The sequence below is a fragment of the Magnolia sinica genome, chromosome 7, assembly GCF_029962835.1.
Source record: "Magnolia sinica isolate HGM2019 chromosome 7, MsV1, whole genome shotgun sequence".
Lineage (NCBI taxonomy): Eukaryota > Viridiplantae > Streptophyta > Magnoliopsida > Magnoliales > Magnoliaceae > Magnolia > Magnolia sinica.
The window spans coordinates 23,108,680-23,252,858 of record NC_080579.1 but is presented as its reverse complement, the minus strand read 5'-3'; the positions used below and the strand labels follow the sequence as shown (position 1 = coordinate 23,252,858).

Below are 144,179 nucleotides of genomic sequence, written 5' to 3'. Positions count from 1 at the left end.
TCTTAATGTCCATTTTGCAGGCTCTCATTTGAATGGTTGTGATCCACAGATTAGGGTGATATTGGGCCATATGCAATCCACAGCGGAGCCATCATACCCAACGGTCCACCTTGTCATGGGTGGGCCCAACCAATTGGGCCACAAACATATTCGCACCTTAATAAGGTAAGAACTTGTAGTGAATCATGTATGAGGTTTTGATGCATGGTTGTTTTTATCTGTTTTATCATTTGCAATCATGTGTCTAATAGCCATATGACCATTCATTTATGCAGATGGTGCAATGAGATACACGTGGGACCCGAGGGCCACCCGTTCAAGTCATGCAGAGGCTTGAGGACTGAGGCTCGCAAGGGCCTTCATGAGTGGACGAAGGCAACTGTAGATGACTTGCTTGTGCCCGTTGATAGCTTCCACCTCTCCGACCGCCTCGGAAAGCGCATTACCCACGAGGAGAGGTTCTCAATCCCAAGAGTCCCGGCACTTATTGAGCTCTGTGTCCAAGCTGGTGTTGATCTGCCCGACTTCCCTACAAAGAGGAGGAGAAAACCCGTCATCCGCATTGGGAAGAGTGAGATCATTGATGCTGATGAAAACGACTTGCCGGAACCCACACCCGATACCATTACAAAACCGATCATAACAGAAATAACTGACTCGGAAATAAGCCCTCCGGCTAATGCTGAAGAGATGGCTGCCCTTTCTGAAGCGACGTTAGAAGCATGGGAGACAATGAGAGAAGGAGCGGCCAGGCTCATGAAGAAGTATGCAGTGAGAGTGTGCGGGTATTGCCCGGAGGTGCACATTGGGCCTAGTGGGCACAAGGCGCAGAACTGCGGGGCCTACAAACACCAGCAGCGGAATGGGCAGCACGGTTGGCAAACGGCGGTGCTCGATGACCTGATACCACCGCGGTATGTGTGGCATGTGCCTGATGTGGCTGGCCCACCGCTAAAGAGGGAGTTAAGGAGCTTTTATGGTCAGGCTCCAGCAGTAGTGGAGATGTGTGTGCAAGGTGGGGCTGGTGTGCCTGATAAGTACAAGCCAACCATGAGGTTGGATGTTGGGATTCCAAGGGATTTAAAAGAAGCTGAAATGGTTGTATGAAGCTTTTTAGTTATTATATGATGGTGATGATGATATGGGCCATGTTCCAATCTCTCCTGTGAGTTGATCCTAGCCCTCTGTTGGTGACTTTCAAATGGACGATTGTAGTCAATGTTCTGAATATTATGGGCCCCATCAAGTAGGATAATCTGATGGAGGAGGATTTTGGTGTCTCCCATTTTCACATGGAGGCGATGCGAACGGTTTGGATCACCAAAGGGTGGGCCCCTAATGTACATGTTGTTGGACAAAATCCTAAAATTGGAGATCCTTCATTCCCACATTTGAAATGCAAAGCAGTTGGGTCTGGGGTCTGAAATCTGCGTTTGGATCATGGTCACACAACATTGAGGAACAATCATTTGTGATTTTGGAATTTTTTGTTGGAATAGAATGTACAAAAATCTTGAAAAATGGGGCTCTTTTGTATTGCATTGGGAGGAAAGAACATTGTGTTGCAATTGGTATGTTTTCATGATATTTGGAAATTTTAGTAGGAGTTTTTTTTTTTTTTTTCCTCCGTGGAGCCGAACCCAGACTAAGTTCCTATGAGAGAGAAGTGAATGAAAAAAATGTAGCATCTTGAATGAATTTTCTATTAGATGCAGCTGATCTACCCATAAATGAATAATTAGAAACAGCTGATGTATTTTTCCTGCCAACATGTCAAATATATAGAATATCCTGTCCATGCAAACTGTGCGCCGTGCTATGATGATCACTGTGTATGAAAATTCGGACAGTCCACCAATTGTGCGACGACACCAGTACACTCGGAGTCATACCATTGGTTGTCCGTTGATTTTGACGATGCGTCCCGCTTGATAAGTGGATCAACCTGATTTTCACGTCATGGGATCATTGTGATTTTGATGTGGCGTCCTGCTCAATAAGTGGATTGACCCAATTTTCACTTCATCTAATAATGTGATTATGGTGGTGTTTCTTACCTCTTGCACCTGTTGGCAGGAAAAATGGCTAGCAGAACTGATATAGGCATTTCTGAGATGCAGGTCCATCTACGAGACCTTGTAGAGTAAGCTTATTCTGTAAGGATTGAGCATGGGTCCACCATTGAGTGTATGGCATCCAACATGCCCAGCAGGTAATCTCACCATCAAAGTTTGAAGCCCCAAAGATCAGGCCTATACAGCCACCATATATGGGCCATCATGTGAATTTCAAAGCATTCAGGTGGTTTCATAATTCTATATGGTATGTCTACGGGCTGAATTTTTAAGGCATTCTATCATCACAATGGATCTCATTTAATTCACATGTTGGGCCTCACTAGGCCTAGTAACTGACGGGGTGCCGATTGGGTATCCCCAGTAGGACCTAGCTAGAGATGGGCAATTGTGTCAAGGACTTTTTGGTCATACCATGATATATATGTTTTATCTATGCCGTTCATCTATTTTGACAGATCGTTTCAAGGCACAAGCCAAAAATTGAGGCAGATTGAAGGCTCAAGTGGACCACACCATACGAAGCCATGTGGATTAAACACTTACTGTTGAAAACTTCCTAAGCCCCAGCGTGATGTTTATTTGCCATCCGACTTTTTCATAAGGTCTCATAGATCTGTATGAAGTGAATGGATAAATATCAGCTTGATCCAAAATTTCTGTAGCCCCCAGTAAGTTTTCAGAGGTAAGCTTTCAATCCCCACTGCTTCATGTGTTGTGCTTTACTTGATCCTTTAATCTGCCTCTTTTTGGGCTCATGCCCTAAAATGATCTTTTAAAATGGATGCTCGGCATGGATAAAATATACACATCAGGGTGGGCCCCACAAAACCCCTGACATGACCGTCCATTTGTTTTAAAAGACCACAATAGGACTAGCATCTAAAAATCAAGCAGATACAAAACTCAGGTGGGCCACGCCAAACGAAACAGTGGAAAGAAAAATGTCAACCATTCATAGGGTTATTACCACTCAGATAATCTGTAGATAAAAATATCATCCTAAAACAAAACTTCTATCACCCCAGGCATTCAATCCCCACTATTTGGTGAGGTGTGGCCCACGTAAGTTTTGGATCTGCTTGATTTTCAGGGCTCGTTGGACATCTCTACCTTAACCTAACAAGAGCTTTTCAAATAAGAGTTACTCCAATAAATTTATTATTATTATTATTATTTTTTATTCTAGCTTTCATTTTAAATAAACTTGTTTAGTAAAATTATGTTTTTTTTTTTTTTAAGTTCTTATATGAAATAAGTACATTTAGTAAAATATTCAAATAAGAACTTTTTTAGGAGTAATTAATGTCATTTTTAAATATTATAATTCTTCCTTTACATCAATGTTCATTACCCACCATGTGAAATCCACATTTGACGTGTCCATCCTGTGGGCCCCGCCTTCAAAGCGAGTTGTCCATCATGTGGGGCCCACTTTTAATGTTCACCATCCATCGTGTGGGGGGCACCTTCCATGTAGATCATCCATCATGTTGGGCCACTTTGGATATGAGTCGTCCATCATGCAAGACCTTGGATGTGGACCATCCATTAGGTGGGCCCACTTAATGTAGATTGTCCATCACGAGGGGCCACACTTCGATGTGGGCATCCATCATGTGTGGTCCACCTTGATGTGGACCATTCATTATGTGAGTCCCCCTTCAATACAAATCGTTCATCATGGAGGCCCACCTTTAATGTCAACCATCCATCACGTTGGCCCACCTTTAATGTCCACCATCCATAATTTGGGTCCCACTTTTGATGTGGATCGTAAATTAAGTAAGGCCCACTTAACATGGAACCGTGCATGTGGGGCCCACCTATGATGTGAACCATGCATTATGTGGGCCCACTTAATGTGGACCATTCATCATGTGGGGGGGCACCTTCAATATGGGTTGTTCATCATGCGGGCCCACCTTTGATGTCCATCATCGATCATGTGAGTCCCACCTTTGCTATGGACTGTTCATCATGTGGGGCCCACTAATGTAGATAGTCTAGCATGTGGGGCCACATTTTGATATGGGACCCACCTTTGATGTTCACCATCCATCATGTAGGTACCACCTTTGTTGTCGACTGTCTATCATGTGGGGCCCAACCTTCAATATGGGTCATTCATCATGTGAGCCTTCCTTTGATGTCAACCTTTTATCATGTGGTCCGACCTTCAATGTCGACCATCCATCATGTGGGTCCTACCTTTGATGTGTGTTGTCCACCATGTGGAGCCACACTTTGATATGGGGCATCCATCATGTGGGCCCTGCCTTTGATGTGATTGTGCATTATATGAGTCCACCTTGATGTAGACCATTGAGCCCCACATTTAATATGGGTTGCTCATCATGTGGATCCTCCCAAAAGAGATTATAAAGAGAAGTAGAGTTGTACACGAGCCGAACTGAGTCGAGTTTGGCATAGCTCGGCTAAGTTCGGCCAACATCCTATCCCAGCTCGAGTTTGGCTTGGCTCAAGTCCAAGAGCCTCATTAGCAAACTATTTTTTATATATTATACATAATATAAAATATAATATATTAATTAAGTTATATATATATATATATATATATATATATATATAGAGAGAGAGAGAGAGAGAGAGAGAGAGAGAGAGAGAGAGGCATGCTCACCTACACACCTAGCACGTGTGCACCTTGGCACACGTGTCATGGGTGTCGAATCTGAACGGTCCATAAGATGAGAATCCAGGGGGTGAATTTTCACCCTGATCTAAGATTCTGGTGGACCATAGCAAAGAGAAATTCAAATCAAGGGAAGAAACTGTTTGCATTTTTCATGGCCCACCGAAGTTTTGGTTCAAAGTAAAAATTGGTACCAAGGGGTTTCAAGAGGTTCTGCTTCATGCGGACCGTTCAGATTTTCGAGGCTTATCAGATATGATGAGTTCTCAAAAAAGTTTGTATGTAGTTCGTGCGAACAGGTTCGCAGGTGAGCGTTCTGCTATATATATATATATATATATATATATATATATATATATATATATATATATATATATATATATATATATATATATATATATATATATATATACGCCCATAAAGGATATGGTAGGCTTAGCGACGGGTCGTGACACCCATGACAGGTGGATAGTGCTTCTCATTTTGCCTATGTCGGGTGTCTCTTAAGATCGTCGTTTTACTTTGATCTAAAACTTTGATGGGCCATGAAAAATGAAAACAGTTTCCTCACTTGATTTGCATTTCTCTTTGCTATGGCCCACCCGAATTATAGATCAGGGTGAAAATTTGTCACCGGGGGTTTCATGGGATTCCGCATCACATGGACCGTTCAGATTAGACACCCATGACACGTGTGCAAAGGTGCGCACGCGCGTAGGTGCACAGGGGAGCATGACTCTATATATATATATATATATATATAAAGTTATAACTTGAGCCAAGTTGAATCGAGTCGAGTTCAGGCCAAACTTCAAGCCGAGGCGAGTTGAACTCGGGGTAGCTTGAGCTCAGCTCAAAATTCTTTCAAGCTTAAAAAAATCAGCTCAACTCGGCTTTAATTCAACTTTCTAGTTGAGTCGAGTCAAACTTATCCAAGCCGAGCTAAGGAAGTTAATCAAACTAGCTCGGTTCGTATCCAGCTCTAAAGAGAAGAGAGGAGGGTAAGATGGAAATTATTTAAAAAGTTTAAGAACAAACTTCTCCAAAAATTAACGAAAAATGTCTACCCGCTTAAGCTAAATAAGCTCTAAAAGAAAAAGTCATCTCCCTGTTGTTGTGAAAAAATATTAATTTTATATATATATATATATATATATATGTTTTGTTTGAAACAACTTGCATTTTGGCGTTTTTGGAAATAGTTCCATATCGAAAAGGAGATAAGGAAAAAATAGTGTTTATATATGAGTTGTGGAGTACCTTTATATTTCTTTGGTTGATCCGTGGAGTATCGGGACTCGCGTTTCACACTGGAACACCCGCGCGCATGTGCACGTGCTCAGGCACGGTTTTAGGCTAGGTGCGAGGGCATGAGAATGTGAGGCAGTGTGGCTGTAGAGGCGCTAGTGGCGCACTTTGCACTTCGCATGTGCGCTAGTGAGGTGTAACTCCTCATGCAACATAAATTTGGACCATGCAGAAACTGTTGCATGTGGTTAGCCCAACAACCATAAAACAGCTAGCTAGTGAGTCTAAACAGCTAGCATGTAAGCCCCGTATCCTAGACCGTACCATTCCATAGGCTTCCGCGGTCTTCCCGGTCGAATTCCGGCAACCTTCGACCCTTAACCGGTATTTGCGCGCGACCTGGATTCTCGTGCCGACAACCCGAGTCGATTCAACTCAGGACTTATACCTTAGCGACCGCATCGTCGCCGCGGTTCCGATGCCGTGACTTGCGCGCCAAGGCGATACCCTGGTTGGAAGTTGTGGGCCAGCGTTCGGTGCGAGGAAACGCCACGCGTGCGAATTCCGAGGGAATCTCTACAAGGTGTCACATCAATCAATCAATCCCATCATGTCAAGTACACATCACCTTTCACCCTTTCCCAAGCAAACCCCAAAGTCAAAAAGTTTCTTACAAACCCATACCTCTCTTACAACTTTTGCCAAAAAAGTTAAAAATCTCTTACACCCCCATCCCTCTCTCCCATCCATCACTCCATCACCCATCATTCTCTCTCTCTCTCTCCCTTACAAGTCTCTCTCATTTTCAAACCCTCCCTTAAGCAAAAATCCATACGTATGAGACCCTCTCCCATTTCTCTCAAATTTCATTTGTGAGGCCCACCTTTCCTACCCCTTCATCTCTCATCTCAACCATCCATTTTTCATCTTCCTCCATCAAAGAGGAGCACAAGGAGCTAAGGAAGCCAAGGGAGCTAGAAGATCAAGTGGTGGGTGCCTTGATAGGGTAGATTTTCATATTTTTAAGATGGGCCAAGTGAGGCCAACCGATCAATGGTTCGGATCTCACTTTGGACCCTAAGATGTGGCCAATGGCCCACTTGGATTATCATGATCGTTCCATGATGGGGCCATTCTCCATGGACCCCATCATGATGTTTATTTCCTGGCATGTTTTGGGTCATCTAGACCGTCTAATTTAGTGGAGAAGGGATCTCCACCGTTGGATTTAACTTTAATGGACCCACATGTAAGGGGACCCACTTGATGTATGATTTAGTGCAAGGGAGGGCCCATAGTGCCGGGGTCCCTCCATCACGCGGTTTCACTCTCTATCTCTCTCCCTTTTTATTTTATTTTTATTTTATTTTATTTTATTTTATTTTGTTGTATGATGAAGAGGTTGTGTGGCCCACTTGAATGGACCCCACCATAGGGTATGTATTCCATCCAACTCACCTACGAGTGGGGCCCACTTTGTGTGTAGTATCCACACCATTCCCCATGAGGTGGCCCACATAAGCAAGGCCCACCTCTAGTGTGCTTACAGAGTCCAGCGTCCAGGGACGCTGGACGTTTCATGGGAAATGCAAAAATTAGCTAGATTTGGGGGTGGTCCACTTATGTAGGTCCCACCTTGATGTATGTATTAAATCCATGCCATCCATTCCTCTCCCATGCTTATTTTAAGCGTTAAGCCAGAAGATGGGACCAATCAGACTTTCATGCGGGCCATGGTACGGCAAACGACGGGTTTACCATTGAATTTTCCCTGTTGTTTCTATACGCCGAAACAGGTCCAATATTGGGCTTGTTTTGCTTGTCAGGAGCTATGGAAGGCTATTGGACGGAGTGGATCGCCTAGATGTGGACCCCTCCTGCGAAAACCACTGAAAAACAAAAAAAAATAAAATAAAATAAAATGAACACAGCAGCTGCTGCTGCTGTGTCAGAGCCGCAGCAGGCGCTGCCTGCGCACGGCGTCCGGGCGGGCGGACGTCCATGCAGCCACCCACGGCTGTGGCTGTGGGCCCCACCTTGATGTTTATCTACTATCTAAACCGTTCATAGGGTGGGCCACTACCTGACGTGGGCCCACCCCAAAAATCAGCCTGATCCAAGACTTAGGTGGCCCACACCGTAGGAAACAGTGAGATTGAACCTTTACCTTTGAAATCCTTTTGGGGCCCACAGAAGTTTTGGATCAGGGTGAGATTTATTCCCACCCTCCATCTAGGTCTACTCGACCTCACCAATGGGTTGGATGGAAAGCAAACATTACGGTGGGCCCCACATGGAGTCCACAATGATGTAGGTGTTTCACCGTCTAGACAGTGGACGTGGAGCCCACTGTGAATGTGGAGCCCACTGTGGGGGTGGGTGTGCGGGTGCGTGTGTGTGGGTGCGTGTGTGTTGGTGTGTATATATTTATATATATAATATTATATTATATATAATATTATATGTTATATGTATATATATAATATTATATTATATATAATATTATATGTTACATATATATATATATATGTATGTATATATATTATATTATATATAATTTATTGGTAATGGGAGGCCCATTTCAGTTCACTTGTGGGCCATGGTTGAGACCCACTTTGATGTATATATAAATAAGGCCCATCTCAGTTACTTGTGGCCCATGGTTGAGGCCCATTTAATGTATTAGGGGCCCATGGGTCGAGGCCCATTAAGATGTAATGTGTCTAATGGGTTGAGGCCCATTTGATGCACGTATGGGGCCCAACTGGCGAGGCCCATTTGATATATATAAGGCCCATGTGAGTAGGCCCATTTGATGCATATATGGGACCCAACTGTCGAGGCCCATTTGACACATGGAAGGCCCATAAGATTAGGCCCATTTGATACGTTCTAAAGCCCACAGTTTATAGTCCATTGCAATGCACATAAGGCCCATTGGCGCGGCCCAATGATGTGGCCCACTTGATGAATACAAGGCCCATATGATATGGCCCATTTGACGTATTTAAGGTCCAATGGGACGTGCCTAAGGTCCACTGCAATGTACGATCCCAACATGATTTATGTAATGATGTTTACGTCAGGACTATGCCTTGGGAGCAATGGTGGTTTGACGTCCACATTGCAAGTATAGTGTGGTTAAATGCCCGCATTATGACTTTCCCTAGGGCCCATTGTTAGACTCGTGCGTGTTACGTGCAGGCCGTCTAGGCCCACCTTCGTTATGCACGTCATCCATCCTATATAGCATGTTTAATTCCATGATTCATGATCATATGCATCATATGTATGCTTGATATGAGAAATGACTGATCATAGCATATGTCTTTGGACAGATTGTTTAGGGACTCCCGTACAGGGGGTGTTGCCCTACATGAGCGCATGATACGCGCAGGATTGTTGTATGATTGGATAGTGTGATTCATGCATTCGCATTATGTGATATGGTTACTATACGCCCTAGCGACATCAGGGCCATAGCCTCCACAGACGCATCGTGGTTGGCAGGATTGGATACCGGAAATACCGTTCTACATGGGGTGCGATAGATATCCCTGGGTGAAAGTCCCTAAACCCTTATGGTACCAGGAGGTTGCTCCAACGTCTAGACCGAGTGGATGCATGAGCGCTGAGTGCCGATTACCAGACGGTTGCACTTTCCACTGTGTCGTGGTCGGTTGGAAGGGGGTGCGGCCTTACCCGCCCGAGAGTAGGGGGCAATGCTAGGCTGAGTCTGACCAGCTCGAGGAATGAGTCCGCTATTGACGAGCCGAGCCCGATATTGGCAGGCGGATAGTGAGGTCTTTTCCACTCACCTTATTGCGTGCGATGGGGCGGCAATCTGGCTTGGAGTGTACTAGACCCCGGTGATATTCCAGATTTGAGCCGTATTGACATGTGGACTTAGATGAGGATTTGTATGCTTGTCTTGCATTTCGCATTGCATGGCCTTGGTATGGCCGACATCATTCTTTGCACCGCATGGCCTTGGTACGACTAATGGTATTCTTGGCATTCATCAGCATGTTCCGCATTACTCTGATACTGCATAGCTGCATTACTACTTTGAGCATACACTTTCACCACCCTCTAAGCTTTCTATAAGCTTATGCACGACCGTTGCGTGCAGGTGACGTAGGATCGCAGCAGCGCTGAGGCTTGGGCGCGTAGCTGATCTTTTGGAGCTTTCGGTCTATCATCATTGTATTTACCTTATGCTCATTGTACTTGTAAAGTTTTTTGATTATAGTGGAAATGTAATGGAGTTTTTGGTTGTTGTTGTGGGTGATGCCTTTAGTTATGCTTATTACGAATCAAACTGATGTTGAAAATCCTCCTTGTAGCATCCCAGGATCGGAACCTGGCGAATGGGCGCTGGGAGCCGAGAATGGGGTTCTACGGAGGCTGTCGGTGCCGGATTCGGTGATCGGGAATTTTGTGAGCCCGGTTTCCGAGTTTGGGGACATAGCATGCAATAGCAATTATACTTCATGCACAATGGTCATAAACTGCCAATAACAGCTAGTTTCTCACCAACAACCATAAAACGGTCATATTGGTTTATGACACTGGACTAAAACGGTCAGCCACCTTAGCCTATATAAACAGTGCCTGGATAGTTTAACAGACCATCGCCAACACTCGAACCATACCCACTTATGAACTAGCAAAAAGAGCAACAGTGTACTCTGATTAGTCAGCAAGGTTCATACGAACCTTAGGCACAAGACCTCAGGAAACATACCAATGTTGTGGTTTAAAATTTTCTAATTCTCTTTCTGAATCTAGGATTTTTTTTGCTTTTATTTATTTGCTAGAAAAATTGTGTACAAAGTTCCATTTCGTGGTTCTTCGTATTTGCTGAATGTAGATCCACACTTAGGCTCGTCGTATCCTATAAGTTGTTTGCCGGAAACCTATCAGCATTCTTAGTCTTTTTGAGAATGGGTGAGTAATGCTTTAAGCACAGTGTGATCACACGTGCTTCATCTTGTCCTTATATTTTCAGTTTAATTATTTTTACAAAAATTATAAATTCTGTAATTTGCGCTAACACTCGTCACTTATTTTTTAGGAGCCTTCTGGCTAGTTTCTAAAAGAATGGGCTCTAAAATTAGAGCTTTCCAAATATTCTATTTCAAAAATAAGAGTGTAGTTTTTTATAATAAGCAAATAAGCTCTTATTAGTAGAGATAACAAATGGCCCTAAGCTCTAAAATTAGAGCTTTATCAAACAGATTATTTCAAAAACAAGAACTTTTTTTTTTTTTATAATAAGTTAATAAGTTCTTTTTAGTAGAGATGTCAAATATGTCAGGCTTGTGTCCTAGTATCTCACCGTTCCGTAGGATCGCACGGTCTTCCCGGTCGAATTTTGGCGACTCGTGACCTGTGGACAGCGTTTGCGAGTGACCCTAAGTCACATCCTATAAACCTGAGTCGACTCAACCCGAGACCTGTGCCATTGCGGCCGCGTCATCGCCGCATTTCCAATGCCGCGTCTTGTGCGTCGATTCGACGTTTAGATCATAAAATGTAGACCGCGCATTATAATGGCCATGGACCGCGCATTGCGGGACCCACCTATTCCAGATTTGCACATTTTTCTAGAAATCATCATTAGGATGATGTCACCCTAGGGGTGACATCACTCTACCCTAGCCATAGACCCCATGCTTGCTTGTAATCATGCTTTTCTCTTCCCCAAACTCATACTTACCTTCCAAGACAATCATTTCTCTCTTATCTCTCTTTCCCTCCCTTTCTCCCTCATTTTCCCATCTCCCCTAGCAAGAGAGAAGCCATGGACTCTCAAAATTTGAGCAACTTCAAGCTTTAGCCCCTCCCAATCCAACCCTCCAAACCCCATCTCAACACTTAAATCTCATTCCTTGGTGCATTGGAGCCTAATGGTGGAAGAAGGAGATCAAGATCTTAGGTGGGTGCTTCTATCTCTCTCCTTCTCTTTTTTTTATTATTATTATTTTTTTATTTTATGGTGATGATGTATGATGGCCCACATGATGACGCATGCATTATATCCATGTCGTCCATGTGCTGGGCCCACCGTGCTGGACCGTCCAGCAGCAAGTCTACTGGCCTATCCGTCTGGACAGGCCCACATGAAGAGAAAACATAAATATCAACTGATCCAAAGCTGGTGAGTCCCACACTTGTGAACCCACCTTAATGCATGTGTTATATCTAAACGGTCCATCTGTTGGATGCTGACCAGCAGTCCAGCAGCTGATAACTGCTATTTGACGTCAGCAAGTTCTGTGGTCTAATCATGAGGTATGTGTTATATCCCAACCGTCCGTCCACCTGGCAGCGGGTGGGGCCCACCTTGATGTATGTATTTTGTATCCACACCATCCATCGCTGGATGGTGCTGCGTGGAGCGCAACCATGATGTATCTATTATCCAAGCCGTCCGTCCCTTTGGCTGGGTGTGGGACCCACCACACACGTGCTGCATGTGTGGGGGTGAGGCCCACCTTAAATGTATGTATTGTATATCCAGCCGTCCGTTCGGACCATGAGGCCCACCTTGATATATGCATTCTATATCCACCGTCCGTCCTTTGGACGGTGGTGCTGAGCCGACCATGTTGTACATGTTTTAGCTACACCGTTCATCCGTGGGGCCCATATGATGTATATCCACACCGTCCATTGCTGGATGTGGGCCCCACCATGTGTATGTGGTCATCCAGACTGTCCTGATCATGGGACCGACCATGTTGTACGTGTTTCATCCTCGCCGTTCGGGGCAGACGGCCCACTTAAATGGATGTGTTGTAATCTAGGTTGTCCATCTGGCAGGGCCCATCTGGGAAGTGCAGGGCCACCATGATGTATTTATTTGCTGCCCATCTAATCTGGTTGGACCATGGGCTGCCACATGAGGCCCATTTGGTGATGTTTGTGTGGCCCATATATGCGGCCCAATATGATGCTTGTGTGGCCCATATGTGTGGCCCAATATGATATTTGTGTGGCCCACGTGCAGCCCAGTATGGTGTTTGTGTGGCCCATAAGTGCCGCCCAATATGATGTTTGTGTGGCCCATATGTGCTGCCCAATATAATATTTGTGTGGCCCATATGTGCGGCCCATTGTAATGTATGAGAGGCCCATATGATGAGGCCCACTGTGATATATGAGAGACCCATGTGGTGAGGCCATAATGATGTATGAGATAACATAAGACAAGTCCATTTTATTCCCAGCCATTTGAGGGCTATGGGCTGTTTCATTAGGCCCTTGTGTGAGGCCCATTATGTTGTGTATTAGGCCCTTGTGTGAGGCTCATTATGTTGTGTATGAGGCCCTTGTGTGAGGCCATGGGCCCCCACTTTATGTTAGGCTCTATGTGAGCCATTCCTTAGGAGCAATGTTTGTTAAATGTCCACATTGATGGGCAATGATTGTTAAATGTCCACATTGTGACCTTCCCTTAGGCCTTTGTCAAGTCCATTCTCATCCTTCTCTAAGTGGGTTGACCCTAATCATTGGGCCCCATTTGCATGATCTATCTATTCACATTGGGCTAACCCATAATGTTGGGCCCCCATTGGTTACTTGTAGGATTATTTCTTTTTAATCTTGGAGTCCATCTAGAACTTATTTGAGCCCCCTAGGGCATCTAGCGGGCCATATGATAGTATGGTGAAGGAAGCCCGTTCCGGATCCTTAGGAATATATGTAGGTCACCTAGGCCCAAACTTGATATGAGGAGAGTACAACATCACCGTAAACGGAAAGATCCGTGCTATCATATTTGGTATATTCACTGTTGAGGACCGATCCTCATGTTATGGATTAGATATGCTGTCCTTCTATGGACCCCGCCATATATATAAGCCGATTATCAATTACGACTATGTCGGTATACGCACTGAGTATGTGTTAGCATACCATTGTGATTATATGAGGCTCATTGTGATTGTAAGAAGCAAATTGTGATTATATGAGGCTCATTATGATTATATGAAGCCCATTGTGATTATATGAGGCTCATTGTGATTATATGAGGCACATTGTGATTGTAAGAGGCCCATTGTGATTGTAAGAGGCCCATTGTGATTATATGAGGCCCATTGTGATTGTAAGAGGCCCATTGTGATTATATGTGGCCCATTGTGATTATATAAGGCCCATTGTGATTGTAAGAGGACCATTGTGATTATATGAAGCCCATTGTGATTATATGAGGCTCATTGTGATTGTAAGAGGCCCATTATAATTATATGAGGGACATTGTGATTATATGAGGCTTATTGTGATTGTAAGATGCCCATTGTGATTATATGATGCTCATTGCGATTGTAAGATGCCCATTGTGATTGTATGAGGCCCATTACGACTATGTGAGGCCCATTGTGAATGTACGAGGCCCATTGTGAATGTACGAGGCCCATGGTGATTGTGTGAGGCCCCTTGTATGAGTGAGGCCCACCATGTGTATGTGATTATGTGTATGCAACTTGTTCATTATTGCTGGCCATGGGCCACCTTATATAGGCCTACCATAATGTGTATGATTATAATCATGCTTAGTATACTCCATAATACATGCCCATATGCATCATCTGCATGCTTGTTACAACGAGTGACTGATCACAGTATTATGCTATTGGGCAGGTTGTTTATGAAACTCCCTGATAGGCAGAGTTGTCCCACATGAGTGCACGGTATGCGCAGGATTGATGCATGACTGGATTGTATAACTCATGCACCTTGCATTAAGTGTCATGATTACTGCACACCCTAACGACATCAGGGCCGTAGCCTTCACAGGCATATCGTGGATGGTAGGATTGGACACCGAAAATATTTTGGTTCTACATAGGGTGCCATAAATGTCCTTGGGTGAAATTCCTTAAACCCTTATGGTACCAGGAGGATGCTCCAATATCGAGACCGAGTGGAGGTAAGAGCGCATGAGGGCCGAATACTAGGAGGTTGCGTCTCTCACTGTGTTGTGGTCCGTTGAAAGGGGGTGTGACCTTACCCGCTTGGAGAGAATGAGGTTATTTCTAGGTTGAGTCTGACCAGCTCATAAATGGGTCCGCTATCGACGTGCCAGATAAGTATTGACAGACTATTGGCTAAACGACTAGTGAGGTGTCTTATGCTCATTTGGACTGCGCGCATGGGGAAGGGGCGGTGCCATTTGGAGTGTACTAGACCTTGGTGATTGTCCAGAGAGGAACTGTTCTGATATGTGGACTTACTGAGTAGGAGTTGCATACTCAACATTTTATTTATTTATTTATTCATTCACTATCCACTCGGGCTGGTGGTGTATAACTAATTTGTTATGTGTATCTTCGAAATGGCCAGGATTTCAGTTGGGGCGTGCGACCAACCTAAGATCAGGAGTTTACTATATTGAGTCTAGCTATCTAAATTTAAGTATGAGACTGGTTTGGATAGAAGTCCCTTGTGATTAACCTCACAACTTGCGATACCACATATTATCATCCCATCTACACACTCTAACATTGTCATTCCTTTGCATTGCATATTGCATTACACCCTTGGTATATGACTTTGGGTTGCTATGATTCTACATTACATGGCCTAGACATGTTTTTGTATCACACAGCCTGAATAAGGCTGATGGTATTTATGAACTTACCAGTATGCTTCCATATTATTCTGATATTGCATCCTGAGTACGCTTATATTGCGCACATACTTACACCACCCTCTAAGCTTTTTATAAGCTTATGCACGATAGATGCGTGCAGGTAACGTTAGGTTGCAATCGATTTGAGGCAGGAGCGTGTGACAGAGCTTGTGGCAATATTTTTGGAGACTTGTTATCTATCTTGTATTTCCTTTTATGCATTGTACTCAAGTTTTTTGTTATAGTGGATATGTGGTGATGTTTCTTGTTATTGTTCGTGGGTTATGCTTTTGGTTATGCTTTTTATGAAACGAATTTATATTGAAAATTCTCATTGTAGGATCCCAGGATTGGAATTTGGTATATGGGTGCCGGGAGCCGAGAATGGGGTACTACGGAGGCTGTCGGCATCGGACTCGACGATCGAAAATTTTGTGAGCCCGGTTTACGTGTTTGGGGTGTGACAAAACAACCCTTAGAATCTTGACCCACTGTCATTTTATAAAATAGATGGACAAAGTGGATTTGTCACAGACATCCTGTGGGCCCATATAGCCCCGGGCACTTGAATATTTCTGTGCCTAGGTCACATGCAATCTACTTCCCATTTTTTGGGAGACGATTAGATGCAGACCTCACACAAGATGGTGCGCCCTTACTATGGGCACACCTTGATGTATTTATCCTATGTCTAAGTTGTTTATTCGTTTTTTCATATATTTTAGAGGGTGTTTGTTTTACACCACTGAAAATGGTGGTAAATAATGGTAGATAAGCCATTCTTATTTAGTGGTAAATAAGCCATTATTATTATATACTAAGGGACTTTCCCCTAATGCTGCAGCAAAGTTGATGATGATGGGTTTTGTTATTGAGGAGAAAAGAAAACTTTTTATAAATCCCTTGTGATGAATGTCTTTGATCCATGTCGTCCATCCATTTTATTATCTCATTTTAAGGAATGACTCCAAAGGAAGGATCCAAATTACAAGTGGACCACACGACTTGAAATAGAAGGAATTAGTGCTTACTGTTGAAAACATTTTTAGGGCCGTAGAATTTTTCAATGAAGTTGACATATTTTTACCCCTTCATCCACGTAGGTCTGACCTCATGAACAGGCTAGATGATGGGTAAATGCCGCTGTACGCCTTATGAACTTATCCAATGTTTTAATGGTGGATGTCATTGATTTTTTTTATTAGTGTGGCCCACTTGAGCTTATTATTTATCTCTTTTTTGGGCTCATGCATTGAAATGAGTTAGTAAAAACATTTTGATGGACCCACATAGTTTGCTGATACAATGCCTATTCAATTTGAAAAAGTAGATCTAGATTTTCTTCAGCAATAAATACTGGTTTGTAGCAGCTTCTTCCAAGCAATTAGAGCTGTAGATGAGTTGAACCGGGCCGGCACAGCTCAGCTCGGCGTGGCTAACAGCCAACCTGTAGACACCGTACCTCAGCTCGATAAGCTTGATTGAACAGAAACATGAATTCATACCTTTAACCCGAAGCCAAATCCCAATTCATACCCTTAACCCTGATCCAAACTCTAATTCATACCCTTAACCCTAAGCTAAACCTCAATCCATACTTTCAACCTTAAATCCAAATCTTAAAACCCTAAAATCCTAGTAACCAACCCTAAAAGTCAGTTAACCCAGTTGCCATAATCCTACAAAACCCTAAAACCAAGTCCTGAACCCAAACCCTAGGAAAATCCTAGCCTATAAAGTCAATCCACTGAGTCAACTCACCTAGTCATCCCTCATAATTCACCCAATCAACTTACATTGTCAAACCAAGTCTATAACCCATTTTGGCCCAAGCCAATTCCAAAGCCCATTTTGGAGGGGAGGGAAGACAGCAAGCCAACCTCAGAGGACCAAAGTTGTCTACGTGTACATGAGAAACCTCCCTCCGAAGTCGAAGCAAAAGGAAAGGACGAGCAGCACCCAGTGTGCCACTCGCCAAATGACATTGGCCGTACTTTGGCCAGCTGCCCACTCTTGTGCTGCTATTCTCTTTGGCTATTTCATGTATGTGCAAAACTTGACAATTACTTCGATGCCCCTCCCTTGAACTAAAATTATACTTTATGCCACTCAAACTAACACATGAGATCTTGTCACATAGCAATCTCAAATCTCAACCATCTAAACCCTTTTTAACCTCAAGCATCCCTTCATACTTAGAAATTCTTAAAAAGTCATCTTAAGCCTTAGCCTAGCCACTCCACCCCGGGTCCAATTAAGTTCAACAAGGTTCAAATTCACCTGAGCCACCAGGTCTCGATCCAACCCTCTCATCCTAACCCTTGTGACACTACTGTCCATTAAACCAACTGTTTTCAATCAAGCTTCATCTAGCAAAGCATTTGCATAACGCAACACTCATTTCATCATTCAACACATTTTGCAGTAATTTGGCTCAAAAGTATGCTCTGAGGCTTGTCGATTTAATCTGATCCCACCCTAATAGAAAACATGTCAATTACTTCACATTTCGTCACAAGTATCGCATACATTCATATATGAGAACTTAATCCCAATCATCAAGAATAGTCATATCTTGTGAAGTAGAAACCATACATCTATATGAGCAGAGTGGGTACCTAACACCTCTCTCCTTCTGTAACTGTGGTCCCTTACTCAAAATCTCTTATCACCGAACCGAAGAATCATCTTATGGTAGGAAATATTCGGATCTTACCGTAACATTTCTATAGGGTAGCCAACTATAGAGACGAATAAATTGGATAGTGGCGACTTTGGAGAAAGCAGGCCCTGAGTTGATTTTTGGCTCGAGATCCCAATGTCTACACAACCCCAGTTGGAACTCAGCTCGACTCGGTCCTCGAGCCTGACTGGCCAGCTCGGCTTGGTTCGGTCAACAGCTCGGGCCAGCTTGAGCCAAGTTCGAGCCTGTGTGACATTTTCTCAAATACATAAATTGCATCTTCAATCTCCCATACCTCGAATGCAAATTAATAAGAGCGCTTTACAGGCATTTAATCAAACACTCAGTGAGCAGCATCAAGATCAAGATATGATGGCAGTTTTACAATGTAATTTTTTTATGCGAGGATTTATTTTTTCAATCTCCAATCGAATACTCATTTTGAGAATACCTTAATATGAGGGCAGTCCAAGAAACAAGACTTTATTGAAGCATTTCATCAAACATTTGGTGAGCAACATCAGGATCAAAATGACCAAGTCACCAAGCCAATTTGATCTGAGTTGGGATTCGATTCGAGTCGAGTTGAGCTCGGGCAAACTCAAACTCGGCTCAAAATTTTTTGAGCTCCAAAAACCAACTTTGACTCAGTCCGAATCTTGTTACGAGCCAAGATGAGCGAGCTGACTGAGCTAACTCAACTCGTGTACAGTTCTACTAGCAATATTAGAAAATCATAATTGCTTATTTACTACCATTTCTAGCAGTAAATTGGAAAATAAACAATGCTTTGAGCCTCAAAATAAGAAAGTCCCAAGTCTAACCACATCACAGGAAACATTGAACGCTCATCACCGCTTACCATTCGAAACTTCCTACGGCCCACCACAATGTCTACATGGTGTTTGTTTGTCATCCAACGTGTTAATGAGGTAACATAAACCTTGATGAAGGGAAAAGAAACAAATACTAGGGTTGGTCTAAAACTTTTGTGGCACTTAACGGTCAATCACCACCGTCTCCTATGGTTTAGTATGGTCCACTTAGGGTTGGATCTTCCTCATTTTTTGGTCTCATGCCTTAAAATGATATGAAAACGGATGGATGGCGTGGACGCTGAATACAGATATCAAGGTGGCCCCCACACTAAGGGCCACACCTAATCCGCTCCCTCAGTTTTTGGGCCCATGCCCTAAAATGAGCTGGCAAAATCTGATAGACGGCGTAGATATATGCGGGCCCACTGTCACTGCCTCACCCAATTGGGCCGATTCAAATGCAAGAACAACGTTGAATCAGCCCAACGTTGAATCAGCCCAAAAAGAAAAAGAAAACAAAAAACAAAAAACCCCGACGACAGACAGGCCGACTGCAGACAGGTGGAGAGGGAGAGAGTCCGGCAGCGCCGATTGCAGAGAACTTCTTCAATGGCTGGTAATGGAGGCGCGTTTCCCCACTTTTCCTCTCTTCCAATCTTTTTCTAGATTAATGCTGTTTTGAGGAACTTCTTGAAATGCCTTCTTTGCTTTCTTTTGCTGTGTTTTTATTTATTTATTAGGGTTGTGATCATATCGAATGCAACTGACGTATATTCTTTCAAGGGTCTGTCGGCTTTCAATTCTTCTAGAGGCATAGTTATTGCAAGGAGTAATCTCAAATGAAGGAAATATCAGCTTCACCTGGGCCTATTCATTCAGAAGCAAATGTGCTTTGGGGATTGATCTTTATACTGTTCGGCTTCATTTCTTTTCTGGGGTTTTTCTGCACCGCTATCCTATCCAAACTGCTACCAGCATCGGAAAATCAATTTATATCAGCCATTCAAAGTGATAGGTATGTTTTAACTACATTTTGATGTTATTGAATGCTTTTCATGAAATCTTACAAGTCAATGTTTAGACAATCTTTTAATTACTTTTCTACTTCATGCAAAGAGGAAATCACCATGCCAGTTTTGTCCTTTTTTTTTTTCTTCCGAATAATTGACAAAGATTGCATGAATTGTGGAACTGTAACTGAGGAAACATGGAATTTCACTTCAATGTACCTGCAGTCTCTGTTTTTGGAGCTGTTGTTGCCATCTTCTGAATGTAGAAATGGTTCAATGCTAATGCCCATTTGTTTATGTGAACACTCTCCTCTAGTACATATAACAGATGCAACACTTTGAATGGTAAAAAGAGGATTTATAAAATGCTCAGTTTTGAATTTGTAGTACTTGTGGCCATTGTGTTTGTGATGCAAACCTTCAGTATGATAGGTCTCACTGTGTATGGCCCATGGAAGCATGGACTGAAAATCCTAGATTAGAACATCCTAGGTATCTAATAATATCTGGCTTCTGTTAGTTTGAATTTGGACCATTGTTGTATTTTCTTCCTTAACTGTGTACTTGTTGGCCCCAACTAAAGGGTTAGGATGTTCCCTTCTAGGGGATTTCTGACCAGCCAAAGCAGGGCCCATAATATGTTAATATCAAATGGTTTGGATCGCTGAACAATGGCCCACATGTAAAAACTGAAAACCCGAATGGTGCTATATAAACCTTTGGCCTGAGCACTATAATACCTCAATTAGAAAAATGGAGTAGTTATAGTGTACTTTGATACATTGACATGAGAAGTAGATACTTATCCCTGGGAGGGTGTATTGTACTTATTAAGTTAGCACTTCTAATATGGTGATTTATTTTATGTCCTTATTTTAGTGTTATTAACTGGTTGGGAAAGTTTCAAAGAAATTTCCGGTGGTGGGGCTTGGAAGAGAAATACTAGTTTCGCCTTGTAGAGTGGGGAGGTTTGCAAGCTGTAGTTGTAGCAAGGAGCTGGTAAGCCCTTTTAGGTAAAAGGATTTGGTGGTATGATGAAAAAAGGAGAACAATATCCTTTGGAAGCAAGTCATATGGTGACTGGATGGAGGGTTGGTTTTGTAGGATGTCCTCCTAATGCACAGCCGCAGGTGCCGTAGTCTCTTTTGTGCGGCTTCTCAGAAAAGACGAGGTTCTAAGAAGTAGAGAGATGATGATAATCAACAGATGTAGTTTGTGTTTAGGAATGCGGAATCAATGGACCACTTGTTCATTGGTTGTGCATTTGCTTTGGAAGTATGAGGTGTTTCTTTGAGCTGTTTGTGATGGTTTGGGTGATTCAAGGAGTGTCTAATGCATTTTGTAGCATGGATCACGGGAAGGAATGGAAGAAGGGGGTGAGTGTCATGGAGATTCTCGGTTGTAGCCGGTCTTTGGTTGACGTGGAAGGAACGAAATTGTAGGACAATTGAAAATAGGTTGGAATTGTGGAAAAGGTTTTTATTAGATCAAAATGAATGGTGATTGGTGGGCTATTGTTCCTAAGCAATTTGTGGGATGGGATACATAACAATTTCTTGGCTACTGGAATGTAGAGGTTGCATGTTTTAGTTCGGATGATTTCTCATCATCCATGGTCTCTCTCTTTTCCAGTTCATTTCTCTTTTGAGTGGTTTCTACTAAAATTATGATTACCACTAAAGAGAAGTGTACTTCAATACTTGTTAAAATAAATGGGGTGATCCAGTGCATAGTTATTGTTAACTCTCTAGGGGAAGACCCTATATATCAAGTCATCTCTGAAAAAAAAGAAGACCTTATGTAGAGGCTGAGTTTCCTATTCATTTCACATAGGGAAGTTCCTTGTGCGAAACTCAGTTTGTAGATGTGAGGCCCATGGTTATCCAAGCCATTAATTTTAATGGTGCCCATCATGGACGGACCAACCATTTCCAAAAATTTCCCCCAAATGAGAAGTTTGAAGCCATCAAATCTTTGTTCTTTTTACCATTGAACGTGGCTTGTTCATGCATCTATCTTAATCATGTATTTACATGCCATTAATGAGAAGGTTAGAGTTGACCGATTTGGGAGATTTTTGTTGCACCCTGAACTCAGCGAATTGGCTATCCAACTTCCTGAACTCCGAATCCGGTGCCAACAGTATTTTTTATTTTTTATTTGAATGCTACCCAAGCACGACATTGGCAATAATTAAAGAACATGAAGCCCATATGTATAACTGTCCACTACATAGTACTTTTCCTTTTACCCTAAACATTACATTTCTCGATGTTTTAAAAAACAAAATAACAATACACTGCTGAAAATAGAAAATCAAAATAAGCGACGTCCACTTGTCTTCATTGCCGAGTCATTCCTGTAAGTATAAGAGGAAGCAATGGGATGAGCTATGGCAGTCCAGTGGCTAGCTCTATCAAGTGGCATAACACAACCGATTCAAATGCATAATATTGTCGGATCAGAGTATAACGCAGGTAATCGTGTCATATCATAATCAAGTGGCATTTGCAACTAAACAGAGTAAAGCGCAAATAACCACATTTAACATATGCTACTGAATATACCATGCATGCCAATGTATAGATGCATGTAGTGCGCCATCTCACCAAATACTCCAAATAATAACATCAAGGACAGCCTCACATCCCTCCCGATAGAATCGGGGGATGGGCGTAATTCACTATTCCCTCATAGTAGGTTCGCCTACACATGAAGACAAGGTTTCCCAATGGTCAATTGGGGTAACTATCGGGTATCATACCCTAGGAACCCAATAACCTCCCTAAGCTAGGAAAGTATGGCTTCTTCACACAAAAGAATGTTACTGTTACGTCCCACGAGGTGTTTGTATGGTTCCAAATTTAGATTGAACCATCCATAAATTTGGTTAGACTAACACGAGAGTCATTACCAAACATCCATACAAATTCTCAATCGTTTGGAAGGGTGTCAGTGTTGACCGCTGCACCAGACAACAAACTTGGCCCAAGTTGCATTAATCGGATGTAAAGGTTAGACATATCGAATTGATCCCAAATTTGATACATACATGCTCTATTAAATCTACATTCATCCTATAAAATTTGGGATCAATTAGATATCTGTGGACCAACAAACTCTTAGTCGTTTGGACTGGTGTCAATGCTAACTACTGCAGTGGACAACAAACTTGGTACGAATTGCATTAATTGGATAAAGGGGTTAGACAGATTGGATTGAACCAAAATTTGGTACATACCTGCTTTATTAAGTCTACATTCATCCTATAAAATTTGGGATCAATTAGATATCTGTGGACCCCATAACTCTGGGCCGTTCAGAAGGGTGTCAGTGCTGACAACTGTTTCAGTTCACCTGATTTTTTTTTTTTTTACTATTTTGAGGCTTAATTTGGGCCAGGTTCTGGGCCTCCTTTGAGCCCCATTTTTGGTTTTAATGATGGCCCCTATATGAGCCTCAATTAGGTCTAATTGGGTCTCGATGTGGGCCTTAGAAAGTGTTCATCTTTAGGCCGCTATTTCCAAAATTTTGAGGTTATGCAGGTCATTAGAACTTAGGGTATGTTATAGTCTTGGGCCCACTTAGACTTTGGGTTTGACTCATTTGTGGGGCCCATTTGGGCCTGAAGTTTGGCCCATCTCATTGCCTAAAAATACATGAAAGTGGGGGTCCACAAGCACAACCATAGAAAAAGAGAATCAAGTAGAAACACATACACTGAAGTGGGCCTATATGATAATTCAATGGTGGATTTCATTCCCATACTTCATCAAAAGGGTGGCCTACTTAGATATGGTTTGGGGCCACCCAAACACCACCATGATCTCATGGTGGGGCTCACTTTAATATACATAAAGAAAAGAAGAGATAAGAAAATGGATAGATCAAACCCAACTCAAGGTTGGATGGTTGGATCTCTCTCTAATAGTGGCCCACCTCTCTCTCTCCTTTGCTGGAAATTTTCTTGTTAGAAATGGCTAACCATGAGGTTAGCCCCCTTTTGTGTAGAGAGTTAACCCTTGATTAGGATAGAGAGGTTAGTTTAGTTAGGTTAGTGGGGTATATTGACATTGCATGGCTATGGCTCATCCATGGGAGGGCGATATGTCTCAAGGAGAGAGAACCCTAGGTAAGGTGTCACATGGCGAATGTGCATGTGGTGTGAGTGGGGTGAGGTGTCATGTACATGTGATGGTTTCCTAGTTAATTAATTATAGGAGATTTTTCATGCATGCATGCCTGTGTATGTTTATTATCTAATTTCATTTTTCTGTGATGTTTCCACAGTCAATGCTCATATTTTTGTTTTTAATTCAGTTAATGGTCACACCAATCTGATGAACAGGAAGTTATTTGATCGAATCAATGTGGCAGGTTAAGGTCAGCTCGTGTCTGGCTTGTTTATTTGCCCGACCTGAAAATCAGGCCTAATCCTGGTGCATGGCAACATGAAGGGATCTGGACCTTTGGTTGCTTTGGTCCTCAATGGAAAAGGCTGACAAACCTGGGTCCACGCTTGGCCTGTTATTTATTGGGTCTAATTCAGGACTAGGAATGGCTTGCAGGCCTAAAATTGAAGCAGGAGCTTGACCTGTGGAGGTGTAGTCCCGGAAGTCTGCCATGCCAGGTTGGCCCATCAACAGTCCTAGATTTGATGCTGTTCGAGCACCACTCACCAAGAACTTTTTGGGATAACTAAAGTTCTTGCATGAGAATGGAAAGGATGTCAAAGAGCACTTTTGAAGTCATGTAGTTTTTTTTTATTCCTTCCTGCTTTGTATTGTCCGTCATTGTAAATTGATGAGCTTTTTTAAGCTCACATGCACCTCTTAGCAAACCCCTTGACATCCCACACACTTGTCAAGTGGCCACTGTTGCTGGGATGACTGGGCCCAAAAATAGGACCATTTGATTCATAAATTGGACAACGTGTACAGCAACAAAGGGTAATTTTTAAAATTATTCGAATTGTCCACATTTAATGTACACCTGTGGCTTGCCTCATGAGTTGATCAGGCTGATTTTTGTACCAGGAAGTCTACATGAGGACACCTGATGGGCATCTCTGACCTGCCATGCTTGCGTGGGACACAGGTAGAGATGTCTGTGGGCTTGCTTAGCAAGTCTCTCCGGCTGATTTGGCTGACTTATTTTTTGCTGTGCTTATCCTAATTTTGTCTGAAGAACCATCTTGCTGTTTTTCAATACTCATGCTTAACTGTTTGGAGTTTCTTTGGAATTGGAAAGAGGATCTGACATGAAAGGTCCTGAAACCAAGACAAGATTGGGATTTATGTAGCAAGGAAGTTATATATAATCAGGGATGGAAGAGAGAGGATGGATTCGGTGTTCTAGAGGAAAGGAAATTGCTGGAAAACACTAGGACCAAGGGCAAAAACAATGGTGTTCCTTTCTTTGTTCCTAGAGGTCTTTATGAAAGAATGGTTTGAGAAGAACCTTTGGTACTTCTTCGAGGAGGTCGGGACAGTCTTGGTAATCCCTAGGAAGTGGGGATTGGCAGAGATTTTTGGCGTTGGTTTTTGTTGGCATGGAGAAAAAAGATGAGGTTGCGAGAGTGGCGCGTCAGCTTAATGGGAAGCGGTTCTCCAACAAGCAATAAAGCAAGATATGGACCCAAGGTCATCAACAGGACAAGAAGACTTCATAGGGGTGCTGTCACAGACGGATCAATGGAAAGGTTTGAGGAGGTTGATCCTGGACAGGTAGGTATACCGATTGAAGATCCTGGCCCCTTAAAACCCTTTGAAAGCAGATGGAAGATAGGTTAATTGCTCAATGTCTTAGCGAGAGGTGGTCATTTAGAATCAGTAGAAGGGGAGGAGCCTAGAGACCAGGTGGAGGATCCTCAGGCGAGAGAGGGTAAATGGGACTGGTTAGAGGAATTGGAGATGGGTAGATGGGTTAGAATGCACCCGTGGGTGATTGACAAATCGTGGAAGGCTCTATAATGGAGCTTGGTGCCTATAACTAGGGATGAGTACTTTTGTGAGGAGGTTGGGGAATGACTGAGAATCAGATGTGGGCTTATAGAGTTGGACATGGTGTTGAAATCTCTGGGCAAGTTGACCATTTGGATCTCATTATGGCCAAATTCAGACCTGGATAAAATCATTTTTACAGGTAAGGTGCTTGACGATCGTCCTATCTCATCGATCTATAAATGGTAGGTCTGGTTCGTGTGGGGGGAAGGGACGGTTTGGGTTCAAAGTTCTGACCTGCCATTGGAATTATGGATCTCAGATGTTTCTGTAGCTATTGACTCATACGTGGGGAAGACAGGATCCTTCATAGAAGGCCATGAGGAGTTGAGAGCAGCCAAAATCAAAGTTTGCCTGAAGAAATAGGACTTCTCCTGGAGAAGGTAGAGATTTTTGCGAGTGATCACCCCATCTATGTAAGGCTGTGGAAGGAACTGTCTCAAGAGGGATTTGCAGCAGGAGGCTTGTAGAGTTTGGATCCTGGTAGCCGTGGAGTGAAGGAGCCAGAAGTGGCAAGAGAGGGAGTATTGTTGCAGGAAGTTGCAAGGTCTGTAGTCTCCTGCGGAACACTGAATGTCCACATATGAGTGATCACCTGGGTGGAGATGTGGTCCAATTGATAAAAGAGAGACCACTTGTCCGAGATTCAAATTTTGAATTCTTGGGGGATGGATCGGAAGTGTGTGAAGGAGGTGATGATGTGGAGGTAGTGATTGATCGATCGGCTTAAAAAGAGCACAATTGTTCTTCGTTATCAATCCATAAAGCGAGGTCTGATGCAAATGAGAGTCTTGTTGTTGTGGAGGCTTGTCTTGGGATATGGGATGAAGGTAGTTAGAACCAGCGTTCGAAATATCGGTATCACATTACGTATTGCATTCTTGGGATATGGATACGTATCGGTTATCGCATGGGATATATCTGTTGTATCGTGTAATGTATTGCTGTTGTTGGAAACATGGGGAAACATTAGGAAATTGGTTGAATTTCTCAATGAAACTTTGGTGATTGTTAAAAAGACATCAATACACACTTATAAATAAAAAACATTACAAGAAATGAGTACACATAATAAGTTTTCTTTGTATGGGGTCCTAATCTATGCATTGTCGAATTGAATTGATGCAAGTATATTTCATGTCCATTCATATAATTTATAAATGTAAAAAGAGCTGTGGAAACACAAGCAATACATTCAAAAGCAAAAGAAGAATCACTAGATTAGGTTACATACATGTTTGATTTGATGTTTGGACACAGATTGCAAATAATTTGCAAGAAATTAGGAAATTTTAATTTTTTTTTCTTCAATTTTCCGCAACTTGGCCCATCTCCTCCAAATCTCGAAATCGAAGCTCCCAATCCATGATTTTTCATGCAAAACATGAAAAATCATGGATTTGTAACAATTTGACACTAATTTAACATGATTTATAGAAAATAAACGGATCGAAATTCAAAAATGCTCACTGGATTGAACATGTGGGATATATCACACTACTCGTGTGTTTCGTATCGCACTGGTGGGATACAAGATATATTGTGGGATATATCGGCCGATACTGTCGATATTTAAAACAATGGTTAGAACATGTCCTTCACTTGTGGTGGCTGATGGGGTCTGTGTTGTGAAGATGAAAAGGAAGGGATTTGCCTAAAGGATGGTGAGCTGGAGGTGTATAGGGATGACAAATGTCATTCCTTGATGGTTATGTCACCTACTATGTCTTCAATACTACTTTGGGCTTTCCTGTGCAGCTGTTTCTGATTTTAATGATTGTCAAAGTCCCACGTTTTTCCCCCTTCACTTCATTTGCTGCCCTAAAGAGGCAATTGGTTCCATGTTAGAGACTTACTGCTCTTGTGCGAGACAAATTGGCTTATGTAGGTGAAGTTTTCTTCAATCAACAAGAGTGATTGAAGCTGTCAACTACATGGGGAGGAACCATATTCTGTTGCTAGTCCATGTGCTAAGGAGGATGTGGATGGGGGTTGCGTGGTTAGTAGTTTGGAGATGGGGCTGTTTGAGAGCTCCACTGTGAAAGGGATGTTGTTGGGGGAAATGAGGGTAGGTCAATGGGTAGGAGAGACATAGAAGGGGGGTGGGGATTGCTATTGTTCCAGATCTAATGAGGAGAGTTGGTAGAGGAGGAAACTAGGTTAGCATTAGTGAGAGTGGATGGGTTAGGCCATGATCAAGGGTTGGAGGGGTGGATGAGGTCTCTTCGTGGGTGTTGAAAAAGGTGGATAAGATGGTGAGGTGGCTAGGGGTGAATATGAAAGGCAAAAAAGTGAATTTTAGAGTTATTTTAAGCGGGATCAATGAGAAAGATAAGAGTAGGGGTGCATGTGAGGGAAAGCTGAGTGCTGAAGGGCAAAAAGGCGCGGGCGAATTGCGGAATTGGTTTCCTTGGTAAATAATAAAGGGAGGTCTATGGAAGGGGGGGGGGGGGGGGGGGTGGGATCTTGGAAAGTGAAAGGCTTGGGGGGGAAAAGAAAAGGTAAGGGTGGTTTGGGGCCTCGTTAGGAGGAAGGCAGCTCTGATGTTAATACAGAAGAAAGGTGACTCCTGATTTCATAGAAGTGAGAGCTCTGTGGGGTGGGTCTCAGTGTGGGTGGGCATGCATTGACTTGGTGGGAAGGCATGTGACAATTTGGCAATGTGGAATGAGGCAGTCTTGAATGAGTTGGATGTACTTGGAGGAGAAGCATCACTGTCGATTTTATTTCAGATGCTGAGCGCAGGAGTTTCTTGGTGTATGTTTGTGGTTTATGGCCTGAACCATCCAAGTCTAAGGAATGCATTTTAGGAGGAGCTAGATGCAATCCCGAGGGGGCAGGTGCCTTGGTGTATAGGCAGTGACTTTAGTTTCACGAGATATATGTGGGAGAAGTTGGGGTGCTCTAGAATTTCAATGGGCACGAAAGGATTTGTGGAGTTCACTGACAGATAGGAGTTAATTGATCTTCAATTGCAGGGAGCAAAGTTTACTTGGTTTAATCTTTAGGACTGTCCTTTGATGAGTAGAATCAGTCACTTATTTCTCAAGGATGGGAAGAGATGTTCCGATAAGCATCCCAGATGGCCCTTCTTATAATAGGGTTGATCATATGCCAATTTGTCTTGTGATCAGCATGGATTCCTTCGGTTGAAACCTTTTCCATTCAGAAACATGTGGCTGCTGCATAAGGAGTTCCTGACAAACATGTAGTCGTATTTTAGTATTTTTGGTTTTGAATAAAATGACCAATTCATTTAAAAAAAACATTGTTGCTGAATTGCTTTTTCTTGTCATGACCATTGGTTTGTTCCAACAGATATTATTGCTTGTTGGTGCCCTTGACACTCCCTATCCTTCTAGTGGCGGTATATTTTCATTGGCTCAGCATGAAACTCTTCAAGCATGCATAGACTTCTTCAAGTTGGAGAAATGCAATCTCTATGGGAAGCTCACAATAATATTCAATTCTCCTATGGAGCATACAAGTAAGAATGTTTCTTGACAATTCAATGCGTCTTTCTGACCTAGAAAAAAGAAAAAAAGAAAAAAGAAAAGAAACACAAGATAGTAGAAAGAAGGAAAAAAAAGAAAAAGAAGAAAAAAGAAGAAGCATCACTCATTATCAGCATTTTCTATTCAGCATTGCAATTGGGGAAAGGATCATTTTAAATCTTTTTTAGCATAACTTATCACTGATATTAACTGATACAAGTTGGCTAATGCGTACGCCACCACATATGCCAGCATGACATATAGGTGCAATATCCAGCCATCCATCACGGATGGATCACCTTTATCTTAGGGCAGTAACATATAAACGATGCAGTTGACCTAATGGACCTACATCCTTGCTTTGCAGGTGTTGTTGGCTACAGTTTCTTTGCTTGTGTTTGAACGATCTTTGTGAATATGACCAAAGATCAGTTTTCTCAAGGAGTATTTTAAAAGATGGGGGTGAGTGGGACACAGATTTTATTTTGGATGTTTTTGTTGAATTCTTGCTAAACATTTCAATTTTGATTCAGGTGGATTACATGTTTGATTTAAATAATAGGGGTGTCTTCTTTCTTTCTTCTTCTTCTTCTTCTTTTTTTTTGGATGTTTTTGTTGAATTCTTGCTAAACGTTTGAATTTGGATTCAGGTGATTACATGTTTGATTTAAATAATAGGGGTGTCTTCTTTCTTTTTCTTTTTCTTTTTTCTTCTTTTTTTTTTTTTTTTTTTTTTTTTTTTTTTATTGTATATGGATTTGGCAAGATATCGAATTGGTTTTATAGAAATATTTTTTGGCTGGAGTCAGTGCCTTCTGGTTTGGGGCCGCATTTTGTCTGGGTGGCGCCTAGCTTTGATCAATCTATCCCCTTCTTCTGGTGGCTTCAAAGAGAATGTGTGAGTAGGACCAAAAGAAGAGCTCTACTGAAAAATCTTAGCCATCCGATTAATCAGCCTTTTCCAATTGCAAATTGGCTGTTGTCTATGTTTTACTTTTTGACTCTTTCAAGGAACTGATGGCTAGGATTGTATGGCGTGGTTATTCTGGGTCTATTGGTTATTCTGGGTCTATTACCCATCCTCTGTGTCCCACCAGTTTTTTGGTCTGGATCGCTGTAAGGCATTATACAATGTTGTAAATATCCATATCGCCTTATTAGAAGTGATACAATGATTGGGCCAAGGTTTTGTACTATATGTCTAGATTTTGAGTTGTGGATCCCATGTTTAGGGTGATCCTCCGATGGGCTTGTGGATAGCTTATGCAACAGAGATCTTCCCCCCTTCCCCCCCCCCTAAAGACGACAAAATTTACAAAGATCCCACACCTGGAACTAACATCAAATATCTACATCTCACCCCAATCTCCCAAAAGGTCCTGCAGAGAACACCCTTGAAACTCCTGTCTCGGTGATGCCCATTTACAATCATAGCCGACATTATTCTTTTTAATGAATCTATTGGCAAAACTTTTTATCCTCGAAAACTCTTCTACTCTCTTTTTATAATTATTTTTATTTTTTAAAGAATAACTCTGACTCCTTTTCACTCCACAATCCCCATAAAACCCCAAAAACCACCATCTTCCACAGGGTCTCCTTCCGTCCCTTGAATGGCTCACATCTCCATTCCATCACCATTTCTCCAATGAACTTACTGATGTCTAAGAAGTCCTGAAATGAGGAAGGAAATTCTGGACTCCCTTGCCATCATACAATGAACAATAATTATTGTTCTTGGGGGTGTAAAATGGGTTGTATCATTTGGATCTTGTTTTTGGGGTGTAAAATGGAAGATGAGAGATGGTTGTGTTTATTTTCTTATTAAACTACGTGGGCCACTGTTTGTTTGGTGGTTTTTTCCCCGTCTGTGGGTGAGGCCATCAAATTGTTCTTCCTTTATGTTTTTAAAGGATTTCAAGTTTTTCAAACAGTGTGATATGTTATCAATTTGCTGCTTTTGTTTTAATCGCCCTTTATATGCTGTTTGATTGTGTATGTATTTTATCATGCGTAGATTATATATATATATATAGGGAAAAGGTACTATGCGCTCGACCTCACGATAAGCTCCCGTGAGGTCGAGCTGTGTGGGCCCCACCGTGATGCGTGTCGACCATCAACACCGTGCATTTGATGGGTCCCCTTTAAATTATGGGATATCCCAAAAATCAGCCGTATATGGAACTCAGGTGGGCCATACCATCTAAAATCATGTGAAGACACCGTTAAAACATATAAAAGCACTTGGTGGGGCCCACCTGAAATTTGCATGCGTCTGAAACTTGGTCGGAACCCTCATCCAAGTGGGACACACATAATGGATGGGCTGGATTTGCAAACAACATCTCGGTGGGCCCAAAAAATGATTATGAATGTTTTAATGGTGCACGGCCCCTCTCCACTTCTGTATGTGGTGTGGCCCACACAAGTCACGGATTGATTTGATTTTTGAGACCTAGGCCCACGATGGAATGGTGCATCTGACTGATGGGGTAGATGTTCGAAACGCATCATGGTGGGGCCCACACAGCTCGACCTCATGGGACGGACTCGTGAGGTCGAGCGCATAGTACCTTTTCCCATATATATATATTGGCCTTATGCAATCGGGTGTCTGGCAATGGGGCCTATACCTTGGTAATTAAAAGTTACTTAAGTGTCCCATGGCCTTTGATAACCCAAAGTTTACACCACTCAAATAACTAAATGCGTGTTAAATTTTTGCCCATGGCTACTTTGCATTATATATAGTAGAGATTTGCTAGTAACTGCACCAATATCATAAAAGAGAGTTGCTAAGTGCATTTGTACGCGTTCAACTCAGATGAAAAAACGAGGTATACGTGCATATACCTTCCACAGAAAAGAAAAAGAAGAGAGCGGAATAGGTATGTGATACCTAGTCACTAAGATGGAAATCCTCACTGTGTACAAATGTTATGTATGGAAGAATACAGTGGATGCCATATTTAGTCTGGCTGCTCAAAGTACAGAAAACGACTGCTAATAATTTTCTATTAACTTTTTTTTTTTTTTTTTTTTTTAATTTTTTTTTTTATTGTTTCTGTAATCCAAATGATGATTTATCAGCCTTATTTTCAAGACATCATATACCAAGTGAGATTGCCTAATGAGAGGCTCTGACCTGTCCCATACGTTTCTCGTTTCCACATGTGAGTGAATGCACTTTCAAAGTGCACTCAAAGAATTGCATGTAGTTTTTCCTCATACCGGAAATTACAAACAAGTCTTCAGTTTTTTTTTTTTTTTTGGTTGAAGGTGGACAACTGGACAGTACCACCAAAAGGAAAAATTACATAAGATGGAGGGGGCAAAGAACCTGACCTCCAAAACAATGAACACGATCATGCAGAACAAATAAAAGACAATCAACATCTAATAAATAGGACGGCTTTTGAAACAATCTTTGTTTAGCAGAACTAGGCACCGGCCTTGTTAACAAGTCTTCATGGATTGATAAACACACAGTAAATTTATAAAAAAGAAAGAAAAAAGAAGAAGAAAAGAACTCCCAAGTAAAACCGATATGCACAAAATCAACATAATTCCTTGAAACAAAAGCAAAAGAAAATCTGTCATTGAATTCCTCTCCACCTCGTCTTATTGGGGCGGATCATTCAAATCAACCAATTTTGATATGAGGGATGTGGGCAATCTTGTCTCGATCTTCTCCTCCATCTCAGCAGCACTCTTCTAAGATTGGACACTCCACGGTATTCACTTCTTGAAGCATGGCAACCCCATATTTCAAACTCTTTGAAGTTTGTGTGGGCCTGGAGGCTTTGGAGCACGTTCTCTATCCTTTTCGCCTCATTATCCAATGTTCCCCCAGGTCTGTAGTGGTACTGCAAGGATAGAGCATGAAGGTGTTGCTTCTTATACAGTTCTACCTCCCTATCTTCGTTCCTGCTCCCGACATTTTGCAAGACGGTTATTTGAAGTTTTCTTTGAAGATGATTGAAGTATTTCAGTTCTCTGCATTTACACCCTTCGTCGCCACCGCCCACAATGAACTCTGTTAACATCCGAAGGCCAGTTAGTCTCCCTATACCCTGCGTTAAGTACCTCAGCCAGATGCATCTTTCAAATTCTAGATGTGTCAGGTTAATAATTTTTTCTCTGCCCTCTAGGCAGTTTTGTTAGCTGATAACAGTAATTGAGTCTTAAGTTCTGTAAATTTCCGCAATTACTCACCCCCTCTGGCAACTCCTCTATGTTTGTGTGGGATAAATCAAGATATCTCAAGTGTTTCAACCGTCCTACTGTTTGAGGCAATTTCTTAATGTCAGTGCGTCTCAAGTCCAATGCTCTAAGGCGTCTCAAACGATGAAATAAATTGCGGCACCCTGGAGATTTTTCACATGAATAGCAACATACACAACTTGTGGGTCTTATTTAAGGTGGCCAAGATGGGAGCCATTTCATCACCAACTTCATCACTGACAATTAAAAAAGAATGTCGGAAATTGTTTAGGTTCAACAAGGCTTGCCTTTTGATCTCCACCATTGAACAATCATTTCCAGTAACAAATTGCACAAGATCATGAACTAAATCATGCATCTTGCAACTACGTTCTTGTCATCATTGAATTATGCATCTTGGAGTAACAAGCGGCTTAGTAAATCATCGAAGTACAGCCACCCATTCCCTCGATATCTCTACTTCCGTCAGAGCAGATGAAGGCTTGTGCCACCCATAACTTGACCACCATATCCTTATCTATCTCATGATCTTTGGAAAAATGGAGAAATATGCTAAGCACTGCTTCAGAGTAGGAGGCAAGTCGTGGTAGCTTAGCAACAAAGCTGGCAAAATGCCTCCTAAGACATCACCTGAGTTCCATATCATACTTCCCAAGACAAGCATTCACTGGTTTCTTGTCCTTCTCGAGCACATGGCACTCCATAGTGTCTTTGCTGCGAGAGGCACCCCTCCACACTTCTTTACGATTTCGCTCCCAATCTCTTCCAACTCGGAACACTCTTCTGCACTCTGATGCTTGAGTGCTCTACAGCTGAACAATAACCTGCAATCATCATTGGATAAGACCTTTGGTTTGTGTATGGGAGCGCTTCCTATCGCCAATGCAACAATTTCATTGTGAGTGATTACGACGATTTGTGTCCCTAGCACCGACTTGGAAGGGTAGTTTCAATTTATCCGACTTCTCACTATCTTCACTCCAAATGTCATCGAGCACAAGCAAGAACTGCTTTGCATGCACCATTTCATGGAGGCGAAGTTGCAATCGATCCAAGTTTAATTTTCCACCATTAAACCTGGTTCCTGCATATTTTATAATTGATTCCATAGTCTATTTCACATCGAGATCTTCTGAAACACTCACCCACATTCTTATGTCGAAATGGCCCTCGACTTTCTCATTATTGTAGGCGACCTGAGCACGTGTGGCCTTCCCCATGTCCCCCCTGTTCCCATGATAGAAATGACGATGGGCACCTCATTTACGTTTCCACTACACTCCCTCAGCAGCAAGTCGATGACTTTATTTTTTTCATTTTTTTCTTCCTCCAACTGATGGTTTGTCGAGTAGGAAGCCTGTTTTCGCTCTCGATCTCGACCCACCTCAGTTCCCTATCCATTCTCTTCCTTTCTCCATTATCTACCCTAAAGACCCGATTGATTTGTCACTTCAGCAATATAAGCTAATCTTCTCCGTGCCTCCATTTTCTGGCATAACAGGACATGATTGAAGCAAGTGGTAGGCGATAGGAAGCTTCTTACCTTCTTCTCACTGAAACAGGACCCATCACCTTCTTCGGGTGCTTGTGATCCGAGAGCTTCCGTCATCCACTCTTCTAGCATGTCATCCACATCGTAGGCGACGTTTTTAACCTTCTCCAACCAGATCATCACCGCTCTGTTGTCACATGCCGAGTTTCAGCATCTTCAAGATTAGCATGGATCAAGGTGAATGTACAGGAAAGCTTTTCAGTGTCTTTGGTGACACCCACCAACAAAGCCACCTCATCCTGGAGGATGGTGTTCAACTTCTCCAATGCAGTCGAGACCAGTGAATAAGTCATGTTTTTTTTTTTTTTTTTTCCTTCCTTTCTCGTTTTGGTATGCATGGATTCGAAAAGGGATGAATTGATGTGTGAGAGTATTCTGGGAGTGTTAGAAATATGCAATAGCAAGGACTTTCTATAATAATCCAACGTGTTTTGAAGATATCACATGGCATATGGTCATTATTAATCCATCGTATTACAGCAGGGCATGTAAAGTCCCTCCCACGGTTGTGGTTTTTGGGTGGCTGGTGGCTGATCGGCTTGAAGAAAGTGCTCTCCATAGACAATTTGCAAAAGAGAGCTATTATAATTCCTAATATTTGCCCTACGCACTGAGGACTCCCTAAAGGGGAGGACTTCAGTTAATAGTAGAGTGGGCTTCGATAGTTGATTCCCTAAAGGGTTGTAATCTTCTTTTCCTAGGAGCTTAGTTGTTGTCGCTTCTTCAGCAATCTCTCTTTTCTTTGCTTATTTTTCTTGTTCTTTTAATGTAATTTTCGTGACTGTTTCAAAAAATAATAATTCCTAATATGTGCAGCATGTGTAAGCAAGACGAGGAGACGATCATCTTTTTTTGCAATGTCCTTTTCTTAGCCTGATATGGGCTGATATTATGAGTTGGTTCCATATATCCTGGTCCTTCCCAGATTCGGTGTGCCTTTGCTTGCTTGCTTGGCACGGTGTGGGTCTCGATAAAATCAAAACAATGCTGTGGATAATGGCTTTGCTCGCCATCTGGTGGGCGGTTTGGGAAGAGAGAAATGCTAGGTGCTTCGGTAACTCCAAAAAGTCGGTGGAAGGAACCTCTGCTAGGGCGAGAATGCTGATGATTGAAAGGGCTTCTGTTGTTTCGCAGCTTAATGGTTGTAACTTGAAGTTTCTTGGGTAGTTGCTGGGTTGCTGTCTCAGTCTCCCAATATTGTTGTTTTGCTTTGGCTGTTTGTTTTTTTACTTTGCCTTTAAATAAAAGTGTCGTTATCTTTAAATGACATACCATGGTTCAAACAAGGACTTCCCTATTGTGCATGGAGTTGGTTCATGTGGTACCCATGGTTAGTTTATCCAAGCCATTAATCGATGGCCTCATCATGGATGGGCCATCTTCATACAATCTCCTAAATTGAAATATCCTAATCATTGAAACTACTCGTCTTTTCTCCATTGAATGTGGACTGTCCGTCCATCTTTTTTAACAATGTATTTACATGCCAACAATGGAAAGGTTAGAGTTGGCGTGATCTTCTCCTCCGTCTTTGCAACGCTCTTCTAAGACTGGACATTCTCTAATATACAATTGTTGAAGCATGGTGAGGTGATGTAACTAAGGACGACACAATCCACAATCCGATTGATCAAGATTTGAAGAAAAGGCCCACATTTCACATGTGTATGCTATGCTATGCATACGCGTACAAGAAAAATGTCCAATTTCCCTTTTTAGGCCATCCTACCCCGCTCGTCTCTAGCCACGAACGGGCAGTTGTGGGTGGCCCACCGTGATGTATCTGTTTATCCATACGGTTCATCTCTTCTCTCGTACCATTTCAAGGTCTCTCATACCAACGCTCAAGTGGACCACACCAAATAATAAGCTTGGGTTGCATATTGCATTAAATGCACAACGCATAATTTAAAATGATATGAGAAGGGATGGGCGGCATGAATAAAAGATTCATCACGGTGGGCCCGCCCACAGAACTTCCCATTCGTGGCTAGAGACGGGTGGGGTAGGACGCAATCCGCCTCCGACGGTAGTGACCCCTCCAGTACCGAGCTTGTTGCCTGTCAGTACTGGAAAAAGTTGTGGGCCCCACCATGATGTATGTGTTTTGTCCCATCCATTTTTATAGATCATTTTCAAGAACAAGTCCAAAAAATGAAGCAGATCCAAATTTCAGGTGGACTACACCATTAAAAACTTCTTAGGGCTGCAAACGTTTCGGATCAAGCTGATCTTTATGTTTTCCCTTCATCAAGGTACGTGTGACCTCATCTACAGGTTAGATGGCAAATAAACATTACAGTTGGCCCTATGAAGTTTTTAACGGTGTGTGTTCAATCACCACTGTTTTCTGTGGTGTGGTCCACTTGAGCACCTAAGTAACAAAACATCAACCCTTTCTATACAGATCTTCATCAAAGATTAAGTAGTGTGTGGCGCCATTCTTCATATGTTGGTCGGTCGTGTTTAGCTTAGTGAGATAACATATTATCAAAGTCCTCCAATTATCTTCAAAGTTGTGGAGACGCTATCTCTACTGTCATGACTTTTTGTTGTGCAGTCGAGAGTGATAATTTTTAAACGGTCAAAAGTCTTCTAGTTAACCATATGATAACTTGAGACCTGCTGCAATCTGGGCCTCTTCTTGACATTGGTGTTGAGTTCTCTTGGGACATATTTCACGAAAATATCATCAAAATCGGCCATTAGCTGTATGACCATTCCTTAATATGGCAATAATGCCTAACTTGAACGCTTATATAAATTGACCAATTGATTGATAGCCAGCTATGAATCCCCAATGATTTCCATATTCCAAGTTCCAAGTTCCATCAAGATTTTCAGTCCAATAATCGATGCTTTATATTCGGCCCCATTATTTGTGCATTCAAACTGAAGTTGGAAGGTGTAGTTTCTCTAATCTTGTTTGGGGAGATAATGACAATCCTAACGCTCAACGATCATTCTGTTCTTGATCTGTCTAAAATGTGTTGCCAAAGGGGTGAGATGAATAACATATATTCCGAAAATATCTACCGGGATTTAGTCATCGACATGTATAGGATGTTTGGCTAGGAAATCGGCCAAAGCTTGCCCTTTAACAATCTTTTGGGAGACATATTTGCATATGAACTTTGACAGAGCGAATCCACTTGTTAATTCTTCCCTGCAAAATTGATCGTGGGAGCATGTATTTGAACAGACTGGTCATTGCAATGACATGGAGAACTGTCCATGTCAATAATTAATGAGGAAGCTTCTTAGTGATAAACACAACTTCTCGATGGCCAAATAGTGTCATTCGATATCATGGTGAGTACGCGAGTGGCAGTAAATTGCTTGTTGCTTGATCTTTTTGGTAGTCATTCTCCTGTAATAATGTCATGATCGAGTTATCAATTGCTGTGATATATAGTCAGAACAACCCATCTTTTCTGGGAGGAATCAACATCGACGGCTTTGCCTGATATTCTTTAATTTGATTGAAAGTAGCCTGATGCTCCGCACGCCAACATATTCTTCTTCGACCTTTAGCTTGAATAGAGGGGGAAATGCACTAACCTTGTTGACCAAATTCGAGATAAATCAGTGCAGAAAATTTATTTGGCTAATGAATCTCTGGAACTCCTTGTTTTAAGGAGATGTACTTCCAGAATGGTATGCACATTGTTTCGGCTGACCTCTATGCCTCGTTGATTAGTTAAAGAATCCCAAGAATTTTTTGGCCGAGGCTCCGAAGGCACATTTGATGGGATTTATCTTGAGCTTATGTCTCATCATTCTTTCAAACAATTGTCTCAGGTCTACAAAATGGTCCCCCAAGTTGACTAGTTTTATGCCCACATTGTCGATGTAAACCTCCATAATCTTACCAATCATGTCATGAAAAATGACATTCATGGCTCTCTGATATATTGCTTTGGCATTCTTCAATCCAAACCACACTATGACCTTGAAATATGTCCCGATCGCCCCTAGAGATCGAAAAGCCGTTTTGGATAAATCTTGTTCAACGATGTAGATCTACCTATATCGCAATGGCCATACATGAATGGCATTATTTTTTGTCTAACGACCCTGTCAAAAACCTGATCTACAATTGACATAAGATATTCATCCTTTGTTATTGCCAAATTGATTTTTTTGAAGTCTATGCAGACTCTCAACTTTCTGTTTTTCTTGATGATCGGAACTATGTTAGAGATTTAGTCAGCATACCGGATTGGCTGAATGAATATGGCTTTCAGCAACCGTTCAACTTCCTGTTTAACTTTTAAGGTGACTTCTGGAGGTCATCCTTCTTGGTGGTTGCTTAAACGGCTTGAAACCTTCTTTGATCGGGAGACAATGTTCGACTGGGTCCATGTCTAAGATGGGCAGCTTATGATAATCCCAGGTGAAGTAGTCAGAATACTCTTTGAGGAGCATAATCATCTCAATCTGTGATCGAGCTTTGTATTGATAAAATTCGGCCAAGGTTTTCTTCAATACCCAGATTTACCTCAATAAGGAGATCCTGGACACTGGCTTTCACATCATCCTTAATAGGTGCAAGCTCCAATTCATGGAATGCCACACCATCTTCAGTTATCGCATCTTCTTCAAGCACATATTTTGCTATATTAGCATGGCATCCATTGTGCTCGCTAACATTCCCTAGGTAATGCTTGAGATAGTGAAGGATAGTTGTAGCTTCGGCTTCTCAGTTTGTATCTGTTTTATAATCACATTAAGGAACTTCTTCGACGAAATATTCAATAGATGACCGATATGGGACAATCGCATTCAGCTTGCTTGAGGGCTATTCTATCAGAGTAATGGTCAGTTCGGTTGATTAACACTCCATCAGTGTAATAGTTGGTAGATTGGGCCAACTTTGAGTTGAAAGAGAGACATGTTCTCTTGGTCGATCTTACATCAGCGTGGTGTGCTGCTAATGAAGCCCAACTCTCACTTTGATCTTGTTGAGTCCATTTTGTTGATAAGTGTATCCAAGCCTCGGGAGGGATTGGTTGCAGCAGTGACTCCTATCGGTCGGCCATATTTGTCTTGGCCAACGAAATGTAATGGGTTGATTTGTCCTGTATATAGACTGGCTTTAACCATGTTGGATTTGGCTAAAAACGGCCAATTATACACATAGGTAATTTCAGTCTTCTTTCCATCCCATAAGATTAGGAACTAATGAAGGAATGATAGAATACACCAGTTTGAGTGGACCCAATCTCTTCCAAGGAGTGCATTGTAGCTGGTCATTGGTTCAATGATGAAGAAAGCCACCATGACCTTCTTACTCCATTCCATCAACTCCACAAGGAGAACTCCTTTGGTGTTCGTGACACTCCTTATGAAACTAGACACAGTGACCTCAGTTGGCATCAGAAACTATGACGTCTTTTCAAGCTTCCGGACCATCGACATTGGCATAATGGTCACAACAGTGTCATTGCCGACCATGACTCGGGTGACTCGGCAACCGTCCATGTGAGCAGTAATATAGAGTGACTTTAGATGTTTGGTCATCATATATGATGACTTCGTGAAAAGACGACATTCTCTACTTTCTTCTCCCTCGATAGCGACGATGGGTCTAACTCCATAACTACGATCGACTGTGGGGGAAGCTATCTTCACTTATGTTGAAGTCTTGCCTACCTACTTCACATCTCCAACTATCTGATTGGGCCGATTTGGCTTTTCCTAGAATGTCATAGGCAACATGAAAGCCAGGTTGCAACTGAGTGTGAGGGGTGACAATGTCCTGAACTTAACTGTAGTCTTAGGGGGGCGTTTGGCGCATGGGTTTAAATGGGATTAGGTGGGAGTGGGTTTTAAGATCCCATGGATGGTTGCAATGTCCTATTTGGGACTCACATAAGGTATGGGTTGTGAAGCCCCTTCTTGGAATCAGCTCCTGGTCAAGGGTTTCTACAATCGTACTTTGGGTTTCGTGTGGGTAGTGGTCGGTGCTATGTGGACCCCACCATGATGTACGTGTTTTATCCATGCCATCCATTCATTTTGAAATATAATTTTAGGGCTTGATCTCAAAAATGAGGTAGATATAAATCTCAGGTGGACCACACCATGGGAAAATAATAGTGATCGAATTACACCATTAATAACCTCCTAGGGCCAACTGTGCGGTCCACTTGAGATTTGGATCAAACTCATTTTTGGGCTCATACTATAAAATGACATGGAAGAATGGGTGGATGGCATGGATGAAACACATACATCATGGTGGGGCCCACAAGGCACTGACCGGTAGTGGCAAGATGAGTAGCCAATCCATTTCCCAAACATGAAGTGGGATGGCCTCCTAGCCATGGGATTTGATGGCAATCCCTAACATAGTGTAATCATTACATTTTGGTAATTCCATCTCACTTAAACCCATCTAATCCCATGCTCCAAACACTCCCTTAGAGTCTTCGGGCTAAAGGGATCCTTGGAATGATTGGTTGGCTGAATAATATTTTCTTCAAGGAGACATGATCATTCACAAAATCGTCTTTCATATGAATGTCTTTAGGAGGAGGTGTCGGCCCTTGAGGTGATGTATGTTCAGTACATGGTTTAAGATCAGTACAATTAGCGACAATAAACTAAAATAAGTAGAGAAAATAAAAGATAGTTACATTCGATCATCTATATGAACAAACAATTGAGGTGAATGACTAGTAGGATGTGACTATTGTGATCTTCCAAGTATGGACTCGGTTGATCGAGGATTCAATGACGAAGGTCGTAGATATTTACACTACTAAGCAAATTACAACGATGGCGCTGAATAGTAGCAGACTAAGGTATGCTAAACTCTAGACTTATTGTGGTAAGGGCTCGATAGAAGTGGAGGACTTAAGGATAAAAACTAAGATAAACAATGCTATGTTATGAGAAAGATTGTGTGTTGGCCCAGTTAATTGCCTTAAGCTCTTCATTGGGTGCTCTTTATATAAACCGGGAAGGGCAGTGGTTGTATTAAGGTTTCCTTGCTGGTCTATATTTTACCCTCGAAGGTTATATGAGACCATATCGCAGTCAGACTTGGATTTCTCATCACATCCCTTGATCTCCTTCTAATTTTAGAAGAGTTCATTTCTTAGTGTTTTGTACTCTTTACAAAAGCAACATTCATCTCTAAAATTTTTTCTTTTTAACATGATTGTGTGAGACAACCTTGCCATGCGTGTATCCTGTACCACAAGATTTTTAGTCTTGGTGATGCTTTATAAGCTTCTTGAGTATGTAGTTTGACTGCATGTGCCACTTGTGCGATGACCATATGTCCTGTAGGCAATGTCTTGCTTTTCTCAATCACACATGTGCATGCGGATTTAAGCTATTTTGAATTTGGCAGGTTGCATGTCACCGAAGGAAGTGGGGTTGGAAGATATTCTTGAGGCGCAAGTAAGATTTCATCTGTCATTTATGCATAGTGCCAACACGTGGCAGCATTCTATTAAACCGCGTGGACTGCTCTAGAATAAGTGTAAACACTTGTATAACTGATCTTTGAGAATTAGCAACTTTCATTTGGAATTGCATCGTGAATAATTACTTAGTACACTTAAATGTACCAAGTAAATTCTGTGAGGCCCACCATCGATGTATGTGTTTTATATACACCGTCCATCTGTTTTTCCATATCATTTTATGACGTGAGCTTAAAATTGAAGCATATCCAAAGCTCAAGTGGACCACACCACAGGAAACAGCTGGAATAATGGATGGTCCAGATAGATGATATATGGATGGCAACAAGTCCCAACCCAACTAGGTGCATGGAAAGGTTCCCATACACTTAGTGCACTAAACCATTTCTCATTAATCAAAGTACTAAACATTACTAGTGAATTTATTAAGAATTTTAAAATCCATTTATAATTTTTATAATTTCAATTTATTTAATTAGAAAAAAAAAGAAGAACCAACTCATCCAAATTACCACACTGACCCGCTCGAGAAGTTTTGTGGGCCAGCCGAGTTGAGTCCGAGTCCCAAGTTTGCCAACCTTGCTCTGAACAGTCTACTGCTTGGAGAAGCACTTAGGCCATGACAAAAGGATGCCATAGTTCATCTTCTTAAGATTGATAGAAGAGGAATTATACGATCTCCAACCTGAGGATATACAAAATAATGCTCGGGTATTCAATTTGTACAAGTGGGGCACAAATCTAGACCGTTGGTTTGATGGACGGACCAAGCTCCAAAACCTCAATGACAGGACCGGACCACCTTGTCCTTTCAGTTTGCAGTCTGCAAATGGACAGCTATAAGAGAATTACTGCAATAATCCACATCCAATTGAAGAAATGCACAATATTGGTAGCTAGGATCTCCCAATCAGGGAATTTTTTTGGCATTGCCCATTCATTAGTGGGACTGGATACGGCAATGGTCTGGAGCCACACTTGTACAGACTGAAAGCTTAAGAATAGAGGATACATCCTCAGGTCAAGAATCCTATGATCCCTCTCTACATAAACAAAATTCATTCTTGTTTTCAGAGGAAAAAAAAATAAAATACAAGAATATAAACTTACAGGTAGAGAATTGATTTGCCATATCTTCCAATCGCCTTAGTGCCCCAATGGGTACCAAAGTACAGAGGCATATCCTCCACTGCATTTCTGCAGTTCAAATGCATGCTATATACATCTCTATTAACAGTGCGAGAAGGGCGGGGATGCAGTGAAACGCACCAGCATAAGCTCTCCAATAGCTGCGATTTCGTGAAGGTGGAAATGCAGCTTTCAATTCTCTCAATCCGTTACCCATACTTCCAAAATGCCTGAGGTAGCCATTTTGATGTTTTGATGCCAAACTGCAAGACTGTTACTATGATGCGGCAGTCGGGTCTTCCAATACCATCTCCCAGTCTCTTATTGTTTCATCTGGTTTTGACGTGGCCCACTCATCAAGGCTCCCCCCACTCTTGACTCAAGATATAGTTTGCATTCTATGAACTAGACTGCCCGTATTCTCTTTAGTCCATAGATGAGCCAGTGCCAGTGGTTTCATCATCACTGAAGCTGGTTGGCATTTCGCTGGCAGCCCTAGGTAAGATGAAGAACCATGCAATGTCAGAGAATCCAGTAAAAGGATCATTACCAAAAGAACATTTCTCAAGATGCTAGGTTTGATGCATTACAAGATGCTCCAACTGAGAATAATATCTGCAGTCTGCTCGGATTTTCAGTTAGGAGTGGGGTCCACAGTCCAGTGATTAGAATTGTTGATAAGATGATAGCCCATGCACCCAATTCCCCAAGATTAGAAGAATCTAGCCATAAAATCTTTGGCCTTCGTCAGTTGAATGTGAGGAAATGCTGTGTTTTCTTTCTTAATCCTCTATTTGGTGGTTGCCAATTGAAGGGTTGGGATTTTCCCATCTGGCAGTATTTGGTGCATGGGTCATTCTCAGTGCAACCAATCATAACAGTTATTTGGAATTTGGATCACAAAACCATAGAGCCCCACTGGTACACAGCTTATTGGAGATATTCTTGGGTCAAGCATATTTGGACTGTCGATACAGTTACCAGGAAAATAGGATTAAAATTTGTAAAACACTAGAATCTATTGCTCCTATGTTTTTTACATGAATTCAGTGGTCATTCTTTGATAACGATTTTGTCTGTGGGCTTGCCCTGCTGAAAATCAACTAAATAGGCCCTAATGAAACACAAATCAATCATTATTTGATAAATATAAGCGCTCATTATATTCAAATACAACAAAAAGAAAACAAAAAAAAAGAAGAAGTGAATAGTTTCCCCTCCTAATTGTTCCCATAACGATTCATTCCACTTCTATTCATCTAATATCACTCAAATGTTGTGTTTTGATCTCCAAAATTGGCTTAAATTTGAAATGGACTGGCTCACCCCTGTACTACATATTGGGGTGGGCCATTACTAATGTTCCAAGTACTGGCTTCGACACAAGTTTTGCTAGCCAAGGATACGGAAACAATATTCATATTGTCGATAATATCGTTGATAACTGGAAATGCGGGGAAACATGAGCAAAACGATGGAATTTTCCGTGAAGCTTTAGGAGATGCTAAAATACGCATATTTGCATATTTAGGTATAAAAAATTGTAAAAAGAATGCATATATAATAAGTTTCCATTTAATGGGGGCCTAAAAGCATGCACTTTCGTAAGAAATCAATCCAAACATTCCATCCATCTCATCTATCCGTTCAACCATCCTATCTATCCATCCAACCTACCAACCTTCCATCCAAACATACATCGATATTTCAGAATCACATGATATTTCGCTGAAAAATCATCTACTAGAAAGGAAAAGACAGATTGTGGTCTCAATATTGTCTATGCTGTGATAATGATAATATCGCGACATTAAAGATATTAGCATTGACAAATTGAATACTGCATACAATCATGCGCCTATAAAAAAAAATTGAAATAAAGGTTTTTTTTTTTTTTTAATAAACAGATTTTTGGCGATATCGATACATTGGTGATATTATCAAAAATATCGCCAATACACTGGCGATACAAGCGACACGTGGAATTTACATAGGCAAAAATATTGGTGATACATTCACAATACAAGTGACACCAGGAATTTACACAGTCGAAAATATTGGCGATATATTGACAATATTCATACATTGACGATACTTAGTGATACATCGCCGATACTTGGAATTTCTAATACTACCATTGTCATCAGGGATATTTCGAACAATGGCCAGTACAGACGCACCATAACAGATATTTAGAACCATGGGGTTTAGTGTTCTCTTACATGATTGCATCTGGGTTCACAAGGTTTTGAGTGTTTCGATCCAACAATGTTCAACTTTTAGATGCTTTCATTGAGGTTCAAGACTAAGACTTTGTGGTCAAAGAATTCAATGGGTAGAATGAAAAACTTTCCGCCACGCCACCCAAACAACATAGATGATGTACCAATGGCGAACATACATGATGCATCAATGGATGGGAACAAGACCTGAGTACAAAGATTAAGCCTAGAGAAACCACCACTGGCTAAAACATCAGAAAAATCATTCACCTCTCCTCCAACCAGTGTTCAAAATATCGTATCGCGTTACGTATTGCATCCTTGGGATACAAATACGTATCGGTTATCGCACGTGATATATCGTTGTATCAGATAATTTATTGCACTTTTTGGGAAACATGGAGAAAATGGTTGAATTTTTCAATGAAATTTTAGGGATTGTTAAAAAGACCTTAATACACACTTTTAAATCATAACATCTCAAAAAAGATCTGTACATAATATGTTTCCTTTGTATAGGTCCCTAAGCTATGCGTTATTTGAATGAACTAATGCATCCTTGAGGAAATTTAGAATTTTCCCTAATTTTCCCCAAATCGGACCAATACACTCAAATTTCGAAATTAGAGTGTATGTGACGAACATTTCAAATACTCCTAGATACTTCGAAATTAGTCTCAATTGATAGTTGATTAAAATTTTTGAAAAAGACATGGAGAACATGAAGAACCAATGGATATCAAAATCAAAGCTTTAACTCCATGATTTTTCATGCAAAAAATGAAGAACCAATGGATTTATAAACATTTGACATTGATTTAACATAATTTCAAAAAAAAAAAAAAAAAGGATGGAAAATTGAAAATGCTCACTTGATTGAACATGCAGGATATATCAGCACTACCTGTGCATTTCGTATCACACGTGCTATACAAGATGTATTGTGGGATATATCTGCCAATATTGTCGATATTTAAAACATTGCCTCCAACATGGGCAAAGCAATTGTTTAACACATAAGACAACTGATGCAGCACAAATGGTGGGAAAAAATGCAGCAACAAAAAAGAAACAAGGAGAAAAGGTGAGGAACCACTCCTCAAAAGTTTGAAAAATCACTCTTAAAAATTATCATCTAAGCCTTATCCCAACTAATTGGGGTCAGCTACATGAATCCTTTTCCACCATTCCACTCTACAAAGGGCCATATCTACAGCCTAGCATGAGTTTGGAATGTCATATTGTTAGGATTCATGTTGGAAGTTTAGGCAAAAGTTTGACGCCGGCTGCCAACCTGATGCAACCCTCCTCTATCCAGGCTGGGGACCAGCAATGAGAGCATAAAACTCCCACAGGCACAATGTTATGGACTCTTACATAGATTGATTACATTCAAGAACTACTTTATAGTCTATATTACATAGGTTGATTACAGTCAACAAGTTAGAATCCCTCTTAAACCTTTAAAAAAACAAAAATACCATCCTACTTATTTCCGACACCCTTCTTGGTTACATCAATATGACAATATGATAGCTAAATATCAGAGACGAAAACCTATATTCTCTACAATATCACGACTGTCAATTTTATCTAACCACAACCCTTGATTTCATATAAAAATCCTAACCAGAAAAACCCAATGTTGCTTATTTTTTTATAGTATTTTGAGGGACGAAATGATCAAAGCTCACAAAATGCGTAGGATAGCCACCCTCAAACTAAAGATGATCATAACAGACAGCCGAGTGAAAAGAAATGCTCTCCGCACTATCAGCATGTCCATTTGCCGCATCATGGTTACCAAAACTGCAAATTATATCTCTCTCTCTCTCTCTCTCTCTCTCTCTCTCTCTCTCTCTTTATTTTTTATTTTTCCATTTGAATAATGTGTCATTAACAGTTTGATGTGGTTGAATCACTAAAAGAAACAAGGAGAAACACGGAGAAAGGGTGAGGAATCAGTCCTCACCTTGACGTGGGAAAAAATTGCAGCAGCAACAAAAAAAAAACAAAAAACACACACACACACACAACAACAACAACAACAACAAAAACAATGAGAAAAGGTGAGAAATCACTCCTCAAAAGGATGAGAATCACACTTAGACATCATCATCGTCTGCCAACCTGACACAAGGGAAATATCTATCATATTGTTTGAATACCTGAATCCTTTTCCGTCATTCCACTCTATCAAGGGCCATATCTATCATATTGTTCAAATACATGTTGGAGGTTTTGGCATAAGTTTGACACCGGCTGCCAACCTGACGCAACCCTCCTTTTTCATCTGAGCTGGGAATTGGCAACGAGAGCATAAAACTTCCACAGGTGCAATGTAATAGACTATTACATAGGTTGACAATCAAGCGCTATCTAATAGTCTATTACAAGGATAATTAGAATCAACATGTTGATTACAGTCAACAAGATAGAATCGCTATTAAACCTTTAAAAAAAAATACCATTCTACTTCTTATTTCTGACACCCTTCTTGGTTACATCAATATAAATCCTAACTAGCAAATCCCCCAAAAATTAATATTTGTTGCTTATTTTCAGATCATATTTTGAGGGACAAAATGTCAAAATCCCACAAAATTCATAGAATAGCTGCCCTCAAACTAAAGACCTTAAAAGACAGCCGTGTGAAAAGATGTGCCCTCCACACTGTCATCACATCCATTTGCAGCATCATGGCTAGCAACACCGCAAATTATGTCCTTTTAAAAAAAAATATTTATTTATTTTTTTAAAAATTTTTTAGAATGTGGCATGTGGTGGGATCTCTCAAAAAAAAGTCTCATATGGTGGAACCCTTTGGACCATCAACAGTTTGATGTGGTTGAATCATGAATGATCGACAAAGGCGTGCAGGTTGGTTTGGTTAGAGGCATCTGGGTGGATAATGCAAATTTTCAGATCTCTCATATTCATTATGCAGATGGCACCCTTTTACTGTGTAAAGCAGATGATTTTTTTTTTTTTGGTGGAAAATCTTCGATCGATAATAGTCAGTTTCAAGGTGGTGTCGGGGTTGAAGGTTTATATTTTCAAAAGTGAGATTTTGGGAATAGGGATTTCTAAAGAAGAAGTATAGGATTTCACAATGGTTCTTGGTTATAGGGAAGCTTCTTTTCTGACAATGTATTTGATCCTACTGTTATGTATAGGGAGGCCGGTGAAGCACATGTGGGACAAAGTTATAGAAAGATGTAAGACAAAGATGTCTAAGTGGAAGTCTAGGTGAGGGAGAAGGGATTTTCTATGGGAAGGAGCGGCAGAAAAATAAAAATTCTATCTCATGAAATGAGAAGAGGTTTGTCATAGATCAGGGAGGGGGGGAATTTCTAAGTTAGAAGAGATGCATCTAGTTCGAAATGGGTTTGGAGATTTGGGTCGGAGGGAGAGGCTATATGGAGGGAGGTCATAGCGAGGAAATATGGAGTACAAGAAGGGGGGTAGTGGACAAAGGCTTCTTCATTGTATCAATCTTCTTTTTAGCGAAAATTGGTTGCGTCATAGAAAGAGAGAGTTTGGGAGGGTATCGGTTTCCATCTAGGGGATGGAAAGAGATTTAGGTCTTGGGAGGATAGGTGGGTGGGAGATGTGAAACTGGGGGAGAGGTTTCCATTATTAGCAGGTAGGGTTGAAAGTCGGGCGGGTTGGGTCAGGTTGGTGCTCAACCCTAGGCCAACCCAAGGTTCCTATACCTCAACCCAACCCAAGCGGGCTCGGTCGGGTGGATACATGCTAATATTTTCATTATTACATTAGTCTATTATATTTAAATACACATCTTACTTTTTGTACCTATGATTTCATTAAATATATATGTAGTTATTTCAATACATGTCCATCCTTTTTCCGAGATCATTTTAGGGTATTATGCAAAAAATGAAGCAGATTGAATTATTAGGTGGACCATGCCATAGGAAACAATGGTGATTGACCATTAATGGGCCACAAAAGTTTTGGATCAAGCTGATATTTGTTTTTTTCCCTTCGTCCAAGCTTTTGTGAACTTATCAACAGATTGAATGGCAAATAAAATCTACGGAAACATTAATTTGCACCCTAAGAAGTGTTTAATGGTAGGGTGTCCAATCACCACTGTTTCCTGGACTATAGTCCAACTAATAATTGGATCTTCTTAATTTTTGGGATCATGCTATGAAATGATACGAAAAAACGGATGGACGGAGTCGATATAAAATACACACATCAAGGTGGGCCCCATGGTAAGGGCTGCAAAGTCTTGGGTGAGGCCGGGGTCTCACCTAATCCACTCCCCTGCACCACACAACAAGCAACATAATTTCTTAACATAAGAAATTTACGTGAGCCCCACAATAATGTATTTCTTGAATCCACACCGTCCATCTAAATTTTTAGATCATTCTAGGAAATGAGCCCAAAAAAAAAAATGCAAATCCAAAGCTAAAGTGGACCACACCACTGAAAACAGTAAACAGTAGGAATTGATGTTACCATTGAAAACTTTTTGGGGCCACAAAAGGCTTTAATCAAGCCTATATTTGTATTTTAACTTCCTCCAGGTATGTGTGATCTTATGAATAGGTCAGATGGAAAATAAACCTCATGGTTGGCCCTAGGAAAGTTTCAACTGTAGTTTGTTCAATCCCTACTGCTTTTTGTGGTGTGGTCCACTAAAGCTTTGAATGTGCCTCATTTTTGGGGTCATGCTCTAGAATGATCTGTAAAAATTGATGGACGGTGTGGATCTAAAACACAAATCATTGTGGGGACTAGAGAAGTTCCACACGTTAAAAGTCATGTTGTGTAGCACACAATCTATTTGGGAGAGAAATCTGGCATATCTTGTTAGCTTGAGTCATTAGAAATGACGTGCACCAATGAGACGTGATGGCACCGGAATTTCTTGTGCCTTCAAAACAAACGATCTGCACTCAATTACAATTAATAAGTAACTTCGATATCGATCTGGTTTGGGTTGGGTCGGGCAACTCGAGACCTCAACCCAAGCACAACCAAAATTTTATCGTGTTGGTGTTTGTATAGCCCAAGCCTGAGGCCAAACTTGATACATCCTGCCCGAGCCCAACTCAATGTCGGGTCGGTCACGGGTTGGTCGGGTTGAACCCGCCCTACTTTCAGCCCTATTAGCTGGGCTAGCTAGAGAAGAGAGGGTGAAGGTGAGTAGTTGTTACTTAGTTAGGGGAGATGAGGTTGCTTGGGCTCCTAATTTTAAGATAAATTTGAGGGATGAGGAGATTAAAGAGTTGATTCAATTGCTTCAGATGCTTGCTTCCGCTTCTCCAATGTTATCAGAGGTGGATTCCATAACGTGGTTAAAGACATAGTTAGGTTCATTTTTAGTTAGGTCTTGCTATCGGATGTTAAGTACAGGAATTGAAGTCATTGGCCTTTCTCCAACGGCCTTTCTCTGGCACTACAGTGCCCCACGAAGTTTGCGGCCTTCGGTTGGCTCGTAGCAATGTTCGCAATATTGATACTATCAGCCGATATTATCGATATCGCAGTCCAACGATATGAAACATGTTGGAAGAAATATTTCGAAAAAATTGGAAAAAAAAAGAGGGAAACTTTCAATAGGGTGGATTTCCGCACTTGTAGAATAGATTGCCCTGATTGGAAGCTGCATTTGGCGGGCCATTTGAATCGAAGCTCACCATTCGTAGGTTACTGTAAAGAAAATCTCGATTCCTTTTTTTTTCTTTCTTCTATTAGATTGTTACTTGAAAACGGAATTGATTTAGGAAGAAAATGCAAAAAAAAAAATCTAGAGAAATTCAGAGATTTGGGGAAGAATTCAGGGTTTTAGGGTCTCTGCGATAAAAAAATGACTTCGGAGCCCCTTTTTATCGGGTGCAGATTCGCTACTGACGGGTTGAGTAGCCAGACTCGCTATTGAAGTGACGTCACCAAGTTTTGTGGGTTCCACCATGATGTATGTTTTGTATCCACACCGTCCATCCATTTTGAGAGACCATTTTAGGTCATAAGCCAAAGAATGATTCAGATCTAAAGCTCGAGTGGACCCCACCACAGAAAAAAGTGGAGAGAGTGACGCCCACCATTAAAAATTTCTAAGGGCCACAAAAATTTTCAATGAAGCTGATATTTGTGTTTTACCTTATTTAATGTTTGTGTTAACTTAGGAACAGATTGAATCTCAAATAAACATCACGGTGGACCTTAGGAAGGTTTCAATGGTGGGTGTAACTCACTCCACTATTTTTTGTGGTGGGGTCCATTATAGTTTTGGATCTGCCTAATTCTTTGGATCATGCCCTAAAATGTTCTCTCTAAATGGATGGACGGTGTGGATACAACACATACATCATGATAGGACCCACATAACTTGGTGACATCACTTCAGTAGCGAGACTCGCTACTCAACCTGTCATAGCTAATCCGCGTCCTTTTTTACCGAGCACGGCTACACGAGGCACGTAGGCATCTTTTCACACATGTAATGGGCCTCCAATCTGAGTGGTTCATGTGATGCGGCATCCCATGAAACTCCCAAGGACCAAATTTTACCCTGATGTAAAACTCTGGTGGGCCGTAGCAAAGAAAAATGCAAATCAAGGGAGAAAAATGTTTTCTTCTTTAATGGCCCACCAAAGTCTTAGATCAAAGCAAAAGTTGAACCATAAAGGTTTCATGGAGTGCTGCATCACTTAGACCGTTTAGATTTTGGACTCACATCACATATGATAAGTTCTCAAAAAGTTCTCATGATAACTTGGCTTTAGGGAAAATCCGCATTGGGGCAGACCAAGAGCCTAGAGATGGATGGTCCTGTCAGGGCTCTTTAAGGCCCACCATGATATATATATATATATATATATATATATATATATATTATCTACATCATCCATCTATTTTGATATGTCATTCTAGGGAATGAGCCTAAAATGTAGCCAGATATGAGGCTCAAGTGGCCCACACCACAGGAAGTTGTGGTGGGAATGATATCCATCGTTGAAGCTCTCCTGGGGCCCATCATGATGTTTATTTTCCATCCAATTTGTTCATAAGGTCTAATAGACCTGGATGAAGGGAAAACATAAATATTAGCTTGCTCCAAAACTTATGTAGCCCCCAAATTTTTTTTTTAATGGTTGCTATTCAATGATCACTTTTTCGTGTGGTGTGGTCCGCCTAAGATTTGGATTTGTTTCATTTTTTGGCCCATACCCTAAAATGATTTGTCAAAATGAATTAACAGTGTAGATGCCAAATTATTTTAGCTTATTATCCAAAAAATAAGCACATCCAATTATCAAGTGGACCATACCAAAGGAAAAAGTGGTGATTGACTATTAATGGGCTGCAAAAGTTCTAGATCAATCATATATTTGTTTTTTCCTTTCATCCAAGATCATGTGAACTTATCAACAGATTGGATGGTAAATAAACACTACAAAAACATTAAGATGAGCCCTACGAAGGTTTTAATGGTAGGGTCTTCAATCAACATTGTTTCTTATGGTTTCCTATGGCATGGTCCAGTAGATAATTGGATCTACTTCATTTTTGGGATGGTACCATAAATTAAGTTGGCAAAACAGATGGACAATGTGGATATACGTCTTAATACATTTATAAATGTTATGCATTATATTTTAATATAGTTGTCTTAGGTCAATCAGATAACGCATAACTTTGGATCCTATACAAAGTAAACCTATTGTGTGCACTTTTTTTTAAAAAAAAATTATTATTATTTTTTATATGTTATGATTTAAAAGTGTATATTAAGATCTTTTTAAAAAATACTTGAAGTTTCATTGAAAAATTCAATCATTTTCCCAATGTTTCCCCATGTTTCCCGAAAAGTGCGATAAATTATGCGATACAAACAATATATCCCGTGCGATAACTGATATGTATCTGTATCCCAAGGGTGCGATACCGATATTTCGAACACTGGCTCGTAGGGAAAAATAAAGTGCTTACGGTTGACAATCTCTGCAAGAGGAACATGATCCTTCCAAACGTTTGCTTAATGTGCCTAAAAAATGCAGAAAATGTGGATAATTTGTTTCTCCATTGTGCATTTGCTAGGGAGGTTTGGGATTTTTTTTTCCCCAGTTCTTTAGGGTTATATGGGTGTCCTTGAACACAATAGAGGAATTCCTTATTGCTTGGCATGGTGGGGGGTTAGGGAAATCAGGGGTAAAGGTGTGGAGATTAGGCATGTTAGCGATCCTTTGGGCTTTATGGTGGGAACGAAATGAGCGATGCTTCAAAAACAAAATGCACGGAGCAATGTAGGTCTTTAAGTTAGCTTTTCAAAATGTGAAGGAGTGGACAGAGGTGTAGTATTTGCTTCGTTTCTTAGCTTTTGAGGGTTGCATTCTAATGCGGATATCAGTGGTGCACCCTTTATAGTGTACCAGAGGAGGAGGCGTTGCCGACAAAGTACTAGAGCAGAAGAGTTAATGTGGATGGACGTTGGGTCCATTGGATCCATTTTCTGATGCGCTATGAGTGCAGGAGCGGCATGACCGCACCCTGATCGCAGGCCCATGGGTCGGATTTCACACCCTGTCGTGCGGGTGTTTTTAGTTTTAAGCATTTTTTTTGTTCTTTTCCTTGTTTCTGGGGCTTTAATGCACTTCTTACTTTTTTCGTTTTTTTTTATCATTTTTTTTTTGTTTTCAGGGGCTTTAGTGCACTTTTACTTTTTCCATGGCTTATATATACTCTGAGAAACCCTATTTTGATAGAATGAATAAGAATTCAAGTGTTTTTTTTTCTTCTTATATCAAAGAGATTAGGGTTTCAGGATTGGCCATTGGGTGTTGAGGATTCCACTTCGGTTTCAGGTTTCCTTCTTTCTAAATTTTCAAGGTGCAGGAAAAGGTAAGAATAATCTGCCTTCTTTTCTTTTGACGACAAAAGATCTATACTTTTCATCTCGAACCCTCCATTCTTCATCCCTTTCGTTCTTCTGGACATTCCCTTTTAGTTTAAACAGAAAAGAGGGATGACTAGTCAGTAGAATCATATCCAAACTTGATCGTAGACTGACTTATGCTAGATATGGGATATCTTCATATCCCTAGGTCATCCCTTTTTACCCTTTATGTGATTTTATGCTAAGGGACATGATCCTAACGGAATGATCTCATCTCAGTGTTGAGATTTGCCTAATCCATTTAATTGGAAACACTTGGTTGATTAATTAATTTATTTGAATCTCGTCATCCTGATTATACATGCATCTATTGTTAGGCCATCAAATGTCCTTACATCACGTTCAATGGGGCATGTGTTGTTTTTCTTTTTATATCTTTATATTTGAAATTTTGGCCTTGGCCTTTTTAAAAAAAATGCAATTTATCCAATTGTCAAAAAATAATAATCACTAATGGACTTCATAAAAAAAAAGATAGAAGGCTCAAAGTGCCCTTAACACATGGCCATTCAATGATATATTTGGAGTGTCCTACAAGAATAAGCTAACTAAAGAAAAAGAACAAAATTCTCAAGCCTTCCCTAAGTGCTAATAGTTTGGTTCCGTCAAATCAATCATCCTAGCAAGACCAGAGAAGGCATGCATTTTTTTTTCCACCCTAGCCATTCCTTAATACACCAATCCCACAGGACCTGGGTTACCTTAAACTGCCCCATTAAAGCAGACGATCCACCATCCATTAGGAGGGCGCCACCCAATCCATCTCAAAGAGGCAGAAGAATCTCTACCAAATTTCATAAGAGTGGGCATAGTGCATGAAGACATTATCCACATTCTCTTCATCGCAAAAACAAATGCCATGGGAACTTCAGAGAAAACATTCAAATACTTAGCTAGTATAGAGTAGGAACTGATAGTGAAAGAACCGTTTCTTTCAAGGCTCCAAATCCACTCATCCATTTCCCCATCTCTTGGAATTTGGCAATTGAGATAGCCCATGAGACCAACAACGCCCACTATTTCCTCATCCGTTGACACCATCCTAAACCCAGAGACGAAACTACTTAACCCCCGACTGTAACAATAGGTTAAGGAAACTAATATTACTTTATCATTGGCCACCTGATATAGATGAGGACAAATGTGATAAAGTACATTGCTCTCACACCAAACGTCTTCCTGAAATTGTGTTCTAGAGCCGTCCCCAATCCTTCCAACAATTGCCTCAGGGAATTCATCTTCAGTTGTGACCACCAACTTTCTAGAACCACGAGACCATGTATGCGTGAAGATTCCCATGTGCATTGTTCACCATAATTGGGGCCAGATTTACAAGATATCGTATGCCTCAACAAGCTGTCATCTTTTGCCCCAAACCTCCAAAGGATGGTATAAAAAAAAAGGTTACATAATGGCCATTATGTAAAGGAAATGTTTCCCCTTTTTATGCAATATGGGTGAATCGGTTTGTTATGAAGGGCTGTATGCCCCAGTATCGGCAACATTGAGGGGCCGATATTGCCGTTAAAAGCCAATACAACCACGAGGGCCCCATTATGGAAGTTATTATTATTAATTCTCTCATTTTTCTTCTACTTTATTCACTTCAACCATGAACTTAGAAACTAGTTTTAAACTAGATCTAGGCCTATTTTGAGGATCAAAACACAATCTGAGCTGGAATTGATGAACCAAAGCAGAGTGAATCATTTTGGAAAATATCAAAAGAAGGGGTAAACCATCACTTCTTTTTTTTCTTTTCTTTTCTTTTCTTTTTTTTTTTTTTTTCATTTTCCATATTTTTTTGTTCTATTTATATTTCGGGAACCCTAATCCACCAATTCATGCTTGACTTGTGTTTGACTAGTGCCTATTTGGTAAACTTTCAATGGTTCAACTTGACACTGCTTGACATACAACATTCTTACCAAATAATGACCCCACTATACCATCAAATACATGTCTAAACCTGGAAAATAATATATATTTGGGATCCTCACATTCTTAGAATTTTACCAATAAATTTTGAGATCCCATCCCCAAACCAACCAATCCCCACTCCCCTACTTCACCAACATTCTTACAGTATTACCCACCATCTTCCTCTTGTTAGTAACTAGGAGAATAATTTTTCAAATTTCTCAGACAGAGGATCAAGCACATGTCATTTGTCTTCCTAGAATCGAACACTTCTGCCTGAAGGCCTTGAACCTGCCCTAAAGTGTGAATTATTGATGAAGAATAGATGCCTTACTAGGAGCAATAAATTGTGCTCCATATATGTGAACCCCACCAGATAGAAGCAGTTATGACATCCCACCCATTCTCATCAAGGCCATACTCGACTACAAGCACATCCCACAGCATAGACTCCTCACCTCTACCCCTCAAAACTCATTTCCCAAGCAACCTAATCCACCACACTCCACTTCCCATGGAATGCCGCCACTATGCTCTTCTAACACGCTAACCTCCTGTAGCATGTTTCATATCAAATCATGAATTTGAGAGAGAAATCATGACTCGAGTGTAGAAATAGGCCAAAGCTCAAAGGAGAGAAAATTTAAAGAAAATTCATTTCTTTCCACATGTTAGCATGGATTCTAATACAAATCATTGATGGAGGCAAAAGGATATATTTTACTCTTTATTTTACAATTGTATTTTTTATGTTTCAGTACTTGTATTGTATGAGTTGAATGATATGAAGTAATTTTAGATATAATTGGACTGTTTTTGTCCAACAGTGCATGGTTAAGGCCCCATACAATGGAAACCTATTATGTATAGTTGTTCAGTTTCATGAAAAATTCCACCTTTTTCCTAACGTCTCCTTCGGACAACATTATGATATTAATACATATTTCCGTATCCCATGGTTGCAATACATGAAACAATAACAATACATAAAACCTTGGTAAGAAAGGGATTGCAACACATTAAAGAGAAACATGAGAAACAAAGAAACACAAGGGAGATCCAAAGTCAGAGAGGGTTTACCTTGAACTGAATCGGAGAGACCTGAAGAATGATCGAGGAGTCCAAGGGGGGAGGACTCCCTTGGTGAAACGAAGCATCAAACTCATGAGAAAGGGGAGAGAAGGGGAGCATAGCCCAATCCAAGGAGGGGGGAGGGAAAGAGAGCCATGAAGAGGGGAGAGAGCCCACAGGGGAGAGCTGAAGGACCAAAGAAGAGGAAGGATCAGGAAAGCGGGGGAGGCGCCATTGTTGCACATACTTGAGCTCCATAAAGGCAAGATAAATGCATTGCCACGAGTCCAAAAGTGAGGGAGTTTTCTGAAGGAAAAAGGATAGGGGCAAACATCTTTGCCAGGGATGGGAGGCTCGGGGCAACCTCTCCTTGAACACACACACACACACACACACACACACTCTCTCTCTCTCTCTCTCTCTCTCTCTCCCTCCAAGTGCCACTTACGTATGACAGTCGTGGGGGTGTATGTTGGGCATTATTAGTAGGGATCACAGAGGGTAGTTGAGAGATGTTATGTGTTGAGGATAAAGAGTCTTTGTTGATGTCATCACATAAATCATCATTACAGTCATAAAGAGAAAGGGTCTCAATCGGATTGATCAAGTGAAGGAACGACCACGGGTAAGCTTGGATGGAGGGTTGCTTGAGGCGTTCGAATTATAAATGCCACCCTCATCATCAGACACCTTCCTAGAAAGGGGACAATGCATAAAAGATGACATGCCGACTCTCACCTTACTAACACAAAAGGCATGCATTAATAATGATAAGGCTCCTCTTCCTCAAATTGTCTATCATTAACACCCTATTCCAACCCACTAGCCATGCAAAAGCCATAACCTTAGAAGGGGCTCCATCAACATATTCCGTATCAGTAACGGTGGCTGTAACGGTCACCAACATTACCAATACAGGTATCGGCCATAACGGTTGATATGGGGGCGTAACGACCGTTACGACCCCCATAACGGTTGAAAATTTTCTTTTGCCCGAAAAATTCTGAAAAAAATATCTAGAAAATCAAGAATAATGTAAATATTTCTAATATGTATTCATTTTTATTTATTTATTTATTTAGTTTTTTTTTTTAACATGTTTATGGTAGTGTAACGGTCCACTCTTTGGTGAGAGTGTTGTATCGGGCTGTCTAGTGAATTGTTTAATATGATTGTCTCTAATGTTTACACATCACAATCAAGCATCAGAACTAGAAATCAGAAAAAGGTATGAATATTGCTTTTTCAATTTTTTGAAAAAAAGGCCCTCGGAGATTCTATTCGCTCAAATCACTTCAATCCACAATTTTAATCTTAAAAGTTATAGTAAGAGTAGTCGAAATCTGTTGTAAAATGATATAGGAGAGTTTTTGGAATGAGAAAAGTGAAAAAGATGAGAAAAATGAATTTAAATAGAAAAAAAGTGATAGTTTTTCGGCCTTTATGGCCACCGCAACAGCTGATACGGTCTCAAAAAACTAACTGCCCCTTTTCACCTCTGTATTGTGTAACGGTCATGGTCGTTACCTATACGTATCGGCCATATCGTAACTGATACGGAACACCATGGGCTCCATAGGCCTATAGGAAAAGAGTCTGCACTATATCGCCTCCACTTGAGCCATTTGAGATCAAAGAATAGAATGACTTCACTGAGATCTTTTTAGTCTTCTCCTTTAGCCACCTCACTGAATCATTCCCCTCCGAAATACAGACCTCGAACAATTGATTTAAGAGTGCCAACAATTACTGAAATTCATCCTCTTGGAGATCCTGTCTTCGTAATGGGGTCTGGACCCCAAAAGACTCATGAATAGAAAAGTAGGTGATTAACTAATATATCGGGATCCACGACTACTTGAGCTAGCCTTGGATATTGATCTTGCAAAGACCAATCACTAAGCCACACATCCTTCCAAAATCTCACCCTTGACCCATCTCCCACCCCAAAACCCACTTCTTTTAGTCTCGAAATCTACTCCCACACTCAACGCTCTATATAAATAGGCACTTTTGGGCCATTACCCCTCCTGATTCGCCCCATATTTTCTATCTATGACCTCCTTCCGAAGAACCAACTCCCTCACCCCCAAAAAAAAAAAAAAAAACTCCATATCCATTTCCCCAATAAAGCTTCATTCATAGACCCCAAGTTGGAAAGTGGAAATAGAAGCAAATGAGTTTCGAGTGAATGAATACTTTGAGATGGGCCAAGTTGACCCATTTCATAAGGTGAAATTTTTCCTTGGCTTCCCCTCCTTACCATAGAAAATCCCTTCTAAGCTTCTCCAACTTATTAAGCACCCATTTCGGAGCTACTTTAATTAGGACAATTCTTCCCCAAATACAACAACCTACACTTCCAAACTGATAACTTCATTTTGAATCTTTCAATCGATAGGTCCCATAAGTTCTTTTTCGCCTTCCTAATACACAAGGGAAGACCCAAATAAGTAGATGGGAATGACTCCACCCTACAACCAAACACCCTAGTAAGAAAAGACACCTCCTCCCTAGTCAACCTATACCCAACATTGTCGATTTTTGAAGATTGACTTAAAGCTCGACACAATTTCAAAGCAAAAAATAGCTTTCCGAAGATTATCGACTCAGGAAGCATCCGACTCACAGAATTAGATTGTGTCATCCAGTGAATTGAAGATGAAACACTCGAAAATCCCCCCTATCCACCTTGAAGCCATAAAATAGACCTTCGCCGACCCATTTTAAAAGCAATTTTCTCAAGGCTTCTACCACTACAACAAATAGAAAAGGAGAGAGTGGATCCCCTTGCCTTAGACCCCTTGTTGATTTAAAGAAACCTTTGGGATAATCATTGACGAGAATTGAGAATTGGTCGAGCCCACACACTCTTGAATCCAACTTCTCCATTGACCCCACACCTCATCCAGCCCAACATGTAATCCAGAAATGGCCAATCAACATGATTATAAGCTTTCTCGAAATCCAGCTAGAAGACTACTCTACCCTTTTCCCCTTTTATGGCGTGAATTAACGATTTCATTAGCAATCAATGGGATATCTAGAATCTCCCTCCCTTCCCAAAAAGCTCTTTGCACCTTGAGATGATTCGACCTAGAATAGCCCGAAACCTAGAAGCAAGATCCTTTGCAAGGATCGCACGAAGCGCCGATAAGATTGATCAGGCGAAAATCCTGGAGGCAATTGGTCCCTTCCTTTTTCGGAATTAGCACAATAACGGAAGCTCCAAATTTTGATGCTAGCTTGCCCTTCTCGAAGAACTCACAAATGAAACTCATCATGTCCTTCCTTAACATTTCCCAAAAGATTTAGAAGAAAGAAATAGGAAAGCCATTAGGACTCAACTAGCTATTTTTACCTACTCCAAGATAGCCCTTTGCAAAGATGTAGCCTCATCATCGGACAACACCTCAAATCCTAGGTTGTCGTCTTGGTCTCACAATTTCAGGGTTAGATAGAAGATCCTTATAGTAGGACACTATAACATCGTACATTTCTGCTTTCCCTTGTACACGAACCCCATCCACCAAAGTGCTTTCAATTTTGTTAGCATGAGCTTTTGCACTAATGACACCATGAAAGAATTTAGTGTTTTTATCCCCCTCCTTTAGTCACAACACTCTCGACTGTTGTTTCCACTTAATTTCCTCCCTCAAAAAATTATCGTATTTGACCTTGAGGGTATCCCTAGCAAGAATCCCACCAACACTTCACTAAATCCCTAAACCCCTCCACCTAGAGCCAGGCTAATTCAAACTTGAATGGCCTCAACCCCAGTTCTCCATTTCCACTAGGAGAAATAATTATGTAATGGTCAAAAATTGGCTTTGGCAAACCTAGCTAACTAGATAAGGGGAATTTATCAATCCAGCTGGTTGACCCAAGAAATTGATCTAACTTGGAGAGAATAGGATGAGCTCGGCCATTGGACCATGTAAATTTGACACCCCCCATCGACAAATCCACCAAATCATTTATGCATGCCCAATCAGAAAACGCTAACATGCTTCAACTGATTTTGCCATCTAGTGTTTTAAATAGTTACACTATATAGTGTGTAACTTATTCTATGTAGTGTAGCTTAGTCTTAATGCCATGTAGCTCATGAAAATAGCTTAAGTCTCGTGTAGCATACGCTACAAGATAATCTGCATATGCTATGCACTACACAAACTATGCTATACTCTATATAGCTCACATTACAAGTTATTTTTCACTACAACATTAATCTTCAATAAAAATTAGTTAATATTTTCAATGTTTTTAGTTAAATAATATAAGTAAAAATATTAAATCAGTTTCGTTGCTTTTTCTTTACTTTTATAGTTTATCATTACCCTTTCCTATTACTTTAGGTTGCGCTTGATTGCACCAAATATCATGAAAATTTCATTATCAATAAGCCTAATTTGGTGCAAAATATCATGAAATTGGCACAACCAAGCGCAACCTTCATTAAAAATCTAGAAGTAGCGTGTAGATTAAGTTACGTGCTATGTAGTTTACAACTCACGCTTCATAGGGGCACACGCTACGCTAAACGCTATTTAAGACGTTGTTCCCACTTGAAGACTTCTCAAACCAGAATCTAGGGACGTAAAGTCCCCTCCCATGCACCACGGAAGCCCTGTTCTTGCTCTAACTAAATCTAACTCCACCCAAGAGTGCCTAAGATCAAGTGTGGTCGGGTGATATCACAGCAAAAAACCCATTTGAATCCTGACAACCTGTCTCGGAAAATCACATTTAGAGAAAATTCCCCCACACAACTATCTTCTTTAGACCATAACAACAAGTTCCAAACTACCAAAATGCCTCTTGATGCTCCCACAACATTCTTAATTGCCCCTCCCTTCATAGATCTTATCCAGATATTGTTCACCACACCTTAACCTGAGCCTTATATATCCTACGAATTGCCCTGATCTGAGCCCCTCTTTGGGGGCAGCCCATTCCCCTCTCACTCCAACTAATAATCTTCATAGACCCACTCTCTCACCCTTCTCCCCACTTCCCCACCCTCTGAGCCTAACGCCATAATTCTTTGAACTTTCAACAGCCTTTAGCTTCCTAAGACCTCAAGGTGAAATAACTCACCCGCCAAAGCAACTTCCCTCTCTTTCTGCGCACCCCTTTCTCAGACTGTCTGGAAGAAAGTCAGGCAATCATCCTTGCAATCCCCAAAAGTCACCCCCAATAGTCTTCTGATTTTCCCTAAAGCTTCCGTAGCCCACTCCATTCCTTGAGCCACTAGAATGTGATTCCCTCCAATCTCTCCTACCTCGATCCTTGTAGACAGAGCCACCTTACTTCGAGCCTTGGTTATCATTTCAACGCTTGAATCAGAGAGACCTCTATTGCTGCCACAAAGCTATCTTCAGACGTATGAAGCAAAACAATCTAGAGATCATTTCCGCCTCCCTTTATCAAACAACTTTGCTGAGGATGGACCATCTCCACTCCAACTGATGATGAAGCTCCATCCATACGAGCAAGAAAGTTAGGCCGAGATCTCTCCTTTAAAAACCTCATCAGCCATCATCAGAGTCAACTCTCTAAGCCTAAATAATATTATTGGATAGAAATAAAACCCCTCACTGCAACAATACTGAATGTGGGAGGTGAATAAATAACCAGGTTGTGTGAGGAAATACTCTTCTACCCCTCATGTGGGGTGCCTCTCATGAAATTGCATGATCCACGATGCAAGAGAACATGTGACTCTTCGAATCCACTGCTTTGGGACCCTCCTAAACGCCATATGGTTGCATCACTTCGTCCTTCGTTGAGAGAAAGCGACAGTTGTCGCCATCTCGATCGCCCACCTCTAACACCAGGGACGACACTAGATACTAGTTGTCTGTAATAAGGCCACATGGCCCCTCCTCTTCAAATGTTGCATCGCTTGGTTCTTCTCGATTGAGGAGGTCTTCATCTAATAGACATGTGCCCGCCTTTATTGATGCCATTTGCTCCCCGCTGACATCAGGTGACACATGCGCCTGAGCCGCATTAATTGCCCTTGACTCTCTTCAACTTTGATTCCACTAATGCCACACCCAAGGAGCTCTCTATCCCTCTCCTCCTTTGATTTCAACCTTTCTCACTGAGGACCCTCCCTTACTACTTGCCTGCTACTCTCTCCCTCCCCGACACCATCCCCTTCTAAAGCTTCCCTAACACCCACAACCCCTTCCTCACCATTCCCTTCACTAACTCTTTACTTACCACTTTACCCACTGGACAATCTTGATATGATCCTCCCCCTCCGTTCAACTCACCGATGCCCACCCCTTCTAAAACCCCTCGCCCCCGAACTTCGATGCCCCTCCCCCTTACTAGAGCCCTTACCCTTCTCCAAACCCTTATCGCCTCTAGCTGCCCCTACTATTAACCCCCAATTTCCTAACCCCAATCTTCATTGCCTCCCTATTTGCTATCGCTAGCCCATTCTATGCCTTCTTCACTCAAGATGCTTTCCCTTATAGATCTTGTCGTTATATGCCTCAATGGTCGTCGTCACCTCCCTCTTTGAAGCCATCCTCACGAAGGAAAAACCTCGATAAGTGACCAACTCCTTATCCCTAGGGAGAAAAACCTCCATGATTGTACCACAGCTCCAAATGACCTTCTGAGGTGCCATTCCCCCCAATTTGTCGAATATCTCTCAAAAAACGGGGTTGGAAGCTCCCTCAGATCCCCCTAACTCCGAGAAAATCTATTGTCGTCCCTTCCCCTTTCTATTTCCCCACTTCAATCTACTCACCCATGTCTCCTTGTTGCTCCTCTTCTACATGATCCCCGCCAGCCAACCTTTTCTCGTAAGTCGTTCTCCACAGTCCCTCCCCATCTACCCACCATTCTATGACCACCATTCTCTCTCCGCTTGGTCCTTCAAGAAAGAATCTTTCTCTTGATTCAACTGACAATGAAACTTCAAAATAGGCAATGTATCAATAGCTTATAAATAATTAGGTTTTATAGTTCAATTTTACAACTACAATCCATATTCACACAGTATCAATGTCATATTGTGGTGTTCCCCATTCTACATCAAGATTTCATAGATGATTGCGTGCATATGATGTAGTAAAACGGGGAATATTTTCTACAAGTAGAGCTACATAAAGAAATATATGGCACCCAATCTCCATTGTAATAATGGCCATATGTATAGTGTACTAGACTGTCCATTTGGTGGGTTTCACTTAGGCTATAGCCCAAAAATGTCATTGATTGGATGAACATAACCATCTCATGACCGGAGTTTTACTTGTTGATGGGCTTAATGCAATTTTCCATTTGAATTGATTGATTACCGGGTACCGGTTGGATGGTTAGGATTGTTTACTGGGTACCCCATTTCCTTAAAAAGGGCGCTCGAACGCCCTTTTTTTAAACAGAGATGTTCTGTAATAAGGCTAGAACCCTAAAATTTCAACCAAATCTCACAAATCGGCTAAAGATTTCGACAGATTTCTCTCCAAAATCGGAGATTTTATTTGCGGTAACCTACGAATGGCGCTTTGATTCGAATGGCCCACCAAATGGAAGCTTCCGATCATGGAGATCTCTTCCGCAGGTACCAAATCCATCATCTGGCCTTTTTTTTTTTTTTTTTTTCGGTTCTCGATTTTTTCAGATAATGATACTATCCCAAACGATATTTGGCATTTTTTTGTTCTTTTTGGTCTCTTTCAAAGGATTTCGTATCGCTGGACCGTGAAACCGATAATATCGGCTGATAGTACCGATATTTTGAACATTGGTCATGTGCGACCGCATATGTGCATATGCAATTGCATATGCGCATATCCATATGCAAATTGCATATACGATCATGGCACAGATGCAATCGCATATGTGGCATATGCGAAAATATGCGATCGCGTACAGCATACGCGATCACATATTGGCCATGGCACATTGATTTTTATTTTTATTTTTTTGCAAAAAAACAACATTTTGCCTATAAAAAGGCTTCCAAATCTCCTCCATTTGCAATATTCTCACTCCAAAACTCTCTTACTCTATTTTTCTCTTACATTTCTTACTTACAAGTGGTCTTAATCTCTCTCTCTCTCTCTCTCTCTCTTGTATTTTCTACTTCCAAGTGATCTTAATCTCTCTCTCTCTCTCTCTCTCTCTCTCTCTCTCTCTCTCTCTCCCCCCTACATTCCCTCTCTCTTAGAAGTTGGAAGATCAAGATTCAAGAACTTTCAAGTTTCAAGGATGATAGCTTGTTGATTTTCTACAATAATAAATAAATAGCTTGTTGATTTTGTTATTACTTCTTGTTAACTATATTGTTAAATGTGGATGACTTGATGTTTAATTGATTTTATCTCTCTCAAATGTATTTTAGATATGTAAAATTAGTTATCTATTAACTTAGAAAAGTTCTCCTTAGTTTCTTATATTTTTTTACATTTTTTTGAATTTTTCCCTATATATATATATATTTCAAATTTTTTTTTTTTTTACAAATATGCGGTCGTATATGTGATTGTGCGATCGCATATGCGCATACGCATATGCGATCGCACATGATCGCATATGCAATTTGACAACATTGATTGTGTTCTATCTAACATAGGAATTATCCGCTCCCCATACATCAGAATGTGAATAGTGTTCCTATGTGCCGATTTGGTACAAGTGGATCCATGGTATGGTGATCCTGGCCTTAATCTAATCTACCTCTCCTTGGTCACTGGATACCACAAGAATCTTCTAGACTTGAAGACCACAGCCCTTTGATCAGTGGAAAGCAAATAACCATTACGGAAAAAGGCATATAAATGGTCTGGAGAAGAAGGCCAAAGATTGGATATTTGGATGGCCAATATTTTACATTATGGGGATATTTGTGCATTTCCTATCTATGTTGGTTTGATCCTGTGTTTTAAATATCGACGATATCAGCCGATATATCCCACGATATATCTTATATCCCACCTGTGCGATACGAAACGCACAGGTAGTGCCAATATATCCCACATATTCAATCCAGTGATCATTTTCAATTTTCGATCCTGGGCTGTCTTCTACAATGGGTCTCAAAGGATGATGAACAGTCTAACCTTAGACATGGCCATATGAATGGTGAAGATTTTGTGGTGATCATTTTTCTGAACAGCACCTCTATACATATGATACTAATGAGCAGAAGCCTAGAATTGTTGTCTAAGATTACAACTACTAAATTTAAGCATTTTGTGATACTAACCTTTTAACAGGTTTTGTCCACGGCAATTCCTGAGCAGAAGCCAATGTTGATGCATAATTCTGTCCCTGTAATTTGTTGCCCTTAATCTTCTTCCCCATCTTCACAGACGTAACATTTTAAGAAAGGTGGCAGTCAGAACTAAAGCAAAACCAAAGAGAATTTCACAAATACGAACATGAACATCCACCCACCTTTGTTTCACTTTTCACAAGCGTCTTTAAACGAACTGGATTTTCATCATCTTTATTTGTTTTCCTCTCTTTAAAAAGCTTTTTCACCTGCACAAAGAGTGCCAGAGACCCATTTCAGAACTAAATATCATCATGAAATGATTGACATTTGGAAAGTTAATTTCAGGGTTAGATGTGTTGTTTCCACCTTTCTTGAATACCAATGGCTCATCTGGCGGCATACATGTATGCTGATCCTGACCATCCAAATCATGGGCCTGGAGCAAACCATAAAAATGACACATTGAACAATCTTAATCATCCAACTAGTGCCCATGAAAAGTATGGTTAAGAAGAAAACGGTGAAAGGCCTGAAATTAAAGGATGATATGAAATGGTTAGCACCATTTATCAATGTGAGTTTAAAGATAGGCTCCATCCAGAATTCTGCCCCAACTAGGATGATTGATTGACCAACATGTATACCGAAAGTATCAAATGAAGAAATGGTGGAAAATGTACATAGAAGTCCAGCCCTTCAAAAATAATCAGAACAAGCATTTATTGGAACCTTTGTCATCTTTTTAGATTGTAGTCTGTCCTCAGCATCAAGAGAGGCATAGTGCCGGAGTACCGAATCAGTAGCTTCAGCCTCAAAGTATTCATTTCTATGAAACGCGCTGCCTGTATCATCATTCTGTACTCGAGGATAAGTTGATTCTTTCGCAATAACATTTCCTTCATAAAGATGAAGACGGCGATCTTTGCTGGAAACAGATCTCCCTTCTACCTTGTACTTGAGCAATGTCCCATAGTTCTTGGTGCTGAACTCGGAAGCTTCCTTGACAGAATCATCATCCATCTCCATCGCAGAGTTCCGATCAGGAGCATGATCACCATAACTGCTGATAGAAGATCTTCGAGCCAATGGGTAGCTAGCGAACTTGTCCTGAAGATCCATACACCCAGCAGTTCTCCTCGAACCAGCCCCTTCATATGGGCCACGAGGATGTGTCTCGTATTTGTATCTGTCATGTGCCTGAAGTGGAATTAAATACTAGTTATCATATAGGTTTCCATGGATGTGCAATTTTGAGAAATGAAATGATAGAATAATGGTACTCCAAGAGAGGACCAAGTTATCTATTCCACTGTCCCACTGAAATGTAGGGACCCACACATGTACTACATGAGCCCCCACCAAACACAAGTGGGTTACATCATTTTGTCAATGCAGCCTCCTGGAAGCAGATAATTTAGGACTCATGGAGGTACTGAATTGGATCTTGTAAAATCATGTGAGTGGAGTGTGATCAAATGTTTGAGAAAGCAGCCAGTTGAATCTATTAAGAGAAGTTAGAGAGAGAGAGAGAGAGAGGCCATTATATCTACTCCAACATCAAAACCAAGAAGTAGTAGTTAAAAGGATATATTACAAGAGTAACAATATTCCAAAGCATCAGGGCATCCATAACAACTTGATGCACCCTACCCGAAAAAGGGTATGTTACAAGAGTTACAATATTCCAATGCATCAGGGCATGCATAACAACTTGATGCACCCTACCCGAAAAAGCAGGGCCCTTGGCTTGGTGAGCTGGAGTGCTAGACCATTGATTTGATGGGATCAAACCAATGTTTTAAATATTTTTATCGCGTAATGTATTGCACCCTTGGGATACAGATACATATCTGTTATTGCATGGGATATATTGGTTGTATCACATAATGTATCGTTGTTGTTGGGAAACATGGGAACATTGGGAATTTGGTTGAATTTTTCAATGAAACTTCAAGGATGGTTGAAAAAGACATCAATACACACTTTGAAATCAAAGCATTACAAAAAAAAAAATAAAATTGCACATAATGGGGGTTTCCTTTATATGGGGTCCTAATATATGTGCTTTCTAACTGAACTGATGCAAGTATATTCAAAGTCTATTCATATAATTTATAAACGTAAGAAATGTATGGAAACACAAGCAATACATTTAAAAGCAAAAGAAGAATCACTAGATCAAGTTACATACATGTTTAATTTTGTGTTTGGATACAAAGATTGCAACTGATTTTTTGATTTTTCTCAATTTTCTACAACTCGACCATCTCCCCTAAATCTTGAAATCAAAGTTCAAAATCCACAATTTTTCATATAAAATATGAAGAATCATAAATTTGTAACCATTTGACACTAGTTTAACGTGATTTACAATAAAAACATGGATCGAAAATTGAAAATGATCACTGGATTGAATAAGTGGGATATATCGGCACTACCTATGCGTTTCGTATCGCACAGGTGGGATATAAGACATATCGTGGGATATATCAGCTGATATCATCGATATTTAAAACACAGGATCAAACCAACGTAGATAGGAAATGCACAGAAATCCCCATAATGTAAAATATTGGCCATCCAAATATCCAATCTTTGGCCTTCTTCTCCAGACCATTTATGTGCTTTTTTTCTTAATGGTTATTTGCTTTCCACTGATCAAAGGGCTGTGGTCTTCCAGTCTAGAAGATTCTTGTGGTATCCAATGATCAAGGAGAGGTAGATCAGATTAAGGCCAGGATCACCATACCATGGACCCACTTGTACCAAATCGGCGCATAGGAACACTATTCACATTCTGATGTATGGGGAGCGGATAATTCCTATGTTAGATAGTACATACAATCAATGTTGTCGAATCGCATATGCGATCATGTGCGATCGCATATGCCTATGGGAACACTATTCACATTCTGATGTATGGGGAGCGAATAATTCCTATGTTAGATAGTACATACAATCAATGTTGTCGAATCGCATATGCGACTGCATTTCTTAAGGGAAAACACAAATAAATATTAATATATATATATATATATATATATATATATATATATATATATATATATATATATATATATATATATATATAGGGAAAAATTCAAAAAAAAATGTAAAAAAATTTAAGAAACTAAGGAGAACTTTTCTAAGTTAATAGATAACTAATGTTACATATCTAAAATACATTTGAGAGAGAGAAAATCAATTAAACATCAAGTCATCCACATTTAACAATATAGTTAACAAGAAGTAACAACAAAATCAACAAGCTATTTATTTATTATTGTAGAAAATCAACAAGCTATCATCCTTGAAACTTGAAAGTGCTTGAATCTTGATCTTCCAACTTCTAAGAGAGAGAGAGAGAGAGAGAGAGAGAGAGAGAGAGAGAGAGAGATTAAGACCACTTGTAATTAAGAAATGTAAGAGAAAAATAGAGTAAGAGAGTTTTGGAGTGAGAATATTGCAAATGGAGGAGATTTGGAAGCCTTTTTATAGGCAAAATGTTGTTTTTTTGCAAAAAAATAAAAATAAAAATCAATGTGCCATGGCCAATATGTGATCGCGTATGCTGTATGCGATCGCATATTTTCGCATATGCCACATATGTGATTGCATCTGTGCCATGATCGTATATGCAATTTGCATATGGATATGCGCATATGCAATTATATGCGGGTCGCACATGACCAGTGTTTGAAATATCGATACTATCGGCTGATATTATCGGTTACATGGTCCAGCGATACGAATTCCTTTGAAAGAGACCAAAAAGAAAAAAAAAATGCCAAATATCGTTTGGGATAGTGTCATTATCCGAAAAAAAATCGAAAAAAAAAGGCCAGATGATGGATTTTGGTACCTGCGGAAGAGATCTCCGTGATCGGAAGCTTCCATTTGGAGGGCCATTCGAATCAAAGCGCCGTTCGTAGGTTACCGCAAATAAAATCTCCGATTTTGGAGAGAAATCTGTTGAAATCTTAGCCGATTCGTGAGATTTGGTTGAAATTTTAGAGTTCCAGCCTTATTACAGAACGTCTCTGTTTAAAAAAAAGGGCGTCTGAGTCCCCTTTTTAAGGAAATGGAGTACCGTGCACCACTGAGCTTACTGGTGTGTTGACGTCACCAAGCCCTGTGGGTCCCATCATGAGGTATGTGTTATATCCAAACCGTTCTTCCATTTGGCGAGCTCTTCTTAAGGCCTAAGCGTAAAAATAAGACAGATCAAAGATCAAGTGGACCATACTGTAAACAATAGTGGGAGTTGAGAGTCTACCATTGAAACCATTTTGGGGGTCACAAAAGTTTTGGATCAATATGATATTTATTTTTCCTCTTCATCCAGGTATATGTGACCTAATTAACAGATTGGATGGAAAATAAACGTTATGGCGGGCCCTACGAATGTTTTAACGGTGAGAATCAGTCCCCATTGTTATTTGTGGTGTGGTCCACTTGAGCTTTGGATATTAATCATTTTTGAGTTCATGATATGAAATGATTTCTCCAAATTCATGAATGGTGTAGAGATAATAAATACATTATTGTTGTGCCATGTAACTTTGAAACGTTAGTACAACTCGAGCTTGAGGAGCGTCAGCGCTGGATGCATATTTCCTACGAAAGGCTTTTCGAAGGAAGTTCCTGCGCAGCTGCGCTTGAAACCTTAGGTGGGGCCTACTATGATGTTTGTGAGGAATCCACTCCGTCCATTCGTTTTTGAGATCATTTTAGGACATGGGGTCAAAAATGAGCAAGATTCGATACTCAAGTGCGCCGAAAACGTGAGGATTAATCGTCCACACTTGAAATATTCGTGGGGCCACAGAAGTTTTGAATCAGACTAATATTTGTATTTTCAATTCATCCCAGTAGGAATGATGTTATGAACAGTATGGATGGCATGTAAACACCACCGTCGACCCCAGGGAGATTTCAACGGTAGGAATTTCCCTACCCACCTTTTCCTTTAGTGTGGCCCACTTTGGTCTTGATCCTGCTCACTTTTGTTCTCAAGTTCTAAAATAAGCTCAAAAAACAATGGACGGGGTGGATTTCTTACAAACATCGTAGTGGCCCCACATAGGTTTTGAGCGCAGGAACTTGGCAGGAAATCGGCGTCAGTCAGCGCACGTATTTCCAGTGTGCTAGGAAGGTGTAGTGAGCAGTGAGGCCCACTATAATTCATGTATTTTATCCACTCCGTCCATCCATTTTACCAGATAATTTTATGGTTTTAGCCTAAAAAATAAAGCATTTCCAAAGCTCAAGTGGACCACACCATAGAAAACAGTGCAAATTGAACGGCTATCATTAACAAATCCTTGGGGGCGAAAGAAGTTTTGGATCAGGCTGATCTTTGTTCTTTTCCTTCATCCATGTCTTTGTGATCTTATGAACAGATTAGATGAAAAATAAACATCACTGTAGGTCCTAGGAAGGTTTCAACGGTGAAAATCATTATTCCTACTGTTTTGTGTGGTCTATTTGAGCTTAGTATATATTTCAAATTTGTGCTCAACCCCTAAAATGCTAGAAATCGGTGGACGACGTGGATAAACCATGTACATTAACGGTGGGCCCAACAGAGTTTATTCAGTACTATAAGAGAGTATTTAAGTGCGTGCAGAGAGCAGATTAGGCGAGACCCTAGCCTCACCCAAGACCGTACGGCTCCTACCGTGGTACCCAACTTGACATGTGTATTCTGTATCCACTTTGTCCATCCATTTTTTCAGATCATTTTACTGCATGATCCCAATAATTAAGAAGATCTAATTATCAGGTGGACCATACTTAAGGAAATAGTGGTAGTTGAACAAGGTACCATTAAAAACTTCTTAGGGTACACCTTATTTTTTCCCATATTTTATTAGGCATTCAATCTGCTGATAACTTCACATAAGTTTGAATGAAGAAAAAAACTATTATCAACTTGATCCAAAACTTTTGTGGCACACTACCTTGTTCTACTTGACATGTGTATTCTGTATCCACTTTGTCCATCCATTTTTTCAGATCATTTTACTGCATGATCCCAATAATTAAGAAGATCTAATTATCAGGTGGACCATACTTAAGGAAATAGTGGCAGTTGAACAAGGTACCATTAAAAACTTCTTAGGGTACACCTTATTTTTTCTCATATTTTATTAGGCATTCAATCTGCTGATAACTTCACATAAGTTTGAATGAAGAGAAAAAACTATTATCAGCTTGATCCAAAACTTTTGTGGCCCACTAGTGGTCAATCACCATTGTTTCCTATGGTATGGTCTATCTGAATATTGGTTCTGCTTTATTTTTTGGATAATGTCTTAAAATGATATGAAAAAACGGATGGACGAGGTGGATACTGAATATATTTGTCTTAGTTCAATCGGACAACGCATAACTTAGGACCTATACAAAGGAAACCTATTATGTGCACTTCTTTTTTGAGACTTCATGATTTAAAAGTGTGTATTAAGGTCTTTTTTAATAATCCCTGAAGTTTCATTGAAAAATTCAACCATTTTCCAATGTTTCCCCGTGTTTCCCAAAAAGTACGATAAATTACGCGATACAAACGATATATCCCGCGCGATAACCGATACGTATCTTTATCCCAAGGGTGCAATACATTGTGCGATACCGATATTTCGAACACTGCACATGACAACACTGCATACAATTAAGTTCAGCTTAAGCTTTTATCTACCAAATTGTTATTATTTTCTATGATCTCATTCTACAGATTTTTAATGATTCTTTGATTAGAATTGTATGGAACCTTATCATTTAAACTCTTCAGGATTTTTTATGTAAGTTTTGCCTTTGGTAATTGCTGAGAATCAATAAATCTGTTAACAAGTTCATGTGGTACCAGAGCAGATTCTGTTGGCAAGTTCATACTGAAGAATCAATAAATCTGTTGGCAACTTTACGTGGTACCAGAGCAGATTCTGTCAGCAAGTTCATACCAAAGAATCAATAAATCTGTTGGCAAGTTCATGTGGTACTGAGCAGATTCTGTTGGTAAGTTCATACCATGTTCTATTTTCTATAATATGTCTGGCAGAGTAGTGAACAATCTCATCTCTGAATCCTTTTTAACCAGCAGAATGTGTCATTTATCCATACTTGCATGAAGTGTGAAGCTAATCAGCAGTAGATTTTGGTGCTGGAGTGAGGAAGTGGCTGTTTCGAAATGTAAACGAGTATACAATTTAGTTAGGAAGCAGGGGCAAGAGTGTGAGTCCAAAGTGGGAGCAGCACCCAGTTAGAAGGATCCTGCAACTAAGCATTTATCTTGTAAGCTTTTTGAGTACCTGCCTTTATACCAAAAGTTTAGGCCACATTTAGGATGCATGAGTGAATTGAATTCTGAATACTTGGCCTTAAACAGGGAACAATAACTAAATTGCAATGACATATTCCAGTATCCATAATTATGAAGGGCCAAGGTCACCACTTGTCAGAAAACCTGAGCATTTGTCAAAAGCCTCCCATTGAGGATCCTATAATTCCTTCTGTAAGATGTCTTAGAAGTTCTACAATTACAAGTACCTATCAAAAGCTTACCCCAACTTGCTGGGAGATTGGTAAGAAGATTCTGATGACAACGATGATGAGGTACGACACAACTGTCCATACTTTTTCAATAGTGTTAGATACACATCATAATTTTGAGCAGCTGGAAAGAGAGGACCATCCACCATATTTTATGGCAGGATTTGACCCAAGCTAGAGCGCAGAAAATATTTTTCTCTGTTTGAAGACTACAAGAAGACCATAGAGATGGTAGTAGCAACGAATCACGAAATTGGATTATGGAGACGATGTGCCATTGTGAGATCCAAATACTTTGATGAAGTGTCCAGGAGGAGCAGCCGGACGTTAGGCAGGGGGAAGTTGATAATAAACCTAATAAAGCATGGCAAAAAACAAGAAAGGGTGGAATCATTCGACAGGAGACTCAGGCAGCAAACTTCTAGATGTGCTAGCAAAGTGGGGGTGGAGAATATTCCAGCTCTTTGAAGAGAGTCAAATATCCTTTCACGAGGTGCACGGGGCTGCTGCTTTGATGGCGATCCCTAAGGCTTGGAAGGAAGTCTCAGAGGAGAAGGTGAGGGTTGTGCGGAAGGAAACTTTGGCTGCTGTGAGGAGACTGATGCTTAATGCATTTCTCGTAGGCAAGGTGGATTTTTGAAGCATTCTTTGGAGTTTGTAGAAAAATGAGCGAATGATAAATGAAAATCAACAATTTGTTGTTGGAGTGATAGGGGATAGGCACTCAGTCCTGCCTTTTCTTCTGTCAGACAATGAAGCAGAAAGGATCCTGCATGAAGATTGGGAGATCCTGGGAGGACCGATGAAAATGCTTTCAAGGTGGAGTGATACTATTGGTTCGTCAAGAAGAACAGAGATTGGGTGTATTTTCTGATGCATGCATGATGTAGATACCTTTACCAAAATTAGATGCAGCATCGGCATTGTCCAGAAGGTTGTATGTAGAAAAGAAATCAAAGTTGGGAGAGTCAAAATCCTGTTCAAGGGTGTGGCTGATCTGAACATATCCATTCCTCTCTTGGTTGGGGGGTGAGCTTTTTCAGTAAAAGCACAAGAAACAGAGCTGTCAGAAGCAAGATTCACCTTGAAGGGTAGCAGGATGCAAACGGGAAGATATATTGGTTTGTTTTGGGATCTCAGATGAATTGTTTAGTGGCTGAGTTTGGGATCATTTCTCATTTACCCTCTGTAAGTTTCTTTGCTGATTTTTTTCTTTTCTTTTCTTTTCTTTTCTTTTCTTTTCAATAAAATTCTGGTGCCACTTGAAAAAAAAGTGCAAGGAGAGCAAGAAATCATTGGAACCAACCTTCCTAAATTGTAGTTTCTCAATAGAAGTCTGTTGTTACTTGTTACTTCAAGGATTTAGGGTGCCCTATATTATTAATGCTTCTCTCTTGTATCTCGTTGGGTTTGAAGACAATCTGTTTCACACCTGAGATAATGTTATTTGAAAGATGGTACTTTAGCTATCATTCAGGGGATTGGGAAAGAGACAAATTTCGTAATCTTCGAGGACAGAATCTTTAGTGGTGTTGTCCAAGCGGAACATACAATTCATGGTTGCAAGCTGGGCCATTCCCAATCTTGTGATCAAAGGGGTTTCCCTCCCTGATCTTATTCACAATTGGCAATATATCATCTTGGTGTGGGTTAGGGTCCACAAATGTTTCCTTAATTTTGTGCTTAGTAGCTTTGTTTTTTTTTTTTTTTTTTCATTTGGTTTATGCATGATCGCTTCACGCTATTTTCTCTATTTTAGGATAATCTCTCATCATCCACCACACCTTTGTACCCGAAAATACTCGTTACAATTAAAGAAGAAGGAAAGAAAAAAGGAAGAAGAGAGCATTAGTCATAAAGATTCTCATTGTCATGTGAAAATAGCAAACGTTTAAGATTCCCAATCCCCACTTATCAGTGTCATGAAGTTGACAAACTAGGCCCAATTGGTAGTAACTTCAGTATTTATTCGTCATATACTATCATTATTCATTTACTATTGGTATTTATGGAGCCACAATGAACCAAAAAAGAAAAACCCTGAAGGCCACAAGATGGCAACAATGTTCTTCCCAACTTGGCTCCCTGTCCCGCTTGACAGATAAGGCCATGGTATCCTTCTCTTAGGGGTCAAACAACATTCTTGAAAGACATTTTGATATCCTGCCTGGCTTAGGTGAGTACAAAATGTGCAAGTGTACAACATAGCCATTTGGTTACTAGTACATAAGCTGCAAACATGTTGTCATCATCATTGTACCCTTGTCCCAGCTATTTGGCTTCGGCTTTTATGAATCATGTTGGCCAATCATGCAGAGGACTGCAGTGGAAGGAGGTGTGTATGCATGTTCAAGGAGGGGCAGGAGTAAAATACCTAAAAAGTATGAACCGGGCCCTCTTAGGTAAGTGGACATGGAGGCTAGGGACGGAGGATGGTACTCTCTGGAATATGTTAGTCAAAAGTATGGGCGTTTAGAGGGAGGTTGGTGGACCAAAGACTCATCCAAATACAGAGCTTTGGGGCTATGGAGGGGGCTGCTATCCATAAAGGAGGAGGTCCTTAAAAGGATTGGAATTGATATAGGGAAAGATGATAGAACAAGATTCTGGTATGATAGTTGGGTGGGTGACGGTGTGTTGAAAGATGAATTCCCGCGTATTTTCCGCATTGCCTCAAATCAGGCCATTACGGTAGCTGGAAGTTACTCTGATCTTGGGGGTGAAGTGGTGTGGAATGAAGAGTGTAGAAGAAATCTCCTCAATCACGAGGTTGAAGACTATGCTGCCCTTTTGAATCGTATCCACGTTGTCAAGCTGGACAAGGGTAGTGTAGACAAAATAGTTTGGAAAATTCACAAATCAAGAGAATTCTCGGTTAAATCGTTCTATAGGAGCATTGACAGCGTTTCCCTAACTGGAGAAGAGATTCTGACTAATCATGTATGGAAATATCAAGTTCCTCCAAAGATAGTGGGGTTCGGCTGGCTGGTTGGTAAGAAAAAGGTCCTTATAGTAGACAATTTGAGTAAAAAAGGGATGATTATCACTAATGTATGCTTGTGCTGCATGGCTAATGAGGACTCAATGGACCACCTCTTCATTCATTGCTCCTTCATTTGCCGGAACTGGCAAGAAATCTTAGCTCGGTTTGATATTTCCAGGCCCTTTCCAAATTCAACAGGAGGACTCCTAAAGGCATTCCGAAAGGCATGGCATGGCATGGCCCGAGATTGGGTAAAAGGAGGACCAAGTTATGGAGAATGTCCCTTCTCGCTGTCTGGTGGACTGTGTGGGAAGAAAGAAATGGAAAATGCTTCAACGGGATCGCCAACTTGCCGGAATCCATAGCTAGTAGAGCAAGGCGGTTATTAGTCGAATGGCCGTCTAATGTTGATAAATTAAAGGGATGTAATTTGCACTTTATAGGAGTGTAGCTGCCCTGCTACCTCGGCGGTGCAGCTCTCTTCCTGTTATCCTTTTTAGTTCTTAATATAATTTGTAACCTGTCAAAAAAAAAATCATGCAGAGGGCCCTATACTCAAGAGTAGCCGAAGAAACTTCCTTATCCCTTCTCACCACTTTCATCCAAGTCATTTCAGGTCTTTCCATCATTCTCCCTTTAGGCCCTTGAACCTTAATTACGTTCCTTACTGAAGTTTCCTCGCTTCGCACATGGACAAACCAACTCAGTTGGCTCTCCAACATTTCTCTCCTTTTGGGACCACTCTTCAGTTATTTCAGATGACCTCATCTAAATGTATCCTTCATATTCCCATACACTCATTTCAACATTCTCATCTCTATGATGTTCCTCTGCTCATGCTGCCTCTCAATTGCCTCACACTGCACAAACCATGTCCAAGACATGACTTATTCGGTGGAGGCTCTTCTGTTGTAGCTTCATTGACATAGCCAAGAGTGGGTACAATTTTTTATTTTTATTTTTTCCAATATAGACATTGGAACAATATACAAAATACAATTACAAGTTCCAGAATTTTTTATGCAAGGCCTTTGAAATTTTCCTTTCAGGGAAATTGCATATCTTCTCTCTTTTCCCAACAAGGAGCTTGAACAAAGCATTTTATTTTGCTGGAACAAGAAAAAAGCAGTGGAATCTTCAAAATTGACAGTGCATTGAAGAAACGGAGGATGAGACTAGCTAGGCTAGTGAAGTTTGTTGCTTGTCTCATGGACTCATGGTATGTAGGGCTGTCAATGGGTCGGGCCTGGGTTTGGCTTTGGCTAGGATTTTCAAGTGTTTGGGCTAGGCCTATTCAAAATTTTGATTTTGCTAGGCCCGAGCCTGGCCCATCGACAGCCCTAATGGCATAGGCTTTGGTAGAAAAGGTAACAACTGGCACAAGGTGGATTTCAGGAACCTATGAAGGCAGCTTGTGATCTTTCCATCCACGGAGTGTTAAATAAAGAAAATTATATGTTGTGTGCTGGAAATAATAAATCACTTTGGTGTTTCTGAAAATCCTTCATTTCTAGTGAACTAGATGTGCAAGAAAATTCTATGAAGAAAGGCAAGGCTAGGGATGCGTTCAAATCACAGCATCAACTACGAGAGAGTTTCCAAAAGGAGCCATTGAACCAAGTATAAAGCCAAGGCTTACCCAGACTCTAGGTCAGAGAAGACAAAATGCAAAATACAAGTGCACACTGGTTATGATTTATTGAAGATTCTATGTTTCCTATGTTCTTGATGAGAGAAGAGAAATCCCAACAAAATAACACAGGCTTGAGCATTCCAAATTTTGGCCTTTGATACAAAATCATAATCATGAAATCAACATAATACTAGGATGGAATTAGAAATGATAATTTGAGGGTTCCTTTTGCATCCAAGGGACACTTCGGGGAGCGTTTAAGTCAAAAATTGCAACATGGGCTTTCAGGTGGGTCTTAGAGATAGGTTCAAGCATTCCAATTTTTGGTCTTTGACTTTGATACAAAATTAAAAACATAAAAATAACAAAATAATAGGATACGATTAGAAATGATAATTCGAGTGTTCCTTTTGTGTCCAAGAGAGTTCCAGTAACAATGGAGGCAGTTTAGTTGTAAATTATAATTATAACTTAAGGTGTTCCTTTTTTTTTTTAGAATGGCTAGTCAAGGTGTTCTTTTTCTTTTCAACATTCAATGATTTGGTAAAGAACACCACTCTTTCCTCCCATTCATTTACCTTTAGAGTTTTTTTTTAGAATAGAGAGAGAGAAAGAGAGGTGTTATGCCACAAATTTGGAACCCAGGCCCTACTACTTCCCAAGTCCCAAACTCAAGTTGCGGTAGCTACCTCACCACTTAACCAGACTTGGCGAATGGGTTAACCAACTTCCCAAACACCAAATCTGGTTCATGGCAGAGGGATTTTTATATTTTAGAAAAGTTAAGCTAATTAGGCAAGTTACAACTACTGAAACTAAAAATCTAAGAAAGAATATCATCACATACGATATCAATCAATACATCCAAGAGGCGGACCACTTCCTTCCAAGGAAGGGTCACCTAACATACCCACATACATCATCCCAACACTAAATACAACATAGTTCAATCATCTCAACAACAGTCATGTAGATACTATCATAAATAATGCTAGATAAATCAAATTGCCACACTAAGGTGCATTTATGTCGCAGAGCTGTCAGAGTTTTGCTACCTTTTCCTCCATTATTGTTGAGATGATTGTACTATTTTGTGTTTAATGTTGGGATGATGTATGTAGGTATGTTAGGCGGAGCACCCTTCCTTGGAAGGAACTGGTCCGCCTCTTGGATGTATTCGTCGATATTGAATGTGACGATGTTCCTTTTTAGATTTTTAGTTTCAGTAGTTGTTGCTCACATAATTAGCTTAACCTTTCAAAAAAAAATAAAAAAATTCCCTCTGCCATGAACCAAATTTGGTGTTTGGGAAGTTGGTTAACTTGTTCACCAAGTCTCGTAAGTGGCGAGGTAGCTGCCACAACCTGAGTTCAGGACTTGGAAAGTAGTAGAGCCCGGGTTCCGAATTTGGGGCGTGACAAGAAGAGATTGTTGCTCCGACTAGGCAATGGGTCCATGCATGGGTGGGGTCTCTTTCACAGACCAGCACCCAAAAGGAAGAGGTGGATGCTTACCTGGTGTCCCACTAGAGGAGATTACTTCCACAAATAACCTCTGTAAATTCAAAAATAAAAAATAGAAAATGGGGGAAAAAATAAGCCAACCAATAATGTTATTAGTCGCAGAACTAGGGGTGTCAATGGGCCAGGCTCGGGCTTGACAAAATAATTTTTTGGAATAGGCCTAGCACAAAGCAGTTCAAAATCCAGGCAAAACCAACCCCAAACCTGCCCGTTGACAGCCCTACATAGAACATGTACATGAAACATTGTGCACATCCACTGACAATGCTATTTGGACCATGAAGTGGATGAAAACAGCAGTGATTTGATGCTTCAAAATCCAACCATCATGTGAAGGAAAGACAATTCTTCACCCCTCAAATCCAATAACATAGATGATCATTAGGCAAAGATCAACCTTAATCAACAAACAAGATTGATTGGCAACATCTTTTTTCTACCTCACATTTTCTTCCTCTTTGCTATTATCCTCTCTCTCTCTCTCTCTCTCTCTCTCTCTCACATGTACGGATTAGGATTGGCCAGTGTAGGGAAAACCACCTTGTGGATGCCAAGGTATTCTGTATCAGTAATGGTGGTCGTAATGGTCACCACCAATGTTTTAAATATCGACGATATTGGCCGATACATCCCACGATATATATTGCATCCCAACTATGTAATACGAAACGCACAAGTAGTGCCAATATATCCCACATGTTTGATCCAGTGAGTATTTTCAATTTCTGGTCCCTTTTTTATTAAAATTATGTTAAATCGGTTTTAAATGGTTACAAATCCATTGGTTCTTTATGTTTTGCATGAAAAATCATGGAATTAGAGCTTTAATTTCGATATCCATTGGTTCTTCATGCTTTCCATGTTTTGTTTTGAAATTTTCCTTCAACCAGCTATCAATTGAGACTAATTTTGAAGTATTTAGGAGTATTTGATAAAATGATCATCACATACACTCTAATTTTGAAATTTGAGTATAGGTGGTCTAATTTTGGAAATTTTGGGGAAATTTCCCTAAATTCTCCTAAATTACTTGCAACGTTGCACTCCAAACATGAAATCAAGCATGTATGAGGGTTGATCTACTAATTTGTTAAGTCCTTGCCAATTTTTGGAAAATAAAAATCATTTTTAATTTAAAAAATATTAAAATATTTTTTTTTTTCGAAATTTCCCTTCAACTAGCTGTCAATTGAGACTAATTTCGAAGTATTTAGGAGTGTTTGATGAAATGATCATCACATACACTCTAAATGTTATGCATTCAATTTGAACATAGTTGTATCAGTTCAGTCAAACAACGCAGAGCTTAGGACCCTATACAAAGGAACCCTATTATGTGAGCTTCTTCTTTTAGATATTATTTAAATGTGTGTACTAAGGTCTTTTTTGATAATCCCTGAAGTTTCATTGAAAATTTCACCAATTTTCCCAATGTTTCCCATGTTTCACAAAAAGTGTGATAAATTACGCGATACAAACGATATGTCCCGTGCGATAACCAATATGATCTCTATCCCAAGGATGCAATACTTAAAGCGATACCGATATTTCAAACATTGGTCACCACCATTATCGATACCGGTATCGGCCATAACGGTCGATATGGGGGGCATAGCGACTGTTATGACCCCTGTAACGGTTGCAAATAAATAAATAAATAAAATTTGCCTATAAAATTTTGAAAAAATATCTAGAAAATCCAAAATAATGTAAATATTCCATATATATATATATATATATTGAACATATTTATGGTAGTGTAATGGTCCAATCTTTGGTGAAAGTGTTGTATCAGGTTGTCTGGTGAATTTATAATCATGGTTATATGTCTTATAATGTCTACACATCACAATTAAGCATTAGAACTAGAAATCAGAAAAAAGAAAGGCATAAATACCACTTTTTTCTTTTTCAAATAGCCCTCGAAGCTTCTATTTGCTTAAATCGCTTTAATCTACAGTTTTAATCTTAATAACTATAGTAAGAGTGATCGAAATCTATTATAGAATGATCTAGAAGAGTTTTTGAAATGAAAAAAGAAAGTTAAAAAAAAAAGAAAAAGAAAAAAAAAAAAGAGAGGAGAAAATGGATTTAAATAGAAAAATGTTTTTTTTTTTCTTTGGGGGGATGGCCAACTGTAACGCCTGATACGGTCCCAAAAAACCAACTGCCCTATATCACCCCGCATCACGTAACGGCCACGGCTGTTACCTATACATATCAGCCTTTATGGCCGTATCCCACCAGATATGGAACATCTTGATGGACGCATATAGACATGAGAGGGAGTTTTGAGTTGCATCAAGAAACAAACAAAGGAGGAAGTCTCTCCCAAGGAGAATCACATTGCTCTTCCTAAAAAGGTTAGGGCTTACAACACCATATGGGAGCATTTGTATGAAAGTCCATTGGGCCCCATCCACTAGGAGTCACAAAAGTGAGCCCATGAGCCCATGGTGGCCCAAGTCCAATAATAACCATTTGACAAAAAATGCTCCCATCTATTCTTTGTTAGCATAGGTTTCCTTTTAAATTCATTCAAAATAAATAACATAATAATACAAGGGAAATTTGGAAAATATTAGCTGAAGTTTTTTTTTTATATATATAAATATTGTATAACAATTTAAGTCTCCATATGCACCCATGTGGCCATACCTATTTCTATGTCCAACTTATTAGAAATCGCTAACTCAAAGCAACTTTTGCATTCATTTTCATATCTATACTGCAAATCGCAATAGGGTATCAGAGAGTCAGATTAAATAATGTTAGTTTATGATGATTTATTGATGCCTGAAGAATTAGGGAGCACCACAAATAAGGAGGGTACTTTCAGCGGAGGAAAAGAAGTACCACATTCTTTTCCTAACTATAATAGCACATTTGGGCCCATTTCAATTGATCATAGCAACATGATTATAAACATTATTCCTCAAGCAGATAAAGGTAGACAGATGCTTGCTAAAGTTAGACTAATTGGAAGTCAACACAATTGAGGTAGCAGCACCATAGAGGAATCAAGCTTTTTGAATGGATTGCGCCATAAACACTTCTGTTTGACAGGGACTTCCTTAACAACATCCGATGGATAAGAAATGACTAAAACCACCCTAATACCTTGCTGGTTTGTGGTGAACTTGGGAAAAATATTAGAAGCAATCATGCTTTGAAAAGGTGTTGCACATCATAGGCTGCTCTGGGACTGGAAAACAGAAACCAGTTCTTGGAACTATTACCTTCATGGGTCTAGTAGATTCAAGGAAGAGAATGTCTGCATAGATTCCTAACACCAACATATCCTCTACATGAACTATGTTCATGTCCATAAGTTTCATTATAAATTTATGCCCATCCATTACTCATTGTATGAGTAATGTGACACGAGTTCAAAGCTATGGAATGCCTAGTAGCATGATGGCGTTGGTATCTTACAAGGGCAAGGAATATGAAACTTAATCAACATGCCTCTGTAAATCTTCTAAAATAAAGTAATGCTTGAGTGCAAACTACCCTATTTCAATGTGGGATCACTCCCATGGAGGAGTCGATCAGGTAACACAGTGCAGCTTTAAAATTTAAAAATTCGCAGCGTAAGCATCCACCATCTGCATCATCCATGTGACCCATGGAATCATATTGGAATAGTCTTTCCCAATAAGCCACGATATCTAAAATAATCAAAGATATTGGTGCCACAATAGGATCTCAACCCTTCAGATAGTCGCCTATCTGAAACTGTCACATATTATCAAATTATCAGAGCAAGATAATATCAAACTTTCAATAAACATTAGCTAAGCTTCAAGAATATATATATATATATATATATATTTTTTTTAAAAAAGGATTAAAGAAACCACTTACAGCACCCACATTTGTTTCCTTACTAACTCTTGTGCTGCGAGAACTTTGCAAGATAGGATCTCCAACATAGTATGGCTCTGCCAAAAGGGACAAAAAAAAAGAAAGAAATCCAACCCAATGAAGGGTAATTTTGGAATCAGAATTTTACAGCAGCAACAAACAAGAAATGAAGTTAAAAGCAGTATCTAAAGCATCAAAGCTGAAGGAAAAAAAAAAAAACATCAGAAGATTTTCAACCAAGATATGATCTATCACCGACATCGTTAGTGTTACTCTTAGAAATTCCCAAAATACAGAAAAATAGAGAAATATATTTCTCTTAAATACATTAGGCCTCAAATGGCCCATCCAAAATGTGACTAAATTAATGGGATCTTGCTAGAATCATGGTGTGTGAGCTGGAGATGGGAGCCAACAGATGTTTAGATGTGGGAGGAGAAGTCAATTCTGGAGCAGAAGTGGTACCCTGGGTTGTTAAGGCACACAGAACCCTTGCTAAATGTATTCTAATTTTATTTATTTACTTTTATTTTTTTCTCTCTTTCCTACTTTATGATGATACTCCTTAGCTCCTTAGTGCAAGGGTAGTTTGGGATTGCATGCCAATCACAAATTACCAAGGGTAGATTAAAGATACGTTGGTAGATATTCTCAGTAACTTTTGGCATGTAGAAAATATCATGATGGATTAGAAACCTATTTGTAAGTTTTTTTCTAATCAAAAGTTGTAGCTAGTTTAATTACATGAATGTGCAGCACTGAAACCAACCCTTGGCACATTTCAACCTGTCTCACATGCATTGAAGATTTGCATCAAATGCTTGTGAGGAAGTGATGTAACCACTAACCAGTGTTCCTGTTATCAGCGGTTATGTCAATATTATCACAGATAATAAGTATCTCAGGTTGGTAATCTATTGCCGACTTATTGATATTTTTCACGTATCGTTACAATATCAACGATATTATCGCTGATATTAGGTTTAGGACCTGATTTCAAGCATTCTTCACAACAGATTATTGGGGGGAAATCAAAGATCTAAAAGTTCATTGGCCAGAACCCCCAAGGTATGAAAATATGTGGAAATTTATTTTCTTTTTTACTTTTTGCATGGATTTCTTACCAAATCCATGTCTATGCATGATTCTCATGCATTGACATGGATTTGAATGGAAAATCGAGAAATTAGAGAATCAAAATGGGAGAAATTTGGGAAATTTGGGGAAAACTAATTTTTCCTCATTTTCTTGCCTAAATTAAGTAATTGGGGGCCCAATTTTTAACATGATGTTGAGGGTTTGCTCATCTCTTGGTTCAGGTTGGTCTCTTGACTTTTCAGAAAATTTTAATTATTTATATTTACAAAAATTAAAAAATATATGTTTAATTTGAAAAAAAAAAAAAACTATTTCTACTTTTTTGTTTAGATTTCTGTTTTGTTTTATTTTATTTTTTTCTTATTTATGGTTCCCTGCTTGTGATCAATGGTTGTCTTTGTTGTTGGAAATCAGTTTATTCTACAAAAATTAATTTTCAAAATATTGTAAATTATTCTTTGTATGGATGCATGGTTGTATCATGAAATAAATTTGTGTGTGTGTGTGTGTATGTATGCATGGATGGATGGATTGAACATGGATTTGTGTATGCATGTACACATGGATGGATGGTTGGGTAATTGCTTGGATGCATGGTGCACTGTAAAGGTAACAGTGGCAACCGTTACACATTACGGGGTTGTAACGGCCGTAACAGCTATTACAGAGAAAATGACCTGTAATCGCCATTAACAGCCTGTTACGCCCCTTGTAAAGGTCGTAAGAGTCCCGAAATGGTTTGTCATGGGGCAAATACATGTTGTTTGGATTTTTTTCAACATTATGGGGCAAATATAGGTTTTTTGGAATTTTTTTTTCTTTCAATAAAAAAAAAGACCGTAACAGCCTTTACGACCCATATCGTAAATGTAACAATGGTAGTCGTTACGGCCACTGTTACCGTTATGGAATACCTTGATTGGATGGATGGATAATTGGATAGGTGGATGGATGGTTAGACATGTATTTATGAATGTATGCATGGATGGATGGATGGTTTGTTGGATGGATGGTTAGACATGTATGTCTAGATCAGTGTTTTAAATAGCGTGTAGCATATAGTGTGGCATTTGACCCTCTATAGCGTAGAGCGTAAGCTACACAATCCTTAATATTTTTTAATTAAAATAATAGAAAATATAATAAAATTTACAAAATGCATAATTTCTATGAGTTCTTGACTACGAATCTGGATCATCAACCACTTATTTCCATGCAAAATCTCTCTCTCTCTCTCAACCTTTAGACATCTCCAAGTGTGACTTCTTCTTTTTTTATTTATTGAAACATCACAAATTCATGATATAGACAACAATTTGGATGGTTTGGATTAGTTTAATGTAGTGCCATGTGTCATAGGTATAAGTCATCACCATTTCAAAATAGATGTTAAACTAACATAGAAAAAACACTTAAAAAATGAGATTTCAAGTAGCTTACGCTATCTACATTACACACTACACTACGTTGTATGTTGCGTATGCTACAAGCACTATACCTTACACTATCAAGGAGTTGCGCTACTTGCATACGCTACCACGCTACTGAAAACACTGGTCTAGATGTAATGGGGATGAATAGATGGTTGGATGTGTATGTATGCAGTGCAAGGAAGATTCTTCAGGAGACTCAAGAGCGCCGCTTGAGCTTCACAGTTTAGGGGATCGCAACAAGGAGTTGAGTAGACGATTGACTAGGAGTGAGCGAAGATTTGGGTCATCTTAATATCTAAAACGGCGCGGAGAGGAGGATGGAGAAGATCTCCCGAAGAGGAAAGATGAAGGGAAGGGGACTGAGGGAAACAATTTTATTGTTTTTGGGGTAAAGGATCCTTCAACTGAAGCCAGTAACGGCAGGATGCAAGTATGGAGGAAGAGGGTATTTGGAGCAAGAAGGGTTGGGTGGAGAACCCATTGGAGGAGCTCCCAATCCTCATTTGTTAAAGGTATCCAGAAGGATGGCTTCCTATTAATTTTAACAGGGTTTTTGGGAGGCCTGGCAAAGTGTGTGAGGTGGTGACTCCCGATTTTTGGAGATCGGGAGCTCCCAGAGGTTTCACCTCTGTTCATATGAGATTGGAAGATGAGATGGAGAAGGTGATAGGCATGCTCCACGAAGAAAGTTTCGGTGGAAAGAAGCTTCTGGTGCAGCTAGCCAAGTTTAGTCTAGATGTGGCTAACCAAGAAGTGAAGCTAAGAGAGTTAGAAAAGGGAGGGGGGGCTTCTTTGGCTTTTAAGAAGGAAGACGGGAGGTTACGGTGATGGGGACATCACGCGCACACGCGCACGCACGCCGCCCCCCCTACGCTCGTACGTACGCAGAAGGAGGACCCCACCATCGATCTGGCTCGATGACGACGTCCAGAGAGGGCCTCCTAGTTAGAAGATAAGTTTTGGTTCAGAAAAGTGGCCCGATAGTCAAGAAAAGCCCACCATGGGATCTCATGATCGTGGCCCACTCATCGGATTGGTTTTATATTTTAAGTTTTGCTTATTGTTATTATTTAGAACATCGTGAATGCTTTAGATTTCCTTATTTGGTTTTTATTTTAGTTTACTTCATCGCCAAGTAATAGGTGTCGCACATGGTGTGAGTTTTGGGTATAGGGTTCTCCCTATAAATAGGCACCCCTTGTAGTTCTTTTCATTCATTGAAGTTAATAAAAAAAAAATTCCTACTTTATTTTTCTGCTCTCTTCGTGAGTTGTGGAAGAATTCAAAAGTGGGTGCGAAGCCCTCCCTTTTCGAAGGGCTAACTACCGTGGTGCGAAGCCACATCGATCCCAATTCACCCCCATCTTCCATCATCTTTTTTTTTCCATCTTCCCCCACCATCCGTACTTCGAATTTGTCCTTTTGTTGCATCAGATTTCTTCATTGAAGCAGGTTTCCAGATTTCGGCCCGCAGGCGAGCTGAAACTTCGGCGGAGCACCACGCACAAACCGTACATCGGATCGAGTTGAAATTTGGAGGTTTTGGAGTCCATCCCTGGCCGACCAGGGTCAAGGTGGCCTTTTTCTGAATAGTGGGCCCCACACACGTGCGGCCGGGATCACGCGCACGTCCGTCTGGGCCATTGTTGCTGTCCACACGCGGGATCATCTTTTGGCTCAGGTTTTTATCCTCTTTTATCCTCTCATAGCCGTTTTTCATGAATCATAACCCTAGATTACATGATCCCTAATTGATTTGCCCCTTTCTATCACCTTAGGGTTCCTTGAATTGAAATTAGGGAATCCCTTGGATTAGGGACTGATTTTTTATGCATGAGTAGTTGATTTTATTTCCCTTTGACATCGTTTGGTTTCTAATTTTTATTGGTCCAGTCCTAGCCTGTGTCGGCTTGGACCCGCATAGATTCCCCTTTAATTGAATGTTTGGATTTTCATGTGGGATGTGGAATTTGCGTGATTGTTTCTGAATTGGTGTGATCTAAGCCTGAAATCTTGCATATCATATTTAATTTTCCATGTCCTGCATCAAATTTGGTATCAGAGCCTAGGGTTCTTGTAGGGGAAATCACCACATATTTAGGGTTTAGTTTGAGTCCTTCATGCATTCAGTCCATCATATATAGCTGAATTTTAGTAACAGTGTGTAGTCTCCTTCATATAGAGTCTCGTAGGGTCATTTAGTTTTTAGACGCATATAGTTGTCATAGAAGGTCTTTAGGTTGAGCAAGTCAGTGTATGCCCACACGTACAGGTCGCAGTTTCGGTTTGCACCCTACACTAAACACGGAACAATTGCAAGAGTCACTAAACAAGATATCTCAGACGTTGGAGTCTATGATTAAGCGCTTGGAAATGTACCAATGCTGTGAACAACTTGATGTATGCATTACCCGACTAAAGACCATCGCTAGGACAAACCCCACCATTGGGGTAGATGTCCAATCTCAAGCAGGTGACCTGGAGGATACACCAATGAATGGAGTTGGTCAAGGAATCAATTATGGGTGTGCACCCGGACACCCACCCCATGAGAGACATAAAGACCACTATTTTGAGGGGTACAACATGTGTGGCCTTGTGGCTGGAGAGAGTGCACTAGCGGCTAGTGTAGAGTTACCCACTGAGGCCATTCCGGTAATGGATGAGTTACGTGATATCTTTCCTGATGATCTACCGAATGAGTCCCCTAGGAAGGATATAGAGCACACCAGAATATGGGACATCGTAATACCTACAACCGAGTTCACGTTGAATAAGTTTGTCGATAGGTCCACAGGTCTAAGTCCTTGTGAAATCGTTACTGATTATAAACCTAGGAAACTTATTAATCTTATCCCTATGTCACTGTCCCATAGGCCGTCAGAGTCTGCAGAGTCTTTTGCGCATCACATTCATTCATGGCATCAAGAAATCAGGCAGAAGATCATGACTAATAATGAACATTGTACATTTTATACAGACCAGTATAAATGTTTCAAAGGATTCAATATTGGGGACTCTATGATGGTCTGCATCAGGCCCGAGCGGTATCCTTCGAGGGCCGTTCGTAAGTTACACGCGTGTAGCGCTGGACCCGTCAAAATTACAAAACAAAACGGTCTCAATGTGTATGAGATAGATCTTCCACCTTCCATGGAAATTAGTTTCACATCTGATGTGGAGGATTTAGTTACTTTTCAGATGACCACTGATACTTTGTCCGGCCCTTCGCCCACCCATCCTGATTCCTCATATTTATCCCTTGAACCATGGCCCCTTCCCAACCCATTTTCCCAACCTCTACCTCCCATATCTACTTTTCCTAACCTTTCTTCCCAACCTCTACCTCCCATACCTACCCTTATCGACCCATTTTCCCAGCTTCTACGTCCCATACCTACCCGTCCCAACCCATTTTCCCAGCCTCTACCTCCCATATCTACCCTTCCCAACCCATTTTTTCAGCCTCTACGTCCCATACCTACCCGTCCCAACCCATGTTCCCAGCCTCTACCTCCCATACCTACCCATCCCGACCCATCTTCTCAGCCTCTACCTCCCATACCTATCCTTCCCGACTCATTTTCCCAGCCTCTATCTCTCATACCTAACCTTCACACACCCAAAAAGGAAATAGAGGATATCCAGGACCATCAGATAATTTCAACGTCGGACGGCGGGTTTCAGAAGTACGTGGTTAAATGGAAGTCACGCCCAGGTTCAGGCAGCATGTGGCTCACTGAGGAGGAGCTTCAAAGACTTGATCCTGACATCCTGAAGCGGTTCAGGAGTTTTATTTCTCCAATGGCGAAATCTTTGCAACTGGGGAGAATTGATGGGGACATCACACGCACACGCGTATTCATGCCACCCCCCTCCGCACGTATGCCAGAAGGAGGGCCCCATCGTCGATCTGGATCGATGACGACGTCCAGGGAAGGCCTCCTAGCTAGAAGATAAGTTTTGGTTCAGAAAAGTGGCCCGATAGTCAAGAAAAGCCCACCATGGGATCTCATGATCGTGGCCCACTCATCGGATTGGTTTTATATTTTAAGTTTTGCTTATTGTTATTATTTAGAACATCGTTAATGCTTTAGATTTCCTTATTTGGTTTTTATTTTAGTTTACTTCATCGCCAAGTAATAGGTGTCGCACATGGTGCGAGTTTTGGGTATAGGGTTCTCCCTATAAATAGGCACCCCTTGTAGTTCTTTTCATTCATTGAAGTTAATAAAAAAAAAATTCCTACTTTATTTTTCTGCTTTCTTCGTGAGTTGTGGAAGAATTCAAAAGTGGGTGCGAAGCCCTCCCTTTTCGAAGGGCTAACTACCGTGGTGCGAAGCCACATCGATCCCAATTCACCCCCATCTTCCATCATCTTTTTTTTTCCATCTTCCCCCACCATCCGTACTTCGAATTTGTCCTTTTGTTGCATCAGATTTCGTCATTACAGATTTCCAGATTTCGGCCCGCAGGCGAGCTGAAACTTCGGCGGAGCACCACGCACAAACCGTACATCGGATCGAGTTGAAATTTGGAGGTTTTGGAGTCCATCCCTGGCCGACCAGGGTCAAGGTGGCCTTTTTCTGAATAGTGGGCCCCACACACGTGCGGCCGGGATCACGCGCACGTCCGTCTGGGCCATTGTTGCTGTCCACACGCGGGATCATCTTTTGGCTCAGGTTTTTATCCTCTTTTATCCTCTCATAGCCGTTTTTCATGAATCATAACCCTAAATTACATGATCCCTAATTGATTTGCCCCTTTCTATCACCTTAGGGTTCCTTGAATTGAAATTAGGGAATCCCTTGGATTAGGGACTGATTTTTTATGCATGAGTAGTTGATTTTATTTCCCTTTGACATCGTTTGGTTTCTAATTTTTATTGGTCCAGTCCTAGCCTGTGTCGGCTTGGACCCGCATAGATTCCCCTTTAATTGAATGTTTGGATTTTCATGTGGGATGTGGAATTTGCGTGATTGTTTCTGAATTGGTGTGATCTAAGCCTGAAATCTTGCATATCATATTTAATTTTCCATGTCCTGCATCATACGGCCATTCCTACTCATAGAAGTTGGGTTTGGAGGAAAGAGTCGCCCTTTATGATGGAAAGTTAACGTTGACCCAGCGGTGGTAATGAACATGAAGCCTCATCTCTGGTGGTCGGTAGTTGCATAGATGAAGGAAGGGCCATCTTGTCTCAGGTGAGACTCTGGTTGAAGGTGTATTGTTGCTTAGAAGAATGGGACTATAATATTAAACTAATAAATGCTAACGAGCTTTGGATTTCCATCAAGCCGAGCACTAACTTAGATAATCTGGTGTTGGTCGGCGAGAGATTCAACAATGGATCAGTTCTTTTCGCGTACAAATGGGAGTACCAGTCGATACTTGGAAGTGTTTTTGACGCAAGACAATTAACCACTTGCTCTAAAAGCTCAAACTATTAGAGCATGGCGAATCAATCCCTTTATCTCATAGCCCAGGCCCCACATCTTATGAGTTAGGACCTCGGCCGAACCCCCCTCGTGTGCCCCTGCATTAATCACCCCCGGTGAGGAGTCTCGAACACAAGACCTCCCGCTCTGATACTAATTTGATGTAGGACAATTAACCACTTGCTCTAAAAGCTCAAACTGTTAGAGCACGGCGAATTAATCCCTTTGTCTCATAGCCCAGGCCCCAAATCTCATGGGTTAGGACCTTGGCCGAACCCCTCTCATGGGCCCCAAATTACATAGGTACTGCCTCACACGGGTCGCCCATCTCAAGTGTGCCTCTGCATCCCACAGGCAACCCCACTTGAGCCCGGTGTGAAAATGCCCCTACATTAGTTTCTACGTGGTATTTGATTTGCGGAATCCCTCTTAAGCTGTGGAGCAAAGAGATAATCACTTCCACTAGGGAGTCCATTGGGGAGGTTCTAGTCATCGATGACGCCTCCGAGGTCGGCGAAGACATCAATGCTGCCCAATTATGCATCAGGAGAGGCTCTAAAGTTTGTCTAGCTTACGGTTGGCGAGATTTACCTATCCTTGAAGCCTTAGAGGAGGAGAGAGTGGTGGCATGGGGTGTGCCTTATAGATGGGGGAAATTTGGAAGTGATGGGACTTCTAGTAGTGCTCAACTGTTGAAGGCATGAGGGGGCAAGGCGGAGCACTCTAGTGGTCGAATAGTACACCAAATGAAGGGCTGTTGCGTTGTCAATTGCAAACGAAGCATGAGGGGGTAGGTGGCTAGCTGGAGTGATCAACGCCCTTGGTGGAATTTGGGTATGTTGTGGGAGCATGCATCATGAAGCATACTCTGCTTATCGAGTACGTGGCATCAAGAGAAGAATCACACGCTAGAGAGAGTTCCACTCCTGCTACAGAAGAGCTCAATTCCGCAAGCACGGGCCCATTTCGGTGTGAGGTTCGTCCCAGAGAAGAGGCTTCATTTTTGGTTCGGGAGGTCAAGGCAGGTTCTAAGGCTATTTTGAGTTCAATTTAGGATTGAGCCTTGCAATAATCGTCTCTCTCGGCGACACGTGGCCATATTGAGCCCAATGTCGCTTCATCGAGTCAGGAGTTCTGACCCAGGAACCCCTCTACTATTGCCATGTGTCTCCTCTACTTACCAAGGTGTCAGGTCCATGGCCTTTAATCCTGACACCCGTGGAATATGCATGGGCATAAGGGATCAAGCCATCCTTGTGTGACAGCTAGCGATTAATTGCACATATCAATGACACATGATGAAGCGATGGCACTTGATCATGTTCTCGCACGTGTCTCGAAAGATAAAGCCTCAGACCCCAAGCTCCTAACTCCTTAGAAACAGTCCATTCTCCCTTGCAGCAAAGGGCGGGCGGGCCATCCTTCTCAAGAAAGACAACTCTACACCCCCTCTCAAGGACCTTGAGGGCAATGATGGAGTTGAATGCTTCATCCTGCAAGAGCAAGTGAGAGACGAGGCCAGCCCAAGGCACGAAGAAGAGGCAGGAGAGGTCTAAGGTCTCGAGGGAGAAATTGTAAGGGATTCTAGAGCTCTGACCCTAGCCCAATCCCACTTTGAGGCATTGGAGGGTCAGCAATGGTGTGTGAAGATGTTTTGGAAACTTTGGATGTCACACTCCTCTAGGCCACTGTAGGGGAGGTGGAATCTCGAATTATCGATGAGGCCCAACCTCTAGAAGAGGTTGTAGTGGATATGGGAACTTTCTCCAACAACTTTTGGTTGGACGAATAGATTGGACAAACAATGTCATGGACTAGGTGCTCAAGAAGCTTGGTATGTCATTCCATGCATGCGATGATGATGCGGTGGCCCTGTTCCAGGCCATCAAACAAAGGGGAAGATCGGTTGGCAAGAACTTGATAAAGTGCACTCCAAAAGGTTAGAGAGAACTATCACGTCTAGAAAGTTCAATTATTATGAGGCGAGAAGCAAGGTTTGGACCGATCAAGGGAAGATGAGCAAGGTCTATCTCAATGAAGATTCCGACCTAGAACATAAGGGGCTTGGGGAACAGGAATAAACGGCTCCAACACTTTTTTTCCCTTTTCGATCTCTCTCCCTCATTTCTGCTCAAATCTCCGCAATACCTCGATTAAATCATTCCTAAATGATTTTCAGCACCATCAACAGTAACTTGGGGGATCAAAACATCCGATTTCAACCAAGTTGAAGGATCGAAACATTTTAGGGCCGATTTTGAAAAAAAATCAGAAAATATGTATAAAAAAAACTCCATAGTTTTTTGTCGATCCTTATTCTAATCCATTATTATGTTTATTAGACCCCTAGATCTACCAAAAAATATCATTTTTTAAGATTGATTTGAGCTTTTTTGGGGGGTTTTTTAGTTTTTGGGCATTTATGCCTGATTTTTTTATATTTTTCAAAAATCATTTTTTTAATATGAAGTCGTATGACTCATATCTATACTCTCCATCCATTTTTTTTTTTAATCAAATCTAATGTAGATCTGATCAATTTTTTTTAATTAAATTTCTTGAAAAAAATATAAATTCTAGAAAAAAAAATTAATTTGATGTTTCTGATCACAGATCTAGAGAGGCCGTGCATTTTTTATCAAATTAGATAAAAAAATGTAGGGTTTTTTTTTTTTAAAAAAAATATTTTATTTTATTTTTATTTTTAATTTCGAGATTTATGAAATTCCATTTTTTTCAAATGTATTGCTTGGGTGGGGGGGTGGCTAAATTTATTGTTTTGGGTTTTTTGTGTTTTTTTAATCAAATCGGAGTAGTTGGGTCACCATATCAATTTATGACATATACCAATAGCTTATATAAAGAAAAAATGAACACCAGAACTTCCAGTAGGTCAACCTACCGGGACAAAATTCTTACCAAAGAATGGTTTGATACATCATCGAATACACGGTCAAAATAGAAAAAAAAAAAAAAGAAGAAGAAGAAGAAGAAGAAGAAGAAGAAGAAGGTAGATTCATGAATATCTCATTTTATCCCATTTTTCTGATTTTTTTTTTTTTTTTTTTTATTTTTTTTTTTTTTTAATATTGTTTTGCGTTAAAAAATAAAATAAAAAATTGACTGATACAAGGCCTGATTTCGATACGTGACGCCGTATGAGATCATTTTCCCGCAGGGCCAATACGGCAGCCGATACTATCATTCAGAACCATGTTCTGAATTGTATGTTTCAAAATGTTTTCTAGTATAAGCAGGTGGGAGCGAGAACAGGAGCAGAAGCGTGAGTTTGCAGCGTGAATTGAAGAGGGAGAAAACATACAATGACGACAAGGATGATGATGTTGATAATGATTTTATATATATATAGTAGTAGTAGTAGTATATATATATATATATATATATATATATATATATATATATATATATATATATATATATATATATATATATATAGTAGTAGTAGTAGTATGAAATGAAGTGAAGGATTGAACAGTTTGAACTAGGAATTGAAGTAGATTAACATATATCACATCATATGCACCAAACTTAGAGATCAAAACCTTCTCCAAAGGAGCTACAAATTGTAGAAATTCACAAAAGAAAAGAAGGATTGTTGATGAAATGTCAACAGTTTCAAAAGCGCACCACTAGAGAAGTTTAGTACTAGGGCATTACACCATAACATACCAAAGATGACCACATCCAATAGTGTTACTATGTTCCTAGATGACTTCTACAGGACATACGGAAACAAATTGGACTTGGCGATGAATTTGCAGTACAGCATTTTGACAAATTTTTAGTATTTAAGTGCATACCATCCTTAAATAGATAGACAAACCAAATGAGCAAACTGGAGCTCAGGGACCCGTTGAGGAGCATTGTGGGCTAAGGCTATGCACCGAGTGTAGCTTTACCATAACCTGAATTTTGAGTACAATAACTCAAAGAAAAGGCCTGAAGGCAAGCCATCACATGATATTGTCTAGAGAAAAATACAGAATCATCTGTTGGATTCGTTAATGGATGAAACAATCAAGGAGATTCACAAATAAGTGTTGGAAAAGTCAGTGCATATCACCAAAGAGTTCAAATGTGAACTGAGTAGTGCATCTCCAATATAATTTTTTTCCTGAAGGTGATCTGGTGATGGTATACCTTCAAAGAGAACATTCTACCACAAGCACTACCAAAAAAGTTTATCAAAAGCAGATAAGAGGATGCAAAATCATCGAAGAGATAGGTGACAGCACATAAAAGATTGGGCCACCGGAAAGGTTTGGATTTAAGCCAATACACTCAACATAGCTGATTCACATGAGTACCATGGAGATGATCCAAACATACATACAAGAAGAACTTAAGGTCAAGTTCTCTTCAAGTAGAAGGGAAGGATTCAGATCCCAAGCAAAAACCCTTACATCAAGAGGAAATATGAAAGGCTCAAGAAAAAGAGAATTTAAGGCAGAGGGGGCACTTGCAAGCAGAATTTAATAGCATCATCATGATGTCGCTATGATCACGCTAACATCAAATGGGGGGCCCATAGAACTTTCAATTCAGACGATAGAAAGGACTCCGTTTGTTATTTCAGAACTTACTTCAGCTAAAGGAAATTTTGGAGTAATTCAAGTTGTGCTTCTGAAATGTGCTACACCTAGGGCTTTTAAACCCAATCCAGCAAAAGCACATGCTGTTTTGGAGATAGGACTGCTATGGAAGATTCAATTACAACATTGAGCTTCTTAAGGCAACTGTGGGTAGCATGTCAAACTTACAAGTGTCTTGCCCAGTAAACTACTATTTACATCCACAAATTTTCTGCACAGATTTTAAATTTATGCTTCCACCACTACTGATCCTCCTTGTTGCTCTGATATTTTTATTCTTCTAAAGTTGTATCTTCCTACATCTATCATTTACAGTTCTGGCGGCATCAAGACATTGTCTTACAGAACCACAAATGTCACTTGCAAATGAAGCCAATTATTTCAACTGGGAAGGTGTTAATTAGAGGCAATTATGTGTTAATACTCCAACTGCCACTCCTGAGAACGGAACCATCAGATGTAGGCTAATTTGATTGCAAAAAAAAATAAAATAATAATAATTTAAGAAAAAAATGGCAATGATGGCGAGGATAAAGCTGTACGAGGAAACGTCATTTCAAATTTCAAAATACTACCTAGCAGGATCAGTTTTGTTTGACGCGATCAACATAAGGCACTTATTACAGAACTAAGTATTAAGAATTACCATGAACTGAATCCCCAATTGGTGAATCAAATGCGCCAGGTGGAAGTGGCTGGAATTCCACACCAACTGGTGGGCCATCTTCACGATAATGCCTCCCGAGTTGCCTTTTAACAGCAGAGATAGCAGGATTTTCAATCTCATCTTGCAAATATAAATACCTTGATGCCATCATGTATCCCCTGCCTTTTACGCCCTCAGCATTCATCAATGTAGAGCTGTTATCACGAGATGAATATCTCAGAGGTAACAGTCTACCTTGTGAAGCTGCACTACTTCCTGAAGAAGTGTCATCTGCGGCATCATAATCTCCACCATTTATATGTTGACTCCTACTTTCATGAGCAAGCACTGCCGCCGGATAATCCTGGGTATAAAACCTCCGGCTTTCTACCTCTCTAGTATCGAGATGCCTATACTCCCCTGGTTTGGTGCTCCCACATGAATCCTGCCTTAGTCCACTGCCATGATCCGGCATGACCCCATTTGAAATATCTTGTTTTCCATTCACATAAGATTCCTCTTTCAATAGCTTTTTGTCCTTCAACCGTCTATGGCAAAACCACCCTGAAATCTGCTTCTCTGATAATCCTATCTCCAATGCAACCTGCGCTCTCATTGATTCCGAGGGGTACTTGTGCTCTAAGGAAAACAAAAATTGTGTTAGCGACTTCTCGTAAGGATACAATTAAGACATATCATTGTAGGTTTTTTTTTTTTTTATTTAAATTATATATGAGAAGCACGCATACCATTATAGAATTTCTCTAATGCTTCAACCTGTGATGGGGTCTTCAGCCTTCTTTTCTTGCTCTTCTCGGGAGAGGCTTTGTCCACTCCAGAATGCAAATCATTAGATTCTGAGTAGATAAGAGAAGATTAATGCAATTTTGAAATCATCAAGTAAAGAAAAATCAAAGAGGTACAATACAGTTAACAACTGAGAATGTCTACAGTATGCCCAGGCCCTTTCCTCTCTCCTTTTTTTTTTGTTCTTTTTTTTTTTTTTCTTTTTGTATGAATGGCTGTATCAATAGAAAGTTGAAGACAGCAACACACTTTGCATTATATATAAAGTTTGCATTTTTCATGAGCTTGCATTTCCAAAACAATATACATAATGAGGTTGTCACTTTGCACAAGCAGATAAGATAGTACGCATGCTGAGGTCATTACTTTGCACATGAACATAAGTTTGCACTGCCCATCTACATGTTAATTTTGCATCTGCTACACACTACATAGCCTATAGCGCACACTACGTAGCTTACACTACAAGTTACTTTTTACTAGAACATTAAAATCAATTAATACACACTTAGAAATTAAAGTATCACAAAAAACAAATACAAATAATAAATTTCCTTTGTATAAGGTCCTAAACTATGTGTTGCATGACAGAAGTGATGCAACTATATTCAAAATCAGTTCATATCATTTATGAATCTAAAACCATTTTTACACATTCCAATTGCAAGTTAAATGGGTGAAATAGGGGAAATTTTGGATTTTCTTCAATTTTCCCCAAATTCGAGAATAACCGCTGATTTTTTTTTTTTTAAAGATGAAATGCTATTAGAGGCAAAAGGCCAAAAACCACAAAAAAAAGAAAAGAAAAAAAGAAGCAAGCAAAACCAAAAAAGCAAAAAAGAAAAGAAGAAACAAACCACATTAAGAAGACCCTCAGGAAGCCCACTCCTTGATATACAATGCAACCCTGCTCGACACCCCTATACTAGAACCCCTAAGATTACAAAATCAACAATTGTTTCTTTCCAACCAAATGGCCCAAAAAAGTGCCAATAGAGCAACTCTCCCATCTTTTCCTTCCAAAAGAGCCTCCCCCTTTAGCATGCCAAATTTGGAACAAAGCTTCAACCTAATAAGGCATAACCCAAATAACATTGGTAGATCTTAGGATGCTTGCCCAAATGATACAAGAGGAGCAATGTATGAACAAATAATTTACTGACTCTTCAGCACTCAAGCACAGAGGACACCCATCAAGAATAACCACTGATCAATCTAGAATTTATGAAAATACTCAAAAACACTTGAATATTAAGGCTAAATAACCACTGATCAATTTGAAATTAAAAAATACTTTTTTAAAAAAAATCAAAAAACTTTCGTAATTCTATAGATCGGCCTCCAGCCACTCTAAGGTGATTTTTCCACATTATAATTGCATGATAAGTGAAAAAAAAAAAAAGGATTTCCCCCAATTACGCCTATTTTTCCCATATCTGTGAATAAGAGGTTGAAATCTATGTTGAGCATGCAAAACATACAAAATCATGGATTTTAATCTTTTTTGTATTGATTCCAATTGATTTACTGGAAAAAAAATAATTAAATCGAAAAAAAAAAAAAAACTCACCATTGCAATTCCATCCCACCTTCTCTCCAATCTTGATTTTCACACCCAAATCCCCTTGTTTCTCCTAATAATTGAAAAGGGTTGATCGAAATTAGCTTAAGAATGGATTGGAAGCAAAAGATTTGAGAGAAAATGTGATTTAATAGGGTTTTGGGATTCTTTTCAAAAATACAAAAGGAGGGTGTCAATTGGAATGTATCGACAATACTATTGAATGGTATCATCGACACAAGAAAGAATATAATGACAATAGTTTCAATATATTGCTTTGTACCAATATTTCACCGATACGATGCAATGTAATGCAAAATATTGTGTGATACCTGGAAGTCCTATGACTTCCATATTGTTTTATGTCGCTCCACTTCGATACTGATAGTATCGGCCGATGCTATTGATATTACAAACAACAGGAATGCATCAATCTCAGTAAAATTGTTTTTTTATCACATCTGGTATCTTAAGTCTTTATCAGGGTTTACACAGTATGATGGATTAGGATCTATATCCAGTACGTGCACTAATACTTGCTGCATATGCCTTTTGAGAACATCGTGCTGCTTTGTTTAGCAATTACCTTCATCTAGATATGTGGCGGTAATGATAAAGTGTGATGCGGGACAATTAACCACTTGCTCTAAAAGCTCGAACTAATAGAGCATGGTGAATTAATCCCTTTCGCTCATAACCTAGGCCCCAAATCCATGCGTTAGGTCATCGGTTGAACCCTCTTCGTGGGCCCCAAATCCGTGGGTTCCGCCTCACATGAGTCACCCACCTCACATGAGCCCCAAATCCACGGGTTCCGCGGGTAACCCACCTTGAGTGTGCCGCTGCATCCCACAGGCCACCTCACTCAAGCCCGGTGTGAAAATGCCCTCACATTAATCACCCCCGGTGAAGAGTCTCGAACAGGAGACATTCCGTTCTGATATCAATTTGATGCAGGATAATTAATCACTTGCTCTAAAAGCTTGAACTAATAGAGCATGGTGAGTTAATCCATTTATCTCATAGTCCAGGCCCCAAATCCATGGGTTAGGTCCTCGGCCGAACCCTCCTCGTGGGCCTCAAATCCATGGGTTCCGCGGGCCGCCCACCCTGAGTGTGCTTCTACATCCCACAGGCCACCCCACTTGAGCCCGGTGTGAAAATACCCCCGCATTAAAATGATTGGATAAGGATGTGGAATTAGGGGTGCACATGGAACCGGTAAACCGGACCGGAACCGACCGAATCGTACAGTTTGGTCTAGTTATAAAGTGTAGCAGTTCCAATTCCGAAAATCAAAGAACCGATTAGTTCGATTCGGTTCTCAATTTGGGGTTATGTAGAACCGAACCGAACCGTGAACCGAACCATAGAACTGAACTGTGGAACTGAACTGTGGAACCGAACCTGGAATCGGACCATATATTTTAAAAAATAAAAATAAAAACCCTAAATCCTCATTCTCTTCACGCCGCCCACCCTACTACAGTGTTGCCCCCATTCCATTCCTCTCTCTCTCTCTCTCTCTCTCTCTCTCTCTCTCTCTCCAGAACCATAGAACTGATCCGGAACCGAACCAATTTTTACGGTCCGGTTCTGGTCGGTTCTAGGGTGCAAACGGTCCAGTTTCGGTTCCGATTTTCATGGAACTGTTAGGAACGGTTCGGTTCCGGTTTCACCCCAAAACCGGACCGACCGGACCGGACCCGTGTGCACCCCTATGTGGAATGGATCCTATGATTGTAATTTTTTCAAAGATCACACTAATTTTATTTAACGAAAAGAGAGAGAGAGAGAGAGAGAGAGAGAGAGAGAGAGAGAGAGAGAGAGAGAGAGAGAGAGAGAGAGAGAGAGAGAGAGAGAGATTTTTGAAAGATTGCACCACTGATGGTAAATTAAGTTGATCACTTAGGAATGCAATCACAACTGCAAAGTTGGATGGAAATAACTATGTTCAGCGATCAATCTGCTAAAATGTGTATTTTTGCATTTACCTTCATCTAGATCTGTGGCAGTAATGATAAAATGACTGGACAAGGATGTGGAATGGATCCTATGATTGTATTTTTTTGCAAAGATCATATCAATTTTATTTAACAAAAAAGAAAAGAAAAAATAGAGATTTTTGAAAGATCACACCACAGATGGTAAATTAAGTTGATCACTCGGGAATGCAATCACAACTGTAAAGTTGGATGGAAATAACTATGTTCAGCGATCAATCTGCTAAAACGTGTATTAGCAGCATGGATGAAGCTAGGTTATATCAGTGAATGTCTCAAAGAAACTCTTGAAAGCGACGCAGGATATGAAAAGCGGGAATTAGAAATTTTTTATTGTGATCATGCCTTCTCCACACCTGAAATTAGTTATTGACTGAGAAGCAGGATGCCATTGCTTACACCTATTTTCAGAAAATGAATATTTGCCCAGAACTACCAAATCCATCAGAACATAGATGGTCATTGTTAGAGGGAGTATTACACTTTACACAAAATGAAGCAAGAATTATATCGTTATCACTTATCAGGATATTGACCATGCCGTGCCAAAAAATGGGAACTTGATAGAAAAAAAAAAAAAAAAAAAAAAAAAACATTGAATAGAAGAATATTTGAGTTGTCGGCTATCTGATAGGCATTCAGATTTTGGGGAGAGATGTCCTCCCTTCTCTTAATCTTAATGACATTTATGCCCCGTAATTGCATGAAGAGGCTGGTTGTGATGTACTTAAAAATATTCAATTCCTTCCAAACGTTCTACATTGCTGATGAATTCAAGAAATACTAATGAAGGACCTAGACATGGATGAGGCAGAGGACAAGGTGTTTTTGAGTTCTGATGAGAAAGATAAGTTCATGTGAATTAAATGCAGTAGAGATGGCACTCTTAAGGTAATACGTTGAGATGTCCAAAGTGAATTAAATGCAGTGGAGATGGCACTAAGGTAATATGTTGAGATGTCCAAAGCAGACTGAAGCTCAAACCTGAACATGATAATTGGTTGCTAAAATTGCCACTGTTCTTTGGCTCATATCCTTTGTAAAGGAACGATTAATGAATGTTTTTTTGTCTTTACATCGTTATTGTATGTTCCCAATCTTTCTGTTATCCTCGTCTGCTAATAGCTTGAGCCAGAAACTGAATAGTGTGACTTTCCAGACATTATATTGTACTTTTCAGGACCTGAATTTTCAGGACCTGAAAACAAGGAATATGAAGCTGGTGGGCTGTACCTCCTAAGTGCTGATGGATCAATTTCTGCAGCATTTCAAATGTTAATTTTGGTTGCATTTCTTTATTGAGAGTTCTTCTAACAATGCCTAGTCTGTTTCTGTCAATCTGATGTATTAGTTTTTCAATGTGAAACTTGTCAAATATCTAAACATGGTAGATCATCATAGTGATCTGTGTTAATAATATAATGTCACCTTTTGATATTGGCCATTCCAATGTCTGGGGACCAGACCCACTTGTTTAATATTGTGGTTTCAAGTATGTTGTATCTTTTATTGATGACTAGTGGGTATGGCATGTGCAACGCACGTGGAGAGAGAGGGAGGGAGAGAGAGAGAGAGAGAGAGAGAGAGAGAGAGAGAGAGAGAGAGAGAGAGAGAGAGAGAGGATGTAGGATACCACAATTAGAGAAAGTAGAGAGGTTGTGGGCCACACACAAGAGGGTGGGTGTGGGCTACACATAGGGATGAGGGAGAAAGAGCATGGACTACTCGCATGGGGAAAAACAAAAATAAAAACGCAGGAATGCCTCCGCACCACTTGTTGACGCACAGGTAAAATCTGAACCGTCCGTTGATAAGCACAAGCAAACTGAAAATGCCCTAAATATCCCCGACCCATGTCGGAAGTCCCTTCTTGATGTCCTATTAAATCTGAAAGTTTCGGTCTCTCCTAAAACTAATTGCATGGACAAAATTGTCAGTTTGCTACTTGCATTATGTATAGTAGAGATTAGTCTCATGCAGTGTTTGAGTTATCGGCGAGAAATCGATAATATCGCCGATATTATTGGTGTCGCCAGACCTGCGATACCGAAAACCCAATATTTCATTTCTCTTCGGGATGTTGCCGATATTTTCGATATTATCGGCGAGATTTTCGGATCACTGGCCAAATCAGCCAACTACCCTGTAGATTTCGATAAAATAGGCAAAACAAATGCCGTGTTTTTGGCGACATTAGGCGACGACCCTCTTATTTGGAAAAAAAAATAGAAAAAAGAAGAAGAAGAAGAAGAAGAAGAAGAAGAAGAAGCAGAAGAAGCTCTCTTACCTTTTTACTCAAGATCTACCTCAAGGAGTGGCCTTCGGCTGGATTTGGTTGGCCAATCGCGATCAATCGCGCCGGATCTTTCACAAGAACGAAAAACCTAAAACCCCCTTTTTCCTTCTAATAGAATAGCTTTGAAAGGAAACTACATTTCTACCTAGGCTTACGGGGATTTGATTTGGGATTTGAAAAAAATCTGAATTTGGGGAGAGATTTTTGAGAGTTTTAATGGAAAAATCATCGAAATCGCCATTGTCGTTGCTGGTTTATCAAAAAAGGGAAGTGGATTGGCTGGTGTACCACACAGTAGCTATATAGCTGATGTAGGTACATGTCATGCGCAGACGAGCACTGACACTCCTCGAGCTCCGAGTAGCACGAACGGTTCAAAGGAGATTAAAGTTACATGGGCCCCACAGTGATGTATTTATTATATCTACACCGTTCATCTATTTTTTGAGATTATTTTAGAGCATTATCCAAAAAATGAATCATATCCAAAGATCATCTACACCACAAATAGCAACGGAGATAATGATTTTCATCGTTAAACAATTCGTTGGGCCTACCATAACGTTCTGTAGGCCCCACCATGATGTATGTGTTGTATCCTCACCGTCCATCTATTTTTCGAGACCGTTTTAGAGTATGAGACCAAAAAATATCCCAATCTCAAGTGGACCACATTACAAGAAACACAGTGTTGAATGAACGTAGACCATTAAAAACTCTTTGGGGCCTATAAAAGTATTGGATCAAGCTAATATTTGATTTTTCCCCTCATCTAGGTCTGTATGACCTAATCATACAAATTGGATATCAAATAAACAATGCAGTGGGCCTTAGGAGGATTTTAACGGTGGTTATCCAATCATTATTGTTTTCATGTGGTGTGGTTCATTAGAGATTTGGATCTGACTCATTGTTTGTCTCATACACTAAAATGATATCTTCAAATGGTTGGATGGTGTGGATACGAAACATAAACCATGGTGGGGCCACATAACCGTTAGACATCACTTCAGTGGCAAGTCTCGCTGCTCAACCCGTCATAGCTAATCCGTGTCCTACGGACTCGGGTGGGTACATATGTGTCGCGTATTGAGTAAATTATGTGGGGACCACCGTGATTTACATATTTTATCCACTCCGTCCATCCATTTTAACAGATAATTTGAGGGCTTTAGCCCAAAAACTAAGTATATCCAAATCTCAAGTGGACCTCACCACGGGAAACAGTGTGAATTGAAATTATACTATCTAAAATTTCATGAGGCCAAAGAAATTCTGGATCAATCTGTTATTTGTGTTTTTCCTTCATCCATGTCTTTGTGACCTAATGAACGGGTTGGATGACAAATAAACATCACTGTAGGCCCTACCAAGGTTTCAACTGTGGAAATCATTATTACCATTGTTTCATGTGGTGTGGTCCACTTGAGCTTTGGACCTGCTTCAAATTTCGAAACAACCATTAAAATGAGCTGAAAAAACGGATGGAAGGCGTAGATAACCCATGCACATTCATGGTAGGCCCAACATGTTGGGCAACAGTACTACTCTCAACTGCCACGAGATCCGAACAATGATTACGAGCCACCTCGTCATTCTATGTGGGGATGAAATGTGGCCAGAAATGTGTATTTTTTTTTTAAATTCATTTACTTTTACATGTCTTAATTGTTATAAGCTTGCATTTGTATTATATAAACTCATTTTGGTTACTATTTGAGTGATTTCTAACGACAATGCATGTCTTTTGGCCCCCATTAAATGAAAATTTCTTATTTAATGCATTTTTTTCATTCCTAAATATGTAAATATGTGTATTTAGGCATGTCATGAAGTTTCACTGAAAAATTCCACCATTTTCTCCATGTTTCCCTCTTTTTCCCTGCATTTCCGATTATCGGCGATAACGATATTATATCTTTATCTCCGGCCAGCGAAACTTGTAGCGATACCAACAACTCGAACACTGGTCCCATGTAGCCTAGATTTATCTTATGAAGTCAAAGATGAAGTTTTTTAAAAGTATTTCCATGAGATACATCAAAATTTACAGATATTAAGTAGCTAACTTGGAATTGCTCTTCAGAAAAAAAGAAAAAAAGAAAAAAAGAAAAAAAAAGAAGTAGCTAACCTGGATTTATCTTGAGAACTTGAACGATGTGACCAATATTTTCAAGTATAATTCAGAATATGTGATAGGAACATCAAAGTTCTTATACATGATAAAGGAAGAGAATCTAGTGCTCGAAGTCTCTATAATTACTTGAAAGAATGATGTTAGACTACGTGATTGACTTTTCTAGGAACCAATAACGTGGAAAGCATGTTGAACCAAGACCAATCAATATCAGAATGGAATGGATTTGAACTTCTCGTAGAATAGTTTCTGGTTTGAACACACACTAACAGGCTAGTGTGACTAAGCATAAGAATCACCACTTATTAGATGTCACTGGCTTTACTAATTGGTATGTCCCAACTCCCAAAAATGTTTCCACTTTGATGTGATTCTTACTAATGCATATTTGAGTAATCATATACTTTCTCAGACCTTTTCTTGTCATTACCCTATTAGCCTATTGGGTCCTAGTTTACCTATGTTTTGACTTCCACCCAAAGTATGCCTACTCGGTTACTACTGCATTTTGTTCTTTTTTAACAAAAAAACGCTCTTAAGAAAGATTTCTTTAAAAAACCCTAATATTTAATATGTCATTTAATGCATAAATCAAAATAAAACCGCAAAATAAACTAAATCCTAATAAAGTAAGAAATAAAAACTAAAACACCTAAGTCCTAAAGTATCCACGGTTGAGATGGGCCACGATCAAAAGTGGGTAAACAGTTCAATATGCTCGATCCAATGGTTCGATCAACGGGTGCACTTGATCCAACGGTCCGGAACTCCACACTACGCAGCCCATGTGCATCTTCCAAGTGTGAGGTCTTCAAAGATGCACAAACCATGCACGTGAGGTCTTCTACGATGGCTAGGGATGTGATCTAGACCCCACGGGCCCCATGTAACACTCGTCTAGCCACAAAGAAGGCCGCATCACTATCCTCCTCCGTTGGTGCACAATGAACGGTCGGATGTCCTCATCAAAAGCTTATAAAATTGCAGAGATTGCCTTCCCCCCAAATTGATTCCCCTCCTAATTAGCATTTCTTCAAACTAGGGAAAGGCCAAAGCAAGGGATATGGCATGTCTCTAATTTCACCTATGATGGTATCTAGAAACCATGGTCTCTTTGGCCCACTTAAAAGGCATTTGTGGAATCCCGCTCAACCGAAATATGGATGATACAATTACTTACAAAGCTTTAAGCTCATCATAAGCACTCTCACTTCCGCTACATTTGAGTCCTTCATATCGCCTTGATTGCTTCTAACAATTCCACCTACACCCACTAAACCATGGTTCCTGCCAAGATCACCTCCTTCAACAATCCCTCACCAATTTCAACAAACATAAATAATATTCTCAATCACCAGGACCTCATAGTGAGTAGCAGCTAATACATGCAAGAGATATTTTTAATGGCACTGGTATAAGTCTCCCTTCATAGAGGGGCACCATATGTCCCCTTGACCACCATCTTCCTTTTAAGTAAAAATCTAGAAAACCATACATGTTGCAAATAAATAAATAAATAAATAAATCTTCACTTGCCTTCATTTGCCTAGAGTTCTACCATACATCTGGAATTTTAGGCCAACAGGTCGATGGTCTTTTAACAATTAAAGTATTGTTATTGTTGTGGTTTTTCCACAAAAGAACTCAAATTTTGCACAATACCAATTGTCACCACAAATTATGAACACATCCCCTTTTTCAGTTGCACAAAGCAGCAGGGAAATCTGCACCAAGTTCAGGTGCGGAAGCGGGAAAGCATATTTTTCAAAATGCATGCAATAAAAATGCCTAACAAATGGGAATAGGAGAGTAGTTCGACGTGGAACGCCTATTTCCCTTTTTTTCGTTCACTTTAAAATTGAAATATTAGAATTTGAGAACATTCATATCAAAGTAACGGTCATGTTGCTCCAGCATATTGTCATCAGCATCATCTTCTTTTTCTTTATCTAAGCCTTATCTCAACTAATTGTGGAAGGAAGATAAAATCAGAAAGAAATGTTTACTCACAAAGAAGAAATGAACATGAATATTTGACCAACCAATGGCAATCTTTGATGGAGACTCAAACCATCAGTTAAATGGATATCTTCAAAGCCAAAATTTAAAACCCTACTTGTATTTAAAAATAAAAATAAAAATCATTTCTTGTCAACACTCTTAGCAACTTTTTTGCTTTTTTTGAAAGGTAACATCCATCTATTAGAGAAAGCGCGGAGATAGTGCAAAAACTACAAACAGAAAAGCAAATTGCAAGCCTAGAATAAAAGAAAATTTACAATTTTCCATTGACTTAATATAAGAAGCCATTCCACCACTAGAAGCTTTAGCCTTGGCAAACACTTCAACTAACGATGTGCATGAATTATGGAAACATCTACCATTACTCTCCCCACAATGTCCAAAGGCCAGCTAGTAAAGCCAATCTCCAACACACCTTCCTATCTTTCTTAAGCCCAACTCCATGCCAAGCCAGGAAGAGATCCCCAATTGATTCCAGCCTCATCCACTGGATAGTAAAAATGCTTAGGAAAGTACTCTACATGTTCTGGGCATAAAGGCAGTGTAAGAATAGATAGTCTACCATTTCCGTGTCCTCCAAACGTATCACACAAATATTAGAAACATTTGGGTGGGGAAGTTCTGAAAATAGGTTTTCAAATGTTCCCAACAAAGGTGGGGCCAGGAGGAAACTTTCTTCATGATGACAACTTGCATAGAGGTTCTTTTTTTTTAAAAAAAAAGGGAAGTGGTAATATTGGGAGAAACCTGCAAAATTAAAGATTGCACTCCGACCTCTAATTTTGTTCACCAATTCCTTGATGGCTTTTGAAAACCCCGGCCGAAGCAGGCACTTGATGGAAAATTTTCTTCTCAAAGAGAGAAAAATGCTCCAAACTACCATACATCTTCATCCGCGCCAGCATTCCATACAAGAGGGACCATCTTTCAACGATCCAAACCGTTCATCTAGCAAGCTCCACCATGGATTGGCGACGCTGGAAAAATCTCCCCCATCAACCAAACCCAACCATCCAATTTCCAAGTCCAGGATTTGTTCAGTAGAAACAATTCCTGATCCAACCACTACCCACTGTTGAACCATGTAGATCGCAGGAAGGTTGGCCCTACGAGCTAATCAGGTCCAGTAATTTTATTGTACCCTATTGAGCAATCAACAGGACAATTCACGGGGGCTATATCACCAATCTAGACCCACATGATCATTCTCCTACCAAAATTCATAATTAAACTCCAAAATGCCCCCAAATAAAAAAGAACCAAAAAAAAAAAAACACCAAAAATCACAGAAAAGAAAATGGAAAGACCCAAAACAACAAATCATGAATGAATATTACAATTTCCAACCAACCAAAATGGAAATACAAAATAATTTTAAAAAAAATTAAAATCAAGCAAATGCATGAAATAGTGCTTACAATCAAAACCGATTGAGAGGGGGGGAGAGATAGAGAGAAAGATGCAGATGAAGATCCATACCTTCTTCCTCCATTGGGGTTTGGTCTCTCTCTTTCTCTGCATCAATCAATCAGGAAGAAGCAGGCATTGTTTCTGTTTGGTGGGGGAGAATGCAACAATGGATGACGATGCTTACAGTTTTTAGAAAGGATTGCTAGGGAGATTCGCGCGAGTATATATTTAATATATTCTTCGCACTAGATATTCTAATTTGAAAATCGTACGCTAGATCGGATCTAATGATAAAGTGGAAAACCATTGAAATTTTCGTGGACCAGAAATCACGAAAATTACTTAACTAGGTGGGCCACACTCGCATGAGGAAAAGTAGACGGTTGGAAAGAAAAACTGTGTGTATTCCCATATTAAGCATGTACGTGCGGCCACGTTACGAGAGTACCAGACGATACATTCGGACGGCCCTCTTGGGGTATAAGCTCAGCGGCCAGCGCCATAATGGATTGTATCTGTTACACGTGTGAAAGTTATCCCGTGTGATTCGCTGCTTCTATCTCTCTTAGCGTGAATCGCTTTGCCGTTTCTCGAGTTTTAATTAGACAGAAAACGAAGAGAGAGACGACGGAGCGGATTAGGTGCTGCCTCGGCCTTACCCACTACGGTGCGGCCCAGACCGTGGGCCTACCTTGATGTATATATTGTATATCCACTCCGTCAATCCATTTTAACATCTCATTTTATGGTAATAAAAAAAAAAGGTGAAGTAGATCCAAGTCTCAGGTGGACTATATCTTAGGAAACAGTGATGATTGTACACACACCATAAAACAGTCATAGGCCCACTGTAATTTTTATTTTCCATCCCACCTGTTGATAAGATCAAAAAAACCTAGATGAAGGGTAAAAAATAAATATCAGCTTGATAAAGATATTTTTGGTCCACAAAAAGTTTTTAATGATCAATCATCACTGTTCCCGGTGGTATGGTCTACTTTAGATTTGGATCTGCTTCATATTTTGGATCACGCCATAAAATAAGCGGGAAAATTGGAAGGACGGTGTGGATATACAAATACATACATTAAGGTGGGGTCTGAGGTCAGGGCTGCATTGTGCTGGTTAAGACCGGGGCCGCACCTAATCCGGTCCCGAGAGGAATCATGTATTTGTGACGGGGGGTTTTCTTTTCTTTTTTTTTTTTCAATTTCTGGCGAGGGGTGGACCATGATCAAGATCCCAATGGCCTGGATTACTTGATCATGGTTCGCACTTATCAGAGCTGGGAGAACCTGTGCATAGCCTATTCAATGGAGTGATGGCGAACCAATGATCTTCGAACCGAGGAAATGAACGGTATCCTCGAGCCTTGTGATTGTACAAGTGGGGTCTGTGGAACATTGATAAAAAAACGTTGGTCTGATGGACGGCTTGAGATTGCTAACAAATCTCACAGATAGGAAGCCTAGACAAATTCATCTCTGGCCTTTTAGTGTGCTGAATACGGGTCGTTGTTATTTCTTTCTTCACCTTCTATATGCATTCCGACCGATCTAACCGTTAGAATTCCATCATCGCGGTGATTTTCTGAATAGTTCCATCCAATGTTTGGCACGTGGCGTCAACGGTGTAGATCGTTGATCTCAAAAACTATAGGGACAGAAATCTCAGGTGGACCACACCACAGAAAAATAATAGTGATTGGATAATCACCATTTAAATCTTCCTAAGGCCCACTGTACTGTTTATTTGACATCTAATCTGTTAATTATGTCATAAATAGCCAGATGAAGGGAAAAAACAAAGATCAGATTGATCCAAAACTTTTATGGCCCCCAAAAAGTTTTTAATGGTCGAAGATCATTCAACACTGTTTCCTGTAATGTGGTCCATTTGAGATAGTTATAGTCCTCATTTTTATTATAGCACTATAAAATTATCTATAAAAATATATGGACGGAATGGATGAAACACATACATCATGGTGGGGCCACAAAGCACCGACCATCAGCCGTTGGCTGGTGGCAGGGGGAGTAGCCAATCCGTTTCCCATCTATGTGCATTCGGATCAATCTAATGGTTAGAATCCCATCATCGCCGGGATTTTCTGAATACTTCCATCCATTGTTTGGCACATGGCGTCAACGGTGTAGATCGTAATGCATAGGTCCCTTGTACTAAGCCCAGGCTCAAACATACATTGCACCGGGAAAAGTTTAGATACTCGGGCAGTCTGATGCATGATACGCTGGCACAAATTACTAAGAAATTGCATACGTGGAATATAAGTAATTCAAACTAAGCCGTCTAGGTTTGGGACGGTTTGTTGGGCCAGAAAATAGGATATCTGATCATCTAATGTCGGATTGGTGGGCATTTATTGGACGGTTTAAAATGAAAAGTATCCAATGGTTTCAAGGGACGCTTACGAATCAATGGTCACAGTGGCTCACGCAACTTGAATTGGGGACTCTGACTTTGCAACGTGGGTTCCACAATTCCTGAGTACCTGCATATCAAGAGAACTAATTTCAAGGTGAGGAGAACATTCGCATTGTACAGTGCGAAACGCTAGTCCATGTGGATACGTATGGCTGCTGCACATGTGTATGGCGTACCTGTACGTAAGTCCAAGTTGTACGCCCACTTTGGGACATACAACCTTCCATGAGCGGACGCTCTGTTAATTTTGGAAAATCTATTTAATATATCCATTCATTTCATGGCCACCAATTAAGGTCATCAATTGATAGTAATTTTGGCTTGTGTCCCATCTAAATTGGGCGACTATTCGGATTGTTTGGACGGGCATACGTTGATCCCTAGCATACACAGCTCTTTGCATGCGTTGTGATTATGATTGCTGTACCTTATTTTTTATTGGGGTCACGTCCTACCCTTGCTTGTCTCTAGCTAGGAATGGACAGTTTTGTCGGCAGGCACACCATAATGTATCTGTTTATCCATGTCGTGGGTCCGTTTTCTCTAAAGCACAACCAGTTTTAATTTCAATTTTGAAAATTAAAGAATCAATTAGTTTGGTTCGGTTCTCAATCTGCAATTGCGTAGAATCAACCTTGAACCAAACTTGGAACTGAACCATCTCAAGCAATAAATATTAAAAGGAAAATCATAATCTCTTGATTCTCTTCATGCCGCCCTCATTCCACACACACTCTCTCTCTCTCTCTCTCTCTCTCTCTCTATATATATATATATATATTAGTTGTTTATTTAACTCATGATTTATGGTTTACATTGAGCCATTGGATTGTTTTTCCTTACACAATATCTAGATGATTCATCAAATGGATCACAACATGAATAGACATGACTTGGATTTAAAAAACAACAAGCAATTGGACTAGATTATAAATAGCCCATAACTATAAAACCAATCCTGAATCGAGCCAGTTTTATGATCTGGTTCCGGTTCAATTCTAGGGTGCAAACGGTCCAGTTATAGTTCTGATTTTCTTAGAACCGTTAAGAACGGTTTGGTTCTAGTTTCACCCCGGAACCGGACTGAACCAACTTGTGTGCACCCCTAGTGAATGGGTTAGATTTGTTACAATCATAAGGAAAGTTGGCTCCACCTAAGTTCAAGCAGTTGCATGATAATTGTTGGGGCGGATCCAGTTTTTAGAGGGTGTTACCCTCACTGTGGAGCCCACATCGATGAATGTGTTATATATTCACATCGTCTAACCATTCTTAAGCTCATTTTAGGACGTGATATCAAAACTAAAGCAGATCCAAATGTCAAGTGGACTACATCACTAGAAAATAATGGTGATTGAATGCCCGTCTGTAAAAACTTCCTAGAACCCACCATAATATTTATTTGTCATCCAATTGATAAGTTCAAGCAGACCTAGATTAAGGAAAAATACAAAAATAACTTGATCCAAAATTTTAATGGCTAAGAAAATTTTTTAATGGTCAGTCACCACTGTTGCCAGTGGTATGGACCACCTGAGATTTAGATCTGCTTAAATTTTAAAATGATATCCTAAAATGAGCTAAAAAAGAAAAAAAAAATAAAAATGAAGAAGAAGAAGAAGATAAAGAAGAAGAACGAAGGATTACGTGCATGTACAACAAATCCCAGCTGGGTGTTGTGTCAGAACGTGGTAGAGATGGGGGAGCATATTAGGTGCGGCCTGGGCCTTATCTAAGATTCCCCACTTACAGTTGGGCCTCTATATCCACCTCGTCCATCCATTTCTCTATGTCATTTTAGCACAGGAAATAAAAAATGAGGCATATCTAGATCTCAAGTGTACCATATTGTACGATACAGTGATTGAACGTACCATTATTAAAAACTTCTTAAGTTCCACTATAATGTTTCCATAGCATTTATTTATCATTCAACATATTAATAAGATAATGTAAACTTAGATGAAGGCTAAAAAACAAATATCAGCTTGATCCAAAACTTTTGTGGCTTAATACAAGTTAGCAATTGCCAATCACCACCGTTTCCTATGTTACAGTGCATTTGGTATTTTTATTTGCTTTATTTTTGTGATCATGCCGTAAAATAAAACCAATGGACAATACATAGAATACATGCATCAAGGTGGGCCCCACAGTAACGGCCACACCATCTTGGGTGAGATGGGACTCGGTTTTGGCAGTGATCACTCCAGTGGCGAGCTCAGTACCACTAGGTGCTGAAAAAGCTCCGTGAGCCCCACCATGATGAATGTGTCTTACATATGTTGTCCATTTATTTTGAGATCTCATTTTAGGATATGAATCCAAAAATGTGGTAGATCCAATGCTCGGGTGGACCACACCATATGAAATAATGGTGATTGAATGCACACCATTAAAAACTTCATAGGGTCCAATGTAATATTTATTTGCCATCCAACCTGTTCATTGGGCCACGCATTCCATGAAGGGAAAATACAAATACCAGCTTTATACAAAACGTTTGTGGCCCCAATATGAATTTAATGGGTGGGTGTTTCCTGTGGTGTGGTCGACTAATATTTGGATGTCTCATTCTTTTGTCTCAAGACATAAAACGTTTGGGAAAATAGATAGACGGTGTATAAAACACATACATCTTGGTTGGGCCATAGAGCTTTTTCCACACCTCGTGCCAGAGGGGTAACTACCGAATCGGAGTACGTCCGTCTCCATGGACCGGGATTGCCCAGTGTAGCACACACGCCGGACTTGGATTGTGCAGTGAAGCACACACTACCGACATAGGTGGTGTGATGATGTGGCAAGTTTTTATGAGCCCCACTATGATGTATGAATTATATCCGCACCGTCTAACCATTTTTGGGATCATTTTAGGCATGAGCCCCACAAAATTTTGCTGTGACAACACAGCAAGGAGGTTGTGGTGTGTGATACACTGTAATCGGAGTCAAATAGAGATGACTTTCATGATGGTGAAGTCCGCTGTGTTGTTTGAGAGAAATCCACATAGTTCACTAGTTTGGCTAGGTAGTTTTACCTATGGTTGAAAGATGAGATAGATCCTGTGGTTAACTGGACTATAAGCCAAGAAAGAGTGGATCGTTAAAGGCCACCCTATGATATTTTCCTGTTGTGGGACCCACCTGTTTAGTCGATCAGCCTGAATTTTAGACATGTGCCCTAAAATGAGATGAAAAAAATGATGAACAGGTCGAATTTGTCACAAGTAGCAATAAAGTAGGTTAGTATTATGTGCTTTTCAAAATAATATTACTAATGGTTTTATTTAAAAGATGGGTGAATTTGTAAATGCAAAAAATACTTTGGTCAGACTGATGTCAAGCGGTTTTAGGACTGTAAAAATATTGGGAAGTTTTAAAAAGGTATATATGGGATTTTCCACACAGCCTGTTATTTTGCTATATCATTCCAACGTATAAACTCACAAATGAGGTAGATCCAAGGCTCAAGTGTACTATATCATAGGAAGCTGCTGTGATAATGGCACCCACCATTGAAACCTACCTAGGGCCCATTGTTATGGTTAATTGTCATCCAACCTGTTAATAAGATCACATACACCTGGATGAAGGGAAAGCACAAATATCAGTTTGATCCAATACTTCTGTAACCCCCCAAAAGTTCTCAACTACAGTTGCTTAATTTCCACTATGTGGTCCACTTGATCCTTGGAATTACCTCATTTTTTGGGTTTGCACCGTAAAATGATATGGAAAAATGGATGGACAGTGGGGATAAAACCCATACATCATAATGGCCCCTTTATGATATATCAATCGATATGATCCACCTCTCCTTTTCTACTCATCGAGTCAAGCTTCTACACAAAGCTTCCTCGGTTGTAGTAGTGGGATCTCACAAATATTCCTGCATCTGTTAGCAAGAGATAAGATACAGAAGAAATAATGAATTTTATTAGAAGTGTGGATGATACAATGTATATGGGTACCATTAATTTCCAGTTGCATGCATTGCATGCATCAAGCCATAATAGGAGTAAAAAATTAAGGCTCCTTCAAATGGTAAGGGTGATTACCCTGTGTAAATGAAATACATTACATCTTTATTTTTTTAGCATTGAGAAACTATCTATAAGAAGAATCAAGAGGATTAGAGGCAAGATGGAGGACTCTGTGGACCAGAAGAAGTTCCCTTTATGTTAGAACATGAGGATGTGGCAGATCCACCCAATCCACTGTACACCAGGTTAATGCTGTTTAACTCTACATTCTGACATGGCACGCCTTTGCTGCACAAGAGATTGACTGCTACTTGAGATGCAGAACTACCCCTGATGTTCATGAAGCTAATATCACTGATCTTAACCCACGAAGGAGACTAGAAGCAAGAATAGATAGAACACCAAACCAATGCAATGAGTTAGTTATTTTCTTTATTTGGAGAATTCTAAAATACCATGTTAATAATATCACTCTTGAGGAGTTAGTAAAGTACCTCTTGGCTGCAGGAGGTGTACGGGCAATACTCTTGATCTATGATGATTGGATTATAGACATTGTTCATGACTATTATCTTGAAATTTGAAATTGGATGCAGACAAAGCAGAAGAATCTTGCCATTTCTTGATCCTTATGCTGTTGGTGGTGCTTGTGAGTGTGCAATTCCTCACATTCACACCGATCACATCACCTTCGTTGGGGTACTTGCCAAGGCTACCAATACTGATACCATGCCCCGGTCCACACAAGACATTGGAGATGGAGATATTGGAGTTTCCAGGCCCAATTGAGATGCAATCATCGCCAGTGCCTATCACAGAACGAGAAATCTTGACCCCAATTGAGTCTCCTATGTGGATACCGTCCGTGTTAGGACTATCCCCAGGTGCAGAGATGCTAATGGATTGGATCTTGATGTTCTTGCACCCAAAAAGGATCATGTGGAAGAACCTGCTATCAATCGAAGATATGCTACGAACGGTTAGGTCCTTGACAAAGCTGAACTTTAAGGATTGTGATTCAAACAAACCCAACTTGTCATTTCCTCTCATTATTCATCTTCATGCATGCATTGTTGAAAACTAGCCATGAAAGATCATACTTACTGTTGGCAAGAGCTTGCATTTCACCATTTTGAGGCATTTATTGTGTGGCCAAGTTAAAGCTCCTTGCCCATCGAATGTTCCACCACCCGTGACCATCAAACCATTGATGTATTGAAATTCCACCCAACTGTCCGATTCAAATTTCTCAAGACTGGGTGCCTTCACCACCCCGGCAACCTGAAATGCCACAGGGCCCTTGCATGGCCCTTTGAACACCACTGGATTGATGAGAAATGTCTCTTTCGGAATCAAAACCCTTCCCATACCATCCCATGCACATACCTCCTTCCAGGCATCCAAGAACGCCTAGAAAATATATGAATACAATTACTTTCTTCCCTGATGTACTAATAAAATGCATGCATTGTTCTGTAGTCATATGATTCTTACCTTACTATTATCTGTTTTACCGTCAGCAATTGCACCAAAATCCTTCACATTGAAAACTTTCACCGGTACAGTGGCTTTGGCCACCCATGCCAACAAGAACGACAAACAAGCTATTTGAAGATTCAATTTCGAATCCATCTCTTGAATCAAGAACGATGTGTTTTAAAGAACCATGCTTCGAGCTCAAGAGTCTACTCACAAAAGATAAATGGCTAGGGCAGGCTGGCCGTCATGCGTCGCTTAAATTCTAAGCTCTGGCCCTACTCCTAGTCGGGCTAAAAAGGTCTCGCCCCTTCCTTAGCCTTATCAGGCTAGGTTGGGCCAGGGCTAGCCTTGCATGGAGAAGTGTGATGTGAGCGAAGGTTTGAAATATTCTCAAGCTAGCTTTTTTTGGTGGTATCCCCACTGCCCATAAGCATTCTCATCATATAAATAGTTTGGATAATAGAAACATGACCCCAAATTTAAAAATTGCCTTTGAACTATACATGAACGTTGAATGGGACCTCACAAGTGTCTCAAATTGTCCACCTTATTCATATATATAATATATATATATATATATATATATATATATATATATATATATATATATATATATATATATATATATATATATATGGATGTACACACACACACATATATGTATGCATGTATGTATATGTGTGTGTGTGTGTGTGCACGCGCGCGTGCATAAGTGTGTCAAAGAAACTAGGTTTCTGATGTAAGAAAATTCAATTATTCTAGATTCTTTTTAAACGTCATTGTTTTTAAACTTGAAAGATGACTAGAAACCAATAATAGGATAGTGCAATTAGTAGCTCACATAGATCGGAGTTTGTAATATTTCAAGTTTATGAAGTTTTTTTTTTTTTTTTTTTTTTTTTTTTAAAGTGAGAATTGCCTACATTTAGAAACCAAGGTAAGCTGGCACGATGAGTTAACCCATAACTCATCTGAGTCAACTCTATTTTTAAGCCATACTGGTTAAAAAGGGCTAGATTTGGTGAGATGACAAAATGGATGCCACACACACCTATTTGAAGCTCTACCCTTTATAGTTTTAGCTTGTAAATGTCTTATTTATTCATTTATTTATTTATTACAAAACTTCAATCAAATATAAATTCTAAACATAAATTCTAAAGTTTATAAATAATTCAGTATCTTTTTTAATATTTATGCAAAAGCTGAGAGCAAGGGTATGAACATGTATCATGTTAGATGCGTTAATTAAGAACTATAATTAGAGGGTACTATTAAAAGACAAGAAGATCATTGAAAAGTGGAGAATCTTTTTTCAAAACCTGTTAAATGAAAACAACTTGGTAAGTATAGGGATATGAGTAATTGCAAATTCAAATGAACTGAAAGAGGCTTTGAGAAAGAGGGAAATAAGAAATGCTTTCAAAACATATGGTATACTAACAAAGCTTTAAAAGTTTATGGGAGATACTTGGCCTTTTTGGTTAACAAAGTTATTTAAAATAAACAATCAGATCAAAGAAAATGGAAAATGAATGGATAAAAAGTAGTGTGGTACCTATTTATGGATATGGCTCGAGATGACATCCTTGAGGATTTGTGTTAATGCAAGGTTATTTTTATATGATATGAGATCATCATAAAGTTCTCATACGATTGGCCAGGAGATCATTGTGGGTATTGCGCGAGGTAGAAAATCATCTTGCTTCACCTCTCCTTGGGCTTGCTTTTGAGGGAATCTTTTAACCATTTTTCCTCCAGAAGGGTGGTTAGGCAGTTATTTTTCACTCACATGATAGTCTGTAGGTCCCACTTGAAATTCCAACAGCCTTAATTGAAATGAGTTTTTATTGGGACTGATTATTTGTGATTTTTTAAATGATCTGACCTATTCAAATAGATACACCCCACCACGACGGAGCTGTCAACCGGAAACAAAATATCCCATTTAAACACTGGCTTTTAGTATTTCAATTCATAAAGGCATTATTTGGAAAAATGACATTCTCAAAGAATTTTGTTGTAAAAAATCCCTAAAATAAAAAGCAAAAAAAAAAAAAAAAAAAAAAAAAAAAAACACCAAGCAATTTACAATGGAAATGATCAATTGACAGGTGCCCACAAACTACCATTTACAGTAGAAACCAGCAATTTAACTTCTAATAAAACTAATGCAAGATTATTTGATGGGCCCCAATAGTTTATTGAAAACATTCGTAATTAGCTTTGCGAGGGGTGCGCCAGGCCCATGTAATAGTGCAACACAAGGGCGACACTTGAGAGCCCCAATAGCAAGCTACTGTGGTGGGTCCTCCCCCACTAGAAATTAATTTAATATCATGTGAGCCAATGACCCAACGTATCAGATATTAAACTGATAAGAACAGATACTACACTTGATCTTAGCCAAAAGGCCGAGAAAGGTATGCTTTTCTCATTCACCTTCCATCCCTTTTATACTAAGATTACTCTCATCTTCTCTTCCCTCTTCAGTCAGTATGGGACTAAAACTCAAAAGCCTCTCCCTTCTTTCTATTTGTCACACAAGCGCTTGGTTGCTTACTGATGGTGTCATGCCAACCTTTCATGCCTTTTGGAATTGAATGAGGCAAGCATGTTTTCTAGAGTTCCAATGCATGGAAAAAGGTGTCACGCTAGCTCTCAAGTTTTGTATGAGTTGAGAAAGTGATGCCACGCCATCCAAGATAAGTTCCTATTCAGTTTATTAATTTTCAAATGGTCATGCATTCTAGCTTAGTATTTAGTACTCTCTCATCATCTCATACATGCACTTTATTATTATTATTATTATTTTTAAAATTTCTATAAATCCTAAAAAGTAGGGGATTAGCTCACCCTTGAAAATAGAGGCAATTCCTAGATAGGGACCCTCTTACAAGAACACCTTTCAAAAATGTCATCTTTTATTCCACAAGCACTTTTCAAGAGTTTTTCTTGCAAGTCGCCTTTCTTTTCGTGTATGGACTGAAAAACTATTAGTTTTAAGTTATTTCTTCAAAATTGTTCATTGTTTCCTTATATGGACCTTATACCGTTAGGGAAACTTTTGACTAACAAAGGATTGCCACTTTGAGTAAGAAAATGACAATTCAAGTCTCTTGCCATACTTTTAAATTATTTCTCCAAAACTGCTCATCGTTTCCTCATCTGGACCTTCTACCGCTTGGGCAGTTTTTGAGTTACAAAGGATTGCCGTTGAGTAATAAAATGACAATTCAGCCCTCTTACCCATTCTATCCCATCTTTACATGTGAATAGACACGGCCCTTTTGTGATGGTGAGACCACCGTGATGTTTGAGTGAAACCCACCTCATTCACAAGTTTCTCCAGGACCGAAGGATGAGACAGATCTAGCACTCAATTGAGACACTAGCCAAGAAAGAGTGGACAAGTAAAGGCCAACGTATGATGTTTTACTATGTCTCTCTCCTTTTCTTTTTTTTTTTTTTTTTTGGTACCATGAGATCTGCCTGTGCATTGGATTCGCCTGGATTTTGGGGCCATGCTTTTAAATAAGATAAAAAATGGTGGATGGATTGGATTTGAAACAAATATCAAGAAAGTGGGCTTCACATGGATTGAACAGTTGCATGACAGGGTCTGGCAGGCCATTATCCGGCTGTGTAATAATATTAACAATGGGACTGCTTCTATGATGGTACGACCCGCCGTGACGTTTGAGAGATATCCACCATGTTCATAAGTTTGGTCAGGTAAAGGACTGAGAGATGAGCTAGATCCAACACTCAAGTGGGTCACAACCAAAGAAAGAGTAGACTGTTAGAGGCTATTGTCCTGCGTTTGCTTGTTGTGGGATCCACCTATCCATTGGATCAGCCTTGATTTCGGGCCCATGACCTAAAATGAGATCAATAAAATGGTGGATGGGTTAGATTTGTTACAAGCATAACGAAAGTTGGCTCCACCTAAATTCAAGCGGTTGCATGATAATTGTTCAGGGCGGATAAAGTTTTTAATGGGTGTTACCCTCACCGTGGGGCCCACATTGATGAATGTGTTATATATTCACATTGTCCAACCGTTTTTTCAGCTCATTTTAAGATGTGATACCAAAATTTAAGCATATCCAAATGTCAAGTGGACTACACTAGAAACAATGGTGATTGAATGCCCATCCGTAGAAACTTCCTAGAGTTCACCATAATTTTTATTTGCCATCCAACCAATTAATAAGTTCAAACAGACCTGGATGAAGGCAAAATACAAAGATAGCTTGATCGGAAATTTCTATGGCCAAGAAATTTTTTTAATGGTCAGTCACCACTGTTTCCAGTGGTATGGTCCACCTGAGATTTGGATCTGCTTAAATCTTAAAATAGTGTCCTAAAATGAGCTGAAAAAAAGAGAGGAAGGATTGCATGTATGTATACAACAAATCCCTCAATGTGGCCCTACACGGTCAAGTGTTACCCAATGGGTGTTGTGTCAGAATGTAGTAGGGATGGGGGAGCATATTAGGTGGCCCCGGGCCTCACCCAAGATTGCTGCCATTACAGTGGGGCCTCTGTATCCACTTTGTCCATCTATTTCTCTAGATCATTTTAGTGCGTGAAATGGAAAATGAGGCAGATCTAAATCTCAAGTAGACCATACCATAGGAAACAGTGGTGATTGAACATACCACTATTAAAAACTTCTTACGTTACGCTATAATGTTTCGATAGCGTTTATTTACCATTCAACCTGTAGATATAGTCACATAAACCCGGATGAAGGGAAAAAACAATTATTAGCTTGATCCAAAACTTTTGTGACCTATTCTTGGGCCTGTTTGGGAGCGTGGATTTGAAACCCCCTAGATTCGGAATCCCCAGGATTGGAAAACCCAGGATTTGCAATCCTCATCGTGTGTTTGGCACCCTGGAGTGTGAATCAACTTTAATCCAAAAATACCTATGCATGATAGATTTACAAGGGTTTCAATTTAATTACTAAATCAACTTTAATATTTCTAATTAGTGAGATATATAATTTTTGACACTATGGTTGTGATAAGCCCGCTGAAATATATGCTTTGCCTGAAAATGATGAAATTCCAAGTCTTAGATGGACCGCAAGCACAAGATCATGTCTGAGTGACTAACCAATGATCTTTAATCGTTGATTAATAGGGACATTGTTTGGATGGTGCTAATTTACATGGACAATGTTTGGATGATCATCATTAGTGAGCCATGTGCCCAATAGAATGATAGTGTACAGTGACACACATGTCACACCAGCAACGATTGAAATGATTTTAGTTGTAATCCAAGCTCTCATTGTGCAAACCCCCTCAAAGAGGGGATTAGAAACCCCCTAGATTTGTAAACCCCAGTTACTTTATGTGCCAAACAACTAAGAAGATTTGAAACCCCCTCCAATCCCCTCCAATCCACAGTGCCAAACGACCCTATAAGTTGTTAATTGTCAGTCACCACGGTTTCCTATGTTACGGTGCATCTAATATTTTTATTTGCTTCATTTTTGTGATCATGCCATAAAATGATATGATAAAACCAATGGACAACATATAAAATACATGCATCAAGGTGGGCCCCACAGTAACGGCCGCACCATCTTGGGTGAGTTGGGACTCGGCTTTGGTAGTGATCACTCCAGTGCCGAGCTCAGTACTAGTTTGTGGTGGAAAAGCACTGTGAGCCACACCATGATGCATGTGTCTTATATATGCTGTCCATTTATTTAGAGATCTCATTATAGGATATGAATCCAAAAATGTGGTAAATCCAATGCTCGGGTGGACCACACCATATGAAATAGAGGTGATTGAATGCACACCATTAAAAACTTCCCAGGGCCTACTGTAATGTTTATTCGCCATCCAACCTATTCACTGGGCAATGCATTAGATGAAGGGAAAATACAAATATCAGCTTTATACAAAACTTTTGTAGCCCTAATTTGTTTTTAATGGGTGGGCGTTTCCTGTGGTGTGGTTCACCTAAGATTTCCACGTCTCATTCTTGTCTCGTGGCATAAAATGATTGGAAAAATAGATAGATGGTGTGGATAAAACACATACATCATGGTTGGGCTATAGAGCTTTTTCCATCACTTCGGTGCCAGAGGGTTCATTACCGATTAGGAGTCCGTACGTCCATCTCCATGGACCGGGATTGCCCAGTGAAGCACACACGCCGGACGACTTGGATTGTGCAGTGAAGCACACACTACCACGTTGGTAGAGTGATGACGTGGCAAGTTTTTGTGAGCCCCACTATGATGTATGAATTACATCCGCACTGTCTATCCATTTTTGGGGATCATTTTAGGCATGAGCCGCACAAAATTTTTCCATGACAACACAGCAAGGAGATGGTGGTGTGTGCTACGCTGTAATCCAAGTCAAATGGAGATGGCTTCCATGATGGTGGGGTCCGCTATGATGTTTGAGAGAAATCCACACAGTTCACAAGTTTGGCTATGTAATTTTACCTATGCATGGTTGAATGATGAGCTAGATCCAGCGGTTAACCGGGCCATAAGTGAAGAAAGAGTGGATTGTTAAGGGCCACTGTCCGATATTTTCCTATTGTGGGATCCACTTGTTCAATCGATCTACCTGAATTTTAGACCAATGCCCTAAAATGAAATGAAGAAAATGATGAATGTTCACAATCCCAAGTGTAGGGTCACGATGTAATAATAACTCGATAAGACCGAGGTTGAATCCATAGGGACTAAACTTGTACGTATTCTGAAAATTACTAGAACTAGAAAAAGATCTAAATTGAAATCTGAATAATTGAGAGTAATGGTGAATAATGTTGATTAAAACTTATAAATTTAAAGGTGAGAACTAGGGTGCCAAGGATCCATTTGTAACTTTCAAGATGCTACCTTACTTGATTCAAGGAACACAATTGGAATTAAAGTCTTATTTTATCTAATTGGAAGATAAAGCAATTTAAATCAAATATGAACTTTTCATTGACCTAATTCTCATTGGAGGAGAATTATGATGATTGGAAGGGATTCCATCACCCTACCATACCTAGGAGACGATGATGAACAACGAAATTTACCAATCTCACAATCTCAAAATAGGAAAAGAAGATATCCAAAACTATAACAATATCTATTGTAATTTGAGTCACAATAAACCATAAAAAACTGAAAATATTCATTTAATATCAAAATAGAAATCAATGAGATTCAATAAGAATAAAAATCAAAGCAAGATAATCATCAACACACTACAAGCTTCACCTCTTAGCTCTAGCTAAGAGGTTTAGCCAACAATAGACATGATTGAAACCAAATCTCTTAAACAAAGTATGAAAAATAAACTAGGGAAGAAGAAAAACTCTTCGGCGGCTACTCTACCCTTATGTATTCTCATTAAGACCTTTTCAAACCCTACAAGATGCTTTGGAGCATCTTAGGGAGTCCTATTTATAGTTGTGGAACTCCAACTTTTGCACCGAGTTGGAAAAATCTAGAAATCGCTTCAAATTTACGCACTCTGCGCAGTTTCCCAAAATATACTTTCAGAACTTTCCTCTTTTATACTCAGAGTTTCAGAATATGCTTTTTCAGGAATATGTTTTTTTAGGACAATTTTTAGAATTTTTTTTTCTTTACTTTAAATCTTTGATTCTCTTCATTCATCACTTGGTTTCGGCATGCGACTTTCAAATATCCAAATCTTCATTTAATAATCTTTTGAGCATAAATCTTCCTTTTGACATTAATTTCACCTTAAGCTCTCGAAATCACCTCACACATAAAAACATGCACAATTAAATCAATTAAGTACCATCATGTTTATAAAAACAAGGTATAAATAGGGGAAAAAATGTAATATTTCACGCTCAACACACCCCCTAATCAGCATTTTGTTAGTCCTGAGCAAAACATGCGTGAAGTGATTTTCAATCTTCAATATTTAGATCACTTTCAGAAAATAATCTTTTGTGCAATTAAGTATGAATGAGTACAATCTAAAGAAGAGAGAGTGCAATTTTGAAAACCTAGAGCCGAATCACACGAGCAATCTATCAAAAAGTTTATTTATCAATCATTTAAGAGCATAAGTTCATATATCAAAATTTTCCAATGTGCTTAGTGAATTCTATTTACTTTCCATAACATACTACTATTTCATAATGTTAGCCATGCTCATCACCTCAAGTTTTATTGAATAATCAAGTACCAATTCCGAACTTATTGCATTTTCCTGCATTTTTCAGTTTTTGATTTTATATCGACGGTCCCTTTTATTTATTCATTCTTTTCAGACTTTTCATTCATTTTCAGTCTTTTCATCATACATGATTTTTTTGTCGATCTCTCTATTTTTTAATTGGTTCTTTTCATCTTTTTAAGGTGGATAAAATTCTCCAAACTTAATTATCAATATCTATCAATAATACACATACTAACAATGAAAATTTTTAGTACAATTCACAGAAAGCAATTTGAATGTGGCTTGTGACTTAGATTAACATGATATTCAAACTTCATCTTAATCGATTAAATGAAAGAACTTAAGTGATAGTCTTACTTACTTGATCAAACTCCAACAATTTTAAATTTAATCTCTTATCTTATCATTATACTCAAAGCATTCTTAATTCTACAAATTATCATTTCTCAAACATGTTTTTAGCTTGAAAAACTGAAAATTTTCACAATTTTTACTCAAAATTAAGAAAATACGGATTAGTTTACCTAATCCACACCCCAACCTAAAACCTACATTGTCCTCAATGGAAAAGATATGAACATGCAATGCACATGAGACAACGAAAAGAAATGTGAAGTGATGGGAGGATAATACATGAAGCAGGAGAATTGAAGCTTTTTCAAAGTTCTTAACATGAAGAGGGGTTAGCACGAAGACTAAACAAACTGAAATTAAACTATACTAATCCTAAATCATATGAAAGTAATAAACCTAACTACACCTCCGTCAGATTAGTAGGTCAATCCTGGTACACAGGATCAGTTCGAGTCATGGACATATCTTTTGAATCAAACTTCTCTACAAATGGCTTGATACGATGTCCATTCACTTTGAAAACATTGCCATTCGTCAAATTCTTTATCTCGATGGCCCCATAAGGATAGACATTAGTAAAAATGAAGGGACCGGTACAACGAGATTAAAGTTTACTAAAAAAAAATGTAACTGAAAATTGTACAGAAGGACTTTTTGACCGGTTATGAATGATTTTCGAAGGATGTTCCTATCATGGAATACCTTCATCCTGTCTTTGTAAATTCTCGAGTTCTCATAAGCATCGTTCTGGATTTCTTCGAGTTCATTCAATTGAAGTTTATGCAGTGAGCCAGTATTGTTTAAATTAAAGTTCAAAATTTTGATAGCCCAGTAGGTTCTATGCTCCAGCTCCACAGGTAGGTGGAAAGCTTTCCCATAAATGAGTCTAAAGGGAGACATTCGAATGGGGGTTTTAAAAGCTGTACAGTAAGCCCATAAGGCATCAGTCAAGCGAATTGACCAATCCTTATGGTCAGGGTTAACTGTTTTTTCAGAATTTGTTTAATTTCCCTGTTGAAAATCTCGGCTTGCCCGCTTGTCTGCGGGTGGTATGGAGTGCTCACTTTATGAGAGATACCATATTTCTTCATCAAGTTCTCAAATGGTCTATTACAAAAATGTGAACCTCCATCACTAATGATGGCCCGAGGCATTCCGAACCAGGAAATGATATTTTCTTTTAAGAATTGAATGACCGTTTTATGATTATTATTCCGGCACAAGATCGCTTCGACCCATTTAGTGACATAGTTTACTACTGACAAAATATAAATATTCCCAAAGGTTTTAGGGAATGGTTCTATGAAATCAATGCCTCAACAATCAAATGCTTCAATGATAATAATGGGGTTCAGAGGTACCATATTTCGACGGGACAACCTTCCCAATTTCTGACAATGCTCACAAGCTTTGTAAAACTCATGAGTATCTCTGAACATCGTAGGCCAATAAAAGCCGCATTGCAAAATTTTAACCGCGGTCTTTTTGGCAGAAAAGTGACTACCACAGGCCTGAGAATGACAAAAGGAGATGACACTCTGATGTTTGTTGTCTGGCACATATCTCCTTAGAATTTGGTCTGGGCAATATTTAAACAAATAAGGATCATCCGAGAAAACTTTGTACCTCGACGAAGAATTTATTCTTATCTTGTGTAGTCCAATATCTTAGCGTGAAACCTGTAGCAAGATAATTTGCAATGTTAGCAAATTAAGGTAGTTGGGAGAGTTCAAACAATTGTTCATCATGGAACATATCATTTATCAGTGTCGGCCCAAGAGAATTAGGGAGGTCAAGTTGAGAAAGGTGGTCGGCCACTACGTTTTCTACTCATTTTTTGTCTCATATTTCAATATCAAATTCTTAGAGTAAGAGGATCCATCTTATGAGGCGGGGCTTGACATCTAACTTAGAAAGAAGATACTTTAGCATCGCATGGTCCGTGTAGATGATGACTTGGATCCGATCAGGTAGGGCCTAAATTTGTCCAAAGAGAACACTACGGCTAAGAGTTCCTTCTTCGTAATAGAGTAGTTTACTTGGGTAGAATTTAGAATTCTACTTGTATAGTTAATAACGTAGGGCTTCTTTTCTTTTCTGTGGCCTAATACCGCTCTAATACTATAGTCAGATGCATCGCACATAATCTCAAAAGGGATGCTTCAATCAGGTGGTTGCATGATAGGTGCGGTAGTTAACATGCCCTTGATCTTAGTAAAAGCTTCTTGGATTGTTTAGTCCACTCGTATGGTACATTCTTTTGAAGTAGATTTCATAAAGGATGAGAGAGATGACTAACGTCCTTTATGAATCTTCTATAGAATCCGGCGTATCCTAGAAAGGAGCGCATGTCATGTACGCTCTTGGATGGAGGTAAGTTAGAGATAAGATTAATTTTTGCCTTGTCTACCTCAATTCCCTTGGAAGAAATTATGTGTCCAAGCACAATTTTCTTGGGAACCATGAAATGACATTTCTCCCAATTCAGAACCAAATTATTTTCCTCGCATCGCTTAACACACACTTAAGATTTTCCAAACACTTGCTGAAGGATGGACGAAAGACAGAAGTCGTTCATGACGACCTCTAAGTATTACCCCACCATGTCAGAAAAAATACTCAACATGCATTGTTGAAAAGTGATGGGGGCATTACACAATCCGAATGACATCATTCGGTAGGAAAATGTACCAAATGGACATGTGAACGTTGTCTTTTCTTGATCTTCAAGGGCTATCTCAATTTAGTTGTAGCCCAAATAGCCGTCAAGGAAGCAATAGTAAGAGTGACCAGCTAGCCTTTCCAAAATTTGATCAATAAAGGGCAAAGAAAAGTGGTCCTTCCTTATGACGGTATTCAATTTTCTATAGTCAATGCACATTCTCCAACTAGCAGTAACTCTAGTTGTATGAGTTCATTATCAACATTAGGTACGATGGTGATTCCGGGCTTCTTAAGAACCACCTGAGTTAGACTCACCCATTGACTGTCGGATATAGGGTATATTATACCCACATCCAACAACTTAAGTACCTCAACCTTAACCACTTCTTTTATATTTAGATTGAGTCGACATTGTGGTTGTCGGGAGGTTTTCGCATTATCCTTAAGATAAATGCGGTGAGTACAAATCAAAGGATCAATTCCCTTGAGGTCCACAATCGACATCCAAGGGCTCCTTTATACTTAATGAGAGTAGAAATAAGCATACTCTCTTGTTCTTGCTCAAGGTGGGAAGAAATCACCACCGGGTATGTCTCATCTTGACCTATGTAAACATATTTGAGATTAGCAGATAAAGGTTTTAGGTCAAGCTTCGGTGCCTTGAGACTAGACGGTAGATGCACTGCATTGGTTTAGGGCAATTTCTCAAATTATGGCCTCCACTGGTTAACTTCAAGTACCGGCGTAGCATTAAGCAAGGCATCCATCTCCACTGGTTAACTGTTGAGGGTCAAATATTGCATATCAGACCCCAGTTATTGCCTAGATTTACGAATGTGGTACTGTTTAACGGCCTGATGTAATCGTGTTTGTGATGCAGAGTGTATTTACGAGTTTGGATTGAAATAGGATGTTAAATGCAGGGATTTAACGCCCATGAGTCACCAAGGCAAGGGACGGACCCCAGGGGACCACGATCGACAAATTTACATGCCAGAGACCCGAGAATTTCTAGAAACTGAAGCTCCAGTGGCCTGAAATTGATACAGAATACAAGATCACAGGGTTCCCACTATCCGTTCAGCTCGAAACTTCATATATGGCCCGAAGACCTTAAATAAGCCGTACACGTCAAATTTCAGTAGTTGGATACCTGTGAAAGTGGTCCAACGGTCAGATCAACCTATGAATTACTGATCTGAGGCCCACCTGATATTCAAAGATGCTTCAAACTCAGGATTAATCCAGTAGATGATATGAGAAAAGATGTGAACAGAACGGATTTCTCACGACCATCATGATGATGGCCCATATGCATCACATGTGTACAGAGTGTATGTGCACTCAACGTGCACCGGATAGAGAAACCCGGTGAAAGTCGGTTTTGACCAACTTCTTTCTCAAAAACGGCAACTGCCGTAACAGCGAAGCATCGCCGTCATCATCGATTGATGCTGTGGACCCCACCCATTGTCCATATGAAGAATCCAAGCCATTCATCAGATCCATAAAGTCCATATTACCAAGGCCTAGGTGGAAGAGTTTCAAAATAACAGCGTCGATGGCGTCTCAGCCCTTTCAACGTAGGTTGAACGGCTGTAAGATTGATCAAAGTGGGCCGCATTACGGACGGCAAAAACCACTTTCCCGACCAAAATTCTAAGTGGAATCAGGTGGACGGCGTAGATTTTCATAGCAACGGCCTAAGTGGACCCCACCAAGCATCAGCGCCAATCCACTCCGCAGGCCCTGTTTACAGCGCGTCTGACCCGGACGCTGCGGGCCATTTTCTCAGACGTGGCCATGATCGGTCCGATGATCCAGGCCGTTCAAAAGCCAGAGAACGGGGTTTTCATCTGTCCTATGAAGTCAGAATTACTAGAAGGGATGAGATCTTCTCTTGATCTCGGATTGAACGCAGCTGTTGATGCGTTTTTGCTGAACAGAGCAAGCGTCCGCGGTCCGGTGCTGCTGCGAGCAGAAGTGCGAAACAAGGTCGGTTCGTCCCATGCAAAATCGACCTCCATCACTCTATAAAGAGGGAGATCAGCAATAGGAAGAGGTGACGGATCGGTTTGGCTTGGACGATTGCACAAGAGAGAGTAGTTGGAGTTTGGTATTTTTTTATTTACTTCTTTTTCTTTTTATTTTATTTTGCTTTGTTTAAGGGATCCAGCCGCATCATGCCTGTGATCGGCTAAACCTCTTAGCTAGGGTTAAGAGGTGAAGCTTGTAGTCTGATGGGAGAGATGTTGTTTATGCCTTTTGTTTAGATTGAAGGGGTTTCTGATTTAATTTTATTTTGGGAATACTTTAATTTTTAATGGCCTATTGTGACTGAAATTACAATGGGTTTGCAATGGCTTTGAGTATTTCTTTTTCCTTATTTTGATTATGACGTCAGGAAGCCCTGTTGTTCACCATCGTCTCCTGGGCATGGTTGGATGTCGGTACCCTTCCTAATCTTCATAATCATCTAAATTGGTTGGTAATTAGTTTAATTCTTTTATTGACTTTGTCTCCTGGGCATGGTTTGGTGATGGAATCCATTCTAATTCATATACCTTTCATCTCTTTAAAATTATATCAGAGGATGTTCAGTTTAATTTCCATGATTCTTGATGCAGGCATAAGATCTCCCTGATCTCTACAAGTGGATCCTCTGAATCCCTAGTTTCCTATCTCTGATTTCTCTTAAGTTTTAGATTAATCTCTCACCATTATTCATCACTTTATATTGGATTTAGATTTCATCTTAAGCTAGTTCTATTTCTACCTAGTTTCAGATAACGTACAAGTATCAGTCCCTTGGGATTCGACCTCGGTCTCACCGAGTTTATTACTACATCACAACCCTATACTTGGGGAGTGAACAAGTTTTTGGCGCCGTTGCCGGGGATTGACGGCTACGTTTTCTGAAATCAACTAGTTTTAGGATTAGTTTAAGATTTGGATTTTTCTAACTTTAGGTTTAGTTTTTCTGATTTCTAGAAACTAATCTGTTTCCTGTTTTGTAGGACCTTAACATTAACTTTTAATTTGGTAATTCTTTTCCAAATCCTCTACTCTTTCTATTTTTAGAATTAGGGTTTGAGTTTTAGAAGTTTTCTAATTCTAGTTCTCTTTTAATTATAGAATTTTCTATTTTCTATTTTTTGATAGTTTTCCCTTTTTGGAAACTAACCCAACTCTTTTGTTTTGTAGGTTGGTAAATTCTTTCTTAATTTCCTCCTTGTTATTTCTAGATTAGGATTTTTTTTTCTAGCAAGTTTCTAATTCTAAACTCTTTTAGACTCTAACTTTATTTCTTATTTTATTTTTAGGAATAATCACTTTCTTTTAAGAATCTCTTCTTTTAAAAACTAGTTCACCTCTATATTCCTTGTTAGGAACTTTCTTTTATTAGACTCTCTATTTCTAGAATTTCACTTATTTTGTTTTGTTTTACAGGTTTTAACTTAGGGACTCCAATTGGGTAACTTCTTTCCAACCCTCTCTTTCTTTCTAGATTTCTTATTTTCTTTCTTAGGATTAGGTTTAGAATTGATTGAGGGCTGCGAGTGTTGCATGCCCAAGTGGGTCCGTGATGACACTCGATGTCTCTTGACCGAAGGAGGATTGGTTGAGGGGTTGACTATCCATCGCAGGACTAGACACCGCTCGAAATCTCCTGAGTTAATTGAAGTTATAGCTGAAGACCAACCTCCTCTACTTCCACCCAGGGTGGAGGATACCCAAGATGAGAATGAGGTGCATCAGACACCCCCGCCTCGTACTTTACGAGATTATCTACAACCGGCGGGAGTGAGTACGCCCTCATGCATGATTTTTCTTGAAAACACAGGACAAATGGACATCAAGCCAGGAGTTATCCAACTCCTTCCCAAATTCCATGGACTTGAATCAGAAAGTCCATCTTTACATTTGAAAGAGTTCGATGAGATTATAGTTACATTATATTTTCCTAATGTATCTGAGGATACAATCAGGCTGAAACTCTTTCCTTTTTCCTTAAAAGAGAAGGCTAAGACGTGGTTACATTCACTACGTCCTAGATCCATTGGCACATAGAACGACATGCAAAGGGAATTTATAAAAAAATTCTTCCCACATCATAAAATGATTACCTTCAGAAAAGCAACCATGAACTTTGCCCAAAAGGAAGATGAAACATTCTTCCAATGTTGGGAAATGTTCAAAGATTTGGTCAGTTCATGCCCACAACACGGATTTGAAACGTGGCGCATTACAAATTTTTTCTACGATGGACTAACATCTTCCATGCGCCAAATGGTCGAGACAATGTGTAATGGAGAGTTCATTAATAAAGATATCGACGAGGTATGGGACTACCTCGACAGTCTGGCTGAAAAAACACAATCTTGGGACTATTACCCAAAATCAAACACCACGTCTAGACCAACTCAATCTAAGGAGAAAGGCAGAATGTATCTCCTGAAAGAAGAAGATGATCTCAATTATAAAGTGAATAATCTCATAAGAAAATTTGAGGCCATGGAAGGAAAGAAGGATAAGGTCAATGAAATTGTTTGCGGCATCTGTGATTGCAACATTCACACAACTGAAAACTGTCCTACAATACCTGCCTTTTGAGGAGTGTTGAATGAACAAGCCAATGCCGTAAACAACTATCAAAGACCTTTTACTGGACCTAACTCCAATACGTACAATCCTGGTTGGAAAAATCATCCAAACTTTAGTTGGAGGAATGGACAAACGGTTACCCCTCAAGGTTTCTTCAATCAAAATCCAAATTAATTGAAACCTCAAGAGGAACCGGTTCAAAATTCCATACAAGAGCTGGCTCAGGCAATGCGAGGATTTACAGAATTTATGCAAAAGATAGATTCTCGTATGACGGTTATAGAAAAGGGGATGCTTCCTGCACAACCTCTCCCCAATCCTAAACCGCAGTATGGGATTAGTGATCCCAGCTCTTCAAATCAGATGTGGCACGCTAAATCCATCACCACTCTTAGGAGTGGAAAGATCATTGATAAAACTCTTCCGGTTAGCCCCGAAAAGCCTCAAGAACCAGAAGAGGACAACAATGATGGATCTAGTGATGACCCACAAAATTTAGAATCGAAACTTCTAGAGAAGCCAGTTGCTCCGTTCCTCCAACGGTTGGTTGCACCAAAACGTCTTTCTAACTCTCAGGATATTCTGGAGGTGCTGAAATAAGTGAAAGTTAAACATTCATCTACTTGATGTCGTGAAACAGATTCCTTCATATGCTAAATTTTTGAAAGACTTATGCACGACTAAAAGACGGCAAAGTATTCAAAAGAAAATCTTCTTGACTGAGAAAGTGAGTGCCATCCTGAAGCAAGACGTGCCGTAGAAATTCAAGGATCCTGGTAGCCCAACCATATCATGTCAAATTGTTGTGTAGTCATATGATTCTTACCATACTATTATCTGTTTTACCGTCGGCAATTGCACCAAAATCCTTCACATTGAAAACTTTCACCGGTACAGTGGCTTTGGCCACCCATGCCAACAAGAACGACAAGCAAGCTATTTGAAGATTCAATTTCGAATACATCTCTTGAATCAAGAACGATGTGTTTTGAGAATGTGATTTCTTCTGTTTTAAGGATGGAATGAGAGCTTCCATTTGTATTGGGTATTTATAGTGCTGGAGGAGGATCGTCACCTCTACTTCTCTAACTTCTGTTAGTTTTTTTTCAATTTCTAACCACTTACCTTCCTTTCCATGTAAGGGATACATCCATGGCATCATGGTAATCATGACATGAAAAGTGGTATGGTCCAGATATCTCCATCCCCATATCCTTGGCAGCAGAAGATGGGGACCATGGATCTAGCATGCCCTGCCATTGATTAGCTGTTGTTGAAAACTAAGGCAAAAATAAAATGGATGATAATAGCTATCTGACTGGGGCCTTTTAAATGGACGGTAGAAACCAAAAGTACTCAAGAATGGACATTTGGTGGGGTAAGCTGAGAGAAAATTATGACAAGGATTATCTTATTGATGTGGGTTTTTGAACCATAGACCGCCTATGGCAGGGATAACAACATGGACGGTCCTGATCTACTGTTTAACTTGCCACCTGTGTAGCTGCAGTGGGCGCCTATTGGTTTGGTCCCTGTTGTATCGTTTTCGGTATAACATTTCCCTATTCTTAGATTCTGCTTGTAGTTGTAGTTGACTACTTACAAAACCACTTCCATTTCTGGTTTCCAGCTCTCCCTCTCTCTACCTTCGCCTAGTTGCCGAAACTATTCATTCGGCTGTATGGACTACATTCCAAAAAACCAAAGTGGTTGCAGTATGGTATTCACTTGATCAGTGGGCCACAAATGAACTTTTAACACAGTAGACCAAAATAAATGAATTCTTGTTTTTTTAAAGAACCATGCTTCGAGCTCAAGAGTCTACTCACAAAAGATAAATGGCTAGGGCAGGCTGGCCGTCATGCGTCGCTTAAATTCTAAGCTGTGGCCTACTCCTAGTCGGGCTAAAAAGGTCTCGCCCCTCCCTTAGCCTTATCAGGCTAGGTTGGGCCAGAGCTAGCCTTGCATGGATAAGTGTGATATGAGCGAAGGTTTGAAATATTCTAAAGCTAACTTTTTTTTGGTGGTATCCCCACTACCCATAAACATTCTCATCTTATAAATAGTTTGGATAATAGAAACATGACCCCAAATTTAAAAATTGCCTTGGAACTATACATGAACATTGAATGGGACCTCACAAGTGTTTCAAATTGTCCACATATATATATATGGATGTATACTGTCATGCCCCGAACTCGGAAACCGGGCTCACAAAATTTTCGATCGCCGAATCCGGCGCCGATAGCCTCCGTAGAACCTCATCCTCGGATCCCGGCACCCATTCACCGGGTTTCGATCCTAGGAGACTACAAGGAGGGTTTCAAATCATCAGTCTGAATCATAATGAGCATAACAAAAAGCATAACCCACAAACAATAACCACAAGAACACCACCACAAAATCCACTATGATCAAAAACTTTTTGTACAATACAACAGAAAGGGAAAATACAATGTAGTGCAAAAGATAGAAACTTCAAAGCTCGTCTGCACGGTCCAACTACGGCAAGATTATGGCTGCGACTGCGTCCTGGCGTCACCTGCACGCATCAATCGTGTATAAGCTTATAGAAAGCTTAGAGGGTGGTGTAAGTATGTGCGCGCGTGCTCAAAATGCAAGGTCAGAGTAATGCGGAATCATGGTGATGAGCACATGAATGCAATCAGCCGTACTAAGGCTATGCGGTGCAAGATATGAATGCTATCAGCCATAACACAGCCATACGATGTGAGATGCAACTCAAGCATGCCAAACCTCATCATATATCAGTACAGTTCTCATTCTGAATAATCACCGGGGTTCAATATACTCCAAATGGCACTGTCGCTCTCCTAGTCGCATAGTCCAAGTGAGCGTAAGAAACCTCACTATCCGCCTGACCAATAGTCTGCCAATACCTATCCGGCACGTCGATAGTGGACCCATTCGCAAGCTGGTCAAACTCAGCCTAGTATTGCCCCCTACCCTCGGGTGAGTAAGGCCACACTCCTTTCCAACCGACCACGACACAGTGGGAGACGCGGTCTCCTGGTATTCGGCCCTCGTGCGCTCATATATCCACTCGGTCTCGACGTTGGAGTCATCCTCTAGTACCATCGGGTTCAGGGATTTTCACCCAGGGACGTCTATGGCGCCCGTATGCTAGAACCAAATATTTTCGGTTTCCAATCCTGCCATCCACGATGTGTCTGTGGAGGCCATGGCCCTGATGTGGCTAGGGCATACAGTAACTACAATCACACAAATGCAAGTGCATGAATCACACTATCAGTCATGCAACAGCCCTGTATATACCATGCACTTATACGAGGCGATTCCGCCTATCAGGGAGCCCATAAACAGTCTATCCAAAGGTATATGGTATGATCGGTCACTCCTCACATCAGGCATACATATGGTGTGAATGATCATGAATCATGGATCTATACTAAACATGTATAAAGAGATGGGCTCTAGGTATAATGGAGATGGCCCTAGACGGCCTACTTACCATAATTATGGGCCTATCAGTGGGCCTTAGGGAGAGTTATAATGCGGACACTTAACCAACATTATCCATTCAATGTGGACATCAAACCAACATTGCTCCCAAGGAATGGCCTTCCATGAATCACACATTGTAATGGGCCTTTTGTACATCTAATTGGGCCTTGACCCAAGGACCCAAATACATCAAATGGGCTACATAACATGAGCCCCATATCTATATCAAGGTGGACCTCAACAAGGACCACTAATACATGAAGATGGGCCTCCACAATGGGCCTTAGATTATCTTCAACATAGTTGGACAGTTGGATGAAACGCATACATCATGATGGAGCCCACACTATTAGAGGGCGTGGTTTACAATACATACATAGGCGGGTCTCAAGTAGGACTCACCATAATGCTTGTTCTCCACCCAGCCTAGGGCCCAATATAATATTTATTTTCCACCCAACTTAGGGCCCATTATAATGTTTATTTTCCACCCAACTGTTCATAAGGTCACGTGGACCAGGGTAGGGCCCACTAAAATATTTATTATCATCCAATCTATTTATAAAGTCACGTGGGCCTGAATAGGGCCCACTGTAATGTTGGTTTTCCATACAACCTGTTGATAGGTCGTGTGGACTAGGGGCCCACTGAAATGTTTATTTAACGTCCAACCTGTTCACAGGTCCACGCAGGAAGGGAGGGCCCACCGCCCTACCGAAATGCTTATTTTTCATCTAACCTATTGAGCCGGTCACGTGGGCAGGGAGCCCACTGTAATTTTTATTTGCCATCCAATTGCTCATAAGGTCACTGGACCTTGGGAAAACCGGGGCCCACCGAAATGTGGTTCACAAATTCAGCCCATTCATTGTGTGTGTCCCACAAATGTAAGGGTCCAATTCAAGTTTCAATCGCATCCAAAACTCAGGTAGGTCCCACCAACGATTTTATATGTTTTAGGCATGTCTTCACATGATTTTAGATGGTATGGCCCGCCTGAGTTCCGTTTTCGGCTGAGTTTTTGGATGAACGGCTGGTCCGAGGGGACCCATCAAATGCATGGTGCGGATGGCCGAAAAACATCGACATGGGGCCCATAGTTGGGCTGTGAGGGCCTGCTCGGTTCGCCCGCCCGCCCTCTGACAGCGGCAGCAGCAGATGCTGCTGACTCTGGTTACATTTTTTTTTTTTTGAAAATCAGTGATCCGGTGGTTTTTGATAGATGAGGCCCACCACAGATGAATCCATTCCAGCCATTGGTCCCTGTGGCTCGATACAAACCCATAGAGTCCAATATTGGGCTGTTTCAGATATACAGGAGCATTAGGGAGTAAATCAAAGGCAGGAAACTCGTTCGTTATGCTATGGCCCACCATAAGTTCAGATTGAGATCATTTTTCGGCTCAACGCCTAAAATGATCTGTGAAATAGGGTGGTCGGCTTGGATTGCATGAAAGCATCAAGGTGGGGCCTGCATGAGTGGCCCACCTCTCCCTTCTCTCTTTTTTTTTTAAAGAACACAAAGGGGCTCGCCCGTCCAGCGTCCAGTGACGCTGGATGGTGTGGATAAACACATGCCTTGTGGTGGGTCCCACATGGACGTGGCCCACCAAATATATATATATATATATATATCATATTATATATATAATACATATTATGTTATATATATTATATATATTATATAAAATATAACATATATCTATATATATATATATATATATATATATATATAAGTATATATATACAAAAAAAAAAGTGCATTGGGCCCATCCAAACAGTGGATGGTGTGGATCATCACCTGTAATAGAGTGGGCCACATCGTCTGATGTAGATGGACGGGGTAGATATAACACATTGGTGGGATTCACACCATTACAAAGAAAGAAAAGGAGAGAGATAGAGAGAGAGATTTACGATGAGGTAGAGGAACCCCGCCACTATGGGCCCTCTAGATTAAATCACATACATCCAAATGGGTCCCACCAACAAGTGGGCCCTAAAATTTAAAATAAAGGAAAATCACCCACCTTATCTTCCTTCTTCTTGGTCCCTTAGACTCCAATGCTCCTTAGCTTTAACTTTGATGGAGGTTGATGGACTTTTGATGGTGGGGATGAGAGATGAGAGGGTGTAGATGGAGGATGGAAGGTGAGCCACACTTGAGAGGGAGAGGAAGCTTGGACGTTTGAGGCTTGGGGTTGCTTGGAGATTTTGAGAAATGAGGGAGAGAAAGAGGATATGGATGGGTGAGGTAAGGTGATGGAGTGATGAGTAATGGGTTGGGTTGAAATTTTTGAAAAGGGGTATGGTTGTTGTTGAAAATGAGAAAAAGAGGAGTGGTGAGGTGGAAAGAGGGTGGACTTTTGAAAAAAGAGGGAATGGGTTGATGTACTTGAGGTATGGTTGCATTTATGGTTGATTGATGGGACTAATTGTGTAGAGATTCCCTCGAAACCCGTAACGCGCGGTGTTTCTTCGGAATAAACGCTGATCGGCATCTTCTTGCCTGGATATCGGTTCGGTGCGCAAGTCACGGCGTTGGAACCGCGGTGACGACGCGATCGCCAAGACATAAGTTTCGGATCGAGCCGACGTCGGTGTGCGGGACCTGGCTTAGGATCGTGCGCAAACGCCGGATACGGTGCGAAGGTTGCCGGAATTTGACCGGAAGGACCGCGGAAGCCAACGGAATAGTATGGATTAGGACACGGGTCTTACATACACACACACATATGTATGCATGTATGTATGTGTGTGTGTGTGCGCGTGCGCATAAGTGTGTGTCAAAGAAACTAGGTTTCTAATGTAAGAAAGTTCAATTATTCTAGATTCTTTTTAAACGTCATTGTTTTTAAACTTGAAAGATGAATAGAAACCAAGAATAGGATAGTGCAATTAGTAGCTCACATAGATCGGAGTTTGTAATATTTCAAGTTTATGAAGTTCTATTTTATTTTATTTATTTATTTATTATTATAATTTTTAAAAGTGAGAATTACCTACATTTAGAAACCAAGGTAAGCTGGCACGATGAGTTAACCCATAACTCATCTGAGTCAACTCTATTTTTAAGCCATACAGGTTAAAAAGGGCTAGTTTTGGTGAGATGACAAAATGGATGCCACACACACCTATTTGAAGCTCTACCCTTTATAGTTTTAGCTTGTAAATGTTTTATTTATTCATTTATTTATTTATTACAAAACTTCAATCAAACATAAATTCTAAAGTTTATAAATAATTCAGTATCTTTTTTAATATTTATGCAAAAGGAGTGAGCAAGGGTATGAACATGTATCATGTTAGATGCATTAATTAAGAACTATAATTAGAGGGTACTATTAAAAGACAAGAAGATCATTGAAAAGTGGAGAATCTTTTTTCAAAACCTGTTAAATGAAAACAACTTGGTAAGTATAGGGATATGAGGAATTGTAAATTCAAATGAAGTGAAAGAGGCTTTGAGAAAGAGGGAAATAAGAAATGCTTCCAAAACATATGGTATACTAATAAAGCTTTAAAAGTTTATGGGAGATACTTGGCCTTTTTGGTTAACAAAGTTATTTAAAATAAACAATCAGATCAAAGAAAATGGAAAATGGCTCGAGATGACATCCTTGAGGATTTGTGGTTCATCATGTCGCACCAACTTATGGATAGTCTGTAGGTCCCACTTGAAATTCCAACAGCCTTAATTGAAATGAGTTTTTATTGGGACTGATTATTTGTGATTTTTTAAATGATCTGACCTATTCAAATAGATACACCGCACCACGACGGAGCTGTCAACCAGAAACAAAATACCCCATTTAAACACTGGCTTTTAGTATTTCAATTCATAAAGGCATTATTTGGAAAAATGAAATTATCAAAGAATTTTGTTGTAATATATAAAAAAAAAAAAAAAAAAAAAAAAAAACCAAGCAATTTACAATGGAAATGATCAATTGACAGCTGCCCACAAACTACCATTTACAGTAGAAACCAGCAATTTAACTTCTAATAAAACTAATGTAAGATTATTTGATGGCCCCCACTAGATTATTGAAAACATTCGTAATTAGCTTTGGGAGGGGTGCGCCAGGCCCATGTAATAGTGCAACACAAGGGCGACACTTGAGAGCCCCAGTAGCAAGCTACTGGGGTGGGCCCTCCCCCACAAGAAATTAATTTAATATCATGTGAGCCAATGACCCACGTATCAGATATTAAACTGATAAGAACAGATACTACACTTGATCTTAGCCAAAAGGCCGAGAAAGGTATGCTTTTCTCATTCACCTACCATCCCTTTTATACTAAGATTACTCTCATCTTCTCTTCCCTCTTCAGTCAGTATGGGACTAAAACTCAAAAGCCTCTCCCTTCTTTCTATTTGTCACACAAGCGCTTGGTTGCGTACTGATGGTGTCATGCCAACCTTTCATGGGCCGTGTGTACGTAGTGACTTTCTAATTAAGAAGTCTTTGCTTGTGCTAACTGTTGGCAGTCTCACGGTAACCTTTTGGGATTGAATGAGGAAAGCATGTTTTCTAGAGTTCCAATGTATGGAAAAAGGTGTCGCGCTCGCTCTCAAGTCTTGTATCTCTATAAATCCTAAAAAGTAGGGAATTAGTTCGCCCTTGAAAATAGAGGCAGTTCCTAGATAGGGTGTCTTACAAGAACACCTTTCAAAAATGTCGTCTTTTATTCCACTAACACTTTTCAAGAGTTTTTCTCATAAGTCGCCTTTCTTTTCGTGTATGGACTGAAAAACTATTACTTTTAAATTATTTCTTCAAAATTGTTCATTGTTTCCATATATGGACCTCATACCGTTAGGGAGACTTTTGACTAACAAAGGATTGCCCTTGAGTGAGAAAATGACAATTCGACTCTCCTAACCATACTTTTAAATTATTTCTCCAAAACTGCTCACCATTTCCTCATCTGGACCTTCTACCGCTTGGGCAGTTTTTGAGTTACAAAGGATTGCCGTTGAGTAATAAAATGACAATTCAGCCCTCTTACCCATTCTATCCCATCTTTACATGTGAATAGACACGGCCCTTTTGTGATGGTGAGCCCACCGTGATGTTTGAGTGAAATCCACCTCATTCACAAGTTTCTCCAGGACCGAAGGATGAGACAGATCTAGCACTCAATTGAGACACTGGCCAAGAAAGAGTGGACAAGTAAAGGCCAACGTATGATGTTTTACTACGTCTGGTGGCTTTTTTTTTTTTTTTTTTTTGGTACCGTGAGATCTGCCTGTGCATTGGATTCGCCTGGATTTTGGGGCCATGCCTTAAAATAAGATAAAAAATGGTAGATGGGTTAGATTTGTGACAAATATCACAAAAGTGGGCTTCACATAGATTGAGTAGTTGCATGACAGGGTCTGGCAGGCCATTATCCGGCTGTGTGATAATATTAACAATGGGACGGCTTCTATGATGGTATGACCCGCCGTGACGTTTGAGAGATATCCACCCTGCTCATAAGTTTGGTCAGGTAAAGGACTGGGAGATGAGCTAGATCCAACACTCAAGTGGGTCACAACCAAAGAAAGAGTGGACTGTTAAAGGCTATTGTCCTGCATTTGCTTGTCGTGGGATCCACCTGTCCATTGGATCAGCCTTGATTTCGGGCCCATGACCTAAAATGAGATCAATAAAATGGTGGATGGGTTAGATTTGTTACAAGCATAAGGAAAGTTGGCTCCACCTAAATTCAAGCGGTTGCATGATAATTGTTCGGGGCGGATAAAGTTTTTAATGGGTGTTACCCTCACCGTGGGGCCCACATTGATGAATGTGATATATATTCACATCGTCCAACCGTTTTTTCAGCTCATTTTAAGATGTGATACCAAAATTTAAGCAGATCCAAATCTCAAGTGGACTACACTACTAGAAACAATGGTGATTGAATGCCCATCTGTAAAAACTTCCTAGAGTCCACCATAATTTTTATTTGCCATCCAGCCAATTAATAAGTTCAAACAGACCTGGATGAAGGCAAAATACAAAGATAGCTTCATCAGAAATTTCTATGGCCAAGAAAATTTTTTAATGGTCAGTCACCACTGTTTCCAGTGGTATGGTCCACCTGAGATTTGGATTGCTTAAATCTTAGAATAATGTCCTAAAATGAGCTGAAAAAAATGAAAGGATTGCGTGTATGTACAACAAATCCCTCAATGTGGCCCTACACGGTCAGGTGTTACCCAATGGGTGTTGTGTCAGAATGTAGTAGAGATGGGGGAGCATATTAGGTGCGCCCCGGGCCTCACCCAAGATTGCTGCCATTACAGTGGGGCCTCTGTATCCACTTTGTCCATCCATTTCTCTAGATCATTTTAGTGCGTGAAATGGAAAATGAGGCAGATCTAAATCTCAAGCAGACCATATTATAGGAAACAGTGGTGATTGAACATACCACTATTAAAAACTTCCTAGGTTACACTATAATGTTTCGATAGCGTTTATTTACCATTCAACCTGTTGATATAGTCACATAAACCCGGATGAAGGGAAAAAACAATTATTAGCTTGATCCAAAACTTTTGTGACCTATTGTTGGGCCTGTTTGGGAGC

The 144,179-nt window shown here is 40.1% G+C and overlaps 4 protein-coding genes, 2 non-coding genes and 1 pseudogene across 15 annotated transcripts in view; 3 read left to right on the top strand and 4 right to left on the bottom strand.

The window, feature by feature from the left end:
• LOC131251214 (APO protein 2, chloroplastic-like) overlaps positions 1-1,623 on the top strand; it is a 21,972-nt gene extending 20,349 nt beyond the window's left edge. The window contains exon 4 of the mRNA XM_058251804.1: positions 276-1,623. Coding sequence (XP_058107787.1) covers positions 276-1,107 — 832 coding nt within the window. The 3' untranslated portion in view covers positions 1,108-1,623. The remainder of the gene's footprint in view (positions 1-275) is intronic.
• A 17,979-nt stretch (positions 1,624-19,602) lies between these two features.
• On the top strand, positions 19,603-36,706 carry LOC131251215 (uncharacterized). 7 transcript variants are annotated; one of them, XR_009173665.1, is made up of 5 exons: positions 19,858-20,132; positions 29,448-29,616; positions 29,991-30,085; positions 35,886-36,082; positions 36,219-36,233. XR_009173665.1 is itself a non-coding variant. In XM_058251805.1 (4 exons), the coding sequence occupies exons 2-4, from the start codon at positions 19,957-19,959 to the stop codon at positions 36,567-36,569; spliced, it is 513 nt and encodes a 170-aa protein (XP_058107788.1). In that variant the 5' UTR covers positions 19,603-19,742; positions 19,901-19,956; the 3' UTR covers positions 36,570-36,706. The 7 variants fall into 7 exon arrangements, 6 of the variants coding, with proteins under 6 accessions (XP_058107788.1, XP_058107789.1, XP_058107793.1 ...); XM_058251805.1 differs by lacking the exons at positions 29,448-29,616; positions 35,886-36,082; positions 36,219-36,233 and adding exons at positions 19,603-19,742; positions 36,328-36,706 and having other exon boundaries at positions 19,901-20,132; XM_058251806.1 differs by lacking the exons at positions 29,448-29,616; positions 35,886-36,082; positions 36,219-36,233 and adding exons at positions 19,603-19,742; positions 36,328-36,706.
• A 7,248-nt stretch (positions 36,707-43,954) lies between these two features.
• Positions 43,955-110,610, bottom strand: LOC131251212 (homeobox-DDT domain protein RLT2). Of its 4 annotated transcripts, none has more exons than XM_058251802.1 (8): positions 110,455-110,610; positions 98,899-99,006; positions 98,150-98,788; positions 84,922-84,998; positions 68,094-68,561; positions 67,544-67,630; positions 67,353-67,450; positions 43,955-44,464 (listed from the first exon to the last, which is right to left on the bottom strand). In XM_058251802.1, the coding sequence occupies exons 1-8, from the start codon at positions 110,465-110,467 to the stop codon at positions 44,395-44,397; spliced, it is 1,560 nt and encodes a 519-aa protein (XP_058107785.1). In that variant the 5' UTR covers positions 110,468-110,610; the 3' UTR covers positions 43,955-44,394. The 4 variants fall into 4 exon arrangements, with proteins under 4 accessions (XP_058107785.1, XP_058107783.1, XP_058107782.1 ...); XM_058251800.1 differs by lacking the exon at positions 110,455-110,610 and adding an exon at positions 109,723-109,874 and having other exon boundaries at positions 84,931-84,998; XM_058251799.1 differs by lacking the exon at positions 110,455-110,610 and adding an exon at positions 109,723-109,873.
• Positions 74,546-76,153, top strand: LOC131251213 (uncharacterized). Its single transcript, XM_058251803.1, has 2 exons — positions 74,546-75,543; positions 75,665-76,153. Exons 1-2 carry the CDS (start codon positions 75,280-75,282, stop codon positions 75,719-75,721), a joined length of 321 nt encoding a protein of 106 aa, XP_058107786.1. The 5' UTR covers positions 74,546-75,279; the 3' UTR covers positions 75,722-76,153.
• Positions 110,611-116,964: 6,354 nt separating the features above from the next.
• LOC131250596 (exopolygalacturonase-like) lies at positions 116,965-118,447 on the bottom strand (annotated as a pseudogene).
• A 2,077-nt stretch (positions 118,448-120,524) lies between these two features.
• LOC131252245 (U2 spliceosomal RNA) lies at positions 120,525-120,721 on the bottom strand. The gene has a single exon (XR_009174280.1). It is a non-coding gene; the product is annotated as a U2 spliceosomal RNA (small nuclear RNA).
• Positions 120,722-141,671: 20,950 nt separating this feature from the next.
• Positions 141,672-141,867, bottom strand: LOC131252310 (U2 spliceosomal RNA). Its single transcript, XR_009174339.1, has one exon. It is a non-coding gene; the product is annotated as a U2 spliceosomal RNA (small nuclear RNA).
• Positions 141,868-144,179: the final 2,312 nt, after the last annotated feature.

What these genes read in the sequence shown, in the direction of transcription:
- LOC131251215 (XM_058251805.1), top strand. Translation starts at nt 19,957, where the DNA reads ATGAAGGAAATATCAGCTTCACCTGGGCCTATTCATTCAGAAGCAAAT. An exon ending in TCAGCCATTCAAAGTGATAG is followed by an intron (nt 20,133 to 29,990) that starts GTATGTTTTAAC and finishes CTTGCTTTGCAG; the next exon opens with GTGTTGTTGGCTACAGTTTC. An exon ending in GAGTATTTTAAAAGATGGGG is followed by an intron (nt 30,086 to 36,327) that starts GTGAGTGGGACA and finishes GGTCCTTCCCAG; the next exon opens with ATTCGGTGTGCCTTTGCTTG.
- LOC131251213 (XM_058251803.1), top strand. Translation starts at nt 75,280, where the DNA reads ATGGCAAAAAACAAGAAAGGGTGGAATCATTCGACAGGAGACTCAGGC. An exon ending in ATGCATTTCTCGTAGGCAAG is followed by an intron (nt 75,544 to 75,664) that starts GTGGATTTTTGA and finishes TTCTTCTGTCAG; the next exon opens with ACAATGAAGCAGAAAGGATC.
- LOC131251212 (XM_058251799.1), bottom strand. Translation starts at nt 109,858, where the DNA reads ATGGTAGTTTGGAGCATTTTTCTCTCTTTGAGAAGAAAATTTTCCATC. An exon ending in AGGAAACAAATGTGGGTGCT is followed by an intron (nt 68,562 to 84,921) that starts GTAAGTGGTTTC and finishes ATTCCACTTCAG; the next exon opens with GCACATGACAGATACAAATA. An exon ending in TGGACAAAACCTGTTAAAAG is followed by an intron (nt 44,465 to 67,352) that starts GTTAGTATCACA and finishes CATCTTACCTAG; the next exon opens with GGCTGCCAGCGAAATGCCAA.